Below are 132,599 nucleotides of genomic sequence, written 5' to 3'. Positions count from 1 at the left end.
GATCGACTCGACTCTTGACTTGACAATGCGACTCAACTCGACTATGCAACTCCTATCATCTTAAATCATCTTGAATCGACTATGCAACTCTTAACGTCTTAAACCATCTTTGATCATCATGAAAATGCAAATGCATGTGGTACCATTTTAGGGCATAAGCCCTCATCGTCGTGGTTGAGCAAAAGCTCCATCGTCATGGTTGAGCGAAAGCTCCATCGTCGTGTTTGAGCAAAAGCTCCTTCGTCATGGTTGAGCAAAAGCTCCATCGTCGTGGTTGAGCAAAAGCTCCATCGTCGTGGTTGAGCAAAAGCTCCAGGGCATGAGCCCTCATCTATAAATGAGTATGCATGGACTCAACATCTTACGTCTTAGAAACTTCATGAACATCTATGACATCTTAACATCTTGACAACATGACATCTTAACAACTTGATGACTTCATAACGACTCGACGACTTAACAAACTCTTTGACTTAGACCGACATTTACATCTTAAGTAAGATCAACAACAACATATGCAGCACATATTAATTCATAGCATATCAACATCATAATATAACACATCTTTAAATCACACATCTTCATATAACACCATCGTCAGATACAACACCGTTAAATAGCACATCAATTACACATCATCGAATAATTTATCATTACACAACATCTAATATTTCATCAATTCAATTCATCATCAAATAACACATCAATTCATATAACATACGAAGATTACAATATGTATGCTAAAATTATATTTTGCAGGCTAATAATATCTTTAAAGGAAATTATACACATCATTTATTTTAATAAAAGAAATTAAATCAATTGTCTCAATAGCAATTTCTAAAGTCAGTATATAGGAAAAACGTTTCTGCCACAATATTGTAAGTCAATATCAAAACAAATACTTCCAAAATTCTTGTGTTCAACAATTAATTAAGTCTTTCAAGTGATAGCTAAGGTATAAAACAAGTAGCCAGGCACGTAATATGTAAGAGATAATTCTTCCAAATTAGGAACTGATATTACTAAACAAGTATCCATTATTCGTATGATTAGATCAAGGTAACATGACTAACCAAATTCCATTGAATCCATATATCATATATAAATTAAAAGTGTATGTACGTCTCTCAAAATCAATTACGATAATAAGGACCAATTATAAGAGTCGTAATCTTTTCACGGATCATATTATCAAACACGAGAATAAAATTGACACAATGCTATGAATAAATCATCATATAAACATTATCAACAAAGTAACATTAAAAGACACAAATTTAATCATAGATTCATTAAAGGAACAAGAAAAATAGATAAATAAATAACCCTTCATTACCCACATAAATATACTACCCTTATGGTGAATAGAGACTCCCCTCTTACATCAATTCAGTAGTTTTCCATCATATAATCATCAATTCTCACTCAAACCCTAATTTCTCATAATCTCACAACTCATCCTAAAAAATGTTAGATGCAATCTAATGATTCACAGACCTAATATTAGTGAAAGATAGTCTCACCCTTACCTTAGATTGTTTTCTTGAAATCAAAAGCAGCGTTCTTCGTTCCTAGGGTTCTCTCTCTGAGTTCTCCTCTTACTCCAAAAAGCGGTTTAACGTAAAAACTCTTTCTAACCTAAGCTTCCTTATTTATAATACCAATCACTCTTCATAAATCTATTTAGGCCCAATAACTTATTCTTCTTTCTATTCTAACCTCCAATTCTACTTACACTATTAATTCTCATATTCTAATAAATAATATAATAATGCCACATAATAAAATACTAACACCTCATATATATAAATAAATCACATAAATAAATTCTAACTTAATAAAAATAATTAAATAAAAGGAGGGTGTTACAACTCTCCCCAACTTAAAAGAATTTCGTCCTCGAAATTCAAAGCACAAGAAAAAATAAATTTAGTTATTGGTTCTTCAAACAAAACACAAAATCACATCAAAGTTAGTCAGTTAAACATGATCATGTAATAAAACATAACTACTAACTAGAAAACATGACGACACGACACAACGACTCATCTACTTGGCCGGACGGACCGACCTGCTCTGATACCAATTGTAACACCCCGTTTTCCCAACATACAAATTTCTTAAATAAAATCAGAGTTTAACATCTTTAACGGGATGTCACATACTTCTTGAAAATCATAAAATAGTTAATAATAATTATCTCTCAAATTCAACATCAAAAGTCTAAAATCATGCAGCGGAAAATAGTTCAGCATACTAAAAGTCTTGGCGCGCAGGCCTCATCAAAATCTCATAAGGTTGGTTCAATACTTATTCATAAAAAGTTCATAAAATGACACGTAAGGAATAGAAGTAAAAGCAATCCCCATCCCGTTACGTATCAGAGCACCTAGACACAATGTGAGGAGTCCTCTCACGAACACTTCTAATCTTTGTTACCTGCACATTACCCACGGTCGAGGCAACATATACGCAGAAGGGGTGAGATTTCTCAAACAATAATATAAATCATATAAATCATATAAAGTACATTCAACAACTTAAGCATCTTATAGTTCATTAATCATATCTAACAACTTAAACTTTCTTAACTAGTGTCACTATTCTTCCTATATTAGTCATATACTTCGTATCATATCATCATATAAATATCATCACATATCTACAAATATTGGTCATAAGCATTATCATATATCCTTTTAATCATAGTATCATACATCATCTTAATCATAGACATAAACATCATCATATAACATCAAGTACTAATCATAACCATAATCATCAAATCATAATCATCAACTCATAAACAAACATCATCATCAAAACAATCATGAACATCAACAACAATAATCATTTAGCATCTTATAATCATCATAACAACTTCTTAATCAAACTCATAAACAACTTCATGATCGACTCGACTCTTGACTTGACAATGCGACTCAACTCGACTATGCAACTCCTATCATCTTAAATCATCTTGAATCGACTATGCAACTCTTAACGTCTTAAACCATCTTTGATCATCATGAAAATGCAAATGCATGTGGTACCATTTTAGGGCATAAGCCCTCATCGTCGTGGTTGAGCAAAAGCTCCATCGTCATGGTTGAGCGAAAGCTCCATCGTCGTGTTTGAGCAAAAGCTCCTTCGTCATGGTTGAGCAAAAGCTCCATCGTCGTGGTTGAGCAAAAGCTCCATCGTCGTGGTTGAGCAAAAGCTCCAGGGCATGAGCCCTCATCTATAAATGAGTATGCATGGACTCAACATCTTACGTCTTAGAAACTTCATGAACATCTATGACATCTTAACATCTTGACAACATGACATCTTAACAACTTGATGACTTCATAACGACTCGACGACTTAACAAACTCTTTGACTTAGACCGACATTTACATCTTAAGTAAGATCAACAACAACATATGCAGCACATATTAATTCATAGCATATCAACATCATAATATAACACATCTTTAAATCACACATCTTCATATAACACCATCGTCAGATACAACACCGTTAAATAGCACATCAATTACACATCATCGAATAATTTATCATTACACAACATCTAATATTTCATCAATTCAATTCATCATCAAATAACACATCAATTCATATAACATACGAAGATTACAATATGTATGCTAAAATTATATTTTGCAGGCTAATAATATCTTTAAAGGAAATTATACACATCATTTATTTTAATAAAAGAAATTAAATCAATTGTCTCAATAGCAATTTCTAAAGTCAGTATATAGGAAAAACGTTTCTGCCACAATATTGTAAGTCAATATCAAAACAAATACTTCCAAAATTCTTGTGTTCAACAATTAATTAAGTCTTTCAAGTGATAGCTAAGGTATAAAACAAGTAGCCAGGCACGTAATATGTAAGAGATAATTCTTCCAAATTAGGAACTGATATTACTAAACAAGTATCCATTATTCGTATGATTAGATCAAGGTAACATGACTAACCAAATTCCATTGAATCCATATATCATATATAAATTAAAAGTGTATGTACGTCTCTCAAAATCAATTACGATAATAAGGACCAATTATAAGAGTCGTAATCTTTTCACGGATCATATTATCAAACACGAGAATAAAATTGACACAATGCTATGAATAAATCATCATATAAACATCATCAACAAAGTAACATTAAAAGACACAAATTTAATCATAGATTCATTAAAGGAACAAGAAAAATAGATAAATAAATAACCCTTCATTACCCACATAAATATACTACCCTTATGGTGAATAGAGACTCCCCTCTTACATCAATTCAGTAGTTTTCCATCATATAATCATCAATTCTCACTCAAACCCTAATTTCTCATAATCTCACAACTCATCCTAAAAAATGTTAGATGCAATCTAATGATTCACAGACCTAATATTAGTGAAAGATAGTCTCACCCTTACCTTAGATTGTTTTCTTGAAATCAAAAGCAGCGTTCTTCGTTCCTAGGGTTCTCTCTCTGAGTTCTCCTCTTACTCCAAAAAGCGGTTTAACGTAAAAACTCTTTCTAACCTAAGCTTCCTTATTTATAATACCAATCACTCTTCATAAATCTATTTAGGCCCAATAACTTATTCTTCTTTCTATTCTAACCTCCAATTCTACTTACACTATTAATTCTCATATTCTAATAAATAATATAATAATGCCACATAATAAAATACTAACACCTCATATATATAAATAAATCACATAAATAAATTCTAACTTAATAAAAATAATTAAATAAAAGGAGGGTGTTACATTTAGTTCCTATAAAATCACGACATTTTTAAGTTTACTCTGGAATTTTAAACGGTTGCGTGACTATTCATTTGTTTGCTAACAAATCTGTGTGCTGGTATTCTCCTAATATAATTTTTGGTATACTTTTTTAATTTTATAATTGAAACTATGGTTCCCTTACTAAATTAGTTACTAATCAATCAATGTATGGTAACTGATCTGTTCGGTGAGGAATCGATGGAGGCAACAGTGGTGAAAAGTGTTCTGATACAGTGGCGATGAGTCTTTACGGTGGAATGGAAGGTGCATGCAGGCACGTTAGCTCTACGAGACTAAAGTCAGTAGAGAAACAAATACAATTAATAACTCCGACGATGGATCTGTTGTTGAGCTTAGTGTGGATTGTGCTGCGCCAAACAATTCAAATGTTCAGATGGTAATTATTACATTAATCTTTCATGAGTCCGCAAAGGTTTAATCCGTAACACAATTGATCAAATTGTTTGCCGCCAATGTCTGCAGGATGTACCAGAGGCTGAGGACTCATGCAGCAATACATGTGTGATTGACACACCAACCACCAAAACAGGTGCTAAGAGGTCCTCTAATAGCATTGACTATGTGGCTGTTGATGATGATGAAGCTGGCCAGACGTCGGCCACAAAACCTACCAGAGTTGTTCGTGTCAAAATTGAGCACAAGGACGACAAAGATGTTTAGCTTGCTCGAATGCTAGAGCCGTTTGCTTTGTTATCGAATTCCTTCAATCTGCATAAATCAGACATTAAATAATCTGTGTTTTTTCCTTTTGTTTTTTACAGTTTGGTTTTTAATTTTCTTCAAGTTGCTGTGTCGGCTATATTTACTTAGCTAAGGAAACTTTTTCCAGTCCACCTAAATAAATTTATTCATTGCCATAAGTATTAATTCAACAATTTATTATCATTGTCTTTTATTAGCGCTTCGACCTCTAAATGTACGAAATTTATTTTTAGATTTACCTCCGGAAGGTGTTAATATTTTTCTGAATGTTAGATAGTCATTCACCAAGTTGGTATGCTTGATGAAGAAAACCCAATACTGATTTGGCTTGAGTAACTAGATCCCACGCATTCACATGTTAAATTAAAAGTACAGATTGATAAAATCAAGTTAGTATGCTTGCCTTTGCTTAGTATGTGTTTAAGCGAAGGAACATTTTATAATGTTTTAAACAAGTATGTAACAGATCATTAAAAAATTTAAAATTTTAAGCATAATTAAATAAATTTTAATTTAATAGGGACTAAACTACGTGCTGAAATTTTTTATAGAAACCAAAATCTATCAAAAAAATTTACGAGGACTAAAAACTAAATTTGATATATTTATAGGGACTAAAAACTTTATTAATTATTCGTTTTATTATGTATCAAATTATTCCGGCCCGTGAGACCCGTGCGTTGCACGGGTCGGCGTTCTAGTTAATAAATAAGGATTTTGTTACGTCTGCAGCAACTTAACCTAATTTTTTCCCGCTCATTTGCTTTATTAGGTTTGCAATTATTTAACCTAACAAATTCCATCTAAAAAAATGCATTGCACACCAATTTCATTCCTATCCTCTTGCCTTTTTTTTTTTTGAAGAAAATATTTTCTGCCATATCAATGATCACGTATAATCCTTCTATTTTATACCTTTTTTTTTGTCAAGAATTTTACAGTTTTTTTTTTGGATTTTTTTTTTAATTTCATGCCTTTTGTTGTTGAAGTCCTTATTTATTAATTTTGTTACGTCTGCAGCAACTTAACCTAATTTTTTCCCGCTCATTTGCTTTATTAGGTTTGCAATTATTTAACCAAACAAATTTCATCTAAAAAATGCATTGCACACCAATTTCATTCCTATCCTCTTGCCTTTTTTTTTGAAGGAAATATTTTCTACCATATCAATTATCACGTATGATCCTTCTATTTTATACTTTTTTTTTGTCAAGAATTTTACATTTTTTTTTTGGATTATTTTTTAAATTTCATGCCTTTTGTTTTTGACATCCTTATTTATTAATTTTGTTACGTCTGCAGCAACTTAACCTAATTTTTTCCCGCTCATTTGTTTTATTAGGTTTGCAATTATTTAACCTAACAAATTGATCTTACGGGTTAAAGATTATTTATTGGTATCTATTATAGTCGAGAAAACCCGTGCGACGCAGGGGTCAAAAGTCTAGTATATTTTATTTTAGCTTCTTTAAAAAATATGTAAACACATTCTTATGACATGAAAAAACAATCAATACTATCTAGAAAAAATGACATAAAATACAACATTATCACATAAACACAATTATTGCTTCCTCACATTATCAAGTAAACATACAACATATAAATTACATAAAATATTATAAAAAAAATGACATAAAATTAGATAATTGACCCTTCAACAAAAAACAGATTTGTCTCATCTAAAGGTCAAATCTCCACGACAACCATGTAAAATCATCATTAATATCACTTTAATTAATAAATAAAATCTTCCTTTCACAATTTTTTTTTTTTTTTGAGTATGCTGTTGTTTCTTTTTCACATATGAACGTGCATACTCTATTGAATTGAGGTGAGGAAAATGCCAAAAGAATTTTGGATACGTGTTGAATATTTTGAGCAAATCTCCTTTCGTGGTTGGATCAAAGCCACGGAATATATTTGTTTTGGGACATAAATATATTTAAGACTAAAAGTTCACAAGTAAAGAAAATCATACATTTGAAGTTTGAAATCCATATTCCATCAAAAAAAAAAAGTTCACAAGTAAAGAAAATCATACATTTGAAGTTTGAAATCCATATTCCATCAAAAAAAAAAAAAGTTTGAAATCCATATGGAAACACGGGTTCAAACTTTGCACTAGGATTGATTTTTTTTTTTTTTGACATAACGATTGAAAGTTGTATGAAACCAATTGTTAGAACATCAACTCAATACAAATGATTAACAAAACAATAAAAACAAACAATGACGTTATAGTGGTGAAATGTTGGAAAAGGTTGGCAGGAAGATTGGTAGAATCCAACGCGAGTTTCTTGGAGGGTGTGGCCGGAGGGAGGGAAATTAATTGGGTTAAGTGTAAGAGCGTGTGTCAACCGAAGGAAAATGGGGGGTTGGATGTAAGAGATGTTAGAGTGGTGAATTTGAGTCTTTTGGCTAAATGGAAATGAAGTTTGTTGACCAAAGAAAATGCCCTTTGAAAAGAAGTTTTGGAGGAGAAATATGGCACGAGAGTAAATGGGTTGTTGGAGGGAGGTACAAATTCTTGGATTAGATATGATTCGAGGTGGTGGAAGGACATTGTTAATTTCGAAGGTGGGGCGGGGCATTTATGGTTTAATTCGGAGGTGGTTAAGAAAGTTGGAAATGGATGTAATATTAGTTTTTGGAAGGTGGCGTGGAGGGGGGGGGGGGGGGGGGGGGGGTACCGTTCATACATAAATATCCGAGACTTTATGCTATGTCCAATCAACAAGAGGCAATGGTGGATGAGATGTGGAATAATAACATAACCGGTAGAGTTGGGGTTTTGTTTGGAGGCGTCAATTTTTTGTTTGGGAAAACGATGTTTTCAACAATTTATTGTAAGATTTAGGAGATTTTGTGAGGCATCAATATCTTGATAAGTGGAGTTGGAGTTTAGAGGAAGATGGATTATTTCCTTTGAAGTCGATGTTTGACAAATTGGAAGACTTGTTGCTTTGGGAGGAGGAGCGTACGGAAGAGGAAAGGTGAGTTTTTGGTGAAATTTGGAAGTCACTGGCGCCATCGAAAAGTGGTAGCTTTCTCGTGGAAGCTACTTCTTGATAGGATTCCAACAAGAGTTAATCGTGCGAGAAGGAATGTTTTACCTCCGGATAATGGGTTGAATTGTGGTTGGTGTGTTAACAAAAGAGACTCGTTTGCGCATTTATTTTTGCATTGTGATATGTCAATTAATGTTTGGTTGAATTTGATGTTGTGGTTGGTAACAATTTTGTCATTCCCCCAAATTTGTTTATTCATTGGGAACGTTGGAGCGGGGGTCGATAAATAAGAAAGTCCGGAAAGGGAGGCAGATGATGTGGCATGTGGCTATTTGGATAATTTAGAAAGCGAGAAATAATTGTATTTCCAAAAATATAATTAAAAAGGCGGAAGAATTGGTGGAGAAAATTAAAGTTTTGTCGTGGCAATGAAGTTTTGGAAGAATGAAAATTCCGGCATGTATGTTGTATGAATGGTTATGGAATTCAAGTGATTGTCTCTTGAGTTGATGCTATGAGTGTGAACTGTGTAGTGCTCTTTGGGAGGGGGCGTTTGTTGTTGCCCAGTGTCAGTTTGTGATGATGCAAAAATATAAAAACATGCAGTATGATTGGATTATTATATAAAAATGACACAAGTTATATTATAATTGGTTTAAATTGGTTTAAATAATAATAAACAAAAATATAAAAACATGCAGTATGATTGGATTATTATATAAAAATGACACAAGTTATATTATATAAATAATAATAAACAAAAATATAAAAACATGCAGTATGATTGGATTATTATATAAAAATGACACAAGTTATATTATAATTGGTTTAAATAATAATAGTTATATTATAATTGGTTTAAATAATAATAAATATTGGTTTTTTTTTTTGTGATGGTCAGGGTTTGAACCCCGAACCTTACATATATTATGCGTTATTCCTACCAACTGAGTTAAGCTTACGAGGACAACAAAATTGGATTGGTTAATATAATATGTAAAATTATAGTTCAAAAAATAGGTACGCTAAATTGATAAAACCTATTTTTTCCAACAAAATAGGTACGTTAAATTGATAAGATGTAAATTATAGTCAAAATAAATAAATAGGCACACTAGAAAAAAAAATGGTTAATATATTATGATAAATTGTATATTACATTTTTTTTTTGTCTAGTAGCCTAGTGGCTAGAGCTCACACAATTAAATGTGGGCAAGTGGGGTGTCTGTGGTTCGAACTCTGGCCCCTGCATAAATTATGCAATGTCCCTATCAACTGAGCTAAGCTCACAGAAACTGTATATGATTACTTTAAAAATTAACAAATAGTTACGCCAAATGAAACAATTTTATTTTTAATTTCATATCTCTGTCTTTTAGCTATATGATTAAAATTAGTCATTTGATATTGTATTCCTCTTAATTTCAGAATTAAATATTAGCTATATGATTTTTTTTCAAATACCCATAATCTCTTATATTAAAACCAACAATTAAGTAAGAAAATCTAGAAGGATTGCATTGCAACATGGACATGATTACATGTACATTTACTTGTCACATGTTTCATATGTGATTTTTTCAGAAAAATTTGGCATGGGATGTCTAGCTGTATTGGTTTTACCACGATTCATCCTGCTCGAGTTTCAAATAATTTATCTCAATTTGGAAATTTAGGTGGTTTTTCAAGTATACGCACATATCTTCATCTAATTTGGCTTTCATGTGTGTGAGTCATTTAGCGTGAAAGAAATGCTCGCGTCTGTCGGCATAAGGAAGATTTGATACAAAATCTCATCGATAAAATTAAATTGCAATGCTACTAGGGGTTGAAAGCAAATCACACTAATTTTACTTTCGATTATCATATGTTGTGGTTTAATCCACTTTCTTGTTTGGGACTCCTTTTTGTAACGATTTTTGTTTTTCCTCTTTTTTGGTTGTCGGCTTAACCTTTGATTATTTGATGTAATTGTACTCTTTTACCTGATTCTTTTGACACTTCTTATGCTGGAATATCAGGTACTTTTCTAATCCTTATTTATTAATTTTGTTACGTCTGCAACAACTTAACCTAATTTTTTCCCGCTCATTTGTTTTATCCTTATTTATTAACTAGACTTTTGACCCGTGCGTCACACGGGTTTTTTCGACTATAATAGAGACCAATAAATAATTTTTAACCCGTAAGATTATTGATATGGTAGAAAATATTTTCTTCAAAAAAAAAAGGCAAGCGGATAGGAATGAAATTGGTGTGCAATGCATTTTTTTTAGATGAAATTTGTTAGGTTAAATAATTGCAAACCTAATAAAGCAAATGAGCGGGAAAAAATTAGGTTAAGTTGCTGCAGACGTAACAAAATTAATAAATAAGGATGTCAAAAAAAAAGGCATGAAATTAAAAAAAAAATCCAAAAAAAAAGTATAAAATAGAAGGATCATACGTGATCATTGATATGCTAGAAAATATTTTCTTCAAAAAAAAAGAGCAAGCTGATAGGAATTAAATTGGTGTGCAATGCATTTTTTAGATGGAATTTGTAACACCCATACTAGACGTATCTAGAAAGTCTAGCATGTGCGTTAGTTTAGTACTGGATACATTAAAAATTTACAACAAAACAACTACGAATGAATATATATACAACCAAATGCGTTCGTACATAATATTACAACTCAACTCTTCTAAAGATATTATGAATGCATCCTTGATTATCCATCTCTTCCTGCAGCGGGTACGAACGAACACTTGTCGTAACATCCATTCAGCTACTAGCTTGCTAATCCAACCTGTTTATCTGAAACAATAAGGATTGGGATGAGACATAATGTCTCAGTGAGTTCCCCTAAATCCTAGGCTATAGGCAACCTCAAGGGGAAACCTACGGTCACCACGTGCCTACATTACAACCTGACGGTTGATTATACGTGTGTGGAGACTTGCATACTTAGACGGTCGTGCATACTAGGGCCGTCTTAGTCTTATCTTACTTGTTATAGGCTTCACTTCCTATACGTGTCATGGCGGTCGAGGGGAAACTAAAACCGCAATGCCAAGAATACGCTCTACGTATCAAGGCCTAACATACTATAATCATGACACCATTCTAAACCGGACGGTTAGGGGAGACCTAAGACCGTCATCGGCATATCTTTCTCTATTTGCTCTAATGCATAATACGATGTTTCTAACAACGTATCATATCTTGCTATCATACTAGTTTTGACGATCTACGTCTATGTTCTACTATTCTTGACGATCTACGTCAAGGCTCTACTATTCTTGACGATCTACGTCAAGGCTCTATGACATAACATAAATATATCTAATAAATATGCACAGTCAGATTCATTCATGAAGTTAGCGTTTAACAATCAAACATTATCTGAGTTCATTTTACGGAAAGCCCCGAGTGGAGTAACCCCGAGCGCAATCCCTATCTATCCGATGGAAACCTATCTAAGGTAAACCAACGGCACTCCTGCAGTGACGTGCGGGATCCTTACGGCTAACCCCGTTTCACCTAATGGAAACCTCTTGAACCAACCTAGTGTGGACACAAGAGACACGACCACTACCTCTTGCTTACTAAGTGACATGCGGGTTCCTTACGGCTAACCCCGTTTCACCTAATGGAAACCCCTTGAGCCAACCTAGTGTGGTCCCAAGAGACATGGCACAATTAACTTAATGTCTTGGTCTATAAATGCATGAGTAATAAATCTAAGCTAGCTATCTCTTTTACCTCGGATGCCTATACGATCCGACTAGAGGTAAACTATATGCTTGCATAACTTGCTATGTGAAGAGATATCTAATCAATTCACGTTTTACCATACTCGTATGGTCACTCTAGCTCCTATACGAAGAGAATACTCTATCTCACTTCGCACCATATCAAGCATAAAACTCATGTCTAGCATTCTATTTCTTTGTAAGCTATTCTAGTTCTTGACAAGCTATGTCAAGGCTCTACTTTTATTCCCCCATCTTAGTTCATCGCTACCCCATCATGCTTAGCTCTCTAGTGCCATCCTTGTGATACATGCTAAGATTGCCATGATTAATGATGCAAGGATCAATTGACGAGGTGCGCAAATTTCCAATAATTTATAAAGAGCGAAAATGCCAAAACCCAAGACTTAAACCATTTAGAAAATTCTATGATTTCATAAAGCCAAGTTTGTTCCAGTTGTAAAATAAGTGAAAACAGTGAAAGAACACTTCAAAACGATCGCTACGGACCCCCACGCGACTGCCCCCAAGCACCCGAGCGCAGAACAACGCGAACGTTGTCCTGTCTGGGGCGCCTGGCGCCAGGGTTGGGGCGCCTAGCGCTGGCTCCCTGACTTGTGGGCGCCTAGCGCCCTTGTTCAGGCGCAGCGCTGCGAATTCTGCGTTTTCGCGTGTTCCGGCTGCGGGTTTTCGCCATTTTCGACCCAAAACTCGTCCAATTCGACCCTGTAATGCACCAAATACATCCAACAACATATATAGACTTATTTAAACATAACTCATGGCAATTTTAACATATAATCACCTAGGATTGGCTTGGGGTACTAAAGTTCCATAAACACTAAACTAACATAAATCATGATTTCTTCACAAGATTATACAAACCCAAAGGTAGGTATTCTATCTATGGAACTCACCTTAACATAATTCACACATGATTCCCAAGCTTCAAGCATTATCTTCACTTTACATGACCAAACCCTAGCCCAAAATCCAAGTTCAATCCTTTCTCTTTGTTGTTTCTTACTCATGAAGCTTCTAAGATCCTTGCTTGATCACCAATTGCATGATTTTGGAAAGCTTTGATGGCCTAGAGAGGGAGAGAAGGGCGACATCTTAGAGAGAAGGAGGAGATAAAATGTTTTCTCAAACCTAGAGAGAGAAAGAGCAATGGAAAATGAAGATTTTGGCCCCAAAATCACTTATATACCTCTTTGCGTGCAAATACCAGAATACCCTTGCCTCAGGCGTGTTAAATCTGACACTGATGCTTAACTTGTATTAAGTTGACATCACATAATAAATATTTCCCTCAACTTACTTTTCATAAACTTTCTTCCTCTGGCACGCTTGACTAATAATATTCCGATACTGATAAGCGGGATATTACACTCTACCCCCCTTAAAAAAAATTTCGTCCTCGAAATTTAGAAATCATCTACAATCATCGCAACTATAATCTGCCTCCTTTGATTTTAGTTATACAATATCTGATCAAAACCACTCTAGGGAGGTTGTAGAATACTTTTCTCAACAAAGCATGTGATTCTTCCTCTTTCTTATTCTGCGTATAATTGAACACGGTCTCTTCAATGTTACTATCTTCCTCAATCACAGAACTATCTGAGAACATAGTGATTAAAACTAACTCTTGTGATATGAGGATTGCTTGTCTCGGATCTATGCCTTCTCTGCTTAGCATGAACTCTGCATCTAAGTAACTTTTCTCTATCTGAATCACTCATGATTTGCCTTTAAACTGGAGTTCTACTGATATCCAGGTTTGCCCTGCAGTGCTTACGTGTATCTAACACATCTTATCATGCATACATCTTATCACGGATACATAATCTGTCTTACCGCTCATTGCGACTTATGCTTCTTACTGATGCTACTTATCTTGATGATTATACTTATCTCTAATCATAGTCTTATGAAACCTTTCTATTTCTTCATAATCTCCCTGTACTGCAATTCATGGGTAACTTGTCTAGCTTGGCATGAAGAAGTGAAATCAACTACACTGATTCATCTGACAATCTATTAACCTGTCTGGCGGTCTACATGCTCTTGAAACTTTCTAGTAAGTTCATTTGCACTTGCATTGGACACTCTAAGCACAAATCTGTGCATCTCGTACGACATGAGTATCACATGGGTTTTGTCATTCATAAAATTCTATCTTCTAGTATTGGCATACTTTCTAGCGCTATTGCTTGTTAGTTAATAACGATACTCATTCTAGCTTTTGTTTCTAAAATTTCTAAACTCTGGTACATAGGTTCTTGGAACGAATAGATGCATGACTAGAAAATATCATTTTAAAACTGAGTCTATACTAGTACTGCAGAACCACAGGACGAGTCTCTATATCTGAAAAAAAAAAGGTTTTATGACTCTCCTTCACACTTGTCTCTAACAAGCTGGTTCTGAAGTCTGCACGTCTTAAGGGAGCTTACTCGCTTACGACGTATCTCATCAGTTTTAACAATGTGAAATTTCATGTTTTTAAAATAAACATCGTTCCCAAGTTCCTCAATACCAATCTTATCTTTAAAAGTTATAAAATCGTGGCTTGACACCATTCTAGAAAGTATCGTTATCATTTAACAAGTATGGTATAAGAGGGTATGTACTTCGTCAGGCATAACTCATCAATCGTACTCCATTAACATAGCATATACTCTTTCTGACTAACCAACATCTCTTCTACGAATTAGACATCACCAAAAGGCAACTCGGTTAATTCATCTGTGTTAACTCTAGTCTTTCTCATCTTACCTGAGTGAAGATGCTTTCTTTAAACTTTTACTTTAATCATTACTGGCTGCATAAGCATCTATTCTTACTTAACATAACGAGAACTCCTCGCTTTCCACATAATACTTTTCACTGAAATGGTATTTCTATCTGGAACATTTTTCGCAAAGATTCTTACTACAAAATTCCATGTTCCATGGCTACTGTTCGCAACTTAATTAATTAACTTCCGTTGCGCTACTCTGATTCCCACCGGTTGGCTTCAACCAATACTCTGATCCGTTGAGACGAGTGAACTTTATTCTTCTATTATTACATCGATATCTACTTGAACTCTGCTCGATAATTCTATGTTGCATGCTACTCTGCAACCTCATTCTACTCTTTGCTGGTAAGATTGAATCTCAAGGAAACTTACCTCTGGACATATCAATGTCACACTTACTCTTATTCCGGAGCAACTTAACTCAAGGAGCACATCTCTGCTATTACATACCTACTATTCCATGGAACGCTCTTACAACCTCCCATGGTAGACTAATCTTGCATTCGGACATACTTCCTTATACATCTAACATTGTATCTTCACATCTCGCATACTATGTTTTGCTTATTCATTCCTATGCGTGCTCGTTTATTTTCTTTAAAAGAAAACTTCATAAATTAACACACGGGTCATTGACGTTGATGATTTTCTACTAAATAAAAACATACACTGAATCTAGGCTCCAGTTGTTACTCTAAATTCACAGGACGAGTTGGTAACACGTATGTGTCATCAAATCTTAGTCCTAGTGAGTTTAGCCCAAACTACGCGAGTCGTAACAAACCGGTACCTACAAAATTTCATTTTGAATTTCAAAAATATCAACTTCAATCACCCATATGCGTATGTCTTTCTAAAATCATGTAAACTTTACAACTTAGCATCCTAACGAGCCTTCGCAAGTTCATCAAGCAAAACATAGTTTCGAGGGGTACTCTTAACTCTGCGATATCCAAAATCCTCGTGATTTCACATCTGTGACTTCCATTCTAGATACTGGTGCCTCTAAACTCTTGGTCTAAACTCATTCTTATCTCTTGACACATTAACTTCCAAAGTCTCAAACCGAATCGATTTTCGTTGATGGTTGCCCATGCCTTTTCCTCTTTTGAAAACTTTAGGGGGTGATATGCATTCGTCACTTGATATAAAAAAAAACAATTTCTCATTGCATAACAGATGGTGAAGACAACTCTCCAACAGTCACTGCATTCCCTAAAGACGAACTGAAAAATTTCGCTCCGGGTTCGCTATTGATGAGTTTCTTCAGCTCAATTTTTTTTCAAAATATACTTTGCATAAATTTTTTTTTTATCTCAAGTAAATCAATGCACATCAGTCATTTCCAACATCTAAAATATATCCTACTACATATGCATGGCAAGCATCAACCTAATTCGATACAATTCTCGGCACTTTGGAAACTAATGCTTCATTCCTGTTAACATAAAACTTTCATTGAATCCTTTTTCTACTACGAGTAGCTTACTTCTCTGTGTTACCGCTTAACGTCGCTTCCCGAACACTAGAACCTAGTTCACTTTGAACATTCAAGTCCATAATCTCAATAACATAACGCTAATCCTGAGAGTCTACTAATCCCGTCAACCTACGTCGACTGCTTTTTATCATGTAGCCTTGCGCTTACTTTCTGGAATACATTTCCGTTCTAACTACGACCCTTACTGAAGCTTCAGGTCTTGCTAAGATATTTCTGTATTCTCCACTTACGGGTATACGAAGTATCATCAACAACTTACCCAACGCTGTCTAAGCGCCCCTTCTTAACATTGCCTTACATTCCCGAAGGATTCATACTTCTACTTACTTAGATCACTTGCCACCTACTGGCACGATCAACTTCTTACTAATTCTCATTCCGATTTCTTACTTCTGAGTTCACACTTTCCGGTGCATCTTCTTCACATACTTCGTCCCTCCAGGGTCCTATTCAGCTCTCAGGCATCCATTCTAATCGTCGAATGCTAAATTGAGTTGATCAGGCTCAACTAACAACAACAACTAGAACATTTACCCAGAACCCAATGGTCCCACTACCTTAGTTGTAATTTAATGACCCAAGGCACGATCTGAATCGACCTGCTCTGATACCAAATGTAACATCCCAGACTGCCTACAGGATTGCCGACTGACCCCACAAACCAACACGAGTCTTTTCAGCATGCTTTGTCCTCACTCACATGCTTACCGGGAAACTTCCCGGTAGGTCACCCATCCTAGTACTACTCCAAGCCAAGCACGCTTAACTATGGAGTTCCTATGGATTGAGCTCCCGAAAAGAAGATGCATCTTGTTGATATGGGTAGTACCTAACAATTCTTATAAGCCTTCCTTCAACCATGTAGTCCCATACCTACACGGCCTCCGGATCCCTCTCATTCCGATGTGTTTCGGTTCCTACTATTGTCGTGGGGGTCCCTTGCGGCTTAAACCGTTCCCCTTAGGTCGGGAACCTTTCGTATCCACCTAGCGGGATATCGAAAGCCACGACGTGGGTGTTACATGCCCACCAGCTTCCGCCTGGTTCGTCCCCGAACCACACCGTACTGGGAGAGGTCTGCTCTGATACCAAGTGTAACACCCATACTAGACGTATCTAGAAAGTCTAGCATGTGCGTTAGTTTAGTACTGGATACATTAAAAATTTACAACAAAACAACTACGAATGAATATATATACAACCAAATGCGTTCGTACATAATATTACAACTCAACTCTTCTAAAGATATTATGAATGCATCCTTGATTATCCATCTCTTCCTGCAGCGGGTACGAACGAACACTTGTCGTAACATCCATTCAGCTACTAGCTTGCTAATCCAACCTGTTTATCTGAAACAATAAGGATTGGGATGAGACATAATGTCTCAGTGAGTTCCCCTAAATCCTAGGCTATAGGCAACCTCAAGGGGAAACCTACGGTCACCACGTGCCTACATTACAACCTGACGGTTGATTATACGTGTGTGGAGACTTGCATACTTAGACGGTCGTGCATACTAGGGCCGTCTTAGTCTTATCTTACTTGTTATAGGCTTCACTTCCTATACGTGTCATGGCGGTCGAGGGGAAACTAAAACCGCAATGCCAAGAATACGCTCTACGTATCAAGGCCTAACATACTATAATCATGACACCATTCTAAACCGGACGGTTAGGGGAGACCTAAGACCGTCATCGGCATATCTTTCTCTATTTGCTCTAATGCATAATACGATGTTTCTAACAACGTATCATATCTTGCTATCATACTAGTTTTGACGATCTACGTCTATGTTCTACTATTCTTGACGATCTACGTCAAGGCTCTACTATTCTTGACGATCTACGTCAAGGCTCTATGACATAACATAAATATATCTAATAAATATGCACAGTCAGATTCATTCATGAAGTTAGCGTTTAACAATCAAACATTATCTGAGTTCATTTTACGGAAAGCCCCGAGTGGAGTAACCCCGAGCGCAATCCCTATCTATCCGATGGAAACCTATCTAAGGTAAACCAACGGCACTCCTGCAGTGACGTGCGGGATCCTTACGGCTAACCCCGTTTCACCTAATGGAAACCTCTTGAACCAACCTAGTGTGGACACAAGAGACACGACCACTACCTCTTGCTTACTAAGTGACATGCGGGTTCCTTACGGCTAACCCCGTTTCACCTAATGGAAACCCCTTGAGCCAACCTAGTGTGGTCCCAAGAGACATGGCACAATTAACTTAATGTCTTGGTCTATAAATGCATGAGTAATAAATCTAAGCTAGCTATCTCTTTTACCTCGGATGCCTATACGATCCGACTAGAGGTAAACTATATGCTTGCATAACTTGCTATGTGAAGAGATATCTAATCAATTCACGTTTTACCATACTCGTATGGTCACTCTAGCTCCTATACGAAGAGAATACTCTATCTCACTTCGCACCATATCAAGCATAAAACTCATGTCTAGCATTCTATTTCTTTGTAAGCTATTCTAGTTCTTGACAAGCTATGTCAAGGCTCTACTTTTATTCCCCCATCTTAGTTCATCGCTACCCCATCATGCTTAGCTCTCTAGTGCCATCCTTGTGATACATGCTAAGATTGCCATGATTAATGATGCAAGGATCAATTGACGAGGTGCGCAAATTTCCAATAATTTATAAAGAGCGAAAATGCCAAAACCCAAGACTTAAACCATTTAGAAAATTCTATGATTTCATAAAGCCAAGTTTGTTCCAGTTGTAAAATAAGTGAAAACAGTGAAAGAACACTTCAAAACGATCGCTACGGACCCCCACGCGACTGCCCCCAAGCACCCGAGCGCAGAACAACGCGAACGTTGTCCTGTCTGGGGCGCCTGGCGCCAGGGTTGGGGCGCCTAGCGCTGGCTCCCTGACTTGTGGGCGCCTAGCGCCCTTGTTCAGGCGCAGCGCTGCGAATTCTGCGTTTTCGCGTGTTCCGGCTGCGGGTTTTCGCCATTTTCGACCCAAAACTCGTCCAATTCGACCCTGTAATGCACCAAATACATCCAACAACATATATAGACTTATTTAAACATAACTCATGGCAATTTTAACATATAATCACCTAGGATTGGCTTGGGGTACTAAAGTTCCATAAACACTAAACTAACATAAATCATGATTTCTTCACAAGATTATACAAACCCAAAGGTAGGTATTCTATCTATGGAACTCACCTTAACATAATTCACACATGATTCCCAAGCTTCAAGCATTATCTTCACTTTACATGACCAAACCCTAGCCCAAAATCCAAGTTCAATCCTTTCTCTTTGTTGTTTCTTACTCATGAAGCTTCTAAGATCCTTGCTTGATCACCAATTGCATGATTTTGGAAAGCTTTGATGGCCTAGAGAGGGAGAGAAGGGCGACATCTTAGAGAGAAGGAGGAGATAAAATGTTTTCTCAAACCTAGAGAGAGAAAGAGCAATGGAAAATGAAGATTTTGGCCCCAAAATCACTTATATACCTCTTTGCGTGCAAATACCAGAATACCCTTGCCTCAGGCGTGTTAAATCTGACACTGATGCTTAACTTGTATTAAGTTGACATCACATAATAAATATTTCCCTCAACTTACTTTTCATAAACTTTCTTCCTCTGGCACGCTTGACTAATAATATTCCGATACTGATAAGCGGGATATTACAGAATTTGTTAGGTTAAATAATTGCAAACCTAATAAAGCAAATGAGCAGGAAAAAAATTAGGTTAAGTTGCTGCAGACGTAACAAAATTAATAAATAAGGATGTCAAAAAAAAGCATGAAATTAAAAAAAATCCAAAAAAAAGTGTAAAATTCTTGACAAAAAAAAAGTATAAAATAGAAGGATCATACATGATCATTGATATAGTAGAAAATATTTTCTTCAAAAAAAAAGGCAAGCGGATAAGAATGAAATTGGTGTGCAATGCATTTTTTTAGATGGAATTTGTTAGGTTAAATAATTGCAAACCTAATGAAGCAAATGAGCGGGAAAAAATTAGGTTAAGTTGCTGCAGACGTAACAAAATCTTATTTACTAAAGCTTAACCCGTAAAGCTAACCCTAAACCTAATTTTTTTCCCCCCATTTTTTCATCCACTTTTCTAAACCATTGGATCTTGCGCATTTAGGCGCCATTCAATTTTAGCCATTGATCATATTATATTTATCTCTTCTATTTTCCGAAACAACTATTTCGTATTTATCTCTTCTATTTTCCGAAACAACTATTTCATATTTATCTCTAATTATAATTTTGGTCATATCCGAAATTTGTTATCAATTCACTTAAATCCGAAATTTGTTTTCCTATAGTTTTGGCCATCCGAATCCTTATTTATTAATTAACCTAACAAATTTCCCTTTCAAAAAAAAAAAAATTAACCTAACAAATTTCATTCGTATCCTCCTTTTTTTTTTTGAAACAAATATTTTCTACACTTTTACGATTGCAATTTAACATAACAAATTCCATCTAAAAAAATGCATCGCACAAATTTTATTCTTATCCTCGCCTTTTTTTTATGAAGCAAATATTTTGGTTATATATACGAAGCCCTAAACCTGTTTCTCTCGATAAAAATAAACCCTAAACCGTGGTAAATGCTTAATCCATAAAGCTAACCCTAAACCTAATTTTTTTCCCCCATTTTTTCATCCACTTTTCTAAGCCATTGGATCTTGCGCATTTAGGCGCCATTCAATTTTAGCCATTGATCATATTATATTTATCTCTTCTATTTTCCAAAACAACTATTTCGTATTTATCTCTTCTATTTTCCGAAACAACTATTTCATATTTATCTCTAATTATAATTTTGGTCATATCCGAAATTTGTTATCAATTCACTTAAATCCGAAATTTGTTTTCCTATAGTTTTGGCCATCCGAATCCTTATTTATTAATTAACCTAACAAATTTCCCTTTCAAAAAAAAAAAAATTAACCTAACAAATTTCATTCGTATCCTCCTTTTTTTTTTTGAAACAAATATTTTCTACACTTTTACGATTGCAATTTAACATAACAAATTCCATCTAAAAAAATGCATCGCACAAATTTTATTCTTATCCTCGCCTTTTTTTTTATGAAGCAAATATTTTGGTTATATATACGAAGCCCTAAACCTGTTTCTCTCGATAAAAATAAACCCTAAACCGTGGTAAATGCTTAATCCGTAAAGCTAACCCTAAACCTAATTTTTCCCCCCATTTTTTCATCCACTTTACTAAGAACACAAAGGTGTTGTTTGTTACTTCTTTCTTTCATACGGTATAACTATAAATACACATGACCATGGCTGTGAATGTCACCTTCATCCTTGAATTTTCTTATCCATGAAAAAGAAGAAGAAATGGTAGGTGAGAAAGCATGAGTGTGGCCTGATAAATTCTTTCTAAAGAGGACCATAGTTTTTTTTTCTTTTGATAATAAGTGGTTTGTTGTTGTTCATGTTGTAAGATGTTGAACTGCTGACATCGTTGTTTGTGTTTTAGATGAAGATTGTCACGTGCGCCCCTTCCCATTACCTTTTTCTTTTTTGTTTCTTTAATTATAATATACACATGTGGCTTTTTCTTTTAAATTTAATTGAAAAATAATGCATGTGGCATCCAACTCACTTAAGTGATGAGCCACGTGGGCGTTGATAGAGTCAAGATTAAGGGGACCTTAAAGTTGAAAAAAAAGGGTAAACTTAGGGGGTTAAAAAGTGGTTTTTTTAATAGGGGACCAAAATTGCAACTATGATAAAGTTAGGGGCCAAAAGTGCGTTTAAGTCTTTTAAATAAGATTTGGGTAGAAGAAAATCCAAAAGAAATTTGGGATCCATTTCCAATTAATATAATCCTTCTTTTATTTTTCAAAAAAAATATATAAAATCAATTCAATCAAACTCAATTTTGGTCACCGCATAATCAAACACATGCATAGTAGCTTCTAAAATTGTTTAGTTTAAGTCGATTCTCCAACATGGGTATAATCCGTTGTCGCCCTTTATCATATTTATATTCATGATTTCATATTATTATGATATTTAACTATTGTTATTGTCACACTAAATATCATATAAGAAATTTTCCCTTTTCTTAACCATTAATTAAAATAATATTTAAACGAATTTAAAAAACACGGTAATAAAATATAGTATATATAGACATAATTATATTTTTAATTTTTAATTTATTTACATACTTTATATTTAACTTATTACAATTTATAGTTTCTTTATCTATATCTAATGAAATTTTATGTTTATAAATAAATATGTTTAGTTCCTATAAAATCACGACATTTTTAAGTTTACTCTGGAATTTTAAACGGTTGCGTGACTATTCATTTGTTTGCTAACAAATCTGTGTGCTGGTATTCTCCTAATATAATTTTTGGTATACTTTTTTAATTTTATAATTGAAACTATGGTTCCCTTACTAAATTAGTTACTAATCAATCAATGTATGGTAACTGATCTGTTCGGTGAGGAATCGATGGAGGCAACAGTGGTGAAAAGTGTTCTGATACAGTGGCGATGAGTCTTTACGGTGGAATGGAAGGTGCATGCAGGCACGTTAGCTCTACGAGACTAAAGTCAGTAGAGAAACAAATACAATTAATAACTCCGACGATGGATCTGTTGTTGAGCTTAGTGTGGATTGTGCTGCGCCAAACAATTCAAATGTTCAGATGGTAATTATTACATTAATCTTTCATTAGTCCGCAAAGGTTTAATTCGTAACACAATTGATCAAATTGTTTGCCGCCAATGTCTGCAGGATGTACCAGAGGCTGAGGACTCATGCAGCAATACATGTGTGATTGACACACCAACCACCAAAACAGGTGCTAAGAGGTCCTCTAATAGCATTGACTATGTGGCTGTTGATGATGATGAAGCTGGCCAGACGTCGGCCACAAAACCTACCAGAGTTGTTCGTGTCAAAATTGAGCACAAGGACGACAAAGATGTTTAGCTTGCTCGAATGCTAGAGCCGTTTGCTTTGTTATCGAATTCCTTCAATCTGCATAAATCAAACATTAAATAATCTGTGTTTTTTCCTTTTGTTTTTTACAGTTTGGTTTTTAATTTTCTTCAAGTTGCTGTGTCGGCTATATTTACTTAGCTAAGGAAACTTTTTCCAGTCCACCTAAATAAATTTATTCATTGCCATAAGTATTAATTCAACAATTTATTATCATTGTCTTTTATTAGCGCTTCGACCTCTAAATGTACGAAATTTATTTTTAGATTTACCTCCGGAAGGTGTTAATATTTTTCTGAATGTTAGATAGTCATTCACCAAGTTGGTATGCTTGATGAAGAAAACCCAATACTGATTTGGCTTGAGTAACTAGATCCCACGCATTCACATGTTAAATTAAAAGTACAGATTGATAAAATCAAGTTAGTATGCTTGCCTTTGCTTAGTATGTGTTTAAGCGAAGGAACATTTTATAATGTTTTAAACAAGTATGTAACAGATCATTAAAAAATTTAAAATTTTAAGCATAATTAAATAAATTTTAATTTAATAGGGACTAAACTACGTGCTGAAATTTTTTATAGAAACCAAAATCTATCAAAAAAATTTACGAGGACTAAAAACTAAATTTGATATATTTATAGGGACTAAAAACTTTATTAATTATTCGTTTTATTATGTATCAAATTATTCCGGCCCGTGAGACCCGTGCGTTGCACGGGTCGGCGTTCTAGTTAATAAATAAGGATTTTGTTACGTATGCAGCAACTTAACCTAATTTTTTCCCGCTCATTTGCTTTATTAGGTTTGCAATTATTTAACCTAACAAATTCCATCTAAAAAAATGCATTGCACACCAATTTCATTCCTATCCTCTTGCCTTTTTTTTTTTGAAGAAAATATTTTCTGCCATATCAATGATCACGTATGATCCTTCTATTTTATACCTTTTTTTTTGTCAAGAATTTTACAGTTTTTTTTTTGGATTTTTTTTTTAATTTCATGCCTTTTGTTGTTGACGTCCTTATTTATTAATTTTGTTACGTCTGCAGCAACTTAACCTAATTTTTTCCCGCTCATTTGCTTTATTAGGTTTGCAATTATTTAACCTAACAAATTTCATCTGAAAAATGCATTGCACACCAATTTCATTCCTATCCTCTTGCCTTTTTTTTTTGAAGGAAATATTTTCTACCATATCAATGATCACGTATGATCCTTCTATTTTATACTTTTTTTTTGTCAAGAATTTTACATTTTTTTTTGGATTATTTTTAAAATTTCATGCCTTTTGTTTTTGACATCCTTATTTATTAATTTTGTTACGTCTGCAGCAACTTAACCTAATTTTTTCCCGCTCATTTGTTTTATTAGGTTTGCAATTATTTAACCTAACAAATTGATCTTACGGGTTAAAGATTATTTATTGGTATCTATTATAGTCGAGAAAACCCGTGCGACGCACGGGTCAAAAGTCTAGTATATTTTATTTTAGCTTCTTTAAAAAATATGTAAACACATTCTTATGACATGAAAAAACAATCAATACTATCTAGAAAAAATGACATAAAATACAACATTATCACATAAACACAATTATTGCTTCCTCACATTATCAAGTAAACATACAACATATAAATTACATAAAATATTATAAAAAAAATGACATAAAATTAGATAATTGACCCTTCAACAAAAAACAGATTTGTCTCATCTAAAGGTCAAATCTCCACGACAACCATGTAAAATCATCATTAATATCACTTTAATTAATAAATAAAATCTTCCTTTCACAATTTTTTTTTTTTTTTTAGTATGCTGTTGTTTCTTTTTCACATATGAACGTGCATACTCTATTGAATTGAGGTGAGGAAAATGCCAAAAGAATTTTGGATACGTGTTGAATATTTTGAGCAAATCTCCTTTCGTGGTTGGATCAAAGCCACAACTATGATCAAAATATCAAACACAGTGACTGACATTAGGACAAGGCCAGCTTCACTCTGATGGGGCAAGAGCACAAGACGAAACCACTTTGTCATTTGTAGTGACGATAATAAATGAAAATTTGGAACTTTCGTAGAACCCTAGACAACATGTTTAAAGGGATGCTATATATAGCGACAAAGAACCTACCGAATTTATCACGAATGAATAATGTGTGTTACAAGCTCCACTAACGATAGATGGGGCGGTACTGTTGAAAATAAAATAATTAACTTTGAAGTATGGATATGCACGTCGGGATGGATTTGTGAAACCAATTCTCCCGATACAAAGCATTTCCCACGTTTAAATTGACTTTTCTTAAAGGAAAATAAGTTTAAATAGACTTATAACATTGTTTATAAGCCGTTTTTAACTTATTTTATTAAGTTTTTTAAGATAATTTATAAAAACAGCTTTTTTTTTAGCAATTATAAAAACAGCTTATCGCTTATACAAAAATAATAATAAATTTTTTTTTTTATGATATGTGTTAGTGCACAAATAAAAAGTTTCTTAAGTTGAAACTATTGGGGTTTAGGTAGCCGAGTATAGATGTAAATCTTAAGTACCTAGTCCAAAACTATAGACCAGAAGAAATAATCTTGTAGCGCATCTAAAACTAATTTAACTTGTGAGTTCTTGGTTTCAGTAAAGAAAAGACAATCATTAGCGAGTAATATGTGAGAAAGACTAGGGCCTTCCCGAGAAATTTTGATCGGCTTCCAGATGTTGCTAGTAACTTGTTGGTGTACCATCAGAGATAATTTCTCCATGCAGAGAACAAATAAATAAGGTAGAGTGGAACCTTCTCAATGTCCACTATAAATAATACAAATCATTTGTTACCTTTTTTCATGTGCATACAGTGAGCAATCTCTTGAGCAATAATTGCGTTATTAGAAGTACCTCTATTAGGAATGAAAGAGCTCTGAAAAGGACCAATAAAATCATCCAAGAAAGGTCTGATACATCTAACTATCACTTTTGAGATCGTCTTTAAAAGCACATTGCATAAGCTGATAAGACGAAAATCTTTGAAACTTTGGGGCATATCAATTTTCGGGACGAGAACAATCAAGGTCTCTGCAAGAGTATGATCAATAACGCCATAAGAAAACGCACCAGACACCATTTTCCATACATCATGCCCAACAATATGCCAATAAATTTTGTAAAATATCGGTTGAAATCCATCATGTCCTGGGGTTTTGTAAGAGTGCATAGAGAAAATAACATCTTTAACCTCTTCCATTGTGACAGGCAAGAGAAGTTGGTCCTGCAAGTTAATGCCAATAGATGCAATATTTATCCGGTTGTAAACTATATGAGGATTACTAGGATAATTTGATTGAAAGAGATGCATAAAAAACTTTGAGGCTTCCCTTTTGGGAGTGCTTGCATTCATGCACCATACGTTTTCCACATTCAAACCAGAAATTTTATTTCGCCATTTTCTGATGATGGCCTACGTGTATAGTAAAAAGGGTAAAAACAATGGTAAAATCAAGTGACAAAAAGGTAAATTTGTATATCTTTTTCTATATTCGGTACTGACCACAACTTACACACATATATACAACATTAAAGTGAAAAACATAATCCTAAAATCATGCTAGTAGTGCAAGACATAATGCTGGAATTAATGCTAGTCCTGATATCATGGAGACATGTTTCTAACTCCCTCCCTCAAACTGGTGGTGAGTGGATCACACCAAGTTTGTCTCAGATTTGGCTGAAACGAGTATGGCTTAATGGCATGGTGAGACAATCTGCAATTTGATCAGTTGTGGGAACATAAGCCACAACAACTACATTTTCTAATACTTGGTCTCTGATATAATGAACATCAATTTCAATATGCTTAGAACAAGCATGCAGAACTGGATTAGAAGCTAGTGCCTTGGCACTTAAGTTATCACACCATAGTACGGGTTTCCTTAGCAATGGGAGTTTAAGCTCAGTAAGTAGTGAACGAATCCATGTTATCTCAACAGCTAGGTCAGCTAGAGCTCTGTACTCTGACTCTGTACTTGATCTTGATACTACCTTTTGTTTTCTTGAGGACCAAGAGACAAGTGTTTCACCAAGGAACACACACTGACCAGCCATATATTTTCTATCATCAACACTAGTGGCCCAATCTGCATCAGAGAAGCCTGTTATATCCAAGTCAGTGGATGGTTTAATGTGCAAGCAATGATTGATGGTGCCTTGGAGATATCTCAAGATTCTTTTTATGCCTTGCCAATGGTCAGTGGTGGGTGAACTCATGTATTGACTGAGTTTATTTACTGAAAAAGCTATGTCAAGTCTTGTGTGAGTCAGGTATTGTAGTCCTCCTATGGCTTGTCTGTTGGATCTTTTAATTTCTCCCCTTCAACTGTGAATTGCCTACCTGTTATCATAGGTGTTGGACATGGTGAGGAATTATCCATCTTGAATTTCTTCAGCAGGTCACCTATATATTTGGATTGTTTGAGGTACATTCCACTTGAATCTCTTTGCACTTCTATGCCTAGAAAATAGTGTAATTGACCCAAATCCTTCAGAGAGAAGACATCATTGAGTTGTTTGATGAAAGCTTGAAGGAACCTATTATTGTTTCCTGTGATGATTATGTCATCCACATATATAAGGAGAAAGGTGATATGATCTTTACCTTTTAGAAGAAAGAGAGAAGAGTCACTCTTTGTGTTTTGAAAGCCCCAGTTTAGCAATACAGTTTTCAGACTATCAAACCAAGATCTTGGTGCCTGTTTCAATCCATAAATTGCTTTAGATAATTTGCATATGTGATTGGGCATGGTTGGATCAACAAATCCTTCTGGTTGATGCATGTATACTGTTTCTCGAAGATATCCATTTAGGAATGCATTGTTGATGTCTAGTTGTCTGACTTCCCAATTGAGCTGCACTGCAATTGAAAGGATAATTCTAATTGTGCTAGCTTTAACTACAGGACTAAATGTTTCTTCATAGTCAATTCCAGTTGTTTGTTGAAACCCTTTTGAAACTAGTCTAGTTTTCCTCCTTTCTATGGAGCCATCTGACTTGTATTTGGTTTTGAAAACCCATTTTGAGTCAACTATGTTTTCTTGATCTTGGTAGGGAACTAGTATCCATGTTTCATTGGACATGAGGGCTTGGAATTCCTTTTGCATTGCTTCTTTCCATAAAGGTCTTGTGAGAGCTTCCTTGGCATTTGCAGGTTCCATTGTGTCTTTGTGGGTCTCAATTAGTCCAACATAAGGTATCTTTGGTTTGTGAATGCCTGACTTACTCTTGGTATGAATTGTGTTTCCTGTATTTGTGTTTAGACTTGATTCACTCACATATTGTTGAGTTATGTCTGGTGACTCTTCATGAGTTGTGTCAGCTTCTGATGAACTATTATTTGTCTGTTCAGTGTCACTGTTCACATCTTGAAAATGCTCAGTTTGAAGTGGTTCATTTTGTGTTTCTTCTGAATTCATCTCAACTGGAATTTCTTCTTCAGTCATTGGTGTGCTTTCATCATTGTTGGAATTACCTGCACTACACAAAGGAAAAGAAATAGATGGATTGTTAATTGTTGTTTTTAAAGGACATCTTGTATTGAGAAACCCATCTTCGAATGGAAAGTAATCTTCGTTGAAGATGACATGTCTTGATATGAAAATCCTTCCATAAGAGTTGAGACATTTGTACCCTTTGTTAGAGTTGCTATAGCCTAAGAACACACACCTGGTTGTGTGGAATTGTAGCTTATGTTGGTTATAAGGTTTGAGGCAAGGGTAACAAGCACAACCAAAAGGTTTTAGAAGTTTATAGTCAGGTTCTTTATGAAGCATGAGTGAATAGGGACTCTCATTTTGAGTAACTTGTGATGGCAATCTGTTTATCAGATATACTGCAGTAGAGAAGGCTTCCCACTAATAATGTAAGGGCATTTTCGCTTGTGCAAGCAAGGTTAACCCAAACTCAACTATGTGTCTGTGTTTCCTCTCAGCTCTTCCATTTTGTTGAGAGGTATATGGACATGACATTCTAAACTGTATGTCAGCTTCTATTGCAAGTTTTTGCACAGGTTTATATTCACCACCACCATCACACTGAATTATTTTGATTTTTTTTTAAATTGATTTTCGGTCAAGTTTTTAAATTGAGTGAAAGCTTGCACAGTCTCAGATTTTTGTTTCAAGGGATAAATCCAAGTGAACCTACTAAAATCATCAACAAAGTGCACATAATATTTAAAACCAGAGGATGACATTATTGGTGCAGGGCCCCATACATCAGTGTGAACTAACTCAAGTGGTTCCTGAGCATGAGAGGAAGAAGACTTAAAAGGTAAAAGATGCATTTTACCATATTGGCATGCCTCACAAAAACTGAAATGATCACTAGGTGGTACTTTGACATAATAATTTCTCAAGACTTTATGTAATATTTTATTGTTTGGGTGACCAAGTCGCCTATGCCAGCTCTCCTTGACATATACATATGCACTTGGGTTCCTGTTGATTCCTGAGAGTTGGTACAATCCATCTTTAAGTACCCCTTTTAGTATTGCCTTCCCTGTTAACTTGTCCTTCACAAAGAAACAATTTTTATCAAACTCAACAAGTATGTTATTGTCAGCAGCTAGTTTAGATACACTTAGTAGGTTTTTGGTGATATTAGGCACATATAAGATATCATGCATGTTAAGGGATTTAAGTTTAGATGAGCATGTGGCTACAATTTCCAACTTCTCACCATTTCCAACAATTGGAGAATTCTTACCACAATGTTCTGATAGATCTTGAAATTTTTTAGTTTGGTGTGTCACATGGTTGCTTGCACCGCTATCAAAGTACCAATCATAATCTTGATCAGCTCCTTGTGATGCTAGGAATGCATTGTGTGCTGTTAGTTTGTCATCATCTGTTGAGTGGTTTGGCCCTGAGTAGGTTTTGTCAAACCTATAGAAACACTGCACTGCTGTATGACCAGTCTTTGAGCATACCTGGCGCTGGCAGGTTACTTTAGAGGACCTGCCTCTACCTCTGCCTCCTTTTCAACCCCTTGAGTTGGAGCCTCTCCAGTTTCCATTTGAGCTAAACTTGTTGCTTCTCCAATTTCCTTTGTAGTCAGTTTTGTTGGCTATATTTGCTGAGGCGTTAAGGTTTAGATTATTGAAGCTATTGAGTTGTTCAATTCTACTCTCAAAACTCAACAATTGAGATTGTAAATCAATCCAACTGACATTGATTTGATCAGAGAATTTAACAACAATAGGGTTGTATTCAGAATCCAATCCATTCAGAGTTTGAATGATTAGATCTAAGTTGGGGATAGGATTCCCTGCTAGTTTGAGTTTATCAGCAAGATTCTTCATTTTGGTCAAATAATCTAGCATTTTCATTTCACCTTTCCTGGTGCTATGAAATTCTGACTTCAGGTAGGTGATTCTGGACCTTGTATGTGCTCCAGCTAGACTTTGGGCCTCCTCCCAAAGTTGCTTTGAGTTCTCACAATGCAAGAATTGTGTTGCAATGTCTGCAGTCATGGAGTTCTTTAACCAACCAAGGAGTTGTTGGTCATAAGTTTGCCAATCTTCAAATGCAGGATTCAGCTTTTTGCTTGAATCGGTATTAGTGATGAATTGCTCAGGACACTCCTTTGTCCCTAGCATGTATCCATCAAGCATGCAGCCTCTAACGATAGGCAAGACTAAAGATTGCCATAAGAGATAATTATCTCTGTCCAGCTTGACAGAAATAGTTGATGGAAGATCGTTTTTGTTATTTGTACTTGCAGCGGATGCCATGATTTTTATTTGGATCAAGAGCCTTTTGGCAATAGTGCTCTGATACCAAGAAAGAATAATTTGTATATCTTTTTCTATATTCGGTACTGACCACAACTTACACACATATATACAACATTAAAGTGAAAAACATAATCCTAAAATCATGCTAGTAGTGCAAGACATAATGCTGGAATTAATGCTAGTCCTTATATCATGGAGACATGTTTCTAACGAAATTTACTTTCTTTGCTAATAATAAAAAATATTGTTTGATTATGGCTTTTGCACATATAAAACGTTTTGATCTTTGTCTCCCCGCAATCTTTTCCATCACTGAATTTGAAATTTTTTATATATTGTATTACTAGTTTTACCTTCTCTTTAGGTTATTTGGTAGAGGTTTTCTCTTGGAAAATACTTATGTGCAGTTCTCCGAATAACTAGTGTTTATCCGGTTCATAACTATAGTTGCAAAATAAATTATTAAAACTCCCCAACCGTCTTTAATCCAAATCATTTTTAAACGACGATGTTTAGGTACATTAATGTGAGGAACTGGACGAACTGTGTGTGAGGAACAATACCTAAGTATTCTCCTTTCTTGCGTTGGTTTTCTCTTTTAACTGGTTTCACCATTGGTGGTGATCATTGTTGTTTCTTAGTATTATTCGACGGCTTTGGTTACAAAATGGAAGATTTTATCGGACTAGGTCCCGTGATTTTTATTTTTTCACGTTAAAGAATCTTATGGTGTTAAAAACTCGTGTGTTTGATGTTAATTTTTTTTCCTGCTATTGTCATGGTGCTTTGGAGTTGGGTTTTGTTGTTTGTATATTAACCGCACATGTGGGTAAAAATATTCAAATTAATAGAGACTAATTTCTCGTTTTATTTTTCTTTCGAACAAATAAGGACCAAACCATGCTAAGTTGACCTAGGGCGTTCCTAGAGTTTTAGGGGCCTTAAGCATAATACATCATAAAATTTGTTAGTTTATTGTTGTGATTTTATTAACTCTTCATTTTATTTTATTTTCCCGCTTTCCACTACCAAATAAATGTTCTTTTAGGCAACATCTTAAAATAAATCAAATACTCCATATACACCGAAACAAAATAAAATATCGTAGAAGTATAGAACAATAACGCATGCAAAACAAACACTAAAATTTTAACACCTAAGGATACCAAAAAGTAAAAGTATATCAACACGTAATTAACTAAATTTTAAACTTTAAATTTGGATGCCAAATTCTCCAATGTTAAATTCATAACAATAATAATACACAGACATACAAAAATTAGTGTTGGACTTTTTAGAGGGAATCATAGATACTAAACTCCTTTGTATACTAGGAAGTACATCATTCCTCCTTTTATATGCTATAAGTATCTCTAACAAGTTCATTACTATATTACATGAATGTGTCTCGTATGATCTTGCATTATCAAATCTTGAATTATGCAATCATTAATTTCAATCAATTCAAAAGCATTACTACGTATATTTCATGTAATTTATTTTTTGAACCTTGAAAGAAAAGATTGATTAATTTTTACAGTCCATTTTCAACTTAAAATATAATTTGTTTTTTTTTTATGAAAATTATCCTAGTTTATTGGATAATAAATATCACCAATATTTTTAATATTAGTGAAGCACATTATTAAGAACAAATGACCCAAAAAAATATCACAAATTCTTTCAAAATAATTTTTGACACATTATTAAGAACAACAAAAAAAAATTATAGGGAGGGTGTATATAGAAATTTATGTGCTATGCTCCTGGGTACATATAGCAAATTGCGCTAAAAGGGCCAAAAGCGCTAACATACTTCACCACCCCTTCATCATATCAATGTTTGGGACCTTTATGCGATTTTTCCTATATATACCCCCAATAAATAAAATATTTCTATATACACTCCCCTCCATAAAAAAAAAATTTGGGACCCTACCCAAGAAGTGGTCCTAGGCCGTCGCACCCCGGCCCCGAGTCGACGAACAAATCAAGATGTCCCAAAATAAAAGATTAACACTATGAACTGTGAACTACAAGTGTCTCTCATTCAATCCCATCAAGTTTAAATAAGTAGTCATGCCAATACGTGCTCTTAGGGCACATGATAAGGTTTCCACAAGTAGTAAGTAGTTATTGTAAAAAAGTAACTCGGCACACTTCCAAACATATAATTTCCATTAATAGTACCTTAACATGTGCCCTAGGGACAATTTCCAAATCTTGCTAAGTTGACCAACAAAATCAAGATGTCCAAATTAAACTTTTAAATTTCTTTAATAATCTAGTAGAAAAAATTACTTAAAATTCTGATACTTGAAAAATATTAATCGAGACGAATCTAACAACATTTTATATGTTATATTTTGTTTTTATATACTAGTAGAAAAATGAGTCAAAGCAGATGGTACATGAATAGTGCAAATATTCTAAATAGGTCAAGTAATATGCAACGGAGGAGCATATAATATAACTAAGAACTATAAACAAGTCCGAACAATTGGCAATTAATAAGTGCAATTCCAAGAGTCACGTGACAATGACTTTGGTTAATAGATCAACCCGTCCATCTCATACCATAAGCCGGCGTACATACCGCTTCGGGGCGTCGAGTTCGGCACCATTATACACTTCTCATAAGAAGAAGAGGAAGAAGAAGAGCGAAGAAGAGGACGAAGAAGAAGAAGAAGAAGAAGAAGAAGTATTGAAGAAGAAGCAATGTTAAGAAGAAGAAGAAGAAGAAGAAGAAAAGAAGGTACACACACAGTTAAGAAGAAGAAGAAGAAGAAGAAGAAGAAGAAGAAGAAGAAGAAGAAGAAGAAGAAGAAGAAGAAGAAGAAGAAGAAGAAGAAGAAGAAGAAGAAGAAGAAGAAGAAGAAGAAGAAGAAGAAGAAGAAGAAGAAGAAGAAGGAAGAAGAAGAAGAAGAAGAAGAAGAAGGAAGAAGAAGAAGAAGAAGAAGAAGAAGAAGAAGAAGAAGAAGAAGAAGAAGAAGAAGAAGAAGAAGAAGAAGAAGAAGAAGAAGAAGAAGAAGAAGAAGAAGAAGAAGAAGGAAGAAGAAGAAGAAGAAGAAGAAGAAGAAGAAGAAAGAAAGAAAGAAGAAGAAGAAGAAGAAGAAGAAGAAGAAGAAGAAGAAGAAGAAGAAGAAGAAGAAGAAGAAGAAGAAGAAGAAGAAGAAGAAGAAGAAGAAGAAGAAGAAGAAGAAGAAGAAGAAGAAGAAGAAGAAGAAGAAGAAGAAGAAGAAGAAGAAGAAGGAAGAAGAAGTAAGAAGGAAGAAGAAGAAGAAGAAGAAGGAAGAAGAAGAAGAAGAAGAAGAAGAAGAAGAAGAAGAAGAAGAAGAAGAAGAAGAAGAAGAAGAAGAAGAAGAAGAAGAAGAAGAAGAAGAAGAAGAAGAAGAAGAAGAAGCAATAAGCAACAAGGAAGCAACAAGGAAGAAGAAGAAGAAGAAGAAGAAAATTAAGAAGAAGAAGAAGAAGAAGAAGAAGAAGAAGAAGAAGAAGAAGAAGAAGAAGAAGAAGAAGAAGAAGAAGAAGAAGAAGAAGAAGAAGAAGAAGAAGAAGAAGAAGAAGAAGAAGAAGAAGAAGAAGAAGAAGAAGAAGGAAGAAGAAGAAGAAGAAGAAGAAGAAGAAGAAGAAGAAGAAGAAGAAGAAGAAGAAGAAGAAGAAGAAGAAGAAGAAGAAGAAGAAGAAGAAGAAGAAGAAGAAGAAGAAGAAGAAGAAGAAGAAGAAGAAGAAGAAGAAGAAGAAGAAGAAGAAGAAGAAGAAGAAGAAGAAGAAGAAGAAGAAGAAGAAGAAGAAGAAGAAGAAGAAGAAGAAGAAGAAGAAGAAGAAGAAGAAGAAGAAGAAGAAGAAGAAGAAGAAGAAGAAGAAGAAGAAGAAGAAGAATGGATGCTAGAGTTTCAATCTATTGTAAAGTTTAACATTACAAGAGAAGCAAAAGAATATATTGTAAAGTTTAACATTTACAAGAGTGGTTTAATGAGAATCACATGATTTCATAACAATTGATAGACAATCGTGGTTTTAATGAGAATCTTAAGTGGAGTAGCTTTAGTGTTTGTTAATCCAAAGGTTTCACTCATATCAACAAGTTCAGGGGTTGTATTTAGATATCAAAGGAATGCAAAAAAACGTAGAGTGAAATGTAGCATTTGAAGTCCAAGTGATATTTCAGGGCACATCCTTCTACCACTCCAAATGGTAATAGCACAAAATGACTACCCCTAACATCAACATCTTTATGAGTGCTCTCATCCATTATAAAGGATGAGAGCAAGTATACTTGTCTTTTGTTTTTCTTCTATGTTACTAGGCAGTAATTTTGTTCGAAAACATGATCAAAACGCTAAATATATACACCTCTCACAATTTAGATCGAACATTTGTTTGTTTGTTATGTTGTGAGAGACTGATCTCTTCCACTAGACTATATGGTAGTAGTATATTTGGCTTTTTTTTTTTCCTTCTATGTTACTAAGCGGTAATTTTTGTTCGAGGCATGAGTAATTTTGTTCGAGGCATGAGTGCATGGTCATACACTAAATATATACACCTCTCATAGCTAAGATCAAACATTTGTTTTTCTTTTAAGCTAGCATCCTAAAATTGAATCATAGAATTTCACTATTTAATTATTATTCCTATTTTGTATTGATCATGCTCTTAGTATTTTACCTACAGGACAAGGAACTAATAGATGCTCTGCCGGTTCAATTAATTATAATGCAGTATGATCAAATTGTAATAAAAGGATAATTAGATTCGACAACAATTGTACTTGAGTTTAACTGTACAAATTGCTAATTTTGTGCAATTTAGTGCAAATTTTGTCAAGAGAGAGATTAGAGTCTAGTGTGTTGGATATTGCAGACTTAAAATTGCTTGATAATGGTTAATGCAGAGAGAATGAGTGTGTTAGGTAATGTGTCGAGCAATCCTCGTTGTTGACATGTTGGCAAAATTCTCAGAAGGAAGTAACACAAGTGTCGAGCAATACAACGACATCCTTGACATGATTTAAATCTTAACGTTGATGCATCATTTTCTAATGCTCAAAACAAAGTAGATATATGAATTTGCATCAAGGATGATCAGAGGAGATTTGTTCTAGCCAAAACTGAATGGATCTCTTCTACTCTCTAAGTTGATACCGGTGAAGTATTAGGACTCTTTTTGTGTTTGGATGAAAATCATTAGGGCTCTTAACTGCTTTTAAATGGATGAGAGAACTACAACGGCTAGATATGGATTTTGAACTGAACCTAAGGCTGTTGTGGATAATCTTAATGGAAAGAAAACCAGTGTATCAGATTTTTGTGTCATTATCAATCATTGCGGACGCATTTTATCGACATATCTTGTGAACTCTCATATTAGGTCCATTATGAGTCAAACCAATGAAGTTGCTCATAATCATTCTAGGAAGGCTCCATCTTTAACTAGTTTCCATATTTTTATTAACATTCAATTTGGATCCTAACAACTATCATAAATGAAATGTATTACGCTCATGTTAAAAGAAAAAAAAATGCAAAATTGCATGTCAATTTGCTACTTCAACAATTTTTGTACAACAAGAAAAAGAAGGCAAAATGATTCCCTTTATTTTGACGGGCCGCCTCTATAAATCCAACCGGATAGAAACAAAAAGGTATGAACAATAAGGTCCAAAAGTAAAAAACATGATAGCTTCGTTTTTTTTTTTTTTTTTTTGAGGTTTGAACCCCGGACTTTACATATATTATTCATTGTCCCTAACAATTGAGTTAAGCTCACGAGGACATAGCTTCGTTTAACCCAACATAAAAGTGTCGGGTGGTAAAAAAAATTAAAATATTACCATGTACTCGCTTATTTTTACCTTTTTTGTCATGTGTGTTTCCTCCCACAAAATATTTCCAATATGTAATTTTTTTTTTTCATAAATGAATAAATTACGCTCAAATTTTCCAGTAGCCAAAACTGTAAATTGAAATTTTTAGAAAATTTCCAAAATTTTAACTATGGTTCAACCGTGTTGTAATTCCTTGAATTATAACTACTACATCCTAGAACCAAGATGAATTACAACATCAAGAATAAGAAAAGATTGTGGGAGACAATGATCAAAACGTTTTATATATTCAAAAGCCATAAGCAAACGTTATTGCACTACTACATGTGGTCCTTGATAAGGACCAAACCATAATCCTTATCAATATGTAAAACGTTATTTGCACTAAATTTGAACACACAAGAGCCCTAGAGAGATTGTGGTCCTTGATTTGTTATAGCACATATAGTTCTCTTCTTTTTTTCCCAACAAATCAAGATGTCCAAATTAAAGATTAAATAATATAACTAGGAACTATATGTTCTTCGTTCAAATTCCATCAAGTTTAAATAATTGACAATTAATATGTGCAATTCCAAGAGGCACATGACAATGAGTTGCTATAGGATCAACCTTTCTATCTGGTACAATGTTCGCTTACACAATACTACAATTTTTATGAATAACAATAGCGTCACTTTAATAGTGCTTTTAACTAAAACGTTATTAAAAAAGTCACACACAGACTATTATAACGTTTCTGGGTCGTTGGACGCCGGGCGCTATTATAGACTTCTCATAGAAAGATTTTCTTGGCGCTTTTGACTAAATGATGTTATTTGGCTACCTCCATAAAGAAGAAGTGAAATAAACAAGAAAGAAAGCTAGAGTTTTAATCTAAATAATTCAAAGTTTAACATTACAAGGGAAGCAAAATAATTATATACTAAAGGCTAGGATGGTAAAACTACTTTTAATATGGTTATAACAAAACATTATCCTACTACAAAAGTAATAACAACAACAAAGTCTTATCCCATTAAATGGGATCGACTATATTGGTCAAATTACATCATAATGTTCGAACAAAACATTATAACTCATTAAAAAAAACACAAAAACTAATAATTCTATAACATATTGTCTAACAAAATCACATGATTTCATAACAATTGATAGACAAACGTGGTTTAATGAGAACCTTAAGAGGAGTAGCTTTAGTGTTTGTTAATCCAAAGGATTCACTCATATCAACAAGTTCTGGGGTTGGATTTAAGATATCAAAGGAATGCAAAAAATTAGCTAGAATGAAATGCAACATTTGAAGTCCAAGTGATATTCCAGGGCATATCCTTCTACCACTTCCAAATGGTAATAGCACAAAATTACTACCCCTAACATCAACATCTTTATGAGTGGTAAGAAATCTTTCTGGTTTGAACTCTAACGGATCTGACCAAATATTAGAATCTGTGTTAATCTTCCAAAGATTTGTGATTAATCGAGTTCCCTTTATTACATGATAACCGCCTAAAGTACAATTCTCCGAGAATTCACGAGGTCCTGAAAGAGGGGCGGGTGGATATAATCGTAGTGTTTCTTTGACTATAGCTTGAAGGTATGTCAATTTATTTATATCCGACTCACTTACACATCTCTCTTTGCCAATTTGAGTGTCGAGTTCTTCTTTTGCTTTTTCCATTACAAGAGGATTTTTCAATAGTAAACATAGTGCCCATGTAAGGGTGACACTAGTTGTGTCACTTCCTCCAGAAAACAGTGTCTGCAAATTAAGTGCAAATATCCTAATAAGTATGTTTCGGAAAAAGAAGTAAGTATTAAACTAAATACTAACATTTACAATCCAAAAAAATCCTAATAAGTATGGTTATAACTTCAATGGTCCACTTTGAAACATTTTTTAAAAGGTCCATATTGAAAGGTGAAAGCACTTGTTAGTCGAATGCGTGATTCGCTAAACAATTAAAAATATGAGTGTTTCTAATATGGAACTCAATACAAATGTTTGAATTTGAAAATTCATCGTTTTCTCTCCCACTTTATTTATTTTTTTAACAAAATTCGTTATTTTATTAAATCTCTAAGCACCCTTGAAAATATATTATAACTAAGTTTTGCTATAAATTTTTAGTTATAAATTATCTAATCTATTTACTACTTTTATCAAATATAGCGAGGTCAAAAGTACATATTCAATATCATAAAAATACATACCAATAGTGTGGCTTTGATTATGGTATCACCATCAAACCCTTCAATGGTTGTTCCATCAAGCAATGAAAGCAACACATCCATGATATCTTGATTACCTTGATCATCAACTTTTTCATCCAAAGTCCTTTTATGGCGACGCTCTTTCAACCATTCATCAAAAATATTATCGAACTCCTTGGAAGTTTCTTTCATGGCCTTCACATAACCACCAAAATCAAAAAAATTCAAGCAAGGAATAACATCTCCCACTGTGATTACACCAAACAAATGCATCAATTTCTTTAAAGCATTCACACATCTTTTAGATTCGTCTTCCTCCGAACTAGTTATTAAACCAATATATCTTTTCCCAACAACCATTTGAAGAACCATGTTGAATGTTAAATGCGTAAACCATTCATCCAACTTGACCAGCACGTAGTTTGATGAATAAGACTCATTCTTTTTGCTAGACCAAACATTAAAGAGTTCTTTAATCGATGCTTGAACTTCGGAAACACGAACATGTTGTTGTTGTTCGATTCGACGATTTGTGAGGACCTCTAGGGTTACAATCTTGCGAAGTTGGCGCCAATAAGGACCATATGGAGCAAGACCAAACATTGCTCCATTATAGCCCAAGTGTTCCGTTCCAACAAGCTTGGGACGAGACGAAACGACCATGTCATGTGTAGTAAAACATTCCTTGGCCATTTCCCAATTGTTGAGTATTAAAGCATGTTTAGAACCAAGCTTGATAGTGAATATTGGTCCATATTTATCAGCTAAGGTACCTAAAACTCTATGGGGTGATTGTTTGCCACTAAAAAGTGAGAGGTGACCAAGTATTGGCCATGCACCTTCGGCTATTGGTGCCTCTTTATTTTTGCTATGAACAAATTTTGAGAATCCAAATATAAACAAACATAGGGGAATAATGAAATCAAGGAGTGCAATTGTTGTTGAGTTTATTAGGCTGCTAAGAACAAAATCCATTATAGTTGGACGAGGTTGTGTTGTGCTGTATTTTGTAGGAGATTGGTGGATATGGATGTGCCATTAGTATTAGCTTAATATATACAGATAGATGTATTCATGGAATTTGGTTGAGTATGTAACTTTTATTTTTATTGATTTTAAAATAATTTGAAATCTTAATTTTTTTTTTTTTTGTGGATACGGATACCCAATTAAACTTCAAAGTATCTACGAATTTATAAGTTTTGATTGAAACAAAAGAAAAAGATGGAGAGACGTGAAATTGTTTGTGGAGACATACGTGTACAAAATACAATTACAACTTCCTCACGTAAAAAAAACATACAACATATAAATGGAGATTAAAAGTTAAGTGGGAAAATCAAAAAGCTTATTATATTTAATATGTTTATGTGGTGCAGGTAACATTAATTATAGCAAATTTATATTTATTGTACCTTAACTTTTTTTGATGTCGTTCTTTATCTTGTTTTTCACGTCATTTTAATCCTTTTGATATGTTTGAATATGAATTTTTGAGTATTAAATCTAAAATTTATATGGAATATGAATGAAGGACCACATATCTGAAAACTAGAAGCTCAAAAAAAAAAAAAAAAAAAAAAAAAAAAAAAAAAAAAAAACGAGTTTCAAACTGATATACTTGACGGACAGGAATTGAAAGGTGGAGAGTCTCCACCACTAGAAGACTAGTAAGAAAATTATTTATAAAGTTATGTTAATATCAACTAGTCCACCACTAGGAGTGAGCTGTTTCTTTTCCACATTTATCTTTTTCGATGGACCTACAGTGAATTGACATAAGAAAATGACAAGTTTGAGTTTACCATTTTGACAAAATTACTTTTATGGTCTTTTAATTTAATTTTAAATGATGATTTATATATTTAATATTTTTATGTTCTTTTGATCATTCACCCATGTTTTCATATAGAATTTCAATATTCAAATTAATTGTTTTATTTTTGGGACATAAACTATATTTAAGAGTAAGAGTTTACAAAGAAAGAAAATCGCAAATTTGAAGTTTGAAATCCATATGAAAACACAGTTCAAATTTTGCACTAGGATTGAGAGTTGTATGATACTAATTATTAAAATTGTTGTGGCGTATAAGTCTCTTATTGGTCTTGGACAATTAGCCCATTGTCGTTTTCGACGCTTTCCGGACTCCCCAACAACTGGTATGAGAGTCCTCGTTAGGCTCGGTGGGGAGCAGGATCCTAGTGTGGATCAGGCTGGTGATGTGGGTGACTCATGCTTGAGGGGGAGATTGTTGGGAAATCAAGTGTGAGTGATTATGTCTTACATCGACTAGGAATGGAGGAAACGTTGGATATATAAGAGAGGGGACCCATATACCTGATATCTTAAGGTTTTTGGTGGAGATGTGGTGTATAAGTCTTTTGTTGGTCCTGGACGTTTAGCCCATTACCGCTCTCGGTACTCCTCAGACTCCCCAACAACTGGTATCAGAGCCTTGGTTAGGCTCAGTGGGAAGCGAGAGTGGGGTCCTAGTGTGGATCAGGCTAGTGATGTGGGTGACTCACACTTGAGGGAGAGATTGTTGGGTTTCAAGTGTAAGTGATTATGTCCCACATCAAATAGAGGAAATGTTGGATATATAAGAGAGGGTACCGATATACCCATTGCCTTAGGGTTTTAGGTTGAGATAATGGCGTCTAAGTCTTTTATTGTTCTTGGACGGTTAGCCCGTTGCCGACCTCGGACTCCCCACCAATTAGTATCAGATCCCTAGTTAGGCTTGGTGGGGAGCGGGAGCGTGATCCTAGTGTGGATCAGGCTAGTGATGTGGGTGAATCACACTTGAAGGGGAGATTGTTAGGAAATCAAGTGTGAGTGATTATGTCCCACGTCGACTAGGAATGGAGGAAGCATTGGATATATAAGAGAGAAGACTCATATACCTGATGACTTTGGGTGGAGATATGATGTCTATGTCTCTTAGGGTCCTGGACGTTTTTCCCATTGCCGCTTCTGACGCTCCTCGGACTCCCCAACAATTGCAACTTATTACAAATGATTGACATAACAATAAACGCAAACAATGAACATGTGATGTTTGTTAACAAAGTTTGACCAATTGTACCTATGTGTAGAACAAATTAGTTATGTTTTATTTATCAATGAAAGATTAGCTTATAAGCCAGACCCAACAAAATTTGTTGGAGTTGAAAATAGTTAAAATGAACAATTATATCAAATACATTTAGCACACAATTTGACTAATCGAAATTGAAAAAGAAGATGAGAGAAGAGAACACAAACATGTTGATCAAGAATATTGAACATTTTAGGGCATGTTTGGCTTGCGGATTTTGGAGGGAGATTTAGGGGGCAAAATTAGTATTTTGGTGTATATTTTGAGAATTAAGACAAAAAAAAATAAATAACATCAGTGATGATCACATAACATTGCCAAAAGAAACTCGTATCAAAAATAAGAAAATATAAATTAATTTTTAAAGCAGGTGTTTATTTATTTGAGCATCAAAAACAAGAAAATAAAAATAGTTTTGTAAAGAATTTTACAAAATAAAATTTCAAATTTTAGTTTCTTTTAAAAAAAACAGATTTTCAGATCTGCCTGATTTTTTTAAAAATTTTTGAATGGCACCTATTTAATTTTTATTTGGAACCTTATTATTGATTTTTTTAGTTGGAACTTGGAAGTGGCTTTGTGGAAGAAAAAAAAATTGTTGTTGATGTTTTTGTATTTCTTTGGGCAATTTAAACGCTTGCTATTGTTTCTTGTGAGAAATAGAGTACTATATATTTTTATGGTGACAAAGAAGTGAAACACTTATTTCTATGAGAAAATTTAATTTGCAATTACATCAAAATGTCATGGATCTTCAAAAGAATTAGAGCCAAAGTAATAAGTATTATTCATATGATTGAAATGAATACAAGAGAAGCTTATAAATAAACTATTATGATGTAGCAAGAGTACACAATTAACAACAAAATTATTGAGACTCTAACTACAATTAGTTATCACTAACTAACAAATTGTAACAAGACATACAGAAGAAAAAAAATACACAATTGACAAACACTAGTGTTGAAATTTAGGGCTTAATTCATCTTTACAAAACCAACTTATAAGGTGATGATTACCCCCACTAATAAACATCAACTCAAATCATATTTTATTCGATATGAGACTCTTCAACAACTAGAGTCACATAGTTTTATAACATTTTGGAGACAAACAAGGTTTAACCAAAACCTCAAGTGGAGTAACTTTGGTGCTAGTAAATTCAAGGACTTCGGCCAAATCAATTGATTCAGGAGATAGATTCAAGAATTCAAAAGAATGCAAGAAATTAGCTAGAATATAATGAAGCATATGCAAACCAAGGGACATTCCAGCACACATCCTTCTTCCACTTCCAAATGGCAACAACTCAAAATTTTGACCCCTAAGATCAACATCTTTATGCGTGGTAAGAAACCTTTCAGGTTTGAATTCTAATGGATCTGACCAAACCCTAGGGTCTCTATGAATCTTCCATAGATTTGGCATCAATCGAGTTCCCTTTTTGATATGGTATTCGCCTATTGTGCAATCTTCTGTGAATTCGCGAGGTGACGAATAGTAAAGACATTGCCCATGTAAGTGTTCCTGCCGTTGTGTCACTTCCTCCTATGATCAATTCCTACAAATAAAAGTTCAAATTACATAAGAAAAATATCTCCCAATTAAATAAACAACCTAATTTTTTAACAAGAATTATACAAAAAGTAGCTTATCATATGGATAAGGATTATGGTTTGGTCCTTGAATTATAACTACTACATCCTAGAACCAAGATGAATTACAACATCAAGAATAAGAAAAGATTGTGGGAGACAATGATCGAAACGTTTTATATATTCAAAAGCCATAAGCAAACGTTATTGCACTACTACATGTGGTCCTTGATAAGGACCAAACCATAATCCTTATCAATATGTAAAACGTTATTTGCACTAAATTTGAACACACAAGAGCTCTAGAGAGATTGTGGTCCTTGATTTGTTATAGCACATATCGTTCTCTTCTTTTTTTTCCCAACAAATAAGGACCAAACCATGCTAAGTTGACCAATAAATCAAGATTTCAAAATTAAAGATTAAATAATATAACTAGGAACTATATGTTCTTCGTTCAAATTCCATCAAGTTTGAATAACAAGCAATAAATATGTGCAATTCCAAGAGGCACATGATAATGAGTTGCTATAGGATCAACCTTTCTATCTGGTACAATGTTCGCTTACACAATTTGTGCAACAAAAAAAAAATGTTCGCTTACACAATACTACAATTTTTATGACAAACAATAGCGTCACTTTAATGGAAACCCCTAATATGGTCCTTAAAAATAAAGGTGCATCGGTGGACCTCACAAAATGACCTGCCACAGCCGGTTATAATCTGCCATTTCTGTACTTTCCCTATTGAGGTTTATTGGCTAAATACTAACTACCAAACTTATCATGGATCGTTCCGACTTTTGCGAGATCATACAGTAAAGAACCATCAAAGATTTTCTTCACAGATCTATTAAGATTGGATATGGAGCCTCATGATTACTATCTCATTTTGCATAAATTTGCAATGGATGTTATGAATTTTTACTTTTTTATCTTCTTTTCCAATAGCTCTAAATCGTTTCATGACAATTAACTTCAATTTATATATGTCAAGCCAAAATATATTCACCTTCTAATAATCTCTTATCTGCATACAGAAACAAAAGTCAAACAATTTTTTCTTTTTTTAATCTTAATGTCATAAAGAATATGATTTTCATGGAGAACTTGTAAAAAGAAATTAGCTAGCAACCCAAGACCACTTAGTTCGGTTGTATCCATAAGCTTCTCAATCACAAGTGTGTCCGCTGAATGTAGTTTGGAGAAGAGTAAGGTGGCGTTGGGTGAGGTTCCAATGAAAGAAGTGAATGCAATGAAATCCATTTGTGGCCTGTGAAGATGTGATGCACTTGAAAGAACAAAGGGGACAGGGAAGGATGAGGGTTCCGTGCTCTCAGTGCCAATTCTTTTGAGGTCACTAATAAAATTAAATTTACTAACAAAATGATTGATTGAGCATAACCGGCTGTGGCAGGTGATTTGCACAGGTCCAGCTGTGCACCTTTATTTTTAGGCTTAATTGCACTTTTGGCCCCCTATCTTTCTAAAAGTTGCGGTTACGGCCCCCTAACTAAAATAAATACAAAACAGCCACCTAAGTATTGATTCTATAGCAGTTTTGGCCCCCTGGTCCATTTTGACTTGGTCGTTGATGACGTGGCAACCCAGACCCCTTATGTTTGGTGCCACGTGGATATTAATTATATTTTTTTAAATGCTTGCAGGATTTTTAAATTGTAGGAAATTAAGAAAAAAAAGGAAAAAATTAAAAAAAAAAAGGACCTCACGTGCCCCAATTTCCCAAATGTCTTCAACGGTTAGAAATTAGGGTTTAAAAACCCCCAATTTCCCAAATCTGCAAATCGACCATTTCACCATCTTCTTCTTCAACCTCAAATCGATTTTCTTCTTCTCCAATTGTTGTCCTTGTTTCTTTCTTCTTAAATCGATTTCGATTTCGTTCAGGGCTTCTCTTTGTTCATCTGACTCACATAACTACACAGTTTGTGCTCAGTTTGTGTTGGAAACCAAAAATGGTTGAATATTCATCTTCATCGGTTAGTGGCTCAACATTAAAGCACAAAACCAAGTTGGTTTGCTATTGTGGTGTTGATTCACCATTGGTGACTGCTTGGACTGATGAGAATCCAGGGAGGAGGTTTCACGGCTGTGGAAGGTATTTTGTCAGAAGAAAATGCAATTTTTTTAGGTGGTATGATCCTGAGGTACCTGATAGGCAGAAGAAAATAATTCGAGCACTGTTGAAGAAGAATGATGAATTGAAGAAGAAAGAAAGAACTTTTGTAATTGCCATAGTTGTGTTAGGAATGATGATGTTCATGTTTGGCCTTTTAGCTCTAGGGTTAGCTCTGAAACAAGGTTGATTGTTGTTCTGATGTTGTTAAGTTTTAAGTTGTTTTTTTATTGTAATGAAGCTGAATGATGTTGAATGTTTGTAACCTTTGATTTCGGCAAGTTAATGAAAATGTTTGTAACCATTGATTTTGGCAAGTGAATGAAAAATGTTTGTGGTTATGAGCTTCGAACATATGCAAGATAATGACATGAAAATATGATATAGAGGACAGAGTAGAACACATAACAAAAAGTCTGATATTATGTCGCAAAATATCATATCCAAATGTAGACTTAAGTTACAACCAACCATGTTTGCATACTAAATAGGTTCCAAAGTAACATAGCTTAAACTAAATAAGTTCCAAAGTAGACTTAAGTTTCAATACTTAACTATTACAACCCAAAATATAATGCCAACAAAAGAGTACTTAAATTGCATTACACCCCAAAATATAGAATAAGTGTCGTCAGGCATATCAAATAGGTGGCACTACTTCTTGTTTACTGACTGTTGTGTTCCAATAGGCTCCATTTCATCAGACTTTCTCTTCAGACCAATGTTCCTGCACTTCTTAGGCACCATGAGTATGTTTTCCCCCACTATTTGTGGCTTTACAATTGGCACATAGTTGCTTTGCACAGAGTTGCTCACAGTCTTCTTTGGGTCAGTTTTGGTGACAGTGTTGCTTGCAGATGGCACATTGTTGCTTGCAAGTGGTTTGCTGATGACAGTGTTCAAGCAAGTTGATGGTGGTCCAGTATTGGTTGCAACAGGTGGAACACTTGTTGTGGATGCAGCAGTTGGTACAGTCTTGGTTGCAGGTGATGCTTCTGTTGTGGTTGAAGGTGTTGGTGCAGTTGTGGTTGCAGTTGATGGCCCAGCCTTTTTGCTTGGTGCTTTCTTCTTAGCTGGCCCTTTCTTCTTGGGTGCAAGTGGTGCTTGAGGTTACTGAACAGTTGGATTGGTCTGAAATATGCATAATACAAGTTAAATACATATGACACTTGCATATTTAACACATTACAGTAAAACACATTACAGTTTGTACCTGATTATATAACACATTACAAGGCAGTATGAGGTTGTTGTAAGTATCCAAAAAAGTAGATTTCCTATATAATTTCAAGTTAAATTGTAAGCCCTTTGTTAATGTGTTATATAATCTAAAATAAAGTAAAAGCTAGATTAAGTGTACTAACCTGTACCAATGAGCCACATAGTCATCTGGATTTTTCTGATTATACCATATGCAAGCAATTGCATGTGGACAAGGTATGCCAGACAGATCCCATTTCCTGCAGCCACAAGATTTTTCTCCAAGATTAACAGCATATGAGTCACTGCCTTTATAAACTGTAAATCTAGCATAATTATTATCTCCACTCCAATTTGGAGACCAGCCCTCAGCTTCCTTCTTACACCTATCCAACAGCTTGTTAATCATTGGACAAATTTCACCATCATACCTCAACATATAGTCTCTAAGTTTTACTATCCTATCTGTGATATACATTTTCAGCCCATCAACAAGAGATATAACAGCATTCTCTCTTATATCAACTATTGCACTATTAAATGCCTCACACATGTTGTTTACTTGTAGATCACAACAAGTGTAAGTACTAAACCCAGCCCTAGACCAACTACCTACATCATGCTCACTCATCTCCTTCCAAGCAGCTTCATTAATGTTCTTCAAATTCTCCATTGCCTTGTTAAATTCAACCATTGTAGTACACCTAGCAGCTTTCCACATTGCCTCCTTCAATTGCTCACCTGGATGTCTCTTCTTAAAGTTCCCATACAGATGTTTAACACACAATCTGTGCTCATGAGCATCAGGAATTGATGCAATTGTGTTCACAAGTCCCTTCAAATAAATAAAACAATATTAAAGCATAAATAAATAACAAGACAATTATAATTAACTTAATCTTAAATTTGTTAAATAAACAACAAATGCATACCTTTTGCTGGTCTGAAATGAAAGACCATTTTTTAGCTGCAATGCCATTCAAGTCAGCCAATAACAGTTCAAGAAACCAGTCCCATGCGTCCTTTGTTTCAGCTTCCACTACTGCAAATGCAATTGGTAACATTTGATTGTTGCCATCTTTCCCAATTGCTGCTAGTAAATGTCCTCCATCTCTTCCTTTCAGAAAACACCCATCTAGACCAATTAATGGTCTACAAGTAGTTGCAAATGCCCTCTTGCAAGCATAAAAGCACACATATATTCTCTGAAAAACAGGCCCAGCATCACTATCTTTACACTGAATCTTCACACTGCTACCAGGATTGCTCCTCAACAATTCCTCAGCATAGTTTCTCAGATGCGCATATTGCTCATCTATGGCACCATGGATAAGTTCCAGAGACTTCTTCTTAGCCCTATATAACTGATAGCTACTTAACATCACTACCCACTTTTCTTTACAAGCCTCCTTCAATTTCTTTATCCTCATACGAGGTGTGAGTTTCAGGATTGGTATCAACTTCTTAGCTAACAAAGAAGTTCTGATCAATCTAGTTCTCCCACCGTAATGACACTTATGATCAGCACAATAAGTTGTTAAAACAAAGTATGTTTTAGGTGGAGCCTTGCTAAACCTCATGTAAAATGGGCAACCATCAGCACACTTAGCCACAACCCTCTTCCTATCACTTTTCTTAACATAAATATTTTTCTTTTCTTGCAAAGCAAACTCTCTCACAGATGTCCTAATTAGTTCAGCACTTGAGAATACTTGCCCTTTCACAAAAACAATTTCTTCAGACAATTTGAACTTATGTAATTTTGTCTTACCACGGTCAGTATCCTCATCAGAAGAGCAGATGATATCTAAATCAGATGAATCTCCATTCTCATCATCAAAATCTTCAAGTCTTGCTGCATCAGGATTCTTTGAACTTTGAAAAGCCACCAAAGCTTGAACATTTGAAGTAACCACAGGTTCAGGATTTATCACTTGATCAGGCAGCACATCTGTCCAGTCAAAGCCCTCATCATAGTCACTGTCATTCAGAGAAGCCCCATCTTCACTAACTCTTTCAGACTCATCACCTTCAGCTGCTAAAAACTCAGGATCTGTTCCACTTTCAGATTCAAAAGGGGAATAGGAATGTTCCTCATCCTCATATCTTGCATCAAGATCATCTATATCAAGATGTTCCAAGTAAAAAGTCACACTATCCTCAGCCTTATACTCAGCTATGAACCTTAGCACATCCCCATCACTTTTAATTGCTCTTAGACCATCTTTGAGTTCTCCTCCAGCCACAGCATACCACACAGTATATTCCCCCTTTACACCTAACTCTCTCACCAGCTTGTCCAAGTCAACTAGGTTAACTTCATCTAATACCCACGTGCCTCCATACTCATAAGTATCACCCCTTTTGTATTCAAAGTTAGGATCCCCACTAAAGTAACCATTGTATCTAAACCTTATCCTCACTGAGTGGTTCTTAGTAGCACTGCAAGCAATATAATATTAGCTAAGTTAAAAAACCCCTTAAATGACATTATTATTGTATTCAATACACTCACTAACCATACCAAAATCAGTAGTATAACAGCAATAGTATGTGTACAAGAGTATTTCTACAAAGTCTGTGAGTTTATACAGTATAAGAGTATTTATACAGTGACACAATATTTCTACAGCACAAGAGTATTTATACAGTATAATGTACAAAGTATTTGTACAGTATTTCTACCCTAAATTCAAACAACATACTTCACATAACACAACCAAAAAGGACGACCCAAGTTACAATATTATATGCAGCACACATCACACAACAACCAAAAAAGACAACCGAATATTCAAGCAAAGACAAAAACGAATCTTGCTTTGTACTTTGAGGCATCACACTACAACCAAAAAAGACAACCCAATATTCAAGCAAAGACAAAAACGAATCTTACTTTGAGGCATTGTTGTCAGGAATATTCTTCTCTTGTCGACGAGAAGAGCTTTCACCATGGTCCATTCGATTCAAGCCTTTATCCACCCACTTCATCTTCTCCGAAAATAGTAACACAAACCCTTGTTATCTGATTTTCACAGCAATCGTTTTCTGGAAATGGAAAAGAAGAAGCGAACAATGGAGAAGAAGAGAGATTTTCGCAAGTTGGAGAAGAAGAATGGTGAGAAGATGAAACAAAGGGGGCAGAAATTAACCCTAAGTTATCTAACAATGGTGAGAAGCAGCTCACGTGACCTGACTTCCAATTTTCTTTTTCCATTTTTTTTAATTTTTTCCTTTTTTTTCTTAATTTCCTACAATTTAAAAATCCTGCAAGCATTTTTAAAAAAAAAATATAATTAATATCCACGTGGCACCAAACATAATGGGTCTGGGGTGCCACGTCATCAACGACCAAGTCAAAATGGACCAGGGGGCCAAAACTGCCATAGAATCAATACTTAGGGGGCTGTTTTGTATTTATTTTAGTTAGGGGGCCGTAACCGCAACTTTTGGAAAGATAGGGGGCCAAAAGTGCAATTAAGCCTTATTTTTAGGGTCCATATTAGGGGCTCCCCACTTTAATAGTGCTTTTAACTAAAACATTATTAAAAAAGTCACACACAGACTATTATAACGTTTCTGGGTCGTTGGACGCCGGCGCTATTATAGACTTCTCATAGAAAGATTTTCTTAGCGCTTTTGACTAAATGATGTTATTTGGCTACCTCCATAAAGAAGAAGTGAAATAAACAAGAAAGGAAGCTAGAGTTTTAATCTAAATAATTCAAAGTTTAACATTACAAACTAAAGGCTAGGATGGTAAAACTACTTTTAATATGGTTATAACAAAACATTATCCTACTACAAAAGTAATAACAACAACAAAGTCTTATCCCATTAAATGGGATCGACTATATTGGTCAAATTACATCATAATGTTCGAACAAAAAATTATAACTCGTTAAAAAAAACACAAAAACTAATAATTCTATAACATATTGTCTAACAAAATCACATGATTTCATAACAATTGATAGACAAACGTGGTTTAATGAGAACCTTAAGAGGAGTAGCTTTAGTGTTTGTTAATCCAAAGGATTCACTCATATCAACAAGTTCTGGGGTTGGATTTAAGATATCAAAGGAATGCAAAAAATTAGCTAGAATGAAATGCAACATTTGAAGTCCAAGTGATATTCCAGGGCATATCCTTCTACCACTTCCAAATGGTAATAGCACAAAATTGCTACCCCTAACATCAACATCTTTATGAGTGGTAAGAAATCTTTCTGGTTTGAACTCTAATGGATCTGGCCAAATATTAGAATCTGTGTTAATCTTCCAAAGATTTGTGATTAATCGAGTTCCCTTTATAACATGATAACGACCTAAAGTACAATTCTCCGAGAATTCACGAGGTCCTGAAAGAGGGGCGGGTGGATATAATCGCAGTGTTTCTTTGACTATAGCTTGAAGGTATGTCAATTTATTTATATCCGACTCACTTACACGTCTCTCTTTGCCAATTTGAGCGTCGAGTTCTTCTTTTGCTTTTTCCATTACATGAGGATTGTTCAATAGCAAACATAGTGCCCATGTAAGGGTGACACTAGTTGTGTCACTTCCTCCAGAAAACAGTGTCTGCAAATTAAGTGCAAATATCCTAATAAGTATGTTTCGGAAAAAGAAGTAAGTATTGATCTAAATACTAACATTTACAATCCAAAAAAATCCTAATAAGTATGGTTATAACTTCAATGGTCCACTTTGAAACATTTTTTAAAAGGTCCATATTGAAAGGTGAAAGCACTTGTTAGTCGAATGCGTGATTCGCTAAACAATTAAAAATATGAGTGTTTCTAATATGGAACTCAATACAAATGTTTGAATTTGAAAATTCATCGTTTTCTCTCGCACTTTATTTATTTTTTTAACAAAATTCGTTATTTTATTAAAAATGGTGAAAGTCCACCATTGAACTCTCCTTTTAAATCTCTAAGCACCCTTGAAAATATATTACTCCCTCCGTTTCAAAATGAGTGTCGTTTTAGGTATTGGCACACAGATTAAGAAATGGAATGAAATAATCATTAGATATAACACTTTTACTAAACTGCCCTTTACTTTATAAGTAAAAGACAAACATAAAGTTGCGTTGGAAATTGTGTGAGAGAAAAGTTGGAGTATTTATTGAGGGTAAAGTTGGAAGAAAAAAATTAAAGTTGTATTGGAAATGTAAAACGACATTCATTTTGAAACAATATTTTTTGGCTAAAGCGACACTCAGTTTGAAACGGAGGGAGTATAACTAAGTTTTGCTATAAATTTTTATGTATAAATTATCTAATTTATTTACTACTTTTATCAAATATAGCGAGGTCATTTGACCAAAAAAAATATAGCGAGGTCACAAGTAAATATTCAATATCATACATATACATACCAATAGTGTGGCTTTGATTATGGTATCACCATCAAATCCTTCAATGGTTGTTCCATCAAGCAATGAAAGTAACACATCCATGATATCTTGATTACTTTGATCATCAACTTTTTCATGCAAAGTCCTTTTATGGCGACGCTCTTTCAACCATTCATCAAAAATCTTATCCAACTCCTTGGAAGTTTCTTTCATGGCCTTCACATAACCACCAAAATCAAAAAAATTCAAGCAAGGAATAACATCTCCCACTGTAATTACCCCAAACAAATGCATCAATTTCTTCAAAGCATTCACACATCTTTTGGATTCATCTTCCTCAGAACTAGGTGTTAGACCAAAATATCTTTTTCCAACGACCATTCGAAGAACCATGTTGAATGTTAAATGTGTAAACCATTGATCCAACTCCGCTAGCACATAGTTTGATGAATATGACTCGTTATTTTTGTCAGACCAAACATTGAATAGCTCTTTAATCGATGCTTGAACTTCGGAAACACGAACATCTTGTTGTTGCTCGACTCGGCGATTTGTGAGGACCTCTAAGGTCACAATCTTGCGAAGTTGGCGCCAATAAGGACCGTATGGTGCAGTACCAAACATGGCTCCTTTATAGCCCAAATGTTCCGTTGCAACAATATTGGGACGAGATGAAATGACCATGTCATGTGTAGTAAAACATTCCTTGGCCACCTCCCAATTGTTGAGAATTAAAGCATGTTTAGAACCAAGCTTGATGGTGAATATTGGTCCATATTTATCAGCTAAGGTACCTAAGACTCTATGGGGTGATTGTGTGCCACTAAAAAGTGAGAGGTGACCAAGTATTGGCCATGCACCTTCGGCTATTGGTGCCTCTTTATTTTTGCTATGAACAAATTTTGAGAATCCAAATAGAAACAAACATAGGGGAATAATGAAATAAAGGAGTGCAATTGGTGTTGAGTTTATTAAGCTGCTAAGAACAAAATCCATTATAGTTTGATGAGGTTGTGTTGTGTTTTGTAGGGGATTAGTGGATATAGATGTGCAATATATTAGCACTAGCTTAATATATATAGATGATTAGAGTATTAATTAGCTTAATATATATAGATGTATCCATGAAATTTGGTTGAGTATGTACATTTTATTCATTCAATCATTCAATGACATGTCATTCTTTTATTTTTATTGATTTTAAAATAATTTAAATCTTTAATACATTTTGTTAGACATCAATAACTAACTGTCATTATGAACTTAACTCAATTGATAGGCACAATGTATAATATATACAAAGTCCGGAGTTCGAATCTCAGCAAAAAAAATGACATCGATAACCAACTAAACTTTAAGTTATTACCTAAAAATTTATAAGTTTCTATTGAAACAAAGAAAAGATGGGGAGGCGTAAAGTTCTTAGTGGAGACATACGTGTACAAAATACAATTACAACTTCCTCACGTAAAAAACATACAACATACAGTTAAAACTCTATAAATTAATAATGTTAGGACCGGAGAAATTTATTAATTTAGAGAGTTATTAATTTATCGATAAATTAATAATTATTAATTTAAAGAGTTTTTAAGTAATTATAGAGTACATATCAAACAAAAAGGCAAATTAGTCTATACGTTTTAGAATTAAGTTGCAGCGAACCTTGGGACTCAACGTAAATTAGTAACTATTGTGTTCATATGCATTGGAAATCAATAATGACTTTTGAAGTACAGTAAATGTAAACAAGAGGAACAAATGTGTTCAATGTATTCTTAATATATTTTTTCAGTTTCTATGAATTATTAATTTATGATTTTCTTGGGACCGAAAATTATAAAGGGATCTCCCGAAAAATTATTATCTTATTATTTTATCGAGTTTTTCAATTTTTTACATTGGCCCAAGTCGGGAACGGACAAATTTATTATTTTAGAGAGTTTATTAATTTACCGAGTATTAATTCAAAGAGTTTCTACTGTAAATGGAGATTAAAGTTAAGTGGGAAAATCAAAAGCTTACTATATTTAAAAGGAAAATGCTTTGTATCCCGACAATTGATTTCCCGAATCATCCCGATGGATTTGGCATCATAACAGCCCTTGGATTGCACGTTTATTCCTTAAAAAAAAAAATAGATTAAAGGATTGGGTAAATTATCTACCCCACTACCCAGTTTTTGGTGGGCCAGCATGAATTGTGATTGGTTCAACAAAGCCTCGGGACAAATTCTTGATAAAAAGCTTCGGGACAAATAGCATTGCGGTATTTAAAATGTTTATATAGTGTACGTAACATTGATTATCGCAAACTTATACTTATCGTCTCTTAATTTATAACGATCTCGTCATTTATCACCTTTTCACGTCATTTTGGTATGTTTGCAAATGGATTTTTAAGTATTAAATCTAAAATCTATATGACATATGAATGAAAGACTATATATTTGAAAATTAAGAGCTCATGCATGTCATAATAAAATCATAAATTTGAATTTTAAAAATCAATATGCAAATATTGATCAAAATGACGAAGATTCCAAATTTCAAATTCCATCCTTAAAAAAAAATCCCAAATTCCAATCACTTTTTCCATTAAGAGTTTGATTTCAAACTGAAATAATTGTCGACAGGAAATTGAAAGGTGGAGTCTCCGCCACTAGTAGACTAGTAAGAAAATTATTGATAAAAGGGGGGTTATCATCACCAAATTTCCACCACTAGTAAGAAAGTGAAAGTTGGATTATCATCAACTAGTCCGCCACTAGGAGTGAGCTACTGTTTCGTTTCCACGTTTAGCTTTTTCTATACAGTGGCGAAGCCAGGAATTTTATCGAGTCTGAATAAAATTTTGACTGCAAATTCACATGTGGCATAATATATAGATAGTCATAGATCGAAATAAAAGAGACTCGGTATTTTGTCGATAAAAGTACAATTTGAAGTAAGAGAGATGAAACATAACCTGTCAATAGTGTGCTAAATAAAATTAGGAGGTAAATGCCCTTTTCCAGACCTCTTTGCGGTGAATGTTCGAATGATATCAACATCATCAAGTGACTTGAATATCTCTCGCTCGGTGTAACATATCATCAAGTCATTGAACCACACATCGTTGATCTTGTTGGTAACAAATTCTTTCTCACGGGCTTATAAGATTCTTTTACTAGCTTATTGACAGAGCTTGATAACCGGTGGACTTCCCACTTTTGTTGATGTTGGTAATAGCTTTGGTGCACCCGCTATTGTTGAAGATCCACAAATTAGAAGTTAAAATCTGATTTATTATACCATGTTGTATAAGTGATTGTAAGTTTTTTGGCAAAGGTTACGGTGCATGACCTTCATGGGTCTCCTACCGGTGCATGACCTTCATGGGTCTCCTACCGGTGCATGACTTTATTTTTATTTTTATTTTTGTTGCAAAAGGGATGTGATCCATTTGATGTAAGTTGAATATTTTCAATGGCTTAGTAGCTTAAGTGACCCACTATGATTGTATTCTTTTTAAAAATATATATTGATTTAATAAATGTAATTGATTTTGGATTCAATTTTTAAAAAGGGTGTTTTTGTCATTGTTGAAAAGTTGAAAAAAATTTCCCAGCAACTTAATATGTTCCATGTATATTCTCTTTTACTGAAAATCCCACTGACATACACATAGAAGACTAAATATTTTTCTAGAATCGGATTTATGTTTTTTGTTTATTTAAAGTATATCCCTGAATTAAACTAAGAATATTTAAATAATACATGAATTTATGATGTTTGCATTTTATATGGGCTATTTTAGAGGACTAAAAGTATCCATTTTTTGTAATTTTTTTTAAAATAGGGACTATTTTTAGAAACTATAATATTTTGTAGGACTAAAATTACCATTAAAATTTTAGAGACCAAACCTAAAAACTCATGATTTTGTAGGACTAAAAACATATTTAATCATCTCAAATTAAAATGTCTTATTTAAAATATTACTTGTGTATTAGAGAAATGATTGAAAATGTTGATTTTAATGGTAAAATGTGTTTCATTTACTTAAATATCCTTATAAATTAGATGCAAATGTATTTTTTTTTCTTCTTCTTGGTGTGCGCGTGTTACTACGTGCTGGTCTTTTTTCTTCGCCCGTTTGGGCTAAATGCTCAATGTTCAACGAAATACAACGTTTCTTAGTAAAAAAGGATCGCGACTCAAAGATTAAGAGAATCCCATTATCAATTTTGAAAATTGTTCACCCGACTGTTAGATTTTTCAGGTAAAAAATACAGGGTTCTTGATAAAACGCGATTTAAAATCCGAATCTACAACGTTTCGCTTTAATTTCAATTAGTTTCGATTCAGAATTCAATGACCAGGTGAAATCCCATAACTAATTTGAGAATTAATAACTCACAAGAGAAATATCAACGAATTGAAATGTTGCTTGCTTGAGTATGATGATGGCAAGGTGTTAAGGAGTATATTTGCTAAGAGGATTTTCCAGATAGCTTGAATGAATCATGATTCAAAATACAATTCAATCAAACATGAATTTGATAACACGTGAAACTCCTTTGGTGGTTTAATCATGTTTCAGACTTTGAATTAGAAATAAAAATAATAATAAAATAAAAATATCTAGGCTGCCACAATATGCTTCAGTTAACAAAAATAAAAATATTTGTTGTTGTGAAGATTGGGAATTTTCTGAGTTTGGAGGAATCTCAGCTTATGAAGGTTTTTTCAGATCCAACACGATTTAAGGTTAAAAACAAAATGAAAATTGCATGACATTCCAGATCTTCAATGGACCTGAGTAGTTGATGTGAAATTCCGATATTAACCCTGTAGTTGATTGTAAGTTGTAACTTGATATTGTCATTTTGTCTAATAAGCTATTATGAATAGTGATTCAAATTTTGTTACCATAAATTAAATGAGCAATGGAGTATATATAAATTTTTAATTTATGTAAGTATTGAGTATTGGTTTGGGTGAATGGTATAATAGTTCATAGTTAAGGAGAATAATTCTAGTTAAGTCACTTCAAGAATTTATTCTAAAAATTGATTATAGTAATCAATTTTAAATTCCAATGATATTGATTATAATATCTTATTATATTGATTAAACTAATTTTAGTGGTAATTTTATGATTTTTAGAATTTATACTAATAGAAAATATAAAAAATAAAATAAAGCAATGATAAGTTTTAGTGACAGGCACAACCACAGGTGGAGGTCCATAATGTTTTTAAAATGGTCTCCTTAGAATTACCTATGTTTTGTCCGTAGGTAAAGGTGGAAAACATGTTGTGAGTCAGTGACAACCATTTGGCAATGACAGACAGATTTTACTATGAAAATTTTCCCTATAGTGACGGATTTTAGCTGTCACTACAAGTCAAATTTCTTGTAGTGATACAAAAAGAAAGTATGGGTTGAGTCCGAACGCGTACCCATACTAGCTGGGTGGTAAATCCACCCCTGTTTCTATGGACCTACAATAAATTAAGATGAGGACAATGACAAGAATTTTGAGCTTGAATTTTAGAGTATTTTAAGTTTACCATTTTGACAATTACTCTCGTGTCTTTTAGTTTAATTTCATATAAAAATTTATTTATTTAATTGTTTTTATGTCATTTCGATCATTCAAATATCATCCAAATATCATGGATCTTCAAAAGAATTAGAGCCAAAGTAATAAGTATTATTCAGATGAATTAAAATGAATACAAGAGAAGCTTATAAATGAACTATTATTGTCTGGCAAGAGTACACAACTAACAACAAAATCATTGAGACTCTAAATACTGTTAGTTATCACTAACAAACCAATTGTAACACGACATATAGAAAACAAAAAAAAAATACACAATTGACAAACACTAGTGTTGAAATTTGAAACGTAGCTCATGAAACATAACTCATCTTTACAAAACCGACTTGTAAGGTGGTGATAACCCCCACTTATAAACACATACTCAGATCATATTTTGTCCGATGTGATACTCTTCAACAACTAGAGTCACATAATTTCATAACATTTTGGAGACAAACAAGGTTTAACCAAAACCTCAAGTGGAGTAACTTTGGTGCTAGTAAATTCAAGGACTTCAGCCAAATCAATTGATTCAGGAGATAGATTCAAGATGTCAAAAGAATGCAAGAAATTAGCTAGAATATAATGAAGCATATGCAAACCAAGGGACATTCCAGCACACATCCTTCTTCCACTTCCAAATGGCAACAACTCAAAATTTTGACCCCTAAGATCAACATCTTTATGAGTGGTAAGAAACCTTTCAGGTTTGAATTCTAATGGATCTGACCAAACCCTAGGGTCTCTATGAATCTTCCATAGATTTGGCATCAATCGAGTTCCCTTTTTGATATGGTATCCGCCTATTGTGCAATCTTCTGTGAATTCGCGAGGTGACGAAAATGGAGCTGGTGGATAGAATCTTAGTGTCTCTTTAATTATAGCATGAAGATATTCTAATTTATTAATATCTGACTCTTTTACACAATTTTCTTTTCCAATTTGTGTGTTCAGTTCTTCTTTTACTTTTTTCAGTACATGAGGGTTTTTCAATAGTAAAGACATTGCCCATGTAAGTGTTCCTGCCGTTGTGTCACTTCCTCCTATGATCAATTCCTACAAATAAAAGTTCAAATTACATAAGAAAAATATCTCCCAATTAAATAAATAACCTAATTTTTTAACAAGAATTATACAAAAAGTAGCTTATCATATGGATTGGTTAGAAATAAGTGTCAAAAAAAATAAGTTTTTTTTGGGGGGAAAAACAATAATTTATAAATTTAAATTAAATTAAAATATTCTCTCCCTCACCCACCACCAATTTATAAGCATCTTTTGGATGAAAAAAAAATTCTCCCTAAATATAAACATTCTTTTAAAATACATTTTAGCGGTTGATGACATAAATCTGTATTGGTGTTTCAAAAAAATTACAGAAGAAAAAAAAGAATATTTTCTCTTGAAAAAAGAAATACATATTTCTAATAACATTGTTCATTGTATTGTATCATTTCAATATATCAAATTACTTACTTATCACATCCTTTTTTTGTAAATATATGTAAACAACTCATATATTTAGACATCCATAAATATATTAAACATTCATTCGACCCTTTATTTTATTTCTATCTCTCCCTTCATACCACATTATTTACCCATCACATTACTTTATTTATTTCTGTCTCTCATGATGTTAAATAGGTGTTATTGTGTAAAAAATGACAAAGAAAGAGTATTATATACGTACCAATGTTGTTGCTTTGATTACGGTATCTGCATCAAACATCTCAATTGGTTTGTCATTAAGCACCAAAAGCATAGCATCCATGAAGTCTCTTTCCCCCACAACCTTATCATCACTACCTAAACCCTTCTTTTCACGATGCTCTTCCAACCACTTATTCAACATTTTATCAAATTTCTTAGCACATTCTTTCATTTCCTTTTCATGACCTCCTAAATCCAACCACCTTAAAAATGGTACACCATCTCCCACAGTAAATGTCCCAATCAAACGCATAAAATCCCTTATATTTTCCAAAATTTGTGTTGCTTCTTCCTTATTTCTCTCTTCCACTTCACCAAAACATCTCTTCCCAACAACCATTCTTAGTACCATATTTAATGTCAATTGTGCGAACCATTTATTCAACTCGACCGATACATAGTCGTTAGTATTAGACTCGCTAGTACTAGACTTAGTATCACTGAACGGTTCAGATTGCAATGACACTTGACTTTGATGGGACCAAGCATTAACGAGTTCTTTAATCGAAGTTTGAACTTCTGAAACACGAATGTGGCTCAGAAGTTCAACGCGGTGCTTAGAGAGAATCTCTAAGGTAACAATTTTCCTTAACTGACGCCAATATGTTCCGTACGGTGCCCAACCAATGAAAGCTTGATTATACGACATGATTTCAGCTGCAACAGGCTTAGGGCGTGACGAGACAACTATATCATTTTTGGTGAAACATTCTTTGGCTAATTCCCAGTTGTTTATTACCAAAGCTTGTGTAGCACCTAGCTTGATTGTGAATATGGGTCCATATTTGTCAGCTAAGGCAGCTAGGGTTTTGTGGGGTGTTTGTGTATTTCTCATTAGTGGAAGATGGCCTAGTATTGGCCATGACCCTGGAATTGTAGGAGGTTTTTTGGTATGAGAAACTTTGGATAAACAAAATAGAAAGAAAAATAGGGAAATTAGAGAAATTAGTGCTATGGTAGTGATGTTAAGATAGTTTAGGACTAACTCCATTTTTTTGGTTATGAATTGATAGGCTTGATCATTGTGGTGTTGAAAGTGCCATATACTTGCTTTTATAAGGATTTGTGTGAGTCGTGCATTATTTGCCATTTTTGATAGAAGAATAGTCAAACGGTGGCTTACTGTTGGAAGAAGAGCCAAAACATGTCAGAGTATTATTGGATTCTTTGTCTCCTACAAAAATAGGCAATAAAGTTACTTGATGTGCAAGGATAATATACTTTGGCTTACTACTTTTGTTCAAAGGCTGTCCTATTTTTCTACATTCTCTTTAAATTCTTTTTTTTTTCCACATTCAAGGAAAATCAGGTGGTTCAAAATCCTTTTTAATTCTAAATCACTGCTGCATCTTTTTAATCTACATAATTATGGGTCTTGCTAACAAATATTTCTAAGACACTCTTTAAATATTTTAAATTACGGAATTATTCTTTATAAAAGTTAACTATTTCAATTTTCAAAGCATTGAATACACAAATTTTTATAAGTATTTGTTAACATTTTCAATAAATTATTTTTATATAGATTAGGTTTTTCTTTTATGTTTTTTGTGATTTCGTCATTTTAATGTATGGTATTGTTTTGTATGTCGTTTTGGATAGTGTTGTTTAAATCTATCTTATGTGGCGTTCGTTTGATTAAGATTTAAATATCAACCTCAATTATCCGTATATTTAAGGTTGTCAACGTTGTAAATTCAGAAGGCGACAGTACTCTGATTGTTTGTATTTTGTCACCTTATTTTTAAATATTTTGTCATTTTATGTAATTAACTTAAATGTTGTAAATTTGATCGCAAATCATATTTTTCATTTTTTACAATATTAATTTGAGTTTGTTTCTAATATAATTTATCGATTTAAATAAATAAATAAATAAATATTATTTCTAATGTGCACTATCAATCTGTTGTTGCCTCAATTTTTTCTTCAAACGTGGCTGCTCACCTTTGGGCTGGTTCAGAACGATATCGTTTTTGTAATCCTACAGACAATATATTATTTGTTTATTTAGTTATATGGATTATGGAGACACTAGAGCATGTTACAAAAAATCTAGATATTAAAACTTGATGTGCTTTTGGTCAAAAAACTTGATGTGCAAGGATAAGATTCCACCGCATATACAGAAACAAAAAACTTTTATAGCCGCCAGGGTTTGATTTTTTTTTTTTTTTCCTTCAAAAGTTTGATGTGATTTCCACAACTGGACCACATATTTTTTAAAGTAGGGAAGTGTCAAATATAATTTAAGTTAGATAGATATGCAAAATTTTACCATGTGACGTTGCCAAGCTTGACTTACCGTTGATATGTTTGTCTCTTGTTGGCAGAAAATTTTCCAGTCATATATTTATATATTATCCTTGCTCATCAAGTAATTATGGCATACACTTGTCGCAAAGAAGAAGAAGATAAGTGTGTCGAGATGTTACGGTAACATGTTAAAGTATTCATGTGTTTGGTTGAGGTGAAATAGAGAAGAGAGAAATAGCAGGCAGAGAAAAAGGAGAGAAGTTCAGAACTTCTCCTGTTTGGTTGCAAAGAGAAAAAGAGAAGAGAGATAAAAACACATGGGACCCACACCTATTTTTGGTCTCTCCAAAGTAGCGAAGAAATAGAGGAGAAGCACACTTTTTCTTTTTATTCCACTAATACCCTCATGAAAATGTTGTAAGTTTGCACATGGCACGGACGAAATGCGTATTGGGAATGGCTGTGATTGGTGAGTGATAGATAAAGTGTTCCTTTCCTTTGAACCAAAAAAAAAAAAAAAATGTTCCTTTCCTAATATACTTAGGCTGAGTAGGACAAATACAATGAGTAAGTAAACTTTTTAAATTTGTAACCGAAAAAAAAGGTAAACTTTTTAATTTACTTAATAATTATTAAATTGCATAAAAACAAATAAGTTAAACTAATTAATTTAATTTAGCACCAAAAAAAACTAATTAATTTAATTGATATAAAGTTTAAATAAATAATTTAATTAATTAAAATAAATTTGAATAAAAGATTAAATATTTTAATAGATATTTTTTTATTGTAGGGACTAGGGGTATCTTGGTACTTTTATAAATAATCAACACTTCTCTCTCTTCTATTTCTCTCTTCTCTCTTTTATACCAAACAACACATCAAATCTACTCTATTTCTCACATATTTCTCTCTTCTCACTCTCTCTCTCACTAATCTCTCTCTTTCCAACTTCTCTTCCAATCCAAACACAGTTTGGACATAAGCTTGTTGCACACCACTTGAAATTCTCATTTTGTTCCCTCAAAACTTGATGATGCTATTGTTGTTTATAGCTTTTTTAATTCTTGGTTACTATATAATGTAAAGAAAGTACATATAGTGTTAACGTCAAAAAAAACAAAAAGTACATATAGTGTTTTTCAGGGGTAGGCAAAAATAATCATAAATTAAACCGAACCGTTAAACCGAACCAAACTAAAATTAACCGAATCATTACATTGGTTATTGAACTGAACTGTATTTTGAAGACAGTTTACTAACCAAACCAAACCGTTGTTAAACTGAATTGTATTGTTAATAATTGAAACGAACCGAACCATTACAACATATACATTGAGAAATCATATCGCATTAAAATTCCATTTCACACAAAATCATATCACAGTGAGAATTGTATTGTTTGAAATGTCTTATATATGGTTGATTTTGGAACAATATATATATATATATATATATATATATATATATATATATATAGTTGAAATGATACGGTTTATTCATAAGCGGGATTTACTATATCTATAGATAAATCTAATAGATAAATCCAATATTAAAAATTCAATGTTGACGTTGCAATGTGAAAGTAGTGGTGCATACAAACCACCAAAGACGAATAAGAAATTGAAGTTTAAAGGCATGAGCTCAAGAAAATGTTATTGTCCGTTTAGGATACGTGGTTACTTTGAGAAGTAGACAAATGAATAGTGGTTGATCATTCTTAATAGAGTTCACAACCATGAGTTAGAGGCAATATTAGACGGTCACCTTCTTGCGGGTAGACTGAGAGAGGAGGAGAAGAAAAAAGTTGTTGACATGTCAAAGAGCTTGGCGTTGCTTAGGAATATTCTCATGGATTCGAAGGAAAAAAATCAAGAAAGTTTGACAAATATAAAACAAGTGTGCAATGCACATGCTAGGTGGTGAAACTCTATAAGAGGTGACAAGATGAAGATGCAATACTTGGTTGCAGAGTTGGAGAAGCATTAATATGCCTATTTCACAAGAACAAATTATGAGGAAACCACTCTTGAAGACATATTTTTTGCTCATCTGGAGTCTATTAATTTGCTTAACACTTTTTTCGACCGTTTTGGTCATGGACTCCACTTATAAAATTAATATGTACATAATGCCATTATTTAAGATTGTTGGTGTTACCTCTACCAACATGATATATTCTGATGCTTTTGCCTTTTTTGCCTCTGAAAAAGACGGTAACTTTACTTGGGTTCTAGAGATGTTTGGGAGGAGTCGTACCGTCTTAGAACACATATACAAAGGCAAATTTCTGTACTATGAGTTAGAGGGTTTTGTTTCTAGAGCCGCGTTGAGTTTTATCTTTGAGGAAGCAAAACACTCCAAGATAACCGACATTGTTAAGAAAAATTGTGGTTGTCTGATTAAGGCATTGTCGTACAGGTTGCCTTGTGCATGTATTTTTGCACTGAAGATATAAAAAAATTGCTTATTCGATTGGATGACATAGATCTTCATTTGCAAAGGTTACGTGTATGTGACGAAGAAGATGAAGATGATTTTTCTATGATGGAGGAGATAGTGGGTATTCGGGAACGTCTAAAAAAAAGTCTCTTAAAAAATGAAACTTCATATCAAAGAGGTGATGCGTCAACTAGCATTTCCAAAAGACACAATGTTGTCTCCACCTCCAAGAAAGGTGGTAACCAAGGGAGAAAAAAATGGTGAGGTCTACACCAAAAGAGTCATATATGGGTCGATTCTCATCTATGGAGCGTGTAGGTTCCCAATTTCCCGATTATCAATCATCACAAACTAAGTCATCATTTCCAAAGAGGAAAAGTGCACGTATTGGCAATTCGTCGTGTTCTCTATTTTCAACGCCTATTATACACCCGGATCTAGATTTATCATGCATTAAACATATACCAAAATCATGAGACCTTACATTGAAAATATTGTTAAAGGGAATGGTAATTGTGGATACTGGGTTATAGCTAGACACATGTGTATGGATGAGGAAAATCATGTATTGGTTCGTAGTGCACTTATTCATGAGTTGAAAACTAATAAGAGTGATTATTTGTCGATGTTTGGTTCGGATGAGTGTTTTTGAATATATCATGTATGGTTTACACCCTCCCACAAATATTGGTGGAATTGCATACTTAAATAAGTGGTTGACATTATCGGGCATGGGTCACATTGTTGAAACTTGTTACAATAGAGTTGTTTGGTCGATAAGTCCCAAAAGAGGTATATGTGAAACTTTTTTCTAAATATGAGGTGCTTCACCACTTAACAAACATGCCCACATCATGTGGCTTGACATAATTTCAAACAACTTTATTCATGTTTATATGAAATAAGGGTGTCCAATACCACCGTCTTGTACAGAATGGAAGAATCACAAGATTAGTGAGACTGAGAAATGAGAATTTGCATTTATGGATAGATAATCTTTGTTCAAAGACCACATGTCTAAGGTCGAGAAACTGCCAAAAAAACCAACAAATCATCTCAATCAAATTTATTGTGACACTATCACTCTCGAAAAACTAAGAAGAGAATTTGAAGTAATTGCAGAAGAGGAAGATGATTCCATATCACTGCCTAGTTAGATAGGCTATAACACTTTTTTGTCGATGATCATCTTTTTTTTGTCGATATTACACCGACATATTTTTTTTGTGGTAGGTTATGTAACGTCAATTTTTGTGGTCAATATGTAACTAACTTTATATAGATTATATAAATATATAACTTTTTTGTGATGGACAAAGCATCAACAATTTTATTCGTTATTATTATTGGTTGAAGTTGAAGTTGAAGCTCATGTCTGATACTCTGCCTTCAAGAGGAAGATTAAAGTTTTTTTAACCCCCACCAAAAATTTGAATGAGTTGAAGACACAACTTAACAGATACTTTGTACATAATGGTGAAAATCAAAGAACAACTCATGTATTTGTACAAGAGCCATGAGTAAATCTGGAGGCGGATAAAGATGAAGACAGTTGGAAGACCATTTATTTTCCAAAAGTTATTCATGATGATGGCAATGTAAAGTACATGTTCACGTTGATGGTTGAAAATAATATGTTACATCTTTGTGTCCACTCCATTAAAGTGTAATATGTATTGACAAGTAATTGTGTAATATGTTCGGAAAAAAATCTGTAATGTTGCACTTTTAATGAAATTCATTTTTTTGTGAATTGTGTATGTAATGACAAATTGGTGTAATTTGAATCAATTATGAGTGATTATGTCATGAAGAGTATTGAATGAGTTATGTTCTATTTAAATTTTTTAAAAAGAACAATGTTCTATTTAAATTTTTTAAAAGATAAATACAAGGTGACGTATATATGTGGTACACCCAAAGGTGAAAATCACTACCGTATACATGAGAAACCTCAAACCATCCTCCCAAAAAAACACTCACCTAACACCAAAAGCAATAGGGAGGGTTCTCATACGGAATTTTTTTAGTAGGGTAGTACTTAGTAGTTCTACTCGGCTATAAAAAAAATTAAAAAATTGAGGCTTATACCTTGTGGAGGCCCAGCTCCATTGAGCTGTTTGCACCCCCAAAATCCAACTCTGGGTATCAATGTAAGTTAACTCACGTTAGATCCACCGAATATGAGTTAACTCGTGTTGTGGTTATTTAAAAAAAAATATATGAGTATTACTTTTCCCACCCTGTTGACTTCTCGCGCGCCCTGTAAAATTTTCAAAAATGGCCTTTGCATTCCGGATTACGTAATCCGGATTGCATTAGCACCATGAAGAAAAAAAATGCCTAAATGATAGAACTTTAGATTTTGAGGGCGGAGTCCAGTCAGAAGGGACTTTTTGTCCAATAACATTTCTATTAGCAAAAAATGTCCTACAATTCAATAAAATATTAACACTTTCATTATGTAATGTAACCACTATGATACCAAATATGCATTAAGAATTAAGAATTAGAAATGTACCCAAGTAATTTGTGGCAAATGTCATCTCAATTTTCTCTGCAGAAAACTCTAAAACTTGAGAGAATATAACAACAATGTTTCTGTAAATTTTATTTATTCTAACCATTAGTGTACATATCATAAAATATCATTACTTTTTTCCATTTTATTTCACTATGCTATTATTATAAAATGAAAAAGTAGAACAATATGATTGACAGAACTTACATTAGAATATTAAGTGGAAGATCTAAAACTAAAAAATGAGAACAAAATCTTTGTACAGAAGAAAAAGAGCTAAGATCAATCTCCAACAGAGTAACCTCGGCATTTGGACTCTCTTTTTGTATATTGTCTCTCACTTTCATTGCCTTCTTCAAGTCTCTTGCACCAATCACAATTCTCACTCCTCTCTTTGCTAACACTCTAGCTGTTTCAGCTCCAATACCAGAAGTACCACCTTCCAAGTCAAAAATCAACAATAATAACAACTTCATTATTGATATCCATGTTACAAACATGTTCAGAATTGGTGCTGGTGCATTCCGGATTACGTAATTCAGATTGCATTAGCACCATGAAAAAAAAGGGTGTTTAGGGGGTGTTCAGATTATGTAATCCGGAAACATCATGCAACGTGCCCTATTTTTGAAGTTTCCGGATTACAAAATCCGAAAAAATCCGTAACTCCATTTTTCACCCTATAACAAAGGAAAACACCATTTCGGATTATGAAATCTGGAAACCTCAAAGACATTTTTGGAAAAAACATAGGGAGCGCGAGAATCTTATAGGGTGAGAAAAGTAATACTCAAAATATAAATTGAAATGAGAATCAGCAAAAACCAAAGGGAGTAGAGCAATTTTCCCAAAAGAAACCCATACATTTTAGCCCAAAGATGTCGAACAAGAACCCAACTTGTAGTGAAAGCCCATCATAATAGCCCTCCAAACAGGGGAAGCTTTGACTTTCAAGTGTACTAAACTCGATTAAATTGAAGATCCTGTTAGGAGACTATTCAACTATAGCCGAAGTTAAATAAGCATTCCATCACATTTTTTTTTTTTTTGAAAGAAAGCATTCCATCACATATACAGGTAAAATTTATACTCCCTCCGTTTCAAAATGAGTGTCGTTTTAAGTGTTTACACACATATTAAGAAATGCAATGATTAAAAGAAAGAGAATGATTATTTTACTAAATTATCCTTATTAACTATTGGTTAGTTTTAAAAGTAATACTTTGGAAGTAGTGTGCAGAGTATTAATTGGAGGGTACAATTGAAAAGAAAAAGTTATTATTGTATTGGAAACTGAAAGCGACACTCATTTTAAAACAATTTTTTTTGGCTAAAGCGACACTCATTTTGAAACGGAGGGAGTATTTAAAAATGTGTCGTGTATCCATTTTCTAATTATCAGTGCAGTTAATGTGCTGAGGTTGATTCCATTAGCTTGTAAATGGAGGAAAAGGAGACTAATATTCATCATTAGTTGGGCTTGCACCATAGTGAAAACCTGTTCTTGGTGCTTACACCAATAACTATATTTTATTTTAATTTTTTGATGGAAATTAAATCCCCAATAACTATGTGTAAATTCCCTTATAAAAAAAGAAAAAAATATATGTATAAATGCTCACTAACATTTTGAGTTGGGCTCATTAGAACTTTTATCAATTTGAAGCAATGGGTGCAAATCAACAATGTTATCAATGACATTATAAATAAAACAATATTATCAATGACCAACAAGGCAACTTTAGGATTATTATGGATTTTATAGCATTCCATTCATTCATTCATTCATTCATCTATTCCATCCATCCAATAAATTACCATAGAGCTATATAAAATTATGATTTCTAAAAATAAAAGGCATCTAATCGAAATAACAAAAAAAAAAAAATCATTGCAACACATACATTTTTTAAAAAGTCAAACTAGTCCATTGATATTGTGCAACGTATATCTTTTATTTGTGTATAAATACCCATACATCCAATTTATCACCCAAAACAATCATATATAGAGCAAATTAATATCACACTATAGTGCCAATATGGCTCTTAATTATCTTGTTAAACTTTCAACCTCTTTCCTTTTATTGCTCCTTTTAGAAAATCCATTTTCCATTGTTGAGTCAAGAACCATAAAACCTTCCAAGGATTCATTCATCCAAACTCTTCAAAACCTCAAAGGTGTTCAAAAGGGACAAACACTAAAAGGCATTGGAGAACTCAAAAATTACCTTAAAAGATTTGGCTACCTAAATGTTCAACATGATGCTACTCCTTCCACTACTCTAAACGACCATTTTGATGAAAACTTGGAATTTGCCCTCAAAGATTTTCAAGCATACCATCACCTACATGTAACTGGTCGTGTAGACACTACAACCTTAAAAATCTTGAGTCTTCCACGTTGTGGTGTCCCTGATTTGCCTAAACATAGTCACAAACAAAGTGGTTTAGAGAAGGCTTCAAGCTATACCTTCTTCCAAGACTCACCAAAATGGAGAGACTCAAAAAGGAATTTGAAATACATGTATAAATCAAGTGTTGATGTGTTGAGTATGGATGTTGTGAGAAAAGCGTGTGAGAACGCGTTTTTAAGTTGGTCAGAAGTTAGTGATTTCACATTCACGGAAGTTGGGGATGCCAACTCGACCGATATAGTGATCGGATTTCACCATGGTGATCACGGTGATATTTACCCTTTTGATGGGCCAGGAAATGTTCTAGCTCATACTTTCCCTCCAGAAGATGGAAGGCTCCACTTTGATGGAGACGAAAACTGGACCAACAATCCCACAAGTCTTAAGGATAACTTTGGTAAGTAATATTAAATAGAACGACATAAATTAATGAGAAATACATGAATTTCATCTAATAAAAAAAGAAAATATTAAACTACAATATTAATCTCTTTTATCATTTCTTTATCATCTAATAAAAAAAGGAAATATTAAAAATACAATATTAATCTCTTTTATCATTTCTTTAACTAGTACAGAAACTGAAATTTAATTACTCTCTGCTTCATATTATAAGTGGTTTTAGAATGAAAAAATAAATCATTGTATGTCCTTTATAATTTTAATAAAATATGAATTATTTTTTCTATAGAATACTCTTAACTAATATTAAATTTTTTATCAACTTTTTTCTTTTACAAATATGAACTAATATACTAGCATGAGAAATATTAAGGTATATTAGAAAATTATGCAATATTTTGCTTTATAAATTCTATGATACTAATTACATTTTTTAATTATGTATCAAAGTTTAAACGGCTTATAATATGAGATGAAAGGAGGAGTAATACATATATGTCCATAATGATAATACAAATTTAATGTACAATTTTTAGGTTATCATGTTAGGGATCGAACCTCTAACGCTTGTATCAATCTACTGGTGTCATCGTGAGCTTAACTCAGTTGGTATGGACAATGCATAAAATATGCAAGGTCCGGGGTTCGAACCTCGGCCACCACCAAAAAAATCTACTGGTGGTAAAGAAAGTATTTTTAAAAAAAACTCTGGTTTATGAAGAAAAAAATTGTTAGCGGATGATAGATAAACTCATAAAACACACCTTTAATTAGTAATTAGTGCTTGCTTATGTTCAAATTGTTTCAAACTTTTCTGTAGATTTTCATGTTGTTGTGCATGCTTAACTACAACAAAAATTATTTCAGGTCTTCATGCTGGATTGTTGGGGAAGGAATCTATTCCCTTCCAAAGACCAACGGCTACGGCAAAACAATTTGATTTGGAATCTGTGGCTTTGCATGAAATGGGTCACCTTTTAGGGCTTGGACACAGTACTGACCAAAATGCAGCTATGTATCCCTATTGGGCAGGTGTAAGGAGAAATCTAAACCAAGATGATGTGGATGGAATCATGGCTCTTTATGTGCTTCATAGTTAACAAGAAATAGAAACTAAAAAACTTTGTTCCACACTTAATTAAGTTATGGGAAATAATGGTTATATATATATTATATTTTTGTAAGTTGGCTGCTAACTTGGTCAAAAGTTGGTGCGAGTTACATGTGTAGTTATTGAGAACTAAATAAGACACTACACATTAGCGGTTATGAGCACGATTGAGATGAGTAGGTGTTTAGGTTATGTTTTATAGAGGCATTAAAGAAACACTTTTCAAAGTAGTATAGATAAATTTTAAAATTATAGAACATTTGAAAAATTAGAAAACTTCATCAAAAAGAATTATATAATTTTTTTTTAATAAGCTAAAATGATATTAGATTGCAAAAAAGGTTAGATTTTCCAGCGCGAGGTGTGCCAGAAAATAAGACTAAGTCAACAAATTACAAAGTTCAAAAAGGGACCAAAAGGAAAAAGAAAGATACAAACTAAGTAATAACTTTCAAGCATAAGTTTGGATTAAGCTACCAAGAGTGTGGTAATCAAAAGAGAAAGTAGCGTACTTCGCTTTCAACCACCAAAACGTCAAAAGCTTAATTTTATCAAGCAGCTTAAATAAAGAGTGCACCTTATGCTTGCAAATCCGGTTGTTTCTTTCACTATAAATTACCCAAACAAAAGATAACCAAAAGAGATGTAGAGTTGACTGATGATGTTTAGAAAATCCTCCTAAATGACTAAATTGATGTAAACGATCGGTAATGATAGATAGCTGGACTCACATAAACGACACCCAGTCATTGCAAAACCATATGCCAAATTAATATTAATAATAATGTGAGAAAATGATTAAGGAAATAATAGTAGAAAATAATACTTTGTTTTAAAATAATGCTTGTAAAGTGCTCATGTGAAAGTTTTGCAACTTGAATACAGAAGACAATGACATTGTCTCCTTTTTTTGTTAAAACAAACGTGACATAACAAAAAAGGAGACAATGTCATTGTTTTAATATATGTATCCTATGGTGTTGCACCCGCATCTCTACTATGTGTAGTTTTATAAGTTTCTCATCTTTAGAGCATCTTCAATAAAGAACTCAATGTTGGTCTCATAGGTTGTTCACGCAATGCCACATCACACCGTAAACAATCCAAACATATTTGATGGTATGTTTGCTACAGCGGTGGTAAAGCAAAAAACGTACGTTTAAAAAGAAGCTAGAATTTTGAGCTTCAAAAAGTCACAGTAAAGTTAGGCTCCAAACATGAAAAAATCCAAACACACTATTAGTCCAATGGCAAAATTTTAAACAACCTTTAAAGAATCAACACTTTGATAATTTTTAATTAGACAAATATACTTTTTTTTTATTTGTTGCGGAACAGTTCCTTATTTAAGATACTCCAAACAAGTTTTTGCAACCCACACTGCCACGTAGTTCCCCTCCATCGATAAAAGCATCTTTAGTAAGGTATATTTGAGATACATTATTAAAGATGCTCTTAGGTTTGTATAACCATCGACCTCACTTAGGTAAAAATTTCTCCAATGCTCACGTTTAAAAGTTAGATTCTGTTGAGTTTTCTCAATTTCACTTGTCGTTCTTTAGTGTTTGTTTCATACACTTAATTATCCTGCCGAACGCACAATTTGCTTTCAAAGCCTAAAAAAATCATAATTTATTTTAATCGTAGGATATCCCTTTCTTTTTCTTTTTTCAAACTTCTTCTTTTGTCTTTTTTGATTGTCCACTTGTTTTGATCTACTATTCAACAAATTAGAGCTTTAGTGACTAAAACTGTATAAGCCCCAAAAAAAAAAGTCTAACTAGTTCTTTCATTGCTAAATTAGTGAAATATACTTATATATACACAATTTTCATTTTGAAAAATGAAAATTGTCTATATATAAGTTTATGTTATAAGTAGCAAAAAAAACTACAATGATATTTGATGTGTTAGAACGCATATTTAAACCCACAATATTCATCTTTTTCGTACGTACTTAAAAAAAGTTTAATAGTAAGAGTTACATTGATGACATCATATCATACTTATTCAACGTTTCCATACTTATAAATGAAACCATAAGGAGCTACAACAACATCCACACCATATATAAAAATTCTCCAAACAACGTCTCCATACCCAAAACTTCAATTATAGCTAAAAATGGATTTAGTTCTAAATTTCCAAAATGTCACAACAATAGGATTGCTTTCTCTAATATTCTTAATTTATTTTTTCCATTTTCGTCCTTCCAAAGTTGGTAATAAGGGTAGAGAACCTCCCATGGCCTCAGGTGCATGGCCAATACTAGGTCACCTCTTAGTCTTAGGTGGTTCTAAAACACCTCATAAAACATTAGGCACCATGGCTAACAAATATGGACCCCTATTCACCATAAAACTTGGTACAAATCGTGCTTTGGTACTAAGCAATTGGGAAATGGCAAAGGAGTGTTACACTATAAACGACGTTGCCGTTTCGTCTCGTTCTAAACTTGTTGCAATTGAGCATATAGCTTACAATCAAGCTAGCTTTGGTTTTGCACCCTATGGTCCTTATTGGCGCGAAATGCGTAAAATTGTTAGTATCTTCCTTTCGAATCGTCGAATGGAACAACTAAGCCATGTTCGAGTTACGGAAGTTAAAACTTCGATTAAAGAGCTTTTCCATGCTTGGTCTAACACAAGGAATGATTCTGGGTACTTGTTGGTGGAGATGAAGCAATGGTTCACCCAGTTGGTATTCAATATAGGTAATTAATATAGTTTTAAGTTATTCATTTGATTATAGGTCTAATTAACTTTCTAATCTCTATTATAGTCTTAACTTTGGTCCCTGCAAAAAAAAAGTGTTGATTTTAACTCTAAAACATAGAAATGTTTCTTTCAAACTTTGTTTGTTCTAATTAGTTAATATAATACTTGTTTGTGTTTATAATCCCTCTAATCTTCTTATCAAAAAACTTAGTGAGAAAGTTAGAGAGTAGTTTCATGTTTTACCTCTCTAAATTTCATGTTTTTTTTATGTAAAATAAACAAATCTTGATTTCCATCTTTCCAAAGTTTGAAAGAATAATTTTAGGTCCTATATCATAGTGTGACATTCATTTAATTTTATGCGACGACAAAAGTTCATGTGATAATTCTCGGTAACATCTAAAATTGTGATGCATATGTCTTTAAAGTCTAAGGTCTTCCCCGTCTTGGATCGGACATCATCCCCTCATCCTAAAATTTTATTTTAGGATATATATATATATATATATATATATATATATATATATATATATATATATATATATATATATATATATATATATATATATATATATATATATATATATATATACACATGTCCTATTAGCAAGAAACTTCTTAAAAACTTTTCTTGAATTCTAAGCAAGCATGAAAAACACTTTCAATTTTTAGAGTACAAAAACATAAAGAGAATTCTTTGATACCCAACAGAATTCTAGGTTAGGGTACCTGAGTGTTAATCAAAATTGTAAATCTAACAAATTCATTCAATATATAGTTTTCCAAACAATGGCTGGGAAGAGATATTTTGGTGAAACAGCCGTAGTAAAAGAGAAAGAAGCACAAAATATTGTAAAGGCATTGAGAGAGTTCATGCATATGTTAGGGGTATGTACAATGGCTGATGCAGTTCCAATTCTAAGATGGATGAAATTAGGAGTGAAAGCAATGAAAGAAACTGCCAAAGAATTGGACATAGTTTTAGATGATTGGTTAGTGGAGCATCACAAGAATAAGGGTTTGGGTGAAAAGGTTGAAAGTGACCAAGATTTTATGGACATGATGATTTCAATGCTTGATGGTGCTACAATTGGTGGGTTCGATGCTGATACTATAAACAAAGCCACAACATTGGTATGTATATGTTGAACATATATATGATTATATTAAACTAATATTTTTCGTAAAAAAGAATGTTACATATACTGAAACTATTTTTTAGTGTCTTTATTGGATTTCATCAACAGACATTTTAAGTATAATGTATAAATATATTTTTTTATATTGTTAAGAAATCACAATTGTTTCCTTCAAAAAAAAAAAAAAAAGAAATCACAATTGTTAGACTTTTTTATGTAAGGTAAATTTGTGATTTGATAACAATGTAAATTTTTTATAGAGACAATATATCAAAATTATGCTTTTTATGAAAATTTAACTGGGGAGCGTTTGTTTTGGGGAAACACAAATTATTTTAAGGAATAACATACCCGGGAATGAAATTATGAAAATCTGATTCCTGGGTATTTGTTAAAAAAAGTGTTTGACAAATAACTTAACATTCCTGGAAAAATTGGAAGTTACAATTTTATTTTTTAAATCTATGCAGAATATCATGGGAATGCACTTTCCCATCTCTTTACATGAGAATAAATTCATAGGAATATTGGAAGTTATGGGAAGTTACTTCATTCCCCAAGAACCTTTATACCCAGGAATATCTTTTTCTCAACCTCGTAACAAACATGGGTACAGTCATTCCCTAGCCATGTATTCCCGGGAATGTCATTCTTAACCTTGAAACAAACACTCCCCGCGTTTTTTTTAAGGGATAAATGTCATAAGTTAGTTTTATAAATGTTTTTGTCTTCATCCTTTGGTTTTTAGAAAAATGGGCGCACTTGTAATCGCGAGTTCAATTATGAAGTAAGTAAAATCCAAGTAAAACATGGGTTGTGAAGTATCAAAGCATGAAACAAAATCATCCCTATCAAGTTTGGAAGAAAAAAAAAACAAATTAGTTAGCATGATCTTAAAAATAACAACAAAACAATAATGTTTGCTAGAACAATTTGTTCTTATTTAGAGAATATTCACTTGATTTGCAGGCATTGATATTGGGAGCAACTGATACAAGCACAGTTACCCTTACATGGGTAATTTGTTTACTATTGAGAAATCCTCATGTATTAGTAAAAGCAAAAGAGGAACTCAATATCCAAATTGGGGAAGAAAAATTCATAAATGACTCAGACATAAATAAGTTGGTATATCTTCAAGCAATAGTCAAAGAAACCCTAAGATTGTATCCTCCAGGTCCTCTCTCAGCACCTCGTGAATTCACAGAAGATTGTAAGTTAGGTGGCTATCATATCAAAAAAGGAACTAGACTTATCACAAATCTTTGGAAAATTCAAACTGATCCAAGTATTTGGCCAGATCCATTAGAATTCAAACCAGAAAGGTTTCTTACCACTCACAAAGATATTGATGCCAAGGGTCAACATTTTGAGTTGTTACCATTTGGAAGTGGTAGAAGGATATGTCCTGGAATATCTTTTGGACTTCATATGATTCATTTAACTTTGGCTAATTTTTTACACTCCTTTGAAATTTTAAATGGATCTAATGAACCAGTTGATATGACTGAAAACCTTGGAATGACCAATGAAAAAGCTACACCACTTGAGATTTTGGTTAAACCACATTTCTCTCCTAAGTATTATGAAACCATGTGATTGAAGGATTATCAAAGAGTGGCCAAGGAATTAGTCCAAAACATTATATTCTATAATAATTTATAATTTGTATAGTTTGTTAAATTAGTTGGAATTTTAAAAGGACAAGCAAGTGAGAGAATAGTGTTATTTGAGTTTTGAAATTAATGTTGGATTCTTAGCATTCGGATAGGGCCGTATATGAGGCAGGGCGAAGAGGGCGACCGCCCTAGGCCCCAAAAAATAAGTACGAAATTTAGGCCCTATATTTTTCTTTTTAGAGGTCTATTAGTCCCTAAAAAATATTGCTTAGTTTTTTGTATCAAGTTTGATGTTTATATATACTCTATATGTCCTTTAATACTTGACACAGTTGACTTTATTACGCATGCCAATGCATAATTTTGAGCTTAAATATCTTGAATAATATATTAGAAAAAATTATGAAAATGTGATATTTTGAAAATACTCATCGAGACAAATCTAACGACATCTTATACTCCCTCCGTTTTAAAATGAGTGTCGTTTTAGGTGTTTACACACATATTAAGAAATGCAATGATTAAAAGAAAGAGAATGGTTATTTTACCAAATTATCCTTATTAACTATTGATTAGTTTTAAAAGTAATACTTTGGAAGTAGTGTGCAGAGTATTAATTGGAGGGTACAATTGAAAAGAAAAAGTTATTATTGCATTGGAAACTGAAAGCGACATTCATTTTGAAACAAATTTTTTTTCTAAAGCGACACTCATTTTGAAACGGAGGGACTGTGGTATTATTTATCTTTGTATATTAGTAGAAAAATATGGTCAAAGTAATTTAGATCAAAATTACACATTTTCAAATGGGTCAACTATTGCGGGACGGATGAAGTATTTATTAGTTATAACTTATAAAATTTTATATAAATTTTTATGAGATGACTTAACCCCGCTTATTAAAATTTCTGGATCCGTTGAGAATACTACAAATATTTGATGGTTTTTTCCTTCTAATAATATTTCTGCTGGACATTTTATTCTAATGCCAGTGGCTCTTTCTATAAGTTATTTAATTGCATTTTGCTTTATTGTCTTTTTGTTCCAAATTCTCAATGTTTATCTTCAACCTAGAAAACAGTGGTTCATTCATGTTACACTAATCCTTAACACCTTGTCCTTACAAAAGAGAGATTTAATTAATTCGTTTTACTATATTAGTCTCTAGTCTCTACAATACTGACAAAACAAGACAAATTAGTTCGCAAATAGGACTATGGACCCGTTTGGATTGAGCTTATTTTGAACTTATGCAAAGCAGCTTATGCAAATAAATATGCTTTTGTTTATTATTTATAAAGATGAAATTTTCGTTAGTGAGAACTTATGAATTAATATAAAAGCTTATTTATTTGCATAAGTTATTTTTTATAAGCTTAAAATAAGCTCAATTCAAATGGCGGCTATCTTAAACATCAGACAAACTATTGCAAAGCCAAAGATCACTAAAGAAATACAAATGAATTTATTCATCAAATAAGTGATTATATAGAAACATGATAACTTATGTTGTCATACTCCTTTTATCGTGACCGACAAACAAACTTTTTTAGGTTAAAATGTATTTGATTTTTTACATAGACCGAAATAAAATTTGAATCAAGGTACAATGTCCAATCTAATAATATAATATTAGTTGAGTTAGATCTTATAGAGTGAATCCAAACCAAAGTACTATTTGATTTTGATTCCACATATTTGTTAAATAGACGAAAGGACAAGCAAGTTTCAACTCAAATACATTAACACCTATTGGCCTTTTTGTATTGATGTGGAAGCTCTTGTCAACGGTGTTACACGTCATGAATATAGGAAATAACCAGTTTCGTTTCTTTTCAAAGATATCGAATGCAAATAAAAATTATTTTCAACAAACAAATATCAAACTTTTATTATTATCATAACCAAAATAAAAGAGTTGTGATTACAACTGTTGAGGCAAGCATCAAACTAATGACTGCCGTGATAAGAATCAAGAAAGCAATCGCAAATTCTAAACATAAGTAAAGAAAAGGAACTTTGTTTCATGCATATTTTCAATAGGTTGTTGGTGGAGATTTCATCAACTCCAATTTGCTTTCAATTAAATGGTGGTGGTGGTGGGGAGGAAGGGAAAAGGTTGTGAGATAAGTAAAAGGAAAAGTAGGTTTTCATAATAGTTTAACTTTGTGTCATCGATCCGCAATTTTCCAGCTTATTTAATTTGCAGAAACGGATCCCACGCAGTTACTGTGTCACATTGTAACTGCTAACAATCGTCCGATAAAAAATAAATGGCTGAGATGAAACTGTCTATAGCTAATCAAACAAATTTGAACCATTTGATCACTTTTCTACGATCGAGATCTACCACTGCGTGAAGCAGCTACAACAGAAGATCCCCGTCCTTCAATCTGCACCATTGCTACACATGAAATTCAAAGCCGGTGATATACAATCGTCCACAACTTTCCACCTTATTGCATCAGCACCATTGCTACATATGAATTCAAACTCAATTCAACGTTGGTGATGTGTACACATCTGTTTTATCTTGGTTTTTCGGGTGTCAAACATTGATTACGTTTGAACCTTTCTAACCGGTGATATCTTATTTTTTCTTGGGAAGGGAAAAAGTAAGCAAAACCCTTGAGAATCGAGGTCCGGGAGTTGTTTTCGCTACGGGAAGGTGTTAGGCACCCATAACGACTATAGTATCCTATAGGAACCGTCTTTAATTTCTACGCGCGCGCTTTATTTTTAAATGCTATTTTGAAAGATGATATTAAACCTAAAGGTATTCTAAGTGAAGAATTGGAGGGAGAAGAATGTTTTTGGATTTTTATTTTATTTGAATTGAAGGAATTTTGTTCCTTGCCTACGTACCCGTTTAAGGGATCAAATCCACCGTAGTTCTCTCTCAAGAATGTTTTTGTTTTTGTTGGTTGATTTTAAAGTTGAAAATTTGGAATTTGAAGAATAGAAAGAGGCCTCAAGGGCATGAGATTTAGAAAAGGTGAGGTTGGATTAGTGATTTGCAAAAGAAGTCAAATATGATTATTTTCATTGAAATTTTGATTAAGAAAATGAAAGGGAAAATTACAATGGGATTTTGATCCCAAGGTTTATTTAGAAAATGATTTGAGTGAAGTTTGTTCATATTTTTTAGAAAATGATTTTTCTAAGTGTAAAGCCTAAACATTCATCTAAACATACAATCCTAAACATACATCTAAACATGCATATTCTAGCTATATATCTAAAGTGATGTGTGTGCATGTGTCGGTGCTTGTGTCGGTGTACATCATTAGAGTCCATTGTCCTTTACATCATACCCTAGATACATTCTATGGTCTTGCAAGAATTAAAAACATAAGGAAGAATATTACAAAATTTCCTAAGCTTTACATTCTAACTTTGCATGAAAATTAAATTGCAAGGAAATAAAGAGGAAATGGAGGATAGGATGCTTAAGAAAACATGAAACAAAAGGGTTAGTAGCACATGACAACATCAAGAGATAAAAGCAAGGAAATATCACTATAACAAAAGCAAGAAAAATACTACAAAACATGGCAAAAATAGTGCAAAATAGGCCTAAAGATTCATCAACAATGCAAGGCTCGAACAAGACCTATAATCCTCATATTTTAACAAGTTCCCAAAGAGTGCCAAATCAGTTTTCTCAAGGAGGATTAAAGGAGTGTAACATGTCAAGCATTTAGGACAAAAGTTAGGCTTATTCCACACTATTTATTCACATACAAAACTTGTAAAACAAGTAATAAAGCACGAAAAGATTCACATGCAGTGGCATACACATTTAAACAGTTAAAAATATCACGAAATCATACATCATGGATCACAAACACATGTCAAGCATTGGAATCGAAATCAAGCAATTTTCACAAGTTTTTTAACACAAAATCTTCAAAATTAAAACAAGAAATTAACATACTATTTCTTCAAGTTTTTTTAGTACAAGATTATCATACAAACACCACAAAATTATCAAGAAATAACTATGAATTTTTATGGGATTTTCTAAAACGCTTTAGGCATGGCAGGGGTGGAAAAAGTATTAGGCATGTGTGTGAACAGCAAGAAAATCCCCTCAGAACAAAGACAGCAAACAATCCAAAGCCCAAGCCCAATCCAAGGGGAAAACGGGTTGGATCCACAGGACATGGGTCAAGGCTATGGGTTTGGAAGTGAAATTGAAACAAAACAGTATCTCTTCTTCTCTGTTTCGCTTTGTTCATAAGCTTCTCCCAAGAACCATGTTTCATGAAGAAAGAAGGAAAAAGAAGAATCCAATTTCCGAACAAGAAAAAAAATAGCGATGCCCGTATTCCAGGAAGATACACGAAAACTCTCTTTCTCTCAAACATGTATTCGGATTCACATCAAGAACAATGAGACGGTGCAGATCGGAAGAAAACGTGTTACCTTGTTGAATTCGAACCTCATTCCTTGCGGTTTGGACTCGGCTTTGTCCTTGATTCCGTTTCGAGTCTGAATCGGTTGCGTTCTGGCTCGTTCAATCTGAATTCGCCGCCGTTGTTGTTGTTTCCGGCGAGCGATGATGCAAGTTCATCGGCCAGAGCAGGATTCGCCGCCGTGGTTGTATGTTGATTCCAGCCAATTCACGTTCATCTTCTTCTTTCAAAATCCGTTTCTGTTCTGTTCCGAATCTTCTTCTTCTGGCTTGGATTCGGTTCTGTTACCTTTCTTTCGATGCTTGATTTGAGACTTGGAGGATTGTTGCGAATTCAAAGGATAGGGACTGCTGTTGTTGATTGATTGAAAACACGAGACGGCTGCTCGATTCATGCTACGGCGATGATTGAGGTGAAACTAATGGTGAACTCGGTTCCGGAATGATGAAAAACGATAAATGAATCAGCGGCGATCGTCGAAATTGAGGGTGGAATCGGTTATGGACGAGGATTATGGAGGTTGAATGTGATGATGAAGGTTTTGGTTATGGAGGATTTGTGGTGGTTGTGGTGGTTGAAGTGAGGTTGAAGATGATAATGGAGGTTGTTGGAGGTGGTTATGAGACTTGAATGGTGAAGATGATGGTGGTTTGTGGTGGTGGAAATTGGTTAGAAGAGGTAGTTGAGGATTAGTTAGGGTGGAGGGAGTTAGTTAGGGATGAGAAAGTGGTGGTGGACAGTTAGTTAGGGTGGTTTTGGTGGTGGTGAAAAAAGTAGTTATGGTGGTGGTGATGTTTGTTACGGCTGAAGCAAGAAAAGAGGGAAAAAAAGGGAAATTGGTTTTATTATTTTTTTGTGGATTTTTTTGTGGAAAATGATTGAATTGGACTTTGACTTGACTTTGACCCATTTATAGATGATGTGGTAAACCTTGGACCAATTGGAATGAGGCATGTGGCACTAGACTTGTAACAAACTCTTAAGGACCAATAGCATTTGGACACATGGCATTTGGACTCTAACAAACTTAAAAAGGGATTAAAATGCAAATAACAAAAGTATAAGGACCAAAATGAAAATTAAAACTAAAATTGAATTGAAAAAGTAAATTGAAAATTAACGTAAAACGAGACGATTAAAAACAACAAAGCAGATTAAAACGAATCAGAAATATTATGTGAAATGACCAAAACGCCCCTAGGGACTAAAATGACTCAAAACGACTCAAATGCAATTTTAAAATGATTTTTTTTACAAGGGATTAAAGCAAGAGTTTATACAAGCGAATTAAAAGACTCAGAGACCATTTTTAGAATTTAAACAGGGTTTTAACACATGAAAAGACTAAAACGCCCTTAGGGGCAAAATTGACTCGAAATGACTTTAAATGCAATTCTTGAAATGGATTCTGACGTAGAATTGAAATGAAGACTTATTCAAACTATTTGAAGGACTCAAACAAATTTTTAAAGATTGAAAGAAATTTTAACATAGGAAATGACTAAAATGCCCCTAGGGGCTAAACTGACTAAAAAATGACTCAACTGATATTTTTGAAATGAGTTTTGACATGAGATTGAAACAAGGACTTATACAGACCAATTTAAAAGACTCAAACAATTTTCAAGGATTAAAATGAATTAAATGCAGGAAATGACTAAAATACCCTTTTTCATGAATTTTGCAAATAATATTGAAATAAAATGCAGAGAAAGATGTAATTGATCAGAGACAGTTCAAATGACTTATAATGCAAGAAAAGAAGAATTGAATAAGTATTTTTAGGTCCAAAATTAGGGTATAACAACATCCACGACTTTCCACCTTATTAAATTAAACCTCAGTGTGGCTTCATACTCTCAATCAATTCAGCGCTAATGATATCAATGTTTCTATTATTGTTTTTCAATTAACTTTTGATATTATTTACCTTATACTCTAGGGTCGAGCAACTCTTGCATAATCACAAACCAAAATCAAAAATATTTGGGCACACAAATAGAAAAATATAAAAGAAAAATATTTAGTCACATCTTTAACACTATTTAGATTTTTTTTTGTATTGAATCGTGATTTTAGAGGTTTAACTAGTCGATAAATGCAAAATAACATAAAGGACATTCTTAATTCTAATAAAATTATTAAATTATATTTTACGTACATTTTATATATTATTAAATTATTATTTTTTGCTAAAGTTTTATTTTAAATTTATTCCATTTCAGTTTTTATACTTTACAAAATAAATTGAAAGTATAAAATTTTATTTTAAAATAATTATGCTTTACAAAAAAAATTAAAGTATAATATTTTATTTTAAAAACAAAAATGTTACAAGCACAAAAAAAAGTTAAATATCTCGTCTATATTGAACAAAAAGAAAATCGTATGTTACTTGTAGTCGTCGCTGCACATAATTTTATATATATATATATATATATATATATATATATATATATATATATATATATATATATATATATATATATATATATAGGGTTTTGCTAGAAACCACCTATGAAGGTGTCTTTTAGCAATCCATACCTTAAAGTGTGATTTCCACTTTTTAATTATAACTTTGCTAAAAGACACCTTCATAAAAGGTGTCTTCTAGCAAAACTCATATACATATATACATATACATATATATATATATATATATATATATAACATTAATATTTGTGTTTTATGTATAATATTTATTAATAGTTTATATAACTCATGAGCTATAAAAGAAAAAAGATTACTCATACGATGACTCGTATTTTATTGATTTTTTTTTTTGACAAATACTTGTATTTTATTGATAAAAACTATTAATATATGCTTCAAGAATAGAATAAATAAATTCTAGTTTTTTTGACAAAAAGATAAAGAAATTGTAGCTTTCTAAATTGAAAAAATTATCAATAATATTATTGTTTGTGTTATATGTATAATATTTATTGAAAATACTTATAATTTAAAACTAATAAAAGTAAAAAGATTGCTCATATTATAACACTTAAATTCTTTGTGGTGATATTACATGTAACTTGTTAAATAAACTATTAATATCTACATAAAATATGGATTTAAATGGGTCCAGCAAATGGGCAGTGACATTGGACCTTTCGGATTAGATGATCATTAGACCAGATACCAAGTTTAAAAAAAAACTACTTAAAATATAAAATAAATAAATCCTAGTTACCTAAGTTGAAAAATTATTAAGAGTGCGTGTTTAGAATGAAAAAAAAATGAGCACATGTAGGCAAACAAAATTATTTCCTTATAAATATATATATAATTAATTAAAATAAATAATTTAAGCAGATAATCATCTAAATTTTTCTCTATCAATTTAATATTTTAAAATGAATGAATTATCTATTAAATTTTACAAAATCTATGCTAAATAAATTATAATTTAAAATGAAATGTAGTGAAGGAGAAAATCGAGAAACGAATAAATAGTTTGAATTAAGACAAAACTCATGTGAATTTTTTATGAGTTTTTTTAGCTAAAAATACATTTTTCATGAGTAGTTTATTTAGGAATCATATGAAAAGCACCTAAGAAAATACATCTAAGTTTTTTGCTCGAATTAAAATAAGGATAAAACTTAGGTGCATTTTCTTAAATGCTTTTTGTGTGGTACTTCACATAAAATACTCACAACTACCTATGATTTCTCAAAACAAATTTTTTTTTTCAAAGCTTGTTATAACCACAAAAAAATGAGTTTTAATTAAGTGAAGAACCATACGAAAAGCATGCAAGGAAAATGCACCAAAGTTTGTCCTTAAAATAAAAGATTTTTTTAATGACAAATATAAGCAATTAGTTGTTAAAAAAAAGAACACAGTATATAAATGAATAAAAAGATCAAATGAATATAATAGTAAGTAGTAATAATAAACTTGTGAAGGGAAAACATAAGAGTAATAGTAGCAGTTAATAGAGTGATGCCAACAAAATTATATGAATGATATCCATGGATAAAACCAACCATTGACAAAGAGTGAATTGCTTAATAGGTACGCAAGAGATAAAATAAATTGATATTTCAAGAATTTTAAATTAACGGATACATATTTAGAAGTAATGGTATCTCTAAATTAATATTTCCATAACAATTTATTCTCACTCTATCATCTTCACACGCGTCCTATTTTTTTTTTTTACAAAAATATTCATGGGGTATCAGATTATATAATCTCAATACAGTTTGGACGTTTTCGGATTATATAATGTGAAATATGTTATATATAAGCAGCAATCAGAATCTCTCCCACTTCAGCAGTTGCAAATTTCGCATTTAAAAAGAACAAAAAAAATAAAGTAAAAAATGATAAAAACATATCAAATAAAATAAAAAAATATAAATAAAAATACCACCAAAAATTCTAAAAATCAAATAAGATTAATGCAATTTTTTGGTATTTTTCAGAGAATATGAAAAATGAAAACAAAAATGAAAAATGAGTCTAAATAATGGAGTTTTGGATTTTAAAAGGCAAGGTCCAGTATGATCCTTGATTTTTTTTGTGATTTTCTGGGAAAGTTTTGGAGCAATCTGATTAAGTAGCATGAAAACCAGTTTTTCACTTGGAAACAGCTAACAATCACCTAAACAACAACCATAATAAATTAAAGGGAAATTGCTATTTAAGCATCCATGAATTGCTCGCAAGTACCCTGAAAATATCTTCAGCCGTAATTAACTATTGTTTGGAAGATTTTTAAATCAAATGAACCAATTTAAAAAATAATTTGACCGATCTAAAAAATGTTGAACGACAATTAACTATCATTTTATGGTGAACACGATTTAATTGCCACAAAGTTTCATCTCACTTTTATATAAGGCTTAATTCGATATTTGATCCCTTAATTAATTTTTAAATTTCGTTTTGCTCCCCTAATTAATAAAAGTTACATTTTGGTCCGTTAAATATTTTTTTTTTGAAGAAATCAAAATGGAATATATTAACACCAACAAACCATCCCACCAGCACAAGGAGTGCTAGAGAGGACAAACCAAAGTTACAACAAGAGTTCAAATAACAGAATAAAAATAATTAAGTACCACCCAAGCATAATGATAGAAGTTTGGCAAGTGCACCAAATACTATCGAAGTAGTAAAAATATCGATCCCACGAGGACTGTGTTAATCTCAATTCAGCAATAAGGTTAATATTTAGGATGCATAAAAGTTATTTTGTTTGCCACTAGGCAGTAGATTTGATTTGCGTAAAAAGTAAATAAACATAAAATAAAGATTTGGTTAGAAAATAAGAGAGAAAGATGAGATCAGATCCTTCGAATCCTCTAAGTTCCCCTAATTGGTCTACTGCACCTATTTGTTATGAATCCTTTTCTAATTTACGATGATTAACAAAATAGCCCTAATCAATCCCTTGAGTTAGGACCCTCTTCTTAAACTACAGCCCCTAATTCCTTAGGTGGTCTAATAATTCTTGAAGGTTTTACCGAACGTTAACCTATTATCACTAACAAACGATTATCTATTCCTAGACTAACCCTGTTTATTAGAACAATTCAATTAGGTCTAAGTTGAAAGCCATGGTCAGTGGTCATTCATTCTCACAAAATCAAGTTATATGTGATCAAGATATAAAAAGCATTAAGAACAATTGAATTGAATAAACTAGAATTGAATTCATAAACAAAATAGAGTTTCACAGCAACATGTGTCAATTAGGGTTACAAAGATTCATCTCGGATCTAATCTCTAAGAGATTTAGCTACTCATAATCGAGTTTACAAATAGCATAATCAATGAAATAATTAAAACATACATGAATTGGTAAAAGGTTGAAGAAATCGCCCTTCTAGCCGTCTCCGATGTCTCAAAATCGCACTTTGCTCTCCAAAATCGTAACCCTTGTTCTTCAGCTTGAGTGCAGTATTTATAGAAGTCATGGGCCTGACCCATCAAAATCGCGCCGCGCCTTGTTAATTGGCGTGCCGCGATTTCCTCTTTACAGGAAGTGTGTATTTTTGCTTCAAAAATCGCAGCACGGCTTGAAATTGGCGTGGCGCGATTTCCTTCGAACAGACTTCAACATTTAAGCTTTTTGCACTCCAGAACAGTAGAAATTGCATAAGAACTCTATCAAAATGTCACAATAAGTCCCTAATATTACGTAATGACAGAATGTCATCACAACCCCAAACTTAAACCATTCCTTGTCCTCAAGGAATTTGCTTGCAACAGTGACAAACGACAGTAAAATAACAGTTACCTGACAAAACGATAGTACCCAAAAGTTCATTCTCCTTCTAGCTAAAGATGAGCTAGTTTGACTTGTTCGCATCCACCAGTTCACAACTCCACGCATCAATATGAAATAGGGTTCTACCAGTCGACATGCAGGTCTACATATTACCATACGCTTGAAAAGTTTCTAAACATCAATCAAAGTCAATATCATTACACACTTTTGAGGTCTTTAGGGTTATAACGGGGCTTAGGTGAAAGGTGGGATATATTTGGATAAGTAGGCTACAAAAAATTTGAGTTAGGCATTCCTACGGAAGTTAAAGTACAAAATTCAATCCTTCATTCATTCACCTTGTGGAAATACAATCAATGCAAAGGTACTAGAGAACATTTTTAACATTTAGGGACAATCGAGTTTGAAGTTACTCGGATTTTCAATGTTTTGTCCCTTTTTCATCATTCATTTTTTTTTTTTGATACACCATTTTTGTGTGTATTTTGCATGTCAATTTCATATTTTTGTTCTCTTATTCTCTAGTACCCCCACCCCAAACTTAGTTGGTTGCAAATTCCAATAGCAACCCCAAACTTAATCTTTAGCAACATTCTACAATGCCTTAACTCAGAAATTCATTAAGGGACAAGTCCTAAAAGTCTCTAGGCTTGTAATGTAGTTTGTCACCGAACAAAAAGTTATAATCCTACCGGCTCACAATTGGTTAAGAAAGGATAAATTTAACAAATTAAAACAGGGTAGGCTTCAAAAAGGCTCACAGGACCAAGCACTTTTGCCTCAGTGTGTAATTAACAAAGACCAATCAATAATAGAGAAACAATGCAAGTTCTAGAAATGTAGTTGCATGGAAAACTAATCTAAATATAAGTAAATTGAAAAACAAAATTTGGCAATGAACCTTATGGCTGAGATTTCTGGGAGTATGTGACTACCTAGCAACGCCGTACACTTCGCCTTTGAATCAAGTCACCCCTCCTTTAGAACTTTTGGAATACCGTTTCATCAAACAACTGTTACTAAACTGGAATAGGTCACATGAAACAAAACAAATTCATCAATAAAACAAGTGCAGGAGCAATTACAATAGGGAAATAGTTCAATGGACTTCGACATTAAAAAGAAAATAAAGAAAATACATCAAAAGAAAAATGATTGAAAATAAAATACAAAGCAGAAAAATGCTAATCCATCAGTAGATCAGCCCATGTTCACATCATCATGGTAACATCTCAGCATACGTAAGCATCCGGAATTTTTTCCAAGTCGACCCAGGCCTACACATCGTGGTAATGATGTCATCAAATGTATCCTCTGTCATACCAAATCTCTCCCTCCTCAGTTTCTCAACCCAACACTCCTCCGGTGGTTGAACATTCAGCCATTCATTAAGCGCTTCAGGGCTGAAATCAATGGTCTTGCCCCAAACAAAAGATTGAAAGGGTGTATCGGAAACCCGTGCATTTGCAAAGAATTCAACGATCACGGTTTTGTTGTTCGCTTCTTCGATCACCTCATTCAACTTCGTCCACCCTCTCCTTCGTAATTCAGCCTCAAAGAACGGATACTTAACAAGCCTTGTGAAGTCAAACTTTCTCTCCCCCACAACTTCAAAACTTTTCATGGATTGGTGGAACTCTTGGGCTTGGTCATTGATGAAATGAATGGCGTTTTCGGGTGGTTCGGATGCGGCACGAGGGCGTTTGGCTTTGCTTGTGGGTGGCTTGGGGTTGGTGGCTTTCTTTGAGCAAGTGTTTCGTGGGTTGGAGGCCATTTGTGGTTAAGGAAGGTGGTGAAAAGGAAGTTTTGTGAAGTTTGGGAAAATTATGATGGATTGTGATGGATTGTGAATGATAATGGTTTGGATTGATGAATTTGTGATTGGATTGTGGTTTGATGATGTTTAGGAAGTGATAAGGTAGATTAAGATGGGAAAAATTCGTGAATGGGAAGTCTAGGGAAATTTTTGGTAGAGAAAAGTAGGAAAAATGGAATGAAAATGATGATGAATAGTGAGGTTTTTATAGGCTGAGGAGAAAAATCGCGCTGCGGCCATATACAGGCGCGGCGCGATTTTGTAGAAACAGGGAGTTCTCTCATGCCAAAACTTGTTTTCTTGAAAAAGGCCTGAGTCTTATTGAATTTTTGAAAAACTTTTGAAGAGAGAATCATGCAAGACATCAGTACCTTGCATGATTTTCTTGATAGGAGGTACTAGAACAATTTTTCGAAAACTTTCCTGCCTCATATTAAAAAGAAAAGAAAAATATTTTTGTGTTTTTATTTTTGAAAGCAATAAAATCATACCTGAAAATTAAACAGTGGGTTGCCTCCCACCAAGCGCTTTCTTTTACGTCATTGAGCTTGACACTTCAACCACTGTTAGGGTGGCAAATATGTCAGAAAGAACACATCATCCTTCTTCTTCCTCTTGTTTGGTAGGAATTCCATGAATTTGTAGCAAAGAAGTAGATGCTCCCATGCTCTCACTGTTAAACCTTTAGAGTTTAAGCTCTCCCACCGTAAAGAAGGACGTGCATCCATCTGCAAACGAGTGATTTCCTCAACCTCCGTTGGTTCAGACTTCGGGAAAATGTCAACACTCCTCACTTTGGGTTTTTCTTCCACCTCAACCTTGTGACACTCACTCTTCATCTGAACCAGCTTCCTCTGAGACTCATGTGCTTTCTCAACAAGATCACCACACTGAACATCAAACTTCTCAAATGAAACTTGATTTGACACCAAGAAGTCATCTAAAATATTCTGAAGTTGAGTATTGTAATCGATGCTGATCACCTCTTTCTTCCCTTCACCATCACTACCTGGTTGATTCGCCTCATAATGACCACAACTCGAGATTTTGTTGTCCAAAATTTTGATCTTAAAAGATAGCATATATTTTTCATACTGCAGCTTAGCAATCTCTTCTGTGTCATAGAGGAGTACCCTGTCTATCATAGCTGCAAAACTTGGATAAACTTTTCAGTAGCACAGTACAATGAGAAGAAAACAAAGAGCATAATATTTTTTTTTTCTTTTTTATAAATATATATACAAAAATATAAAAGACAGAAATCCTAAATAATAACGTAATTGCCTTATTGAAATGACTCAACAGTCCCCGGCAACGGCGCCAAAAACTTGATAGAAGTTTGGCAAGTGCACCAAATACTATCGAAGTAGTAAAAATATCGATCCCACGAGGACTGTGTTAATCTCAATTCAGCAATAAGGTTAATATTTAGGATGCATAAAAGTTATTTTGTTTGCCACTAGGCAGTAGATTTGATTTGCGTAAAAAGTAAATAAACATAAAATAAAGATTTGGTTAGAAAATAAGAGAGAAAGATGAGATCAGATCCTTCGAATCCTCTAAGTTCCCCTAATTGGTCTACTGCACCTATTTGTTATGAATCCTTTTCTAATTTACGATGATTAACAAAATAGCCCTAATCAATCCCTTGAGTTAGGACCCTCTTCTTAAACTACAGCCCCTAATTCCTTAGGTGGTCTAATAATTCTTGAAGGTTTTACCGAACGTTAACCTATTATCACTAACAAACGATTATCTATTCCTAGACTAACCCTGTTTATTAGAACAATTCAATTAGGTCTAAGTTGAAAGCCATGGTCAGTGGTCATTCATTCTCACAAAATCAAGTTATATGTGATCAAGATATAAAAAGCATTAAGAACAATTGAATTGAATAAACTAGAATTGAATTCATAAACAAAATAGAGTTTCACAGCAACATGTGTCAATTAGGGTTACAAAGATTCATCTCGGATCTAATCTCTAAGAGATTTAGCTACTCATAATCGAGTTTACAAATAGCATAATCAATGAAATAATTAAAACATACATGAATTGGTAAAAGGTTGAAGAAATCGCCCTTCTAGCCGTCTCCGATGTCTCAAAATCGCACTTTGCTCTCCAAAATCGTAACCCTTGTTCTTCAGCTTGAGTGCAGTATTTATAGAAGTCATGGGCCTGACCCATCAAAATCGCGCCGCGCCTTGTTAATTGGCGTGCCGCGATTTCCTCTTTACAGGAAGTGTGTATTTTTGCTTCAAAAATCGCAGCACGGCTTGAAATTGGCGTGGCGCGATTTCCTTCGAACAGACTTCAACATTTAAGCTTTTTGCACTCCAGAACAGTAGAAATTGCATAAGAACTCTATCAAAATGTCACAATAAGTCCCTAATATTACGTAATGACAGAATGTCATCACATAATAATGGGTTTTGGCACCAATCATGAAATTGATAAGGGAAATAAACGCAATTTGCTTTACGCCACCAAAAGGAGAGAAGTTTTATATTTTCCAAAAGCTTAAGAGTTGTGTTCTCTTGGCCCCAGAATATTATGTTGTTTCTTTCCTTCCAGATAACCCAAGAAGTTGCAAATCAAATCATAAACATCAAAGAGCACCGCGATCTTGCATGACCAGAAGCCGAGCCAAACTGAAGGAAGTGGTCCTCTGTGTTTGACGGCAAAGCTGTATAAACGTGTAACCAATTTCGAACCAATTGCCAAAGCTGCGCAAAAACACCGCAATTTAAGAATAAATGATCATTAGTCTCCTGCTCACCACACCCACTGACACACAATTGATCCTCATGTTGTATTATACCCCGACGAAATAAATTAACCTTTGTAGGCAACCTATTTCGAAAAAGCCTTCAAGCAAAAATCAAGACCTTAAGAGGGATGTCCTTCCTCCAAAGAAGATCATCAGAAATCAAAGGCAAATCAAGGTTGAGGTGTGTGACGTCCGTGAGAACCCGGTAAGCCCCTCTAACTGTGTAACCTGCCAAGGGATCCGGAATCCAAGTCCAGACATCATCATTTTCAACCTACAACGAAACAGTCAGTAGTAAAGTCCTACACTCCTTTACTAACTCCTCCTCCCACACCCAAAGCCTTCTTCGCCATCTCCACGCCCCCTCCCTCGGCCCACCCTAAAGCAAACATTTGAGCCACTGTTACCTCTTTATTATCATATAAATCAAACAAACGACGATAACGATCTCGAAGAGGCACATCACCCACCCACCTATCCAACCAAAACAAAGTATTTAATCCATTTCCAACTTTTAGCCGGACATTGTCAGCATACCAATTGCCCAACGCCGACCCTAAACCGTCACGGATATTTATTATCTCCCTCCACCACACCGATCCCTCGCAACCACCTGGCTGCACGCGCCCTCCCTCTATACCGTATCTAGCGACTAGAAGATGGAACCACAACCCCTCTTTATCTGTCACCTGCCTCCAACACCACTTCTCTAACAAAGCTAAATTAAACTCCCTAAGTCTCCTTACCCCCAAACCACCAACCTCCTTATGCAAACAAATAGTGTCCCAATCAATCCACGAAATTTTCCTATTATCCTCACTCACCCAAAAAAAAAAAAACGAATAAAAAGAGAATTGATAGAGGAGATGATACCTGAGAGAGTTTTGAAGAAGGAAAGAGTGTAGACAGGGAGCGAAGTCAGGACAGACTTTAGGAGAACCAGACGACCACCAAAAGATAAGTACTTACTCTTCCAACTTGACAGACGAGATTTGATATGGTTCACAACCGGTTCCTAAAAATTCGACCGACGAGAGTCACCGCCCACAGGAAGGCCAAGATACATTAAAGGCAGGGCTGACACCCGACAATTTAAAACAGTCGCCGCTTCAAGTAACCAAGAACGACTAACATTAACACCAACCAGCTCACTCTTTTGAAAATTTACTTTCAAACCCGACATAGCCTCAAATAAATACAAAACAGCCCGCATAGCTCTGACATTCGCCCAACTTTTATTCCCCACAATTAAAGTGTCATAAGCAAACTGAAGATGAGAGACAGTGAAGACTCTCTCACGCCCCACCATGTAACCAGTAAAAAGATTATGATCCACCAAAGACTCCATCATCACATGAAAACCCTCTGCCGCCACCAGGAATAAAAAAGGCGACAGGGGATCCCCTTGACGTAACCCACGAGCCAAAGAGAACTCTTCTGTAGGAGAACCATTAACAAGAACCGCTGCCGTTGCAGTTGTGACACATTCTTTCATCCACTTTCTCCACAAGACTGGAAAAGACATTTTACAGAGAACATCATCTAAATAAATCCAATCCACCGAGTCGTAGGACTTCTCAAAATCAACCTTAAAAAGCAAGAGATCTCTATTTAATTTTTTGGCTTCATCAACCACCTCATTGGCAACTAAAATACCGTCAAGAATTTGTCTGCCTTTCACAAAAGCAGACTGAGAATCCGATACAACACTACCAATAACACCTTTCAAACGATTAGCTAGCAGTTTAGCGAGCACCTTATACAAAATTCCCACCAGTGAAATAGGGCGATAATCATTTAACCGTTGCGGACAATCTTTCTTCCGAATAAGAGTGATAAAAGTACTATTAATCCCTTTCAACAACTTCCCATTGCGATGAAAATCTGATAGAAAACGCATGGGATCATCCTTCATATCAACCCAGAAGTCCTTGATAAAACCAAAATTGACACCATCCAGACCTGGGCACTTGTAACTATCACAATCCCAAACCGCAGCTTTCACTTCCTCCACACTGAAAGGACGAATGAGATCTGCCCCCTCCCTATAAGATAACTGACGAAAAGAAAGATCCATGGGTCGGGGGCGTACAATGGTAGTGGCTTTGAAGTGGTTACAAAATGATTAAACACCGATGTCCTAACATTATCAACACCTTCCACTGAGACCCCATCCACATCAAGGATAGAAATATTATTAGCACGCCGTCTACTTGACATGGTACCATGAAAGAATTTAGAATTAGCATCCCCTTCCCGAATCCAATTCAGCAGAGACTGTTGCCAACAAATACTAGAATGCATCCGAGATAAAGAATGCAACTCGAAAGAAAGACCATGTAAATCCTTTACTTCCTCCTCCGTCAAAGAGGAAAGCTCCCCTTTTTCATCTAAAGCAGAAATGCGATTTTTTATCTTTAAAATTTTGCCCGGAATATTATGAGTATGTTCCTGATGCCATTCCCGAAGAGCCACCTTAATCATCTTAATTTTTTTCCTTCATCACATAACCTCCCCATCCCTCCACTTGGAACGATCTCCATTTTGAGCTAACAAAATTTTTGTAACCCGGAACATCCTCCCAACACTTCCGCATACGAAACGGTTTCGGACCCCAGTTTTGTTCATCAACGGATAAAACCAAAGCATAATGATCTGATAGCCCACGTAACTGAGCCAGTTGAAGACTATTCGGCCAAGTCAAACACCACTTTTCAGATAACAAAAAACTATCAATGAAACTCATGGACCGACCATCTCCCCGATACCAAGTAAACCGACGCCCAATGAGGGGAAGATCAACAAAGACATTATCATCAATAAAACTATTAAAAAAGGAAGTACCCTGCAATCGAGACACTAAGGATATGCTTTTCCGTTCCTCCTCCTTCTGCACAACATTAAAGTCCCCACAAACACAAATATTACAACCAGCAAAATGAGCCAACCTGTTAGATAAGTTCCCCCACAGCACCTGCTGACTCCCCGCATCACAAGGAGCATACACATTAAAGAGAACAAAATTTTCATTCGACTTCAAAAATCTACCACTCACCACCAACACATGATCAAAAGACGACGAAAAAATAATATCAACCTCCTCACAGTCCCACAAAATGAGTAACCCCCCAGAAGCTCCTACCGAAGGTCGATAAGAGTAACCATAAGAAGAGCTCCCCCACACCGAGGAACACAAGAAAGCATCAACGTTTTCCATTTTAGTTTCTTGAAGGCATAAAATAAATGGATTTTTTTCTCCCACCAATTTTCTGACCTCCCTCCTTTTTTCATGACCTCCCAACCCCCTAATATTCCACGATATGATCTTCATCGATAACCACCAACACCCAACACCCCAACCCCTCACACCACCCTCACCTACTCCCGCCCCACGCCCTTATCGTCCTTCACAACACCCTCACCAACTGACCCTCCTCCTCCACACACACTCCTCCTCCCTCGGTGAGATAAAACATTAAACATATTAGCTTTATCACCATTAAATTTAATACCGATCAACTTACCGATACCCCAAACATCATCCACCGCAACCTGTTCGTTACCATGCAACACTACATAATTTTTCCAATCATTAGTAACTGAAGCCTCAGAAGTGTTGGTCTCATTACTATCTTCCTGCACCAAACTATTCACATCATTATCTGCAATTCGATGCTTTCGAACCTGATGTTTCAACTCATGAAGAGCTGCCTTTCTATCCATAACAGGCAACCTAGCAACCTTTTTTAGACACCCCCTGGATGTCGTAACACACCATCTAATTTCTTCTAAGTTACCCGACCATCTTTATTTTTACTCTGCTGGCCTTGACTGATAGATGGTTTTTTCTTGGACTTCTTCCTTGATGCAAAAATAACACCGGCATCACCATGATTAACATCCCCTAACCACTCCAAACTCCACGGACCCGCGACCATAGGCCGCTCACGACTAGGCGGACAAGAAGTAGTACGTATACTTGGCTTTCTTTTAACAACAGCCCCATCATCTCCTCTCTGCCCAATAAAGTTTACCTTCCCACTAGGCACCGAACCATCATCATTAATAATAGAATTTCCATTTCCGACTTCAGCATTTTTGTTTATCTCATCACATTGAAAAGGAATAGTAGCTGCCATCAAATTGTTATTATCAACATCACGTGAAACATGACATAATGGTGGTGTAACATTTAGATCCTCATCTTTGTCCATGGCTTGAAAATGCTGCTGCACACCCATAGTAGCTTTAGGAACAACACTTTGCTCATCACTATGACATGAAGACCGCTCCTTCTCCATGAATTCCTTTGAAATATCATTCACCAAATTTTCCACCAAATCACCATCCCTCCCGTCATTGTTCTCTATTAAATTGACATTTTTCTCCACATTATCATTTGCGTCGATAACGGATTTAAATATTTTTTCGTCCTACGTTAGTTTTAACCTAAAATGTCTATGATAAATCAACATTATAGGTAGTTCATCGTAGGCCTTATTAATTTATTGAATTTTAACCCTTTGATTTTTATTTTTTTATAAAATGTTTATTGAAATTTTTGGTAGGGAATATTATTTATTGAAATATATATGTAAAAAAAAATATAGTGCATATAATTAATTTAGAAAAGATAGTCCTCGTCAGCTTAGTTCAGTTGATAGAAACAACGCATTGATAGTTCAGTTGATAGGAACAACGCATTGATAATATGCAAGGTTCGGGGTTCAAACTCCGGCCACCACCAAAAAAAATTAGAAAAGATAAACTTTATTTTTGAAATTTTTGAACTTGTCTCTCTCTTAACAAAAAAACATTTGAAAATATCTATTACATTTTCTTTCATCTGCATTGAGAAACAGAGTCTCCCTCCATTATCCATGAAATGTTGCTTCCAACGACTAACTTCAACACCTTCTTCACTCCTTCTTCTCCATTCTTCTTCCCTTTTCATTTCCCCAAAACCCCTTCTAAATTCACTATTCGCACCTCCTCTTCTAATTCCCACACCCTCCCTGATTCCGCCATTCAACGCATCGCCGATAAACTCCATTCCCTCGGAATCACCACCACCACCACCGACCAATCCTTCTCATCCTCCTCCTCTTCTTCTTCTTCCACCACCACCTCCACCACCGCCGGTGAAATCTTCCTTCCATTACCACACACACTCCCAAAACACCGCGTCGGTCACACACTCGACCTCAGCTGGAGCACACCGGAGAATCCAGTTCCTCTAGTTGGCGCAGGACTCGAAAAATTGAGCGAGAATGAAGTTGAGAGAGCGCGATTGGCGAAGGAGAAGGAGAGGAAGGAGAAGAGGAACAGAGTACCGACTTTGGCGGAGTTGAGTTTGACGGATGGGGAGATATTGAGGTTGAGGGAATTAGGGTTTGAAATGAAGCAGAAGATTAAGGTTGGGAAAGCCGGTGTAACGGAAGGGATTGTTAATGGAATTCATGAACGTTGGCGAAGATCGGAAGTTGTTAGGGTTGTTTGTGAGGATCTTTGTAGGATTAATATGAAAAGGACTCATGATATTTTGGAGGTAAATTTTTTTGTTAAAGTTTGAAAATTTTATGAGAATTTGAATTTTTTTAGTTTGATTTTAGTTGGTTGAATTGGATAAATAGATTAGTGATAGGATACTCATTGAAATTGAGTTTGTGTTGTGAGAGATTGAATAAATTTTGTGTTGATTAAGGGTTGTAGCGGATAATTGATAAGCTAGGTGATAGCGGATAAGCAAACTTGTAGCAGATAGTTGATAGAGTAGTTGATTGAAGTTGTAGTGTTTAGTAAAAAATTAGTTGTTGAATTAGCTTAGAGATTTGAGATGCATAAAAATGATATATTTACTTATTATTTCATTATTTATTCAATGAAGATTACGAGGATAAAATTGAGAGAAAATGATAAGCTATAAGTTTTAAGTTATAAGCTACTTGAATTAGCTTGATAGAAAACACTAAAAGCTAGTAATAATAAGCTATAAGCATGTGAGAAAATGACGGTTACCAAACGGGTCTTTTTTTTGTTATATGAGCTTATAAGCTATAAGCTCAAAAAAGTGTCATGCCAAACAAATCCTAAGTAACTATGAAGCGAACACAGCGGTCACGATACCATTACCAACATTGATACGTAGACACCGATAATAAATAGAAGTGATTGTATGTAACTATACATGTCAGTGCTTTATCCGTACGAGACACTGCACACGTCTTCAATCTGAAATGGGGTGCTACTGCTACATACTGAGGAAGCACAAACAGTTCAAACTTTTGAACTTTGAAGTTATCTGGTATCATATATATCTGTGTTGGAAGTAGGAAACCAGATTCATGTCTGAAATGAAACTGCACATGAATATTTTAGTTAGTGTTTAATAAGTATATACTACAGATACATCCTTCATGTAAACAAGTTTGTAAAATTTTGCTACCGTGGAAATGAGTTTTGGAATCAAACATCATAATGTGCCAAGCTGGTAAAATACGATTGAATGTTTTATGTAAGAATTTATTTACACCAGCTGCTTATATAAAAAAGGTTTTCACACGTGACTTTTTTGGTGGACTTGCTCCATGACACTTCTTAAGAATTGGATAAGAACCTTGTAAGCAACACCTATGGGAGATGCTCTTATGGGAAAGTTCTTTTCCCATGCACAAGCGATTAAATTGACTATGATTTACAGTTTGATAAGTTGGAGGTGTCAAGTTGATAGGGTGACTTTTTTTCCCCAATTTTCAAGTGATGCATTTTTATTTGTAATTATTAAAATGTATTCTTATTTTTCATATTACTTTGTTTCCTAGGCTAGATATTCTGAAGGATATTGTAAAAACAAAATTTTCCTTCTTTCTAATTGCCAAAATATCACTTTATTTCACTTTATTTTCTGTTTTCAAAGTTTTATATGGAAAAACAGAAATTATTGCTTTTTTGGTATGAGAAAACATTTTTTTTAATTTTTTATCCTTAATTTGTCCAATATGATTTGGGTGTCCCATGTACAATAATCTGATTATAGCTTATACTATTTTTGTCATGTCAGAGAAAAACTGGAGGACTTGTTGTTTGGAGATCTGGAAGTAAAATAATATTGTACAGAGGGATTGATTATAAGTATCCTTACTTCCTATCAGATGAAGTTTTGAGAGAAGAAAAAAGTGCTTTGCAACATATGGACAGTGATGATGAAAATATTGATGAAAGAGAGACCCATTCATCTGAAATGAGTTCAGCCACACATGCTGGACAAAGTTCAAACATCAAAACCGTAAAACCAGCTTTGGTACAAGGAGTCGGTACTCCCAATAGAGTGAGATTTCAACTGCCAGGTGAAGCAGAGCTTTTAGAAGAAGTAGACAGCTTGTTAGAGGGTCTTGGGCCTCGATTTACGGATTGGTGGGGGTATGACCCTGTGCCTGTTGATGCTGATCTTCTACCTGCCGTTATTCCTGGATTTAGGCCGCCTTTTCGCCTACTTCCATATGGTGTGCAGTCTAAGCTAACGGATGATGAAATGACCACATTGAAGAGACTTGGCAGACATTTACCATGCCATTTTGCATTGGGTCAGTTTGTCGTACATTTCTTAACTTACCAAATATGGGTCCAGGGTGCATTTGAAATAACTTATTTACAATTTATCTGAGCTTATCTTATGGCGTGAGTACTTTTGTAAGTGTTTGGGTGAGCTTATAAAAATACCCATGACTTGTTCCTAAAATAATTTACGGAAACAACTTATTGCATATATGAATACAATTTAACCTAATTCCAACCTCAGTTATTGAAATAGTTTATAGCACTTATGTTACATGACAAGCTCTTATTCGGTAAGCGCTTGATTTTGATGCTGTAGTTCTTTTGTTTTACAGGTAGAAATAGGAAACTTCAAGGAGTGGCTGCTGCAATTATCAAGTTCTGGGAAAGATGTGAGATTGTCAATATTGCAGTAAAAAGAGGTGTGCAGAATACTAGCAATAAGAAAATGGCTGAAGAGATTAAGGTCAGGCATTGTGTTTGCTTATTATTTTCAAATTTATGAAATTTTGTACTTGTGGTTTAAATATAATGGTAAGAGGAAGTGTATAACCTGTCAAAGCCTGTACCTGCTCTTTTTGGTGTTATGCGTGCGATTCATGTTATGGCAGTTAGCTACAACTTTCAAGCAATGTCGTTTATAAAATTATTTGGAATATTGAGTAGCAAGGATATGTCACCTTCAATGGTTGATGAGAGTTACCTTTGAATTGAGTTTCTTTTCTGTTCAACTCTAGTAATATTATAAACTCGTTTCGTTTCAAATATTTTGTATCTTAGCATTTGGTCCGATTGTTGTATTACACCATTACCTCTTGTCACCCAAAATGATGGACGGTGTTGAATTGTTAGAAACGAAAGTATGCTGTGTTGGAAGATTCCAATTCAATTAAGATTTAAATAATGGAGTTTTGACAATATCTACTTTTTGAAATGAGTAAAATGTTGAACCTGTGACCTATTATGGGTGAAGTTGTTGTGGCACCTCGAGCGGTGGTGATACTTTTTTTACGAGGCCTAACTTGGACAAATATTGCATTGTATAGAAGGTCAAGTTGCCAATGTTCGATAGTGTTGACCTGTAGAGGATGGTGTTGAGCAGTAGGCCTAACCTAACCCTACAAATCTGTTTTATAATACCACAATTAAGGTGGCTTTCAAACAGAATACAAAGATCCATAATCAGTTTTAAATTTGATTGCATCGCTGATCTGGTACAACTGTTCGAGGGAAGCTAGTCAAACACTGGTTTTGTAGCTAGACTAAATGCATCGTATGTATATTTTGTAAATGTTAAGTTGACAGTTTTGAATGAACTTAAGTAACGGTCTTATTTTACAGGCAAAAAATTATATATATCATACCATTATATCTCAATTTCAGTCTAATAAAAAATCCACTTCCCTGCAGTATCTGACTGGAGGAACTCTCCTTTCTCGGAATAAAGAAGTTATTGTCATTTATAGAGGAAAGGACTTCTTACCTGCTGCAGTTTCTTCAGCAATTAAACAGAGATGGAAAGCTGTAAAAAATAAAGTAAATGCTGAAAACAGATCAGCAGTTACAGCTTCTTCAGATTCTGAAAGAAAGCATATGGCATTCATTAAAGATAAAGAAACCATTGAAAAACCATTATTGATGAAGGCTAAAGCAGCTATTCAAAGGACTAGCATCAAATTGGCACAGGTATGATGTCATTATCAAGTTCAAATTTGTTGTTTTTCACTTGTTACTTTAGAGTTACTGGTGGTATAGCTTTTACATACAGGCACTAGAGAAGAAAGAGAAAGCTGAAAAACTTCTAGAAAGTCTGGAAAAAGACGAGAGTCTTCAAGAACAAGAAATAGATAAAGAGGGTATTACTGAAGAAGAGAGATACATGTTGCGGAGAATTGGCTTGAAGATGAAGCCCTTCTTGTTGCTAGGTGACTTTATAATATGTTTGAAAATTATAGTGATAGATAGTTGATTATTCTAAATATAGAAGTAAATAATTGATTCCTTCAAAAGCTATTTAAAATATTTGACTAATATAAAATGTATTCCTGATTAATTCTCTCTTAATTATCAGGAAGACGAGGGGTTTTTGATGGGACAGTGGAAAATATGCATCTTCATTGGAAATATCGGGAACTTGTGAAGATAATATGTAATCAAGAAAGTGTGGAATATGCCCACCAGACAGCTCGGACCTTAGAGACAGAAAGTGGTGGAATATTAGTAGCAGTAGAGAGAGTGCACAAGGGCTATGCGATCATTGTTTATCGTGGAAAGAATTATAGTAGGCCTGATAATTTGAGGCCGCGAACACTTCTAAATAAAAAGCAAGCATTGAAGCGTTCAATAGAGGCACAACGCCGTGAGGTAAAATTGTCATCGTTGACTAGTATTTGACTATTTGTGTTGGAGTGTCAGATAATTTGGTATCTACATTTCCTTTGTGAAAAGAGAATAAGGGTGGGAGAGAGTATTCTTTGCATGGTTGGTGAACAATGTTAAAATTATAATAGGCTGGTTTACATGAGTTTTTAGAAAAACAAAAAGATACATATTTTTATATGATCTTTCTAAAATTTCTTTGTGAAAAAGTAAAAGCAATTTTGAATGTAAACTCTGAGAAGCACATTTTTAAATGTTTGAACTTCTTTTAGAATGTTATTAAAAACGATATTTGTGTAGAAGCACAAAATTATTGCTCAGAAAAAGAACCAACTCTTTTCAGTGTTTGGCTTTTTTAAAGAATAAAGGTTATGGATATAAAACATTATATATAGAACAACAACAACAACAACCAAGCCTTATCCCATTAAGTGGGGTTGGCTACATGGAACTAACTTATTTTATTATATATAAAACTTCATATATAATAAAATAAAAACTTACTTTATCTAGAAAAGAGCACATCCAATTTTTATATGGTAGATTAGTGGTGTTAGTTTTATGTTAAAGCAATGCTTGACAGCCTTGTCCACGTTGGATGATATAAGGCTTGAAAATGACCTTATAAGGGGTGGATAATCCATACTTCACAAGCTGGTTTTGGTTAGGATTGAGTTAGGCTCAATATAAAAATCTAAGATGGTGTCAGAGTCTATCATAGATCCGTTGGAACACCCTCTATCAGATCACTCTGGTCACACTCCAGATTTTTAGTCTTGAGCATGAGAATGTGAGTTAAAAGTCTCACATTGAATTAGGATAAGATCTGAAAATGACTTTGTGGTGGACAGTCGTCACCTTACAGACGGTTTTGTATGGGTTGAATTAGGCCCAACTCAAATTCTAAGATATCTTTTATATTTCAAAGTTTCATAGTGTCTCTTAGGAATAAGCTTTTTTTTCACTTATTACTGTGATTAGTTCTTGATTTAGGATCAAGTCTATGTGCCCTTATAAATAGGAGTTAGTATTTAGTCTTTTGTATTAAGTTTCTATCAAACACATTTCATTATAATAATATTTCTTATTATTTCACTCTTCCTTTATCTAAAATTCCACACTTCAACAAGCCTCATAAGTGACTGCCTCATTTAGGATTGATGTCATTATTTGTTTGACCTTTTTTTTTTTAAAAAAAAAAAGGAATTGACTGCTAATCTTATATGATATATCACCACCTTACTCCTTTCAATCTTGCAGGCGTTGAAGCTTCATGTTTTGAAGTTAGACAAGAACATAAATGAATTGAAACATCAAATGGTGAGTGGTCCTTACTTCTATTATGTTCCTGAAACACTTCCCTTCAATCGCTATTGAAAATTGTGAATTTATTCAACTGAATAGGTTAAAGATGAGGCTAGCAGTGAGCAGATAGCTAAAGAGTTGAGATCGGACTTGGTGAGCTATATCATGATGCTTCTTTAATTCTTTATTAATCTCCTTCCCGTTTTACAATTTTGAGATTAGTATTTTTGGCAAATCAGGCCAAAGAGGATGAAGGCTATGTAAATGCAAGTGCAATACATTATATTTATAAATTCTTAGGATTAATGGTTGAACGCAAATTTGTGTTTTTCTTTTAGAATATGGTCTACAATAGGAACATATTCAATGTTCCAAAGGGAACTTGCACTTCCCTTTAGGAATGCTTAAATGACACGAATTTTTTGCTCTCTATTTTTTAAAAGACATTGGTCAAAAAAGGCCCCTAAGGGAACTTGTTAAGGATTCAAAAAAAAGGAAACAAATGATAAGTTTGATGTGGAAAAAGTTACTTTTTAATGTTTCAATGTGTCGAATACACAACACCGAAGATAAAATTTCCACTTTGAACTTCTTAGCAAGTGCCCTTAGGGCAAGGGCACTTGTTAGCATTGCCCTTTTGTAAAAGGCATTGTGACCTTTGGAAATATATTTTTAGCAAATGTATTTTTTAAACAAATTTGAGGAGGAGTTGAGTAAATTTCATCAACAAATTAGGGTAGTTAATGTTTATTTAAAAAAATTAAGGGGTGTGTGTGCTGTTTATGCATACCTTTGGAAAGGTGAGATGTGCATACTTTTTAACAAATGATTGCTTATACCAGTTTGCATCACTTGTTCTTTGTCTAATTGCTAGAAGATACCCATTACATGTAAAGAGATTACTTGCAAAATAAAAGGAGTAGCTGACTGTAGCATGTTGCTAGGTGTTTGATGATTTGTAAAAATGGTGCAAGTGGTACGGACTTGAGCTATTTCTATTCTCTTATGAATTACATAATTTGTCATGACTCAAGTACACGGTTTGAGTCTCTTACCTTGTAGTAATGGAGACAGCAATATGAAAATTGAAAATAATGAGTGTTTCTAAATAGTAGAGTTTAATGAGAATTTCTTTTCTAATGATATCACTAGTATGATTCTCTAAATAATGATTTCTGAAATATTGTTTGGTGCGATACAAGGCTGCAGAAAATTCTCCAGAAGAAGCTTCTGTTGACAATCAACAACCTATACAAGAGCAGCACATGGAGCTGATTGGTAGTGATGGAGAATGTCAAGGTGAACCAGAATCCTTGACTGGTTTGGTTCATCAAGAAAGACAGGTAAGCACAATATGTTTTAACTAATAAAAGTGGAAATCTTAACGCCTATCATCTTTTGGATTATCAGTTGGTTATATCAAAGTTTCCTCTGGCATCTTTTTTTGGTTATTGCTTCGATTATAATTATTGATTTGGTAATTTAATGTGGATTTCAGTTGGATGAAGTGAATGATTTTGTGGTTGATACTGGGCACGGTGTTTCTACTAACAAAGCAAGTGAAGGATCAATCATATCATTCCAAAGGGATCTGGAACCATCAGCTCCTGTGATAAATGAGAATTCAAACGAGTTTCCTTCTAGTTTGGTTTATCCAAAAAGACAGGCAAGCACATCATGCTTTATCTGATAAAAGTTGAAATGTTGACGTCTATCCTCTTCTGTGGATTATCATGTGGTTATATCAGGGTTTCTTCTGACATTTTTTTTTTAAATATTGATTTCTTAAATTAACGTGGATTTCAGTTGGATGAAGTGAGTGATTCTGTGGTTGATACTGGGCATAGTGTCTCTACTAACAATGCTATGGAAGCATCGATCACATCATTTAAAAGGGATCCTGAACCATCAGCTCCGGTGATAAATAAGATTTCAATTGAGTTTTCTTCTAGATCTTCATCTCTTTCCAATAGAGAGAGACTTCTTCTTCGAAAGCAGGCCTTAAGGATGAAAAAGCAACCTATTGTTCCCATAGGTATAATTTTCAGCTCTATTTTGTTTTTAGAAATACTGTATGTCCTATCTTGTCTTCGCACATCATAAGTCTATCTTTTAGGTTTATGCATTTTTACCAAGAGTTATTATTATATTGTAGCATCTTTTGTTGATTCCCTTTTTTATTGTGTGCGTTTCTGCATTAATTGCATAAGCCATTGTCTGTTTTATTAGCATAGTAAAGATAGCTAGCTAGCACTCTATGTTCAGATTCTTAGTACAAAAGAATTTGGCCAAAATCCTTTTTTCCCTCACTTGTTGTGACTTGTGTGAGTCGTAAATCTTCATTGATGTCATCGTCCTGAAATTGTTTTCATTATTATGATCAATATAGCTCTTCTATTTCTCTTTGTTTTCCTGGAAGTATGCTAATTGGAAGGGGAACATTCCCATCTCTTTTTTGTTTTCTTGTCAGGAAAGAGCAATATTGTGACTGGTGTTGTGGAAACAATCAAGGATCTTTTGCGGAAGCACCCTTTTGTCATAGTTAATGTCAAAGGAAGGGCAAAAGGGACCTCAGTTCATGAGTTGGTTTCCATACTAGAGGTATCACATGACGAGCTTCATCCCCTTTTTCTTTTCTCATTGAATTATTCTTTTTTGTCTTGACCAATAAATTATTCCTTAAATCCTGAAATTTGTTTTTATCTATCATACTTGCAGGAAGAAACAGGTGCAGTTCTAGTCTCTCAGGAGCCTGGCAAAATCATACTTTACAGGGGTTGGGGGGCGGGAACGCAACATCACACCAACTCAATTCATAGGAGAGTAGCTAAAGACGGAGGAGCAAAGCCCAATGTCTCTCCCGAGCTGTTGGAAGCTATCAGAATTGAATGTGGAATGCAGTAACAAACTCAAACAGAATATTACAGTTCAATACCGATCAAGTATCCACAAGCAAATTTCCATGATTTTTTCTTCATGGCAGCCGTGGTGGTTACAGTATGATTTATAGAAAGACGGAGCTATGTAGTCATTGAGAGGCGAATGGCTGATAGCCGATGATTTATATTGAAAAATTTGAGGGTGTCATAGACGTTTGCTAGTAGTGGGAAGAGAAACACCAAAGAAAAGCTGGAAAAGAAATACTACTGCAAATAAAAGGGAGAGCCGTCTTGAAGTCATTATTGTGTGTTAAACGTTAATCTTCCTCTGGGACTGAACATAGATGTCGCATGTCATACGAATAGCCGTTACAGTGTTACTCCATTCCTCTGCCCTGCACGTTGTTTCTTTACAATGCCTCAAGGTGAATGGAAAGTGATTTAGTGGGTGTAGAAGTGAATACTAAAATGTACTAGTAAAACTATAACACAGGTAAAAACGAGGATGGTAAAAAAAGATAATGTGTTTTATATTCATGTAAATAGAATGAAATTTGTCTCCATTGAATTGAAATTTGGAGCTCCAATATCATATATTCTTGCCTTTGTTCAATTTTCTATTCACTCTAGTATCCTCATTAAAGTGCAAAATGCTTGCTAATTTGTAAACTCTTGTACGATAGCTTTGAGGATTATGTCATGGTAGCTGATGAAAGTAGTAGGTAGTTGCAGCTACCACTAATAGATAACATTTTGATTTGTTAATACTTGTTTGACTTAAATGCAATTTTGATTTTTTATTTTTCCCAAAAGTGTCAACTTTGATGCCCCTTTTCTAAAAGGTAAATTTTTAGGTACTTGAAGTTTGGTTGGATACCGTAGGCATAATTTGTTTAACATTTGAATTTATTTTAATATAAGTTATTATAAAAATGTGACATCTCATTGAATGATTGGATGAAGGTTACATACATAACCAAACTTCATAGGTACTATTGTGTTCGCCTTTATAAAACCAGCTTTTTGATCCTCCTAATTAGAAAGTTAGCGAAAATATTTGGTCCCCCTTCTCTTTCGATGATGTGGCGTGTTCATTGATGATGTAGATCCTATATGGCATTACCCACATGGTAAATCATTTGACAGATCATTTTCACGTCAATGGATTGTAACATATTAGTGACTAACGAGGAGCAGGGATTAATCTTAATGTTAATTAGTGCGACGTTATTAATTAATGATATGTGTCCCTCCAGGAACTTACTGTAACAGAGAAAAATGTGGCAAAGTGCTACACTGATATGTTGACTCATGGCAATAAGTGTCCATAGATACATATATATATGCACCTATCTAATGGCTCCTAAGCTTATGTCCTTATGGTGACATGGATTGATCCATGGAGTCACCTATATAAAAAGTATAATATCTACCTTTGAAGAAACTGCAATTGCAATGTATTGCACGTCAAGTGACGGATCTAGAAATTTTAATAAGTGGAGTCAAAGTTATATTATAAAAATTTATATAAAACTTTATAACCGCATAAGCGTGCTAAAATTATACAAGTTAAATTTATAATTGCCGTAAAATGTTGATTTTTTTAAAATATTTGTCCATTTCTAGCAGAGTATAAAAAATATAACCATAATTAATTATTTTTTCAGCACCTACGTAGCGTCAGTCACAATCTTTTTCAACAAACATAAGAATAATTTAGATTATAATAGTAGTTTTATGGTCTTGCTAACGATATGCTCTAACATATTTTGTTAAAGGTTTTATAAAAGAAAATTTTATCTTAAAAATAAACGTTATTTTTATCGATATAATAATTACAACAATTTTTTATTAAAAAAAACTACTTCTTTTGATTTATTAATCGGTGCTCTTAGAACACTCATTAGGATCCTTCTTAGTTTTGTAATTTTTTGTAGTGTAATAAACCATAATAATGATAATATTTGTTATCGCATAATAATAATATTTCACACATGTCAAATAAAGCACATGTCAATTCAGACTTATCATAGCTTACATATAATATTATTTGTATTTTGATGGCGTATTTCGCAAGTGTACGAAATCGTTCAAGTAGTAAAATAAAACGATAAGACCGAGTGTCGAACTTGAGGATCGCGTTATATTGTTGAATTGTATTTAAGACTTAATTGGACAAAAGTTACTAAGTTTGTTTTAGAACAATATTTAAAATAATGGAAAGTAAAGTGATTCAAGATTAATGGGAGAAAGATGATAGGGATGAGTTTCGCTAGATGACCATGAAAAGCTAATAACCTAGTCTCGACTATTGAATCGACTCATATGATTGTTACCGAATTATCTAATTTATCCTTGCCCTAATTCCTTAGTGACAAAAACTTTAAACCTAAAATAAAGACCTAATTCCTTAGTGAATTTGAAGATTAGGGTTAAGCATTAACGAACAAGAATTCTCTTAATGATTCCAAGGGTTTGTATCTATTCCTAGATTACAAAGGCAAGGATCTCTTATTTCAAAACGTTTATAAATTCCACTTCCGTTTCACAAAATAAACCGTAAATCAATTTAAAGGTGATCAATCAATAAAAAGCATTAAGAACGGAAATAAGAGAAACAATCATATGAATTTCAATCAATAATATAAAACTAGGTCATAACAATCATGTTCATCTAGGTCTACTCATCCCCAACAACGGAGGGTTTAGTTACACATAATCAAGCAATAAACAATAGAAGAAGAATTACAAGGTGAATTCATGAATAAACCTTGTTAGAACTCCTTCAATGATGTTCCAAAGTGCTCCAAATCGCTCTCCTATGTGTTTCTATGCCTTTCGATCTCCCAAAATCGTGATCCAAGACCTAGCACTCTTTGTGCCAAAACGTGAATTTGTTCAAAGCCGTAATTCCCCTTCTAACGTGTGGCTTCCTGGCTTTTATATCCCTGCTGCCTTCTTTGTTTCTTTCGGGTCAAACAAACACAAATGGGTCAAAAGCCCATTTCCTTTTATCAATTTAGAGACCATGTGCTACACGTTTTTGCTTTCTTTTCTTTTTTAGTCTTGTGCCACTAACTTATATATATAATAAACTACTTATTCTATAAATCAAAAAACGACAATTTATTTAAAATGTCTCTTAATTAAATACTAAACTAATGAAAATAGACCAAAACTTAACTAAAAGTGACTCTAAAAATAGTGTATGACTGACTGTCATCATATTTTGTAAACGTTACATGCAATATTTCAAATTATGGATATTATTTTTGGCAAAATTACTTGGTCTTGGTGTGTGTCCTATGAGACAATAACGTGAAATCTCTATTTTGTAAACATGATATTGTTTATATTTTGTTTTATTTGAAAACAAAATTAATATATATATATATATATATATATATATATATATATATATATATATATATATATATATATATATATATACCTGCATAATTTCAAGGTTTATATTGTCAATGATGTCATTATTTTATACAAATTGTTGTTAATTGAATCAACTAAAGGTTTATCTTCTTTCTAATTTTGTTTGCATGCAGATCATGTATGAGTCATATTGTTTTTCGTTTTACAACTCATAAACTAATAACAATTGAGACAAGTAAGTTGAAGTAATGTGCAACGTTTTATAGTATTGGGTATGGTTTTGTTTGAACAAATTGTGTTAATTTTCTACTCACATTCCTCTTATTTTCTTTCCAAACAAACAACCCATTAATAATTCATATACATATCCACAAATAGAGTTTAATGAGGATTTATATTCTAATGATATTACTAGTATGATTTTCTAAATAATGATTTATGAAATATTGTTTGGTGCGATACAAGACTACATAAATTCTCCAGAAGAATCTTATGTTGACAATCAACAACCTATACAGAGCAACACATGGAGCTGATTGGTAGTGGTGGAGAATGTCAAGGTGAACCATAATCATTTACTGATTTGGTTCATCAAGAAAGACAAGTAAGCACATTATGTTTTAACTAATAAAAGTGGAAATTGTAAAGTCTATCATCTTTTGGATTATCATTTGGTTATATCAAAGTTTCCTCTGACATGTTTGTTTGGTGCGATACAAGGCTATAGAAAATTCTCTAGAAGAAGCTTATGTTGACAATAAACAACTTATACAAGAGCAACACATTGAGCTGGTTGGTAGTGGTGGAGAATGTCAAGGTGAACTAGAATCCTTGACTGGTTTGATTATTCAAGAAAGACGGGTAAGGACATTATGTTTTAACTAATAACACTTTATTCAAACTAAAAATTAAAGAATGATATGAAAAAAGTTCTTTGTATAATTGATAATATGAAATATTGTCCAGTTAACAAATCCACATTGAGGTTATCTACTGATGGAGCAAAACGTATCAACATCAATCGAATCTCGAGGAAAATTAATAAAGATACCTATGTTAATGAGATTGAGATGATTCACAAATTAAAAAAGAGCAAATTCAAGGCTATATTTATCCAAGTTAACATCTTGATATGTGATCTTTCTGTTTGTCGATTAATGTGTAAAGCAATAACATCACTTGTTAAGGATAAAACTGTTGTTGCATCTCTTTCTGTTGTTGCATCTCTTTCTGATAGAGCAGCCAGTGTTGGATATTACATTGCAATGGGGGACAATGTTATCATTGCATAAAGGTTGTTATTAATTGGTGTGGTCTTAAGATGTAATTAATTATAATTATTATAATATATCATTTGATTATAATAATTATAATTACTATAATTATTATTTTTTACCAATGAATAAATTAGGTATATTAAACATTATCTAGATATATTTCCCTGATAACAAAATATAACAAAATAGTTCAAAATTTGGTCCAAATACATCAATTATTTTTGACTTTAATTTGTTAATATTTTATTACGGAAGAGTGTAGCTTAACAAAATAGCAACTTAAAATTATATATATTTATTTTATTTTACTTATTAGATGTCATTTATAGTTCTTACTCTTTTATATAGTTGTTATAGGTTTGAAAGAGTAAAACACAATCATAACAATGAATTTTGTCGTCAACAACCTCGTCTCGATATAGCTCAAATTAATATTCTTATTAAGATAATATGTAGTTAATATCAAAATTCTATAAGATATTGTTTGTTGAAATTTTCATATATTTTTTTTCTTCTTTTCAAATTAAACTAAAAAGTAAATATTTTGTAATAGATTTTAACAACTATTGTATTTTTAATTTAGTTCAATACTAATTTTCAAATAGAGTTATGATACATAGACACCATTAGGTGGCAATACACATCTCAACACCCACACAAAAATCTGACACGTAACCACATGGACCCCGCACAAGCACACTTTATCTTTCCTCTCCTCTTTTATCTTCCTAGTGCAAGGGATGTACAAGGGTGTATGGGAATAAAGGGTGTCTATGTAACATTTTCCTTTCAAATTCAACATTTTTTTTTAAAGTTATTGTTCATCGTAAATATAATTTATGGTGTTGGAAACTTATATACAAAAAGTCATTAGTAAAAAGTTTCGTTTTATGTTTTGATGTTACCATGTGCAATAGTTCTCCCTTAAAAAATAAAATATAAATGTATATTTAATATATGATTCTTTAAGTTTCTTTTATTCATTTTTTAGCTATTTTGTATTAGTATGCGTTCTCATTTCGGGTAGGTTATATATTCTCTTTAACTTACAATTGTATTATAATTGTTATTATTACATCAAATTACTATAATTAGGGAGTTTAGCAAGAAGTAGAGAGAGAGAGAGAGAGAGAGAGAGAGAGAGAGAGAAACAACGTGCCAAGAGATGAACTCTCTTGGTGGTGATTCTGATGGTGCTAACTCGCCTTCCTCTGATTCCGATGGTGTTTCCACAGGTGTGGTGGATCCATTGCTACCAACGAGATAACAAAATTAAGGCAAGAGAATTCGTCTTTTTCAGATTTTCTTGGTTGTGATTCTAATGGCATTATTGGTTGTGCGCATGGTTCAGGTGACAACGGTATTTTTGGCGATGGGTCGGGTTCAAGTGGAGATATTGGTGGGATTATTTTTGTAACTAGGTTGGGTGATGGGTTAGGTGGAGATGCTTTTTCTGGTGGCGAAAAACCAGAAGGCGAATAACTATGTCTATACATGAAAGTTTATGAAGTAGATGAAAACGAGGGATGCACGTGCAATTCGGTTTTTTTCGGTCCATACATATGCTTCTGTAATGATAATTGTGAGAATACTTTCGACACCCTATAAGATTTGGTCTTCTATGAGGAACATTTTGATAACGTCACATTGTTTTTCAGTCAACAATGTTGGGATCCTCCTATTGTGTATGAACAACACATCAGGGAATCTTGGGAGGTTTTAACCGAGCCCTTTGAGGGATTTTACTTTATGTAGATCTTGGGGGATTTTACTCTTTTACTTTATGTAGATTCTTGGGGGATTTTACTCTTTTAATGTGTACAAGGAGAATCAATTGGCATCGATTGCGCTGTTTAGATTACATGTGTTTAGAGGGGTGAGGAAACTGGCAAAAATAACTTACGTCGCCACAAAACCTAGGTTAAGAGGACAAGGTTTGTGCGCACTGTTGATGACTAATTTGGAGAAGCGGTTCCGTGATGTAGCATGGGTACATGATCTACTGCTATCATCATGTTCCCGTACAACTGCTATGTGGGTCCATCTTGGATTCAACTTCGTACACTGAAATGTTACACAAGCGATTGAAGGCTTGATCACTTTTTCAATGTACCTTCCATCTTTAGATCGGAAGCTAAGATAGTTTAGATATCACATTGTTTGTAATTGACACAGAAACAATTAACAATCACACGACTGTTTAGGGAAAATGGCATTCAGTGGTGCACTGATTCTACTTCATTGGAGTATATGAATTATGTTCTTCACTTGAAACATAATTATATTAAAACTATACAAAAACACAAAAATAATGAGAAAACATGAAATATATAAAATGAGAAAACATAAAAATATATAAAATGTGAAAACATAAAAATATACAAAAACACAAAAACTAATATAATTGTATAGTTTGAAACATAAGAAAACATAAAAATATATAAAATATTTTGTTATATTAATAACAGTTTTATTATATATTTCATGTTATATAATTGTATAGTTTTTGTTATATCATAAAAACATATCATAACATGAAATATATAAAATGAGAAAACATAAAAATATACAAAAACACAAAAACTAATATAATTGTATAGTTTGAAACATATATTAATTGTTAGTCGTCTTACTAAGTTAACTTTTATTAAAACTGTTTTGTTATTGAAACATGAGAAAACATAAAAATATATAAAATATTTTGTTATATTAATAACAGTTTTATTATATATTTCATGTTATATAATTGTATAGTTTTTGTTATATCATAAAAACATATCATAACATGAAATATATAAAATGAGAAAACATAAAAATATACAAAAACACAAAAACTAATATAATTGTATAGTTTGAAACATATATTAATTGTTAGTCGTCTTACTAAGTTAACTTTTATTAAAACTGTTTTGTTATTGAAACATGAGAAAACATAAAAATATATAAAATGTGAGTTTTCTTCGGGAAAAGATTAATATATGTTTTCTTTTGTTTAAAATTTTTTCTTTTGAAAATGGAAAGGGGGCATACCCAATCAACATATATTTATAATGCAATCATAAAAATTCAAATAGTACCAAATTAACTCAAACATAAGTTGCTTTAAATAAAACATAACATGTGTGATCACAAGTTTCACATAGTGTCTTAATCACATTATTAAAAACATGAATAAGTCTGAAAGTGAACGGTCCATTGCATCAAAGAAATAGAACCTAAGAAGTCTCAAAGTCAAGCAAACATTTAAGCACCATGGTACTGTAGAATCTGCACAATCATTTCCTCCTCATCATCAGATTCCATCATGCCGGAGATTGCGATCGTTGAGTTGCTCAGATTTCGTTACACATTTCTCTCCGTATTCTTTCTCATTCATTCCATAGTTGTGCAGGAGTGAAGTTAGCAAGGTGCTTGTTGTTCTGAGAGATCAAGATCCATGTGTTTGTTCCATGAGTTTCAACTGCATTGAACAGTTGTTCCCTCTCCTCTTGTGTGAAGTTGGGTGTCGTCATTGTTACTCTCAATTCTAAATTTTTTTCTTTCACTTTGCATATAAACAAAATAATTTAATATTTAAATGATTGGATTTTACGTATATAGTAAGTATAATGAAAAACTTTTGAAATTTTTTGGACACCTCCTTGCTAATATGAAAGAATCTTTATCCTAAATTAATTTACTTATTTTGATAAAGTAATTCACAATACCATGGGTGGTGAGTTTTTGACAACAACCGATTGGTACAAAGATGTAGCTAAATCAGTTTTGATTGAAAGATATTTTCTTGTTAGTGCACTCGTTGTCTTGTTGAGTTATTTTTATCATGGATAGTATAATACCATTATAAATTAAAAAATTATTTTGCTATCCAACATAGAATATACATATCAAGGTTGCTAAGAGCTCCTTCTTGTTGAAGAGGAATCAAGCTGTGTTATTCGATATTGAACTTGGGAAAGAGTTTGTTTGCCCTCTTCAAAAAGATGAAAAAAATGAAATGAAACTATCTTTAAATCGTGGTTGGAAAGATTATATCAATCAATCTAACTTAAAAGTTCGTGAAAAACTTTTGATTGATTATCCTCCATACTACTTGTCAGTCCATATTGAAAGAAACAATGAATAATTTCAAATGTAATTAGTTTATTATGAAAATAATATAATTTCATTCTTTAGTTTGCATTGTTTTATTCTATCCGTAGCTTTTAAAGAAGTTTAAATTGATTCTATTTTAGTGTATTGTAATAGCGACCTTTGTGGAAATGCAAGAATCTTTATGAACTAAAGGTTGGGTATTTAGTGCATAGCAGTGGTAGATTTTGTGTTATATGTGTCAAATGTAGTATCGTTTTAATGTCTTTGTGATAGTTTTGTAAAATATTTTTGTTTTCTTGTATTTAGCACTTTTCACTACTACAAAATTGGGAAAATATAGCGCCTCATAAATAGCGCTTTTAACACTAAAGCGCTATAAATTAAAACACGGAGGTCTTAGCTAGCGCTTTTTTGAAAAAGCGCTATCTATCATTTTAAATATATATAGCGCTTTGTATTGAAAGCGTCAGTATAGGTTAAATAAAAATAATAGTTATTTAAATAAAAAACATGATTAATCGTATATGGCACTTATTATGAAAAGCACTATATATAAATCAACCTTAAATAGCGCTTATAGGTTAAAAAAAGCGCTATTGTATGCTTGAGAAAGATAGCGCTTATAGGTTAAAAAAAGCGCCATTTTATTTAACTGATTTAATGTACATTAACTAACAGGTCCCCTGTTCGATCCCCTGCATAGCATATTTCAAATATTTTTTGAATTTTTATGAAAAATGGACTGCATCTTTCAAAAAAAAAATAAAAAATGGATTGCAGTAACAAAGCACACCTTTTTTAAAAAAAAAAATTTGGTACAAACCTTTTTTAATTCTTTTACCATATATATAACAAACTAAATCTAAACTTTAAAAAAAAATCAAATCTAAACTTTTTTCCCAAAAAAGAAATCCAAACTAAAAAAACAAATCAAATGTCCTGGTCCCTCTAAATCCTACTTTTCCATAAATCCTACTTTGCAGGTTGCATTTTTTGTTTTTTTATTTATATTTGAAAAAAAAACGCTTTATACACTAACAACAAAGCGTAACTTCTTTTTGTTATATACTCAAAAGTAACAAAGAATCCCAATATTTTAATGGAAATCCCTATTTTAATGCATCCTAAAGATAAAATAAAAACTATAACATAATTTTCATGAAGTTTGCGTTTTTTGTTTTTTTATTTATATTTGAAAAAAAAAATGCTTTTTTTTTGTTACACAAAAAAAAAACGCTTTATACACTAACAACAAAGCGTAACTTCTTTTTGTTATATACTCAAAAGTAACAAAGAATCCCAATTTTAATGGAAATCCCTATTTTAATGCATCCTAAAGATAAAATAAAAACTATAACATAATTTTCATTAAACGTATTTTTTAAAGCAATTAATAACATAACCCAAAACTACTTTACTCAAAATTTCATTAGATCGCGTGCAGGCAATTCAGTCCAGAACCACCACCTCTATCGATTCATTCATCACCAACCACCTATATCTATCAATTCATTCATCACCATCACTCGATTCCTTCGATCTATTCCAAAACCATAACCGTCTCTTTCGATTCATTCCAGAACAACCACCTCTATCTCACTCTTAATTGCGGTGCATCATATCGTCGCTGCCGTCGTCCGGTTACATCTTTTTCAATACTCAATTCTTCATCTCAGGTACCATCTTCATTCTTTCCTTACCTCAATTTAACTCAAATATTCTTTAATTTTTTCATATTTTCATCTGGATATTTTAGGTTTTCAAGGTTCAAACTAAATTTAAGACTGCACTGTTAGTGATTAGGATGAATTTGACAATCGAAAATTCAAAATTTTTGTTTGATGAATAATTACTGAAATTTGACAATTGTTTATTAAAGATTTTGGGTTTAATTAAACTCTACACAACCAGTAAGATGAATAATTTTTCTTTTGGTTCAAATATTTTTTTTTTATATATATAAACAATAACACTTTTTGTGTGTGACTAGAATTATTTTCTAATAAACTAATTGAATGATGTGATAATATGATATACACTATGCATATGCCTTTTGTATAACCTACTAATCAATTCCATAATCATCCATCGTGACTTCTACATGGCATACCAAATAAACTAACTTATACAATTACTTATTATTTTATTTTTTGTAGTGTCCTCGCCAAGAAAATGGTATAGATGTTGGGTACTTTGTGATGAGGTTTATGAAAGATATTCTCATTTCAAAACTGAATGAGATTCCAAAGTTGGTATGTTTTTTTTATATTAAAGTATAATATCTATGTATAATTAAGTTTATTAAGTAACATGGTTATTTTTAATGTTATAATATATACAGTACATTGATGGTTTCAAGTGTGTGACATACTCAAAAGATAAACTAATAGAAATCTAAGAAGAATGGTGTCGGTTCATGATCAGCCTAAAAGTTATATGATTTTTTTTTATAATAAGGTGAGTTTAATGTTTCTAAATATATTTGCTAGAAGTGGTAGTTATTTTAATTTATAATCTTGCTTTAATTTGTACTCATGATCAGTAGTACTTTGAATTTATCTCTAATATAATATAGCGTTATTGCTTAATGGCGTTTTCTGGTATATATTCAGGTGGAGGAGAGTGAACGAAATTTGGAAATGAATGATGATTTGCATGCTTGTTTTGGATAAAAATGTTGAGAAGACCAAGAAGATAGATGAAGACTGCATGATACCATAGAAGATTTTGATCTTTATGTCAACTAATTAGTTGCAACTCTTAGAGATATCCATGTTACCATATTAGAGGCTAAACATTTCTGACTTTTATGCTATATATATACATACATTTTTTATGATATGGTTATGTTTTATTTGATAAATAATAGTCTCAATTATAATGTGCCTAAATTATATACATTTCCCTTTAAATTTCAAACTTTATATATATATATATATATATATATATATATATATATATATATATATATATTACTTTAAATTAATAAAAAAACGCTATCTCGATAAAAAAAAAAAAAACGCTATCTGGAAAGGAATTTTTTTTTGACAAAAATAAAATAAAATAAGTGCTTTTCCTAGCGCTTTTTTTCCTTTATAAAGCGTTATTTAAACCTAATGTTACATAGCGCTTTTAAAACAAAAACGCTGTTTTTAAACTTGTCTTAGATGACGTTTATTTTTGAAAGCGCTATCTAAGGAGAACCTTTGCTAGCACTTTTTGACATAAAGCGCTATATAAACCCTACTATAGCTAGCGCTTTATACAGAAAAAAAGCGCTATATTACCTTTACCAGCGCCATTTACAATAGCGCTTCAAAAGCGCTAACTAAAGCCAAAAAAAAGCGCTATATAAGCCCATTTTTGTAGTAGTGTTTGCATTAAATATTGATTGATTCAACATAAAATCTAAATAATTGAAAACAAGTTATAAATTATGTGATTTTACTCATGACTTGGTGAAATTAAGCATTTGACTTTTTCCTTTCAATCAAGCAAGTCAGTAAAACTATAGGTTGTGTACCAAATCAATGTAGGCAAAAATTTGTTCTAGATTCTTTATAAAAATAGCACTGAAAACTTTCTTTTTGTTAAAAATTTATATCTTTTAATCTAATTTGTAAGTTTTCTAATTGTTAGAATTTTTAATTGAAATATATATGCAGTTCATAGTGTCTGTGTGTAAATTGATTAATATCAAGTAGATTTATAAATATACAAGAAAATTAAAAACTATAGACCATGGGTATGCATAAAAGTAAATGTCTTATTTTAGGTTTTCAAGAGTTTAACTGCAAAATATACACACAAAGTAAGGAGAAAAGATGTGTTGTGGGTTTAAATCTACATTATATGGTTCAAATGTCTCTGCAATATTTTATTATTAGAGTTGCGTTTATATTGTACGTAAAAGTTTATATTTATAATATACAAAATGTTCATTATATGAGTCTAGTTTGTATTAGGTAGCACCGCCGGGGAGTGACAAACTGCCATGGGTTGTTGGAGCGCCGCTCGTCGAACCACCGGGTACTCCGACGTTGACCAGCTGTTGACCACAACTATCAATTAAAAATCTAATAAAAAGAGAGTTTTTTTTTTAACAATTGGAGATTTTGGATCTTTGGGACTATTGTATATTTAGTGGGCTTAGTATATTTGGGGTCTATGTAAAAGGGGGCCTATTTTATCTTATTGCTTTTTAAGCCCCCTTAACATGTGGGTTGGGGTTCAAAAGTTGAAGCCCCGTCAAATTGACAACTCTAGGTAGAACTACACATCAAAAATATAATGATTGCATATGAGATTAATATGAAAGACGTCTACAACTTAAAAGAGGAACTCTTACGGTGATTCAACTAATTCTAAAAGCTAAGATATATGCTTAATTTATAACTATTTATTATGTATTCTTTTAGGAAGTAAAAATAATTATTTTAAAGTGTAATTTTCTTATTTGTGGGTCTGTATCACCTTTAATATAAGTACGTATGACATCATAATGTTTATGAATGAAGAAATTCCATTATTTTTCTTTCTTTTAGCTCTAACTTCCATCTCTTAATTATAGTATGTAACCCTGTTTGAATTGGGTTGCATCAGAGACCTTGATTTTTTTACAATTGGAACAATAGAATATTTTATAATATTCACATGCTATGAAGGATAACATAATTGTTTATATTCGAAAGATATATTATTAGCAATTTTTTGGAATATAACATGTTTAATTTTTTTTTTTTTTAAATGTAGCATTAGATTTCACTTTAGTAACACAAGTTTATCAGTATAGAGTGACTACACGAGCATGGAGACCGTCCGAGCATGGAATATGACTCACTAGCCTAAAGATAAATGGAGCTAATCATGAATATGTATACACTGTATAGGAGGCCACTATGATATAGCCCTAATTCTCTATATGTCTCTCTGCATTTGAGGGATACCAAACCTATGTTCCTGCAAAGTCTAGCATGAACAATAAAGTAAAATCTATTAAAGTAATTAAGAAATCGAATGAATTGCTTAAAAGTGATGTAAAATAGTGAAACTCACTTAAGCAATTCTATAAAGAGCACATGAGTGTTTGGTTAAGCCTTTGAATGTTGAACGAGGAGTGCTATGAACATTCTATTTTCAACATTCTCTGACACTTTCCTTAAAAAAAAAAAAACATTCTCTAACACTTATTATTTTATTGAATGATATCTACGAGTTTTATATTTTGAAAATAGGTCCCACATAAAGTGGTTAGACCTATATAGATTTTACTTAATAAAATAGTGGGTGTTAGAGAAAGTATTGAGAAGATAATATTTCTAGCACTCCTTAATTTGAAATTACTCACTTCCAAAACCGTTTTGATCGTGATTTAAGTGAATGTGTCTTAGTTTCGAGCAAAGACTACACCCTACTAATTTAAAAGGAATAAACATATAAATAAATCTATATTTCAAAGAAATATTAGAGAGTCCTTACTACGTTGATTAAAAACACAAAAATAAAAATATTATATTAAAAAATGGTGAAAAATAAAAAATTTACATTTTTAAAAATTTAAAAGTTGTACTCCCTCCGTCCCGTTTTATCTGAGCCAGTTTGGTTTTTCACACAGATTAAGAAAAATGTATAAATAAAGGGGAAAGTGGAATATATTGTATTGGGAATGATGAAAGTAGTATTAATTAGAGTTATATTGTATTAGGAATGATGAAACTTGTATTGAAAATTGAAATGACTCAGTTATTTTGGGACACTTTTTTTTAGAAAATGGGTCAGATATTCAGGGACGGAGGGAGTAGTAATTTCCAATATAAACTTTTTTTTAGGTTAGTCGTATTGCCTTTATGTTGGAGTGTTATATAGTCTATACTCCTTTCGGTCTCAAATGTAAGAAACAAAAAAAAAATGCACATATATTAAGAAAGTTGATTGACCACATTTAAGTCATTATAAAAAGTGATATTTTTCTAATTTTACCCTTGTCTTGGAGTAGTAAAGACATTAATGAGGTGAGTTTAATGAGGGTAAACTTGGAATTGTGACATTTAATAGGTTTATTTTACTATACTTTTTCTTATATTTGAGACCACCAATTTTATTTTTTTGTTTCTTACATTTGAGACCGGAGGGAGTAAATAATTGTAGAGTGTAGACCAGCCTATAGGTTTCATAAGTGGATGCACACTCTCATAATCATTCTCTTTCTCTCTCTCCAAAATGTCAGAAGAGATAAAGAAAGGGTGCACAAAATACTTGTACTGCCTCCTCTGTTTCAACGCCAGAAATCATCATCATCATGTCTCTCTGTTGTTATGTTCTCTATCACCATCATTATGCCCACATCATCCTCTTTTCTTTAGGTCTCAACCACCCCACAATCCTAAAGGCACCATCATTACTACAACCCACAAAGAAAAAAAACAAGGTCAAGATCTCACTCCACTCTTTATTTCAGAAACATGTATTGCTTCAACAATCAAAAAAGTTAGAATCCTATTATTATATGCACCCCCCACTAGCTATTTGGTGCCATAGCTTTGGTGCCATTGGTGCCATAGCTTGCATCTCCACCACACACACACACATCCCCACACACATCCACACACATCAATGGCCAGGATTTCCCCAATGGCACCAATGGCACCAAAACTATGTCATGGAAGTATTTCCCCACTAGCTACCATCATTTTCTTCTTTTATGTAAGCTTTGTTCTTACATAGTTTCTGACTGAAGAAGGGTACACTAGTACTTTCATTCATTCTCAAACTCTCTTTCAAGCTCTTATATGGGGAATCAAGCATCTTGGTCCGATTCATAATTGATTTGCTACATCAAGCAAGTTAGTTTGACTCCACTTTTTACTATAGCTTTTATGTGTTCTTTGTTTTTGTAAACTTTTTCTTGACGTTGGTGAAGTTTTTTCCCTTTACTTTCCATGGTAAGAAAGTTCTTGAATCTAGATATCTAGGGTTTATGTATCCATGAAAAGTGATGCAAAACTTGTTATCTTTTAGTATGTTCTGAATTTGATCTATGTTTGTAGTATTTCATATGATTTTCCATCCCTTCTTTGTATTGAACTCTCTTAAACCTTAATATATTAATGATCTTTTCTTTTTTATATATCCATCTATTTGTTTAATTTTATGTGGCTCATCAAAATAGGTCTCTCCAACATAAATAAAAATCAATTATAAGTTTTTCTCTAGATCTATGTCACGACCTTAGTTACACATGTCTTCTCCTTCTATGATGATCTCCTTGAATTTTAGAAAATTAATCATAACTTTTTTATAAGCAATCATACTACTTATGACTAAAAGATTTATACTATTTTTTGCGTGAATATATATATATATATATATATATATATATATATATATATATATATATATAATTAGAAACACACACATACATACATATATTGTAGATGTCTTCTTCTTCTTCTTTCTAACCTCTCTTGTAACTTTGAGTACATTTTTAATAACTTCGACCCCATAATTCCATATACCAATTCAAGTGGGATTGATCAAATCCTTCCTTGTTGAAAAAGTATTTATAGTTTTTACAATTTTGTTTATATCATTCTTTTTATAAACAAATGTTTGTAGAAATTAGAGTTTAAACTCTAGATCTCATTCTCAAACTAATTTAGACGTTTCAACTCAACTACTTGAGCTGCAATATATATGTTTGATCATGTTTTCTAGCCCTAGGTGTCGTTCATATTTAATGTATACTTTTATCAAATCTGGATTTGTTTTGTGAAAACTATGACCTACACATATGCAAAGTAAACAAAGTTTAAAAGTTTATATATAAAATAGATAAAGAACAATTTGAAAAGATTTTTGTAAAATCATCTACGATGAATATGTTTGAACTATGACACAGATCAAACTAGAACAATTGTTGGATGGTTTTTTACTTGGTTCTTCTTTTGATAATATCCAAACAGACAAAGTGTTATTTTCAATGATCCCTCGCAAGTTTAATTTTCCCTTGAAATGGTGTTTTAATTTCGATAATTTGGTATTAAGAGAATTGATATTGAAATTACAATATTATTTCAAAAGTCAATCAACCATTTAAATCGTGAATAGACACTATCCACATTTCAATTAGGCAAAATTACACAATTAGTCTCTTAACTTTATCTTTGGTAACACTTTCGTCCTTTATCTTTTTTTTGTCACGATTTAGTCATTTATCTTATAAAATGACAATATGTTATCATTTTTTATTAGATTTTTTTAAAGAAAATTTATTTTCTAGGCTTGTATGATGAAGATTTGCGTTTGCCTATGAGTTTGATGAATTTTTTTTGGAGTTTTTTATTATTTTTTTCATAAAAAATGATAACTATGTTGTTATTTTATAACATAAAGGACTAAATCGTGAAAAAAAAAATAAAGGACGAAAGTGTTACCTAAAATAAAGTTAAGGGACTAATTGTGTAATTTTTTCTTTCAATTATTTCATTACACTATCTACTTTTTTACATTGTAGTTGAGATTTCTATTGTAATGGGTTGATGTACTCTATTTTTTTTTTTGAGAGAAAAGTACTCTATTTTTTATTAACTTCTCTTTTTGTTTAAAAAAATATCCCTTTTAAAAAATATTCATTATATAATTTATATTTTTATTTCAAAAAAAAAAATGCTATATGCGTTCCTCAGAGTCAGAGAGTAGATAGACACAAGTCATCTTGATGGAATGGATTTTATTTATTTATTTTTGTATATAGATAGCTTAACAATTTCAGTTTTGTTAGTTGAGTTAGATCTCAAAGACTAATAATAGAATGCATTATTTTCCTAAAAAATGCATTCATCAATAAGAAACAATATATATTTTTTTGCTACTTATAATTCAAGCTTTTACTGTGGTGCAAGCAGAGATAATATTCTCACTGAGAAGGGTAACTACTACAGCATATGGAACTTGCTTAAGCCTTTGTTTGATGAAGGATAATAATAAAAATAACATATAATTGTTTATTATCTAATTTTCCAAACAGTTACACTGTATGTACAACTAATAATATTGTTTTTTTATGTTCAACTAATTAATATTTTGAATTCAACTAAATTTAACCCTACGAACTTGAATTGTCAATTATGACAATTGACAAAGCTCTGTGTTGCAATATCCAAATCTGGCCTTGTCAAACAATGCAAAGATTGCTCAAAAAAAAAAAAACAATGCAAAGATTAAATCTGACATTTGTAGCTAATATACTTCTGAATAATTGTTAGCATTCTTTATTTTTTAAAAATATGACCCTAGTTTGAGTCTAACACATATTAGACCATAAAACTCTGACCCGATTTATTTCCTCCCTCCACTTAAGAAGACTACAGACCTATTTTTAAGTTAAGGACATGCTAAATTAGGGCATTGACCAAAGGAACAAAATAGAAATGTTTGGCTGAAATGTGACTAAACGTGGTGAATTCGGTTTTTTTTTTTTTGTTACAGGTGAATTCAGCTTTTAAAGTTTAAAAATTGTTGTTTTCAATGCGAAATTAGTACCGTTGATTTCTTTAAGTATCTTGAAGTTATTCGTTAGCATGACCTTTTAAAATTAAAGGAAAGTGAAGAATCGGTCCATCCAACTATTGTCCCACATGACTCCATTTTTGAACTTTGCATTGGGGCCGTTTTCTCGGTAATCACAATAAGAATTGATTTTTCTATCTTACATGTTTCTTGCGCGCCCTATGTAATTCTAATTTAATATACGTTCAGACTATATAATTCAGAAAAAAAAACACAGTTCAATTTATATAATCTGAAACATGCATTAATATAAGCAAGTGTTTTGTTCCTAGATTTTTTTTGGCGATTTTATGGGCAAGTTTCGAAAGAATGTGGACTTCCAAGACCTTAAACACAAGTGGGGAGTAGTGAGTTAGAATCCCTAATATGATTCTTAAACTAGTTGTCCCTGTCACAAACAGGTTCACTCTCAATACTAAGTCTCTATGCTTTAGATGTTAAAAATAATTAACCATGCAACCTAAATGGACATTCACATTTTCTCGACCATGTGTCTTCTCATTTTATCTTCTTGATTCATTTGTACACATCACCCCTTTCACGATCCAATAAATAAAATCATCTTGAACTTTATATTTCTTATTTGTGAAAAAGTATTTCGCACTATCAACAACATGCACCATAGGTTCAACAATATCCGATTTTGAATAAACGGGAGGTTCAACCATAACTTCATATACATCACAAAACAAAAAACATTAAATCAAAACATAAATAATTACTCGTAATGGGAAATATTGCAAGAATACAATGCAATTTTGGAATTTTGTATCTATCTTAAGATACATTCCTATATCAAATCTTATCTTCTGATCCCAGGTAGTATAGTTTAAAAAAAAGGTAAAATGAAAATGTGATGGTTCAAATGAGTATAAATAGACTTTTTGAATGAAAGGATGGTGATTTGAGACCCAAATTTCTTCAAAATATTTGAACTCTAAAAAAATTGGAAGGTCGAGTGTTGAAGAAGAATATAGGTCGTTCATAACGCAAGGCCAAAAGTAAAGGGAAGGAGTTGAAAGCTCTTTTGCTTGTTTGACATACGGTTCTATGATCAATTCAAAAGGTTAGGAATGATCAAATATTTTCTTCAAAGACGATTTCAATTGAAGTGGTGGTGGAATTGGTCAAATTTTTGTTGCGGCAGTGTCTCAAAGCTAAAAAGACGGGCCCTTGCTTATATTATGAATGGATCTCATTTTCGTTGGACAGTATTCTTTAGTCATGACAATAAAACCTATTCCTGCGGTTATGCGCCCGAACTAAACCCAATTTGACGGGTTTGGGTATGGGTATGGGTTTTTTCCCGATTTTAAAACACGGGTATGAGACGGGTAATGGGTATATAGGTACTCACCCCGAACCCATACCCAAACCCGTCCCAAATGTAAAAAATTATTTTATGTTGATATGTCATGTTATTTTGTTTGATAATTGTCATGTTAATAAAAACTATCATTAATATTTAAAGGATCAACTAAATCATTCCATCTAACAAATGTTAAAGTGAGTGTTTTGCTGAATAATATATTACAACGTTGCTCTTGAGGGTGCAAAAAAACTTCTATTATTTATTAAAATAAATTATTCAATGTAGGGACGGGGATGAGGCGGGGATACTCGAACTCGTCGGGAACAGGGATGATATTCAATTTCTCGTCTCCGTTGGGTATGAGTAAGGTAACATGTAAGTATTTGAGAATCGGGTATGAGGACGGGAAAGGTAAAACTCGTCCCCACCCCGCCCCATTGTCATTCCTAGTATTCTTAGATCACTCTAGAAGCATGAGAAAATTTTTCATCGGGGGCTTGAGGGTAGAGTACTACTTCTATTTTTTCTCTTCAGGAGGGTCTAGCAATTTATTTGATTTTTTAACAATAATTGATTCATTTGAAGTTGTTTAAACAATTTTCATTGTGTTTTCAAATGCAATTTATTGTCTCCTATATTTATAGGTAAGATAACAATTTCAGTGATATGTTGCACCATTTGTTTTTTCATAATCTGCTGATTTTATTTCATGTCTTCTTTTTCTTTCTTGTTTTTAAGGTTTTCGTTTGGTTCTCCCTCTTGTATATACTTTTTCCTTTTTTTTTAATAAATTTTTTGAGTTAGGCAGCATAAGATGAAGATTTATCGGGGTGACAACCTAGTTGAAATGTCGTTGCTTCCTCCTTTCTCCTGACTTGTAAAAAAAAATGCTTTTTCATTATCTATAAATTACAATTGGTGGACTCTTTCACCTAAATTATTTTAGTGAATTTTTGTCATAATCGACACAATATTTCCTTCTTCATGTTAATTTGATATTTTTTATTCATGAGTTTTGATCTACGTCTCTCATACTTGTTTTTTTTTTTTACCTCTCTTCTATTTATAAAATATTCTTAGTTTGCGGCATAAGATAACTAAGTTCTTTAGCGCCAATCTAATTAGGATGAAGAATCTCGTTCGACGCTCTGCAAATCAATTTGTGTAGAAAAATGGTTGATGCAGTTTGTATCTTTATTTATTAATTTTGTTACGTCTGCAGCAACTTAACCTAATTTTTTCCCGCTCATTTGCTTTATTAGGTTTGCAATTATTTAACCTAACAAATTCCATCTAAAAATCCTTATTTATTAATTTTGTTACGTCTGCAGCAATTTAACCTAATTTTTTCCCGCTCATTTGCTTTATTAGGTTTGCAATTATCTAACCTAACAAATTCCATCTAAAAAATGCATCGCACCAATTTCATAAATTCCATCTAAAAAAATGCATCGCACCAATTTCATTCTATCATATTGCCTTTTATTTCTACACTTATCCTTATTTATTAATTTTGTTACGTCTGCAGCAATTTAACCTAATTTTTCCTTATTTATGATGCAGACTATGAATATTATTTTCTACCACTATAAGCCAAGTATTGGTAGCTTATTTAGGTGCGAAACTAAAGTCAATATTTGTTGGTTAAAGGATTTTAACCATTAATATGTTATGTTGTTTAATGAATTTTATTTATGAATTTAAATTATTTCAACCTAATATATTTATGTTTGTCCGAACACAAAAATTTGCTTATAATAATTAACCCGGGCAACGCCGGGTATTTAGACTAGTTGAGTTTAATTGAATTCAAAACCCCATTTGTTCAAAATCATCTTACTACTCATATACTATTTTTTGGACAAATCCCATTTACTATATTGAATTTAAATGATTTACTCATACAAATTAATATTTTTTTTGAAGAAGTTAAAATGAAACACAAATTAATTGTTAACTAGATTAAGTACATATACCCACTTAAAAATCTTACAAATTAATTGCTAATTTGATTAAGTATATATATCCACTTAAAAATAAGGAAGTGTAAAAAACAACAAAATATGTATGAAACACACCTATGTGACACATCATATCATATCTTATTTCATTTTTGTCCTTTGTTTTGATATGCACTTGCATTTAAAATTTCAGGTTATCCAAACTCCAAGTCATTGGACAGATGGGTGAAGTGTGGATAAGAAGATGAAGAGAGCCAAGAGTCCAAAGAATAATGGTTGGTTGGAACTTCAAACTTTCAACGTCAATATTCAACTTCTTTTGTCATGATAACCAAGCAACTACTAGATTTTTTTTACAACGTGTGGCTAGCTTCTACCCTCTCCAACTTTCTTTATTCTTCTACTCCCTCCGGTCCTATTTACAAGAGAAAGTTGACTTTTTAGATACATTGAATAATGTATGTATCTAGTCAAGAACCTAAACTAAATACATAAATTATTTAATGTATCTAAAAAGTAAGTTGTCTCTTATAAATAAGACCGGATGAAGTATTCCATAAATTCAGGATAAATTTATATTTATATTAGTAAAAATTATGATCCCAATTTTATTTTGACTTTAATTTAATCAAATATGCATTAACCTTATAAAAATTTGAGTTTCATGACATTGTTGTGGTAAATTAGTTTTACTATGTTTAATAAAAACTCTTCAAATCGTCATAAAAAATCGCTTTACAAATCGTCATAAAATTAATTTATCATTGAGATTTAAAACGACAAACACAACATAAAACTCAAATACAACTACGAAATCGTAAGTTTGATACGTGAGCAAAGATATCCAACCTAAAAATGTATTGGCAACTTATGATTTGTTTTCTATAAAATTATATAATATCAAATTATCAATCTTATTTTTTTATCCATAAAATTAAATTCAAAATCACGATTAAAATGTCTGAGTTTAGTTACATTCAAATCAGTTTGAGATTGATAATCATCTAAATATTTCATTATAACATCTTTTTACAGATGTTAAAAACTTGAACTCAAGATTTTATGTAAGGAGTTCTATTTCATTAGAAGCAAGATAATTTTGATATCGTTTTTATTCTCCATAAAATCAATCTACTAGATATCCCCGTGAGTTTAACTCAGTTGGTAGGGATATTGCATTTTATATGCAGGGGCCGGGGTTCGAACCCCGGACACTCCATTTCTCCACAATTAAATTGTGTGAGCTATAACCACTAAGCTACTTGACAAAAAAAAAAAAAATCAACCTACTAGATATAGTCCTATTTAATTTTGTTTTTGAGGGAAAATAGGCATATTGTATGTCGAAAATTAAATATAAATATCACTCGAATTCGAATATTCATTTGCAATATTATGAAAGTCTAATCTCATTCAATAACTTTTTTTTTTGTGTTGGTTGGGGTTTGAACCTGATCTTGCATATACTATGCATTATTCCTAACCAACTGAGTTAAACTCTCGACGGATCTTATTCGATACACATAAAGTAACTTTGTGGTACTCTTAAAATATCTTAACAAATACCTTTCATTTATAGATCATAAAAAATAAATAAATTACACATATAAATATATTTAACTCATTTAATATTTTACCATTCTGCACACAAAATCAAAAACCATAAAACACACATCACAAAATTGTATCTTCTGGTTTTTTATAACGAAACTTGATAACCACAGAAACACCATTTTCTCCATTTTTAGAAGAAAACCAATTCACCAGCAATGACCTCTCAAGCTTCAACCTTCGCTGTCTCCGTTTCCTCTGCCCCTTCCCCTCTCCGTCGCCGCCGCAGCACCTTCCCCGTCGTTCGAGCTCAATGTAAAGTTCATTCCAAATTTTTAACTTTTTTCATTTTTTGTTGTGTAATTGATTTTGATTTTGATTTTTTGATGGCCCAGTTGGATTTTTCATGGTAAAGTTTGATTTTTTGAATCAATGTTCTTAGTAGTGTTTGTTTAGTAAGTGTTGTTAATGGTTGGTGTTTATTCATTGTGTTATCCAGAAGATGTTTGTGGAAATGCTTCTGAACTGAGTTTTGAAGTTTTGTGTTTTCATCTTGAAGTTAGTGTATGTTTGATTCTGCGTTGATAAAAATTGATTTATTTGCAAAATTGTTTCCAGCTAAAAGTGAGATGAAAGTAAAATGATTTGCTTTGATACGTTATGTAAAAGTGAGTTGAATGATAAATTTGAGTGTTAAAATCAATTCTAGAATCAAAAACTTTAGTTTTTAGCTTCAAGCAGAATCAATTCTACTCGAAGGTAACTGAACATGTTAGACTCAATTCTACACTTATAGGATCAATTTTGGCCATTCTAAAAGTGAAGCCAAACATGCATCCTATGTTTGGTTCCACGCCTGTGGCAGTCATAATTGATTATGGAGGTGTAGTATATGTTTTGATATGTTTGGTTGCTCTTGAGTAGAATTGATTTTGCCTCCTGAATTGATTCTAACATGAAGTTAAGATTTTTGGCTTTTGAGTTTAAACGTGATTTTTACTATGAAATTTATTGTTCAATTCACTTTTACGTAAATGAATCCAAACACCACTTTACATTCAATTCACTTTAAGTAAAATCAATTCATTGAAAATCAATTTTGTGTGAAACCAATCATGCACTTATTTGGTACCTCGGGAATTGGGTTTTGATGTTGAACTTTATGTTTGTCAAATTTGAAAGCTTTTTTGGGTTCTGGCAGAAGTTTGAACATGTAAAAGGAATGTTGTCAGCTGCACATGTGCAAACCTGTCGAGGTGTAAAATATAATAATAATGATGAAAGATACTGTCAAGTAGTAAATTGTTCTCATAAAATTGTTGATGGTTATAGTTTTGTAAAACAGACACACTTCATATTGAAGGGGTCTGAGTATCCGACGCGTGTCGGACACTCCATTCTGGTGTGGGAGTTTAAAGTACTTTTTTGGACTCGACATGGCTTGGAAGCAGCCAGAAAGACTAACCGGCACTTCAATTTTGGCTGGATATGAAAAAAGACATAGTTGTTACCGAAATATAACTTTTTCAAAATGATGCGTGTGTGAGCGCGCATGTGTGAATGTTAACGGCCATCTTATGTGTCCGTTTATATGCTCGTGCTTCATAGGTTATAAATGATGTTCAATATTAGAACCATCAAGTTAAATACAAATTTGCAGATGATTATTGAACTAGTATGACATGAATTTTTAAGTACGGTAAAAATAATTGGGTCTTGTTAACCAGTGCCCCTGGGGCACACTGGTTAAGGAATCCAAAAATAGAATTTTCTGTCTTGGAACTATAAACTGTCACTTTTCATCAAGTAATAATTACATTACTTTTTAACAAAAACTTACTTCTTTTGGTGCTTAACCAATGCTCCGGGGGCACTGTTTAACATTCTCCAAAATAATTTTTAACATTTTAAGTATGACATTTATTGCTCATGCGCTTTTTGAACTTTCTAAATATATACCGGTCTAGCCAGTGATTCACTGATCGACCAATGACCCATTAACCTAGTACTCTTCTGAGGATGTAACTGGTTCAACATATATAACATTGGTGGAAACTATTGTTTTATTTTAACTTTCTCTGTTTGAATGTTAGTTTTCTGTGGCCAAATTCTGTTGTTGTGCTTTCAATTTCGGTGATTTGATAAAATTTCATTTCTATAGAAATAATGTGCTGGTTCTTTCAGTGGAACCGTCTGATAAATCAGTTGAAATTATGAGGAAGTTCTCAGAGCAATATGCCCGTAAATCAGGAACATTCTTTTGTGCTGACAAAGGAGTAACTGCTGTTGTTATCAAGGTACATTCTCTATCTTTTATCTGCTTGTTTGATTAGCGCACGCTGCCAAATATAAATTGTAGTTTCATATTCCTTTAGTTGTTGATGCAAATGTTGTTGAATCAAGTCTCGGCTGTCTTGCAATGAAACTTTTGAAATTTTGTTGAACGTGAGTCATGGGAGATTCATTATTGTTGGCAATGTTTTGTTTCATTTTCATAAACGGCTTATTTCTACTTGCAATTCTTTTTTTTTTTTTTTTTGTTTTTATTTTTTTGTTTTTGTGGTGTGTGAGTGCAGTTTACATATATATATACACACACACACACACACACATATATTTATACCCCTAGCTGCTACTTGGATTACTATAATATTGATTGTTGAATTCAATTTAGTGTTCCAGATTGTCCTTTCTCAACTTTGAATTCAATTTAGTGTTCCAGATTGTCCTTTCTCAACTTGTTTTTTGAGCTCTGTATTGGTTTCAGATGTTAGGTTTTTCTGCTGATATATGTTTCTAGTTGGGTTTTTAGGATTTTGTAAGTAGTGACAGACCTAGAAGTTTTACGTTATGGGGGAAATACTCACACATAATATTGAAAATATAAATGAAATTCTAGAATGTGTATGTTGAGAGAAGTCCCACCTTTAATCAGATATGGTTTGAAAATGTATTTATTAGTGGTGGATAGTCCTCTCCATAAGCGAGTTTTGGTAATGGCCGAGTTAGGCCCTACCCAAATTTTAAAGTGCCGAAGTATAAATGCAACGAATTTGAAGTGGATGTCAAGTTTCATTTGCCCCCACCACAGTGATAGACGTAGATCTGTCTCTGCTTGTATGATTATCCTGTAATACATTGACGATGGTCGAACCTAATTTAAATTTTTGGAATGGATAATGGTATGCTACTTGCTTACTGCTTAGTAAGTTTTCTGTGAGAACATTGACATTATAGAACACTATACTAATTTATGGGTGATGATTATAGAACACTGTTTCTGCAATTTTATATTGTAATACCCAAAGTACTTTTAGGAAGATTTTGACCAAACACAACGTTTCTGTTTTATAT

The 132,599-nt window shown here is 33.2% G+C and overlaps 9 protein-coding genes and 5 long non-coding RNA genes across 14 annotated transcripts in view; 7 read left to right on the top strand and 7 right to left on the bottom strand.

Moving 5' to 3' along the window:
- The first annotated feature begins 4,898 nt into the window (after window positions 1-4,898).
- On the top strand, window positions 4,899-5,687 carry LOC146912213 (uncharacterized). The gene is made up of 2 exons (XR_015014266.1): window positions 4,899-5,203; window positions 5,290-5,687. It is a non-coding gene; the product is annotated as an uncharacterized LOC146912213 (long non-coding RNA).
- Window positions 5,688-11,039: 5,352 nt separating this feature from the next.
- Window positions 11,040-13,457, bottom strand: LOC146912212 (uncharacterized). Its single transcript, XR_015016030.1, has 2 exons — window positions 13,196-13,457; window positions 11,040-11,340 (listed from the first exon to the last, which is right to left on the bottom strand). It is a non-coding gene; the product is annotated as an uncharacterized LOC146912212 (long non-coding RNA).
- Window positions 13,458-17,749: 4,292 nt separating this feature from the next.
- On the bottom strand, window positions 17,750-20,054 carry LOC146912211 (uncharacterized). Its single transcript, XR_015016031.1, has 2 exons — window positions 19,793-20,054; window positions 17,750-17,937 (listed from the first exon to the last, which is right to left on the bottom strand). It is a non-coding gene; the product is annotated as an uncharacterized LOC146912211 (long non-coding RNA).
- Window positions 20,055-22,756: 2,702 nt separating this feature from the next.
- Window positions 22,757-23,808, top strand: LOC146912210 (uncharacterized). The gene is made up of 2 exons (XR_015016029.1): window positions 22,757-23,286; window positions 23,373-23,808. It is a non-coding gene; the product is annotated as an uncharacterized LOC146912210 (long non-coding RNA).
- A 14,231-nt stretch (window positions 23,809-38,039) lies between these two features.
- Window positions 38,040-40,434, bottom strand: LOC146912209 (cytochrome P450 82A3-like). Its single transcript, XM_085719808.1, has 2 exons — window positions 39,407-40,434; window positions 38,040-38,954 (listed from the first exon to the last, which is right to left on the bottom strand). The coding sequence occupies exons 1-2, from the start codon at window positions 40,379-40,381 to the stop codon at window positions 38,325-38,327; spliced, it is 1,605 nt and encodes a 534-aa protein (XP_085575934.1). The 5' UTR covers window positions 40,382-40,434; the 3' UTR covers window positions 38,040-38,324.
- Window positions 40,435-46,636: 6,202 nt separating this feature from the next.
- Window positions 46,637-50,562, bottom strand: LOC146912208 (uncharacterized). Its single transcript, XM_085719827.1, has 3 exons — window positions 50,337-50,562; window positions 48,373-49,882; window positions 46,637-48,275 (listed from the first exon to the last, which is right to left on the bottom strand). The coding sequence occupies exons 1-3, from the start codon at window positions 50,429-50,431 to the stop codon at window positions 47,586-47,588; spliced, it is 2,295 nt and encodes a 764-aa protein (XP_085575953.1). The 5' UTR covers window positions 50,432-50,562; the 3' UTR covers window positions 46,637-47,585.
- A 691-nt stretch (window positions 50,563-51,253) lies between these two features.
- LOC146912207 (cytochrome P450 82A3-like) lies at window positions 51,254-53,852 on the bottom strand. The gene is made up of 2 exons (XM_085719826.1): window positions 52,824-53,852; window positions 51,254-52,021 (listed from the first exon to the last, which is right to left on the bottom strand). The coding sequence occupies exons 1-2, from the start codon at window positions 53,796-53,798 to the stop codon at window positions 51,392-51,394; spliced, it is 1,605 nt and encodes a 534-aa protein (XP_085575952.1). The 5' UTR covers window positions 53,799-53,852; the 3' UTR covers window positions 51,254-51,391.
- A 4,629-nt stretch (window positions 53,853-58,481) lies between these two features.
- On the bottom strand, window positions 58,482-61,139 carry LOC146912206 (cytochrome P450 82A1). The gene is made up of 2 exons (XM_085719825.1): window positions 60,088-61,139; window positions 58,482-59,450 (listed from the first exon to the last, which is right to left on the bottom strand). Exons 1-2 carry the CDS (start codon window positions 61,096-61,098, stop codon window positions 58,821-58,823), a joined length of 1,641 nt encoding a protein of 546 aa, XP_085575951.1. The 5' UTR covers window positions 61,099-61,139; the 3' UTR covers window positions 58,482-58,820.
- An 8,181-nt stretch (window positions 61,140-69,320) lies between these two features.
- Window positions 69,321-71,419, top strand: LOC146912205 (metalloendoproteinase 1-like). Its single transcript, XM_085719807.1, has 2 exons — window positions 69,321-70,139; window positions 71,012-71,419. The coding sequence occupies exons 1-2, from the start codon at window positions 69,368-69,370 to the stop codon at window positions 71,242-71,244; spliced, it is 1,005 nt and encodes a 334-aa protein (XP_085575933.1). The 5' UTR covers window positions 69,321-69,367; the 3' UTR covers window positions 71,245-71,419.
- Window positions 71,420-73,379: 1,960 nt separating this feature from the next.
- Window positions 73,380-76,740, top strand: LOC146912204 (cytochrome P450 82A3-like). Its single transcript, XM_085719824.1, has 3 exons — window positions 73,380-73,968; window positions 74,751-75,106; window positions 76,081-76,740. Exons 1-3 carry the CDS (start codon window positions 73,380-73,382, stop codon window positions 76,708-76,710), a joined length of 1,575 nt encoding a protein of 524 aa, XP_085575950.1. The 3' UTR covers window positions 76,711-76,740.
- A 17,723-nt stretch (window positions 76,741-94,463) lies between these two features.
- On the bottom strand, window positions 94,464-95,195 carry LOC146912203 (uncharacterized). The gene has a single exon (XM_085720701.1). The coding sequence runs from the start codon at window positions 95,193-95,195 to the stop codon at window positions 94,464-94,466; it is 732 nt and encodes a 243-aa protein (XP_085576827.1).
- Window positions 95,196-96,822: 1,627 nt separating this feature from the next.
- Window positions 96,823-106,689, top strand: CFM2 (CRM family member 2). Its single transcript, XM_085719775.1, has 13 exons — window positions 96,823-97,526; window positions 99,039-99,561; window positions 99,868-99,998; window positions 100,943-101,218; window positions 101,301-101,457; window positions 101,604-101,896; window positions 103,172-103,231; window positions 103,316-103,369; window positions 104,419-104,559; window positions 104,715-104,882; window positions 105,023-105,251; window positions 105,687-105,817; window positions 105,935-106,689. Exons 1-13 carry the CDS (start codon window positions 96,864-96,866, stop codon window positions 106,118-106,120), a joined length of 3,012 nt encoding a protein of 1,003 aa, XP_085575901.1. The 5' UTR covers window positions 96,823-96,863; the 3' UTR covers window positions 106,121-106,689.
- Window positions 106,690-116,163: 9,474 nt separating this feature from the next.
- Window positions 116,164-117,735, top strand: LOC146912201 (uncharacterized). Its single transcript, XR_015014461.1, has 3 exons — window positions 116,164-116,530; window positions 117,011-117,311; window positions 117,467-117,735. It is a non-coding gene; the product is annotated as an uncharacterized LOC146912201 (long non-coding RNA).
- Window positions 117,736-129,333: 11,598 nt separating this feature from the next.
- Window positions 129,334-132,599, top strand: part of LOC146912200 (ferredoxin thioredoxin reductase catalytic beta chain family protein) — a 5,266-nt gene continuing 2,000 nt past the window's right edge. Inside the window, exons 1-2 of the mRNA XM_085719769.1 lie at window positions 129,334-129,560; window positions 131,430-131,542. Of these exons, the coding sequence (XP_085575895.1) occupies window positions 129,464-129,560; window positions 131,430-131,542 (210 nt within the window). The 5' untranslated portion in view covers window positions 129,334-129,463. The remainder of the gene's footprint in view (window positions 129,561-131,429; window positions 131,543-132,599) is intronic.

The sequence above is a fragment of the Medicago sativa genome, chromosome 6, assembly GCF_051527215.1.
Source record: "Medicago sativa cultivar Bolivia chromosome 6, Bolivia_mono, whole genome shotgun sequence".
NCBI lineage: Eukaryota > Viridiplantae > Streptophyta > Magnoliopsida > Fabales > Fabaceae > Medicago > Medicago sativa.
This window is presented reverse-complemented; position numbering and strand designations above follow the sequence as displayed.

Excerpts from the sequence above, each read along its gene's own strand:
- LOC146912209 (XM_085719808.1), bottom strand. The coding sequence starts at position 40,381 with ATGGATTTTGTTCTTAGCAGCCTAATAAACTCAACAACAATTGCACTC. Across the intron at positions 38,955-39,406 it reads TAATCAAAGCCACACTATTG|ACACTGTTTTCTGGAGGAAG; the intron begins GTATGTATTTTT and ends CTTAATTTGCAG.
- LOC146912208 (XM_085719827.1), bottom strand. The coding sequence starts at position 50,431 with ATGAAGTGGGTGGATAAAGGCTTGAATCGAATGGACCATGGTGAAAGC. Across the intron at positions 49,883-50,336 it reads CCTGACAACAATGCCTCAAA|TGCTACTAAGAACCACTCAG; the intron begins GTAAGATTCGTT and ends TATTGCTTGCAG. Across the intron at positions 48,276-48,372 it reads TCATTTCAGACCAGCAAAAG|GGACTTGTGAACACAATTGC; the intron begins GTATGCATTTGT and ends ATTTATTTGAAG.
- LOC146912207 (XM_085719826.1), bottom strand. The coding sequence starts at position 53,798 with ATGGATTTTGTTCTTAGCAGCTTAATAAACTCAACACCAATTGCACTC. Across the intron at positions 52,022-52,823 it reads TAATCAAAGCCACACTATTG|ACACTGTTTTCTGGAGGAAG; the intron begins GTATGTATATGT and ends CTTAATTTGCAG.
- LOC146912206 (XM_085719825.1), bottom strand. The coding sequence starts at position 61,098 with ATGGAGTTAGTCCTAAACTATCTTAACATCACTACCATAGCACTAATT. Across the intron at positions 59,451-60,087 it reads TAATCAAAGCAACAACATTG|GAATTGATCATAGGAGGAAG; the intron begins GTACGTATATAA and ends TTTTATTTGTAG.
- LOC146912205 (XM_085719807.1), top strand. The coding sequence starts at position 69,368 with ATGGCTCTTAATTATCTTGTTAAACTTTCAACCTCTTTCCTTTTATTG. Across the intron at positions 70,140-71,011 it reads AAGTCTTAAGGATAACTTTG|GTCTTCATGCTGGATTGTTG; the intron begins GTAAGTAATATT and ends AAATTATTTCAG.
- LOC146912204 (XM_085719824.1), top strand. The coding sequence starts at position 73,380 with ATGGATTTAGTTCTAAATTTCCAAAATGTCACAACAATAGGATTGCTT. Across the intron at positions 73,969-74,750 it reads CCAGTTGGTATTCAATATAG|TTTTCCAAACAATGGCTGGG; the intron begins GTAATTAATATA and ends TTCAATATATAG. Across the intron at positions 75,107-76,080 it reads TAAACAAAGCCACAACATTG|GCATTGATATTGGGAGCAAC; the intron begins GTATGTATATGT and ends CTTGATTTGCAG.
- LOC146912203 (XM_085720701.1), bottom strand. The coding sequence starts at position 95,195 with ATGGAAAACGTTGATGCTTTCTTGTGTTCCTCGGTGTGGGGGAGCTCT.
- CFM2 (XM_085719775.1), top strand. The coding sequence starts at position 96,864 with ATGTTGCTTCCAACGACTAACTTCAACACCTTCTTCACTCCTTCTTCT. Across the intron at positions 99,999-100,942 it reads AAATGGCTGAAGAGATTAAG|TATCTGACTGGAGGAACTCT; the intron begins GTCAGGCATTGT and ends ACTTCCCTGCAG. Across the intron at positions 101,897-103,171 it reads TAGAGGCACAACGCCGTGAG|GCGTTGAAGCTTCATGTTTT; the intron begins GTAAAATTGTCA and ends TCAATCTTGCAG.